This window comes from Ochotona curzoniae, unplaced genomic scaffold (genome assembly GCF_017591425.1).
Source record: "Ochotona curzoniae isolate NIBS_2020 unplaced genomic scaffold, NIBS_Ocur_1.0 scaffold_2453, whole genome shotgun sequence".
Taxonomy (NCBI): Eukaryota; Metazoa; Chordata; class Mammalia; order Lagomorpha; family Ochotonidae; genus Ochotona; species Ochotona curzoniae.
In genome coordinates, this window is record NW_024467094.1 from 32,872,468 (window position 1) to 33,005,374 (window position 132,907).

A 132,907-nucleotide genomic window follows, 5' to 3' on the forward strand; every position below is an offset into this window, starting at 1 on the left:
CTGGATGGGAAGCGGGACTGATAGGATTAGAACCAGTGCCCATATGGAATCCTGGTAGGTGCAAGGCAAGAACTTTAGGCACTAGACTTAACATGGGGGATTCCGGGTTTCCTGGCCTGAAACCATGGTTTTGAGAAAGTATTATCAATGGAAAGGTTCATTCATTCATTCAACAAATATCTGTTGGTTGCTCTGAGGAGCAGGAATTGTGGAGCGAAAGGCTAAAGGTCAGACAGGAAATTAAGGTGGCGGTGTCAAAGGCTGGACAGGTTTTCACATAAGGAAGATCCTGATCACCCCTGTGTCCTTGGGGGGCAGAGTCTGGGGAAAAGAAGAGAGGAAACGGGACAAAGTTCTTGGAGAAGTTGGGAAGCAGCAGCAAGATACACCAGAAGCCATCACTGGAGCCAACTGCAGACACTGCTCCCCAGCTGGAGCATCCGAACTGGTCCAAATCCAGCCTAGTGCTCATGCAGACACTGGCAGGGAACAGGCCAGCTTCAGAGAGGAACGGAAATGGAACTGAGCAGTCTAGGCAGGGGGAAAGGAGTCACCTAAAACCAACAGGGGTCCTGGGGAGTAGGAAGGCACAGGCATGGGAGAAGGGAGAGATGGTTGGAATGTTAATATCAGAAGAAGTCCAGTTGAGCAGAAACACCCGTCGGCTGAGGCAGGAGACCAAGGTTGGCTTTGGTGAGCTCACTGTTCTCGGGCTGAACCAGAGGACTGCTTTAAAAAAACAAAAAAAATTGGCTTATTTTTTATAGCAAAGTCAGATATACAGAGAGGAGGAGAGACAGAGAGGAAGATGTTCCGTCCGATGATTCACTCCCCAAGTGACCACAATGGCCGGTACTGCGCCGATCCAAAGCCAGGAGCCAGGATCCTCCAGGTCTCCCACATGCGGGTCGTCCTCAACTGCTTTCCCAGGCCACAAGCAGGGAGCTCGATAGGAAGCAGGGCCGCCGGGATTAGAAGCGGCGCCCATAGGGGATCCGGGCATGTTCAAGGCGAGGAGTTTAGCCGCTAGGCCACCGCGCCTGGATCCCATACTGGCACCTCAAAACTCGTTTTGTTCTAAAAGGACAAGGCTTTGCTGGGGTAGAGGTCTGGCTGACGACACGGGCCTTTAGGGCGACATCCGGAACCATTCTGCTGTGCTTTCTGCCCGGACAGATCCAAGTGGAAACCGGAAGTGCTTTGCCGGGAGATTCCGGGTTTCCTGGGCTACAACGATGGCGATGAGTTTCGAATGGCCCTGGCAGTATCGCTTCCCGCCCTTCTTTACGTGAGGCTCAGCCCCCGAGAAGCCCCGCTCTTCCTCCCTCCCATCCCCGGACCTAGCCCTGGGGGAGGGGAGAAGAGACCCGGCTCCCCACACCCCGCACCCTGCACGCGTCGCCCCCTCTAACTGTGCGCCTGAACCCCTCCGCCCAGGTTGCAGCCGAACATGGACACGCGGCAGAAGCAGCTGGCCGCGTGGTGCTCGCTGGTGCTGTCCTTCTGCCGCCTGCACAAGCAGGCCAGCATGACAGTGATGGAGGCGCAGGAGAGCCCGCTCTTCAACAACGTCAAACTGCAGCGTATCCTGCCTGGGGCGGTCCCGCAGCCCTCCTCCCTGCAGCCCCTGCCGCCCCTGCCGCCCCTGCCGCCCCTGCCGCCCCTGCCGCCCCTGCCGCCCCTGCCGCCCCTGCAGCCCCTGCAGCCCCTGCAGCCCCTGCCCATGCACCCGCACCTGCATGCACTTCCCCCCAGACGCCACCCCTTTCCCTGTCCCGGACCCACACTAGGCAGGGTCCCACCCCTAACCCCGCCCCAACTGGATTTAGGGTGGAGGGTGCCGGTGGAAGCGTCGCCTCCAGATCCTCTGGCTTCAGCTCTTGCCCCTGAAACCCAGGATTCCCTCTAATAATCTCCATTCCCGCCCCCATTCTCCCCACCCCCCGGAAGTAAGGTTCATTTCTTCCTGCCTTCTGTGTCACGCTGAAACTATGTGGAGAAAGGCTGAAGGCAACCTTTCCTGTCCTGAATCTGCCCCTCCCCCTTGCTTTTTTTTTTTTTAAAAATATGTATTTGAAAGGCAGAGACAGGTTTTTCTATCCATGGGTTCACACGCCCTCATCGGCTGAGATGGAGCCAGCCGGGAACCCAGGGACTCAGTGTGGGTCCCCTGTGTGGGTCCCCTATGTGGGTGGCAAGGGCCAGAGCCATCCTCGCTGCCTCCCAGGGAGCACGGGAGTGGGAAGCTGGTGCTGGGAGCTTGGGACCAGCTCTGCAGGGCAGAAGCCTTGTATGAGACACAGCGCCTGAACTGCTGCCCTTGAACACCTCCCCTAAAACCCTTCTAACTACAAGAGTTTTTCTCCACCTCCCTCCGTTTAATATCCAGTGTGTGTTCAACTGCCCTGGACATGTGTGGACAGGGGCAGAAGAAGGTGGCTCTTGGCATAGCACTGACTAGATTTTAATTTTTTTATTCCACCCAATGTACAATGTGTGTGATTCCCTTAACCTTCAACTAGGGAAGCTCCCTGTGGAATCCATCCAGATTGTGTTAGAAGAACTGAGGAAAAAAGGTGGGTTTGCCTTCTCAGATTTTTTTTTTTTAAGATTTATTTATTTTTATTGGAATGGCAGATATATGGAGAGGAGGAGGGACAGAGAGGAAGATCTTCCATCCGATGGTTCACGCCCCACCCGGCTGCAATTGGTGAAGCTGAGCCAATCTGAAGCCAGGAGACAGGAGCTTCCTTTGGGTTTCCCGTGTGGGTGCAGGATCCCAAAGCTTTGGGCGGTGGTCTACTGCATTTCCAGGCCACAAGCAGGGAGCTGGGTGGGAAGCGGGCCGCTGGGATTAAAACTGGCACCCATATGGGATCCTGGCACATTCAAGTCAAGGGTTTTAGCCACTAGGCTATCTCACTGGGCCCTCAGATTTCTTATTTGTCCCCCTACTTGGGTTTTCCTGAGGTTAAGTCAGTCCAAGGTTTTTCCCTTTATTAACTTTTTTTTCCCTCTACCTCTGGCTTGAGACCAAGAATGTTCTTTGCCACCAATGGCCCGATTCTGGGTGCTTTTTCTCCCCATATATATACAACATTAAAATCTCTGCACCCCAACCTGAAGTGAAGTGGGAAAAAAAGAGAGTGAGTGCCTTGCAAACAGGAAAGTAAAAACAGAGTCTCTTCCACTCTGTCACCCCTCGGTGTCTGCCTCTTTGTCCCTTTCTAGGGCACGAGGCTTTCATCAGTCTGTTTCACAGGGAACCTCGAGTGGCTGGATAAGAACAAGTCTAGCTTCCTGATCATGTGGCGGAGGCCGGAAGAATGGGGGAAACTCATCTACCAGTGGGTGAGCCCATCCTGCTGCCGAGTACTGAGCGGTGACCCGGGGTAGGGGTGGTGGTCGCTGTGCCTGGTGTTCCTGGATTGAGATGGAACCCGCTGGGAGAAGGTGCAGGAAGAGGAAGTGTAGGCCTTCCAGCAGACCCCTGCGTGTGACCCCTGCGTTCTCTGTGTGCACAGGAGCACCCTGTCTTTGCTTGTGGGGGACCAGAGGCTGTATGAGGCTGTGTTTGGAGAATGCAGTCCTGGGAGCCAGGAGTGCTATTGTTGGCTGGTTCTCTGACCACAGGAGATAAATGGGGAAAGGAAGGGGAGACACATGCGCGCACACACACACACACAGACACACACACCCCTGGGGCCCCTCCTCCACTGTGTCATTATGGTGCTATCCACACTATGAATGAGACATTCTGAATTGCGTGGGTGGGGGTGGGCCTGAAAACTCTCGCCCCCAAATTCCTAGTCCCCACTAGCCACAAACCTTCCCAGCAGAGAAGAGCAGGGAAGAAGCATCAACAGCCTAAATATAACACACACACACACACACACACACACACACACACACACACACACACACACACACACACACACACACACACACACACACACACACACACACACACACACACACACACACACACACACACACACACACACACACACACACACACACACACACACACACACATATTCCTGAACAGGAAACCAGCCAGGGGAGGTCAGTGCACGGACACATGCAGGCCTGTGGTTTCGTGGTGCCTGGCGGTGTGTGTACACATACAAATATAGCACCTGTAGGGGTTGTGCTTTTCAGGCCGCTGGCAGAGGTGATACGAACTGCGCTTTGGAAATAGGCAGAGTTCTTGGAGGAAAGAGATGGAGGTGGGGAGTGTTCCCTCACCCCAGAGATTCTCAGCCTTACCCAGCCCTGATGTGCCCACAGGTTTCCAAGAGTGGCCACAACAACTCCGTGTTCACCCTGTATGAACTGACCAATGGGGAAGACACAGAGGATGAGGGTAACGCCTTTCTCTTTCTCCACATCCTCTCTCCCATCCTGGCTCTAACTGATACGCACTCTTTCCGTTTCTCTGCCCCTGAATTCACATCCCGCAATTCTAGAAACCACCTGAATTCACCTGCCCCAAACTCATGGTGTTTGAGTGAGGGCAGGTGCATTTTCCTAGGGAGAGTCTTCAGTTCAAGATTTTTGGGGCCTGTGGGAGCCCAGGGAAAGTTAGGAGTTCCTGCTGGGAATGGCAAAGGAGGCAGCTGCCCGGGAGATTAGCAGGCAAGCTCGCTGCTTGCTGACTCAGGTCCACTCAGCCTTTATCCTCACCAAGACCTCAAGGTTTGCGGGTGTCAGCTGAAGGAATTTGGGCCAACAGCCCCAGCCCATTTAAATACTTTGGTGTTTGGCAAGGATTCGGATACCCTTTGATTTTTCGGCAGTGTGAACCCCTCCTTAGTTCTTTTCTAACTCCTCCCTCTGATCCCCAGGATCATGGTGATCCAGTCTCAGCTTTGAGGGGACAGTGGGACAGGGCAGGTGGAGGCTGGGGAGGTGACTGTCAGACCCTGGCTGCCCCAACATAGTCACAGCTCTTGGCTGTCTCCCCCTGCCCTGCAGGCCTCTGCTTGCTGCTCCCACGAGTAGCACCCATGACTTCAGCGCGGCAGCTTCGCCCTGCCCACTGCTCAGGCCGGGAGAAGTGGGAGGCTCCCTCACTGGAGCTGGTCCCCCGCAGCTCGCCTGCTGCTTGTCGGGGCTTGCCTTGTGCCTCTCACATCTCCTTCAGTATCATGCCATATCTCCAGGAACTCCGCTGGCCCTTGGCTCCCGGCCCTGTCCCTTTGAACTAACAAAGGGCAGAAAGCAATGCCAAAGTTGGCCAGTCTCCTGGCTGGCAGTACTGGCCATACCTCATTGTGTCGGGACAGGCCCTTCTCGTTTGTACAGATGTCTGCTGACAGGGTTCTTGGCCTCCTCAGCCCTGACTGCAGGGAGCCCTTCCTCACGGCCCCGAAGCATATAGTGTCATCCTTGTGTGGCAGACATGAAGTGGCAGGGAGCAGGAGGACTGGAGTAGGAGGGGGTTTGCGTCAGACAGGAGAGCCAGAGGGCGAAATAAGCCTGAATCCTCATGCTGACCCAGGCCTCCTTCCGTCCCTCCCTCCTCAGGGGGTGCCCAGGAAGTACGGGTGGTAGCTGTGGAAGTATATGAGCACCCTTCAAAAGTTGGAAAATGAAATTAAAAGGATGATTTTATTTTGGTGCAACTTGTTTCTCCCATAATACACAGAAAATACATTTTTTGGGAAAAACATGGATTTCAAATTTTTTTTGTGCCAAGACAAACCGAATAGCTTAAAAGCTTTCAGTTGGGGTGGGGGCGATATAATGGTGCAGCATGTTAACCCACCACTTGCAGGATAGGTGTCCCATATTAGAGGACCAGTTCAAGTCCCCATTGTTCTGTATGTTAACCAACTTCCTGCTAATGCACCTGGGAAAGCAGCAGCAGGTGAACCCAAGTGTTTGGGCCCCCGCCGCCTGTATGGGAGACCTTGATGGAGTTGAGCCTGGCTTAGCCCTAGCTGCTGCAGCCACATGGGGAATGAACTGGTGGACAGAAGATCTCTCTCCCTCTCTCTTCCTCCCTCTGTCACTCTGCCTTCTAAGTAATTGAACCATTTATTTAAAAAGTAGTTTTTCTATTTATTTGTGAGGCAGAGGCAGGAGATGTTCCCCAAATGCTTATAATGGCTATGGCTGGGCAGGCCGAAGCCAGGAGCTGACAGCTCTGTCTAGGTGTCCCCGTGGGTGGTGGGGACCTCACTGCTTGAGTTGTCATCTGCTGCTGCCTCCCAGGGCGTGAGTGAGCACGAAGCTGGGATCGGGGATGTCGTTGGGACTTGAACCTGCTTTCTGATACAGGCCTCCCAAGTGACGTTTTGACTGCTGTGTCAAAATATGCTGTGACCTCACCCCTTCTTCTAATTGCGCTGGACAGACCCTTGGGGAAGACACTTATATGCCAGGCTCCAAGCAGCCTGAGCTTACAGCGAGACCACCCCGCTCAGTACCCCAAGCATCCCTGACAGCCTGCTTCTCCCTGCGCAGAATTCCATGGGCTGGATGAGGCGACCCTCCTGCGGGCTCTGCAGGCCCTCCAACAGGAGCACAAGGCCGAGATTATCTCCATCAATGACGGCCGAGGCGTCAAGTTCTTCTAGCTGACACCTGGCGCCCTTCACTTCCTACCTCCCGCCTTCCCAGGGCTTCCCAACGGAGGCAGGCCCAGGATCCCTGCAGCCTGGATCTGTCACTCCGCCAGACTCAACAAGGGCTCCAGTCCTGAAGCCTGGGACCCAGGGATGGGTTTCTCATGTACCTGTATATCTGTCTGTCTGTCTGTCCCCTGGGTAGGATGAGCTGAGATGCCAATGAGAAAAGACTTGCTTCTATTTGCCCTACCTCCTCCCCCATCCCAGACTGCCCCTGAGCCAGGGCTGGAAAACCTAACACTTCACACATGCTCACACACCTGAGCATAGATGCGTGTATACACACACACATACACACACCTGCTCAAGCTTCTGACCCTCCCCCCTTAGCTGCTGTGGCCTCCCGTCTCTGGCTGGTGCTGGATCCTCCTTGGGGATGGAGGAAACTCTGGCTGCAGGCAGCCTCCAGGCGGCGTGAAGGCTGGAGGGCCCAGGAGCAGACTTGGCTGTGGAGAGGCAGGGCCTGGCACTGATTTATGATATTAAAATCTCAGCTCCCACTGTCTGCCTTTCAAGTGATTGTCGGAAGAGGGGCGGGAGGACCCAGTGACTGGAGGGGAGGCCTGAGGCGGGACACCCAGAGCCTGGGATTCATCTGCTTGGTGGGCTGTGTGGAGGAGGGTTGATGGAGCACAGCTTGGGGACTGGCCACTTTTCCTCCGCCAGGGTGCCCTCATTCTGCCCCCTGTGAGAGTCCTCAACTACTAATCCTCTTCCTGCACAGGCTGCTCTGGGTGAGGTAGTCCTGGCCAGGGGGAGCCAGGGACCGCGGTAAACCGGATGCGGACTTTGGTTTATTGGGGACTTCAGCAAACAAAGAGGGAGGAAGGTGAGCCCACAGCAAAAACAGCCACTCTGTCTAGGGCCAGGCCGTGGTCGAGGCGGGGTGGTGGAGATGGGTTTTTGGTTTGGGGGAGGGACTAGTGCTGGAGGCACACGCCCATCTCTGCGGACCAAGGGCCAGAGGAGACCATACCTTTTCACTGACCTCTGCTCGGCCTGGGGCTACAGGCCCCCCCTCCCCAAGATTAGCCTAGTAGTGCTGCCTTATCTGGGGTGTGCAGGCGAGTGGGACCCTCCCCCTAGCCACCCAATCACCAAGGCCTGGGAGCCAGGGTCACATTTCTGCTCCTTGTCTGTCCTAGTGTCTTGGTCATGTCCCTGTGACAGGCAGGTTTTGCACACCCTTACTTCATGTGAGAGGGCACTGGGCGGTCTCCCGGACAGAGACGGAAGGCGGTGCGCTCCGCCTAAGGGAGCCGCCGGGGGCGGGGCGGCCGAGGTGAGGGGCTGCACGCTGCTGGGATCTGCGCTGCCCAGACGGGGCGGCCCCGGGGGGTACGGCCAGGGCGGGACCGGGGCGGGGCGGCGGGGAGGCCGGGCTGGGGGCAGGGGCCCCGGCGGCTCATCCCGTGCGCTGCGCGCTCAGCCACAGTCTGCTGGTCAAGCCTCCTCCGCTCCGGCCGTCTGGCTTGCCGCCCCGCGGTGGCCTGCCCTTCCTCATGCTGGCACCCCGGACCACGGAGACTGCAGTCCCCATGTCCCAGACCGAGGCCGACCTGGCCCTGCGGTCCCTGCCGCCTCTCGGCTCGGTGGGACCACCACGTCTCGGGCCCCCTCCTCGCCGAATGCGCCGCTTCTCCGGGAAGGCTGAGCCCCGGCCGCGCTCCTCTCGTGGCAGCCGCCGCAGCTCTGTGGACTTGGGGCTGCTGAGTTCTTGGTTCCAGCCAGCCACGCCCGCTCCGGAGCCCCCCGACCCTCCGGACTCGGTTGGTCCTGAACGGGCGACGAGCCCAATCCCTAACCCTCAAGAGCTCCCCGAGGGCACGTGGGCCGGGGAAGCCCCCGTGAAGGCGGCAGGTTCTGCTCCTCCCGAGCTCTCGGAATCCGCAGGCGCCCCAGGGTCCGGGGACAAGCCGAGGATCCTCGATGCCGCGGCCCGGGAACGACAGCGAGAGCAGGAAGAAAAGGAGGACACAGAGACCCAGGCAGTGGCCACTTCCCCGGATGGCCGCTACCTCAAGTTTGACATCGAGATTGGACGTGGCTCTTTCAAGACGGTGTACCGGGGGTTGGACACCGACACCACGGTGGAGGTGGCCTGGTGTGAGCTGCAGGTGCGGCTGGGCGCCCCCCACCCCTCGCGATGGGATCCTCCAGCGGTCTTGGGATGGGAGCGTGGGAGGAGGACAGCCTCCGGGAGAGGACGTATTTTTCCACTCCGTGCCCGGACGCTCTCCCCTCCCTCCTTGCCCCAGTGACCTGCCTCTAGGCTGCTGAAGGAGAAACTGAGGCAGGTGCTCCCTTATGGGTGTGAACTTCTTTAAAGGCTCCGTACTAAATTCTACCCCCTTCACACTCCCCCACCCCCCCAGGAGAAAATAGGCTTTGAAATTGGTTAGGCGCCCCTGGCAGGGAGGGGCTGGCCTTCCCAGTTCCCTGGCTCTGTAATGTCTTGTCTTGTCCCTTCCCCCACCTTTGGAAATCTTCCGTTGGGAGCCTGGTCCAGTCTTTGCAGAGTGGCAGGCTGGCACACAGCGTTAGGATCCCTTCAGCCTCCACAAGACTTAAGGCAGTTGTGGCTTGAAGGGGTCTCGCCTGGCTCCTGGAGCCAGCTGACTTGTGGACTTCACAGCCACTGGGGCAGGAGGGACAGAGGGCAGGAAGCACCAGCCCTGGCCTGAATCCAGTCCTTATCCCTCCGTCTACCTACCTGGGCTGTCCCTTCCCAGAACCAGAGCCACTGAACCGTGACTTTGAGGAGGGCGGTGGTTGGAAGGACCTTCCGGGCATTGCTTCCACTCTATACAGGGGCTGGACGTGGTGAGCCCTGTGTGCCTGCCAGTACCACACCCAAGGCTGTAGGCCAAGCAAGGGGGTGAAGGCCAAATTGGGGAACTAGGGGGTATGATCATGGTGGGAATAGGCTGGTTCCAAGTCCTGGAGTTTCGCTCTCCTTCTGTACCTCCCTCTGCAGTCTTCCTGCCTTCTGGGATCTAGCAGTTCCCAGTTTCTGGGGCCAACCCCTTGCTGGCCCCAATGCTCTGCCTTGGGTCCGCCTGCTGCCTGCCTGCTGCCAGCCCCTAGGTGCCCCCTCCTGCCTCACTGCTGGCTGAGTCACCACAAAGGCGCTATTGAGCTCAGCAGGCTGCAAAAAGCTGCATAAAGAGGCTTGTGTCCGGCAGGGGGGTCTAAGAAAGTTGCCCTACGCCCAGGTTAGACCCGTCCTTGGAGTAGCCCAAGGGAATTCGAAGTCTGTTCCCTGTTGGGTGAGCAACTCCACTCACCTGAGCCCATCCATGGGCTCCTGACCTCATGTGCGCCCCAGGCCTCACCTCTGTCTCCCCATCCCATAGACTCGGAAACTGTCCCGGGCTGAGCGGCAGCGCTTCTCGGAGGAGGTGGAGATGCTCAAGGGGCTGCAGCACCCCAACATCGTACGCTTCTATGACTCGTGGAAGTCGGTGCTGAGGGGCCAGGTGTGCATCGTGCTGGTCACCGAACTCATGACCTCGGGCACGCTCAAGACGTGAGCTCTGTACCCTGGGCGGGGTGGGCCGGGCTGGGACAGGACCCTGCTGCTGCCCTGTAAACGTCACAACCAGGTGCAATGCGGGCTTCCATGGCCACCTCCTTGACCTGTGCCCACCAAGAGTCCAGTTGAGACCGTGGATGTTTCTGCAGATTCTCCGCACTGTCCTCTGTCCCTGTCCAGTGTGTCCAAGTCCCTACTTAACATCTGCCTGGTCTCTGCCCTCACCTTGCGGGCCACTGGTGTGGAGCCCCATTCTGCCCCTCTAACTGGCTCCATTCACTGCAGCCCGGGGGCGGGGGAATCTTTCCTAGAGGCAAATCCCACCTTCTGCCTACCCTAATTCCCACAGCCCCAGGAATAAAACCCATGGTGATGAACTTGCTCACAAAATTCTAGGGTAGAGCTGCATCTTGAACCTAAAGTCCAGACAAAACCAGTTCAAGAGCTTGCCCTCCCCTCCCTGCTGTCTGGGACGGCTCCTCTGTCTGGAAAGTCTCCATTCCTTTCACTTTTCACCTTGAACTTCCACTCCTCCTGCAAGAGGCAACACAGAAGTTATTTCCTCAGCGAAGCTCTCCCCCATGCAGGGGCAATTAGTCATCCCTTCCGGCACTTCCCACGGCACTGGGCCCTGACCCTTCCTGAGAGTTTACCTACCAACCAGTTTTGTAAGCTCTTTCTACCACACCCCCTTCTTGACTTTCCTCTAGGACCCTGCAGTTCCCTGACCCTGAGAAACTTTGGCTCTGAGGTGGAGTGAGTGAGGAGCATCCCTCCCTGGTTACAGTGCTCCATCCCCATCCCTGTGCTGAGACCCTCCACCCCCAAACCCCGCTGCGACCCTTGCTGTGCATCCTCCCGCAGGTACTTGAGGCGCTTCCGTGAGATGAAGCCTCGAGTCCTTCAACGCTGGAGCCGCCAAATCCTGCGAGGGCTTCACTTCCTGCACACCCGCGTGCCCCCCATCCTGCACCGTGATCTTAAATGCGACAACGTCTTTATCACTGGCCCCACGGGCTCAGTGAAGATCGGGGACCTGGGTCTGGCCACGCTCAAGCGCGCCTCCTTTGCCAAGAGCGTCATTGGTGCGTCTTTTCAAGAGGGGAGCCTTGCTATTCCTGTCTCCCATGCCAACCCTGATCAGAAGAAAACCTGGGGATCACCCTCCCCTAGACAAGGCCCTTGGAGGACCCCCAAACTGGGAGACCCTAAGGAAGCTGGGGGACAAATGGAGCCCCCCCCCCCCCCCGCCCATTCCTGGTTGCAATCCGGCCCTGAAGGGGGCCATCAGATTCCTGCTGTGGTTCCTCCAGGGACCCCAGAGTTCATGGCCCCTGAGATGTATGAGGAGAAGTACGACGAGGCAGTGGACGTGTATGCATTTGGCATGTGCATGCTCGAGATGGCCACCTCCGAGTACCCGTACTCCGAGTGCCAGAATGCGGCGCAGATCTACCGCAAGGTCACCTCGGTGAGAGGGGCATGGAGGGGGTGGAGAAGGAATTCCAGCCCCCCACCCCGTCGTCCAATTTTCTGGGGCCCGTCCTTTATGAAATCAGCTAAGGTGCCAGGGAGCTGAACAAGGAAGTTGTACCGCCTGCCCGCAGGCTATTTCCAGCGCAGACTATTGAGAATAACGTGGATGCGTAGTGCGCATGCACCAGATGGCCCCTCTGGGGTCTTTGGCCTTTCCAGCCGCCCTGCAGGTCAGCAGGACACACCCCCTGCCCTGCTTTTCCTGAACCAGAAAGCACAGTGTGCAAGGCACTGGGACAGGGTCACATGCCCAAGCTTGAGGGGGTTGGGGTTTGAAGATCGAACTAATGGGAGCTCTCGCCGGGGCTGCTGCTTGCTGCCATGAGGGCCTCATGGGATCCTCTCTGCAAAGGGCACGAAGCCCAACAGCTTCTACAAGGTGAAGATGCCCGAGGTGAAGGAGATTATCGAAGGCTGCATCCGCACGAACAAGAACGAGAGGTAGGGCTAGGGGCCGAGGTGGGGCAGGTGCACAGGTCGCTGAGGGCTGCACTCATGGCCACACTGCCGCCCCAGGTTCACCATCCAGGACCTCTTGGCGCATGCCTTCTTCCGCGAGGAGCGCGGTGTGCATGTCGAGCTGGCGGAGGAGGATGACGGCGAGAAGCCTGGGCTCAAGCTCTGGCTGCGCATGGAAGATGTGCGGCGTGGGGGACGCCCAAGGGACAACCAGGCCATTGAGTTCCTGTTCCAGCTGGGCCAGGATGCGGCTGAGGAGGTGGCCCAGGAGATGGTAAGCAGAGGACAAATTGTTCTGTTTGCTGGGCGTGGATGGGACACATGGCCAGTGCCACAGGGGAGAGTTGCCCATCCCACCCCACCCCTCCCAGCCTCTTGAGCGGGTGTCTCTTTTACACTCCTTCGCACACCCGGTGTTCCGTCCGGGATAAGCCCTGGGCTGGCCTGCCAGGTGTGTGTTTGTGTATATTTCACTCTTACTGCTTTGGCTCCTACAGGTCTGTTTTCCTGGGACCTCCATCTTTTTTTTTTTTTTTTTTTTTCCTTTTTAGTATCATTTACATCATTAAGAGGACTGCATGTCCATGTGGGCCTCTAGGATGGGGAGGGTCAGGTATGGAGGAAGGTGGGTGGGATACATATTTCACTTGTTTTTCCTATTTTTTTCCTGTGTCTATAGGGGAGGAGGGGCAAGGGCTGCTCCTTGCTGTCAAACCACATCAGTCCCCTGGGATGGGGGACAGTCCTTTGATGCTTTAGATACCCCGATGTGGGGAAGTGTGCTCTTAGGGTGTTACTTGAGTGGTTTTGTTTAGTTGTGAGAAATTGTTGGTTTTGTTGCTCCAGGGTTAAAAAAAAAAATCTTTCCAAGGTCTGCTGGTCGGTGAAGTCTACCTTAGCACATCCATGGACCCAGGAACATGCTGCTAACTTGGCTGGAATTGTCCAATCTGTTGTTTCCCATCCTCTGATGAGGCACTTGATGTCCCCTGCTGGCCTAGATGAGCTGGCCTTCGTGTTCCCGGTTTGCATCTGGGCATATTGTCCACCACAAAGGCCTCAGCAAGTGAGGAGGCCCCATCCAGAAACATGCACTCCAAGGTCAGACAACACACCCTGTGATTTTCCCCCGAGTCCAGCAGTCCAGTCGGGGATTACCCCAAGAAAGTTCGCCTGGTGTAAACTCAGACTTGACTCTTGGTGTGTGCCAACCAGTGCAGGGTCAAATGCAGTGTGTCACCTGCACCAGCCAACACACATAACTGTGGATGTAGCTGCCTGGTCCCTGGACTGTCCTTCTTGGCAGTTTGTCTTTCTCCCCACTCTCTAGCCCTCAGGACCATGGGACGCAGGGAGACTCCCCCTCTGGAGTCAGATGTCAGTGCTGCTTTCCGCTTGAGCAGGTCCTGCCCACACGGGTCTGCTTTGTGCTTGGCCACGTTCCTGCCTTTCACCTTTACTGGATTCTAAACTCCTTCAGGCCAGAAACTGACCTTCCTGATTTTTCCATCCCTGGCAGTGCTTGGTGCATAGTAGGAGCTCATTATCAGCCCATGCCCAAACAGGACTCAAAGCACTCTGCTGCCATTGAATGTTTCTAAAAACACTGCCTGAGGCTGCCTCTGATTGCTGTGTGGCAGTGCTGCATGGAGAGCCATGGGAGTCCAATCTGCTGATGAGGAAATGAAGCTTGGAGAGGTTGTATATCATTTTTAAGATTTATTTGTTTGAAAGGCAGAGTTAGACAGAGACCTATTGTTTTATTCCCCAAATGGCTTCCACAGTTGGAGCTGGACCGGGCTGAAGCCCAGGAATCAGGAGCCAGGAACCCAGCGTGTGGCAGGGGCTCAACTACTTGAGACAACTTCCGCTGCATTCTGAGTTGGCATTAGCAGGGAGCCGGATTAGAAGTGGAGCAGCCAGGACTTGAACCAGCACCTGTATAGAATGCAGGCTTCATAGCTGATATTTTAATCTGCTATACCATAACACCAACTCAAGGTTGTATATTCTTGTCCAAGGTCCCAAGGAAGGAAGTGATATGAGCTACATACAAACCCAAGGAGTTGAGACTTTTAGTCAGATCACCTTACCCACTTGCTTTAGTTACCCAGCAAAGCTTGTGGCTGAAATCAATTAGGAGGCAGCAAATGGAAGCTGGTGAAAGGAGAGAGACATGAATAGAGGTAGAAAATGCAAAAACAAAAGTTGGTGAGCTAGGTTCAGTGGGTGATGGGACGCATGGGAGGACAATGGGTTCTCAACAGAGAAATGACAGTTGCAGAGTGGGGATCATGAACCCAAGACTGTGTTGGACTCAGCCTGATCTGAGGTCAGATCCTGAACTGTTAGTCACCAGGGCCTCTTGACTGTGGCTCTCCGTGTGTCTTTGCCTTGGAGCGGTCCTGTGCATTGCAGGGGATTGAAAAGAACCCCAGTTTCTCACCCCCATAGTTGCACCTATCCTCCAGTCGCATCAGCCAAACATGTTTCTAGATGTGGCATAAACATCCCCTTCCCCCATTGAGAACCACTTACTGTATAACCATGAACCAGTCCCTTACTTTCCTTGTCTCTCAGTTGAGGCTGGGCAGATCCATCTCACTATGTGTTAGAGAGTACTTGGTGATGAGAATGGCAGAGAGTCACCAACCAGTTCATGGACACAGTGGGTAACCCATAACTGGTTCCTTCCTCCCATGTCCCAGGTGCCTCGAGGAGTGTATGTTGTGTGTATGTGTGTGTGTGTTGAGGGTGGGGGTACCTCAAGTTCTGCTCTTCATCCTCTCAATGCAGGTGGCACTGGGCTTGGTCTGTGAAGCTGATTACCAACCAGTGGCCCGTGCCGTGCGGGAGCGGGTTGCTGCTATCCAGCGAAAGCGTGAGAAGCTGCGTAAAGCTAAGGAGCTGGAGGCCCTTCCCCCAGAGCCAGGACCTCCACCACCAAGTGTCCCCGTGGCTGCCTGTCCACCCAGTGCCTTCCCCGCTGAACCTGAGGAGCCGGAGGCCGACCAGCACCAGCCTTTCCTCTTTCGTCATGCCAGCTACTCATCTACCACTTGTAAGTCCCACCTGAGCTTCAGACATAGGTTCTAGACCCTGGGCCACCGATGCCCCACTCAGAAGCTAGCCTCACAGCACTGGCACTTCCACCTGCAGCCTGGCCTCTCCCTCTGGGAAGATCTCCTTGCCCCATCCTGGTTGAGGCAGGCCCTCCTCTCCTACTCCTGTCCTTTACATCTCTTGATCATTCATTCCCTAACCAGCGGATTGCGAGACAGATGGCTACCTCAGCTCCTCTGGCTTTCTGGATGCCTCCGATCCTGCCCTGCAGGCCCCTGGCGGGGTGTTGGCCTGCCCTGCCGAGTCCCAAGTCTGCCTGCCCTCGGTTAGTTTGTCGCTTGGCGGAGGGGTGGGCTCCCAGGCAGCCTGCCCAACCTTAAGCCCCATGACCTGTTCCCTTGTTCTTGGAAATCCACCACCCTTGTCCTTTTGTTCCCACCCCTGGCCAGTCTAATTTTCCTAGTCTCTCCCCAGCACCCCAGGATCCAGCAGTTATCTTCTGACCCTGTGAATCCTTATCCTGTTTCAGGCGTTTGCCCTGTCCATTCCATGTTCTGGGCCTCTTGGCAGTGACTTTTCAGCTGGGGACAGGTATGTTCTGGGCTGAGCTGGGGGCCAGTTGTATCCTGTCTGGTGTTCTGAGGCATTGGACTCTGCCATGATCCTTCTCTGGCACCTGTTGCTCCCCCCAGCTATGCTTCTGACACAGCATCGGGCCTGAGCGACACTGGGGAAGGGCTAGGACGGATGAAAAGACCCCCAGGGAGGAATCTCCGGCGCAGACCCCGATCCCGGCTGCGGGTCACCAATGTAAGGAGATGAATGTGTCCCATAGGGCCAGGAGGGTATGGTCAGGTGGACTCAGGTGGACAGGCAGTCAACAAGAAAAGGGGACTGGCAATGTAACCAACTCCCTAGTGGCAACCTGGCTAGTATCTCACTGGCGACCTGGAGGGTGGAGCCTGCTTCTTCCCAGACCCAGCCTGGATGTTGGTGCCCGTTGGAGGAGGGGGTGCACACACAGTGAGGACAGAAGGCTTGACTTTCTCCCCTCTGCTACCCTGGAAGGTCTCAGACCAGAATGACAGAGTGGTTGAATGCCAGCTGCAGACCCACAACAGCAAGATGGTGACCTTCCGGTTTGATCTGGATGGGGACAGCCCAGAAGAGATCGCAGCTGCCATGGTGAGAGGGAGCAAGATGGGGACGGAATGGCCCCAGGGCCAAGAGCTTCCCTCCTGCCCTCTGCTGAGGCTGGAGCCACCCACCCCACAGCTGGGGCAAAACTAGCAAGTAGATTGATGAACTCTTTAAAAAGATTTTTGTTTTATTTGAAAGAAAGAATAACAGAGAGAGTGAGCAAGCGAGGTCTTCTATCTGCTGGTTCACTGCCCTAATGGATGCAGCAGCCGGAACTGGGTCAGGGTAGGAAGCTGGGACCTCCATTCTGGTCTCCCACATGGGTGGCAGGGGCCCAGGTAAGTTGTCATCAGCCGCCTTCCCAGGTGTGTTAATCGGAAGCTAGATCAGAAATGGACTAGCCAGGACTTGAACTAGCACTCTGATATGAGATGCTGGCATGTACAATACTGGCCCCATGGCTGGGGTTTTTTAAAAAGCACTGGTTGGCGCTCCTAGCCAAGGACTCAAACCAAGGACTACTCAGCTTTTATTTTAGAAGTGGGAGAATTTCTGAGGTTTGGCTCCTCAGAAATTGCTGAAACTTGACACTGATATAGCACCTAAGGGCAGCATGGCAAGCGCATGCTAGACATGTGGTACAGTGACTCCAGGCAAGGATGGGCCGTTGGCAGCCAGGGAAGAGGTATAACCCAACCAAGGTCTCAGCAGAAGGGTAAGAGAGGCGGCAAAGGTAGAAAGGGTGTGTCAGATGAAGGCATGCCAGAGACAGAGGCATTACAAGTAGCTGGCAGCACATCCTGGGGAGCCCTGTCACTGGAAGGAAGGGTTGCTTAGGGGGACCATGGGAAGTGAACGTGGGGACAGCAGAGTGGGCCCAGGGTACCTCTGATCCTAGCAGTGATGGCATGATGGGAGTGAGCTTTATGATGACCATGTGGGCTGGGGGGGGGTTTGGGGGCAGAGACTCCCACTGGGAAGTGGACACAGGAAACCAGATATGGGTGAAAGGAGTTGACCATGGAGCAGAGGGATGAGTGACTCAGGGTCGCTGCAGGCCAGTGCCTTGTTTTGCAATGCAGACACCTGTGGCGGTGGGACAGTGCACCTGGTGGACAGTCACTAAGCATTTGCTGAATCGATGTGATAGGGAGAGGAGGCGTGAAGGGTGACTGGCGGCTTGGAGGCTGAAGGAGCAGGCCCCTCTAGGGAGACAGGAGGTTGGAGGTGAGGCTTTGTTAGGGCTCTTCATAAGCTGGAGTGAAAGAGGGACAGCCAGACAAGGTCCTTGGAGCTGAACCTGGACCTGAGCAGGCGGCTGCGGGTTCTAGAACAGGATGGGAGAACAGGTCCCTAAGGACTCAGAGATGGAGAGAGAAGTAGGCGGATGTTAGTAGAAACCGAACGAGAAGGGAGTTTCAAAGAGGTGCCGTGGATGAAGACAGAGGCTTTGTGGAAAGGTCTTGGTGCAATGCCAGTTTCCTGAGTGGGGTTGGTTGGTGGAAGCCGCAGGGGAGCTGCAGGGGAGGGAGGGGAGTAAAGTCAGGCTTCGGGAACTGCCTGAAGCACCTGCTGCCATATGTCATTCACCTGGCATGCGAAGCTTCACACCAGTCCCCGTGTCTTCGTTCCAGCCACACTGGTTTCTGAATACTCCTTGGAAGGTGCCAGGTGTGTCCTTTCCTCAGGCGTGTCTCTGCCGGACCCTTTCTTCTCTTGACGGACAGGATGGGATAGAGGTGGGGCAGGGGGTGCCTTTCATGAAATATCAGAGTTTCAGTCATTATTCAACAATTTGATGAACTTGGGCCTGCTTCTAACCTATAGGAATGTCAGTGGCTTAACAGTAAAAGGCCAGCAAAGATGCCCTGACACCCTATGACGAGTTGGAAGTGGCTACACCACGTGCTGTCTCTTCCTTCCCCAAGGAAGGGTTGCTTCCAGGGGTAGCACTGAAGCTCATCTGTCCCAGCTCTTCCCCTCCCCCAGGTGGCAAGACCTGTTCCCTCTTGGGAATAGCACTTCTTTAATGTAGTAAAAAATAATGAAATTTACCATCTTACCTGTTTTAAAAAATAGATAATTTGAGAGGCCGAGAGCCCACCCACTAATTAACTCCCCAAATGTACACAGTGGCAGCGGGCCGGGCCAGGCTAAAGCCAGGAGCTTGGAACTTCATTCTGGTTTCCCACATGGTTGCAGAAGCCTGAGGACTTGGGGGCCATCTTCTGCTGCTGACCCAAGTGAATTACCAGGGAGTTAGATTGGAAGTAAAGCAAGCAGAATTTCAACTAGTGCCCATAGTGATGCCAGGATCACAGATGGCAGATTAATCTGATGTGCCATTATATTAGCCCCTGGAATAGCCTGTCTACTTTTCTCCTAAGAGCCTTCCCTTTGGTGGGTGCCCTGGTGTCCTCTAGACTAGGTTTTTGTACTTCACTAAGGTCTGGGCTTGGTGCATGCTTCCCTGGACCTCACGGTACCTAGCATCGTGATGCCTGGCGTGGCACAGATACTCAGTGATGTTTGTGGACCTGCAAGTGACATGTGCCATCGTTATATCCCCACCTCTCTCCAGCTTTCTTGTGCAGCAGCCTGGGTCTAGGTAATAGGGTCCTAAAATCTCATAAGAACAGGGATTGTGAAAGAACTCGGGCTCCAGTTTTGACCTGGGTTTAAATCCAATGACCTTGGGAAAACTGAACTCAGCCTCCTGGAGCATTGGTTAGCTGGCCTCTGGAATGGAGACATGGGAGTGGACGCCACACAGTTGGCAGTGGTGTTGAACGTGGTGTGCATAAACTAGTTGGAGCATGAGTCCATGCATCCTGTCTCGGCTGTACTTTTCCAGACAGCACACAGTCCCTGGACCACAACAGGTATTCAGTAACCACTTGCTTTTGGCTGGCAATTGACAGAAGCACAGGTGTGAAGGTGTGGCTACTAAAGACCAGGAGGGGGCTGAGAGGGAGGAGGAGTTGGGGACCTGAGGTCACCCCACCACCTGTTATTCCCTGACAGGTGTACAATGAGTTCATTCTGCCCTCGGAGCGAGATGGATTCCTGAGCCGGATTCGGGAGATCATCCAACGAGTGGAGACCTTGCTCAGGAGAGACACCGGCCCTGTGGAGGCCTCTGAAGATGCCCCGGGCCCCCAGGTCAGCCCCTTGGGGACAGCACCTACCCTCAACCGTCTCCCTTGGCCCCACCCCCTCTTCACCTTTGGGACCTTGAAAATACTGGCTGTTTCCCCACTTGAGAATGTGATGAAAGTAATGGACTCTTGTTTTAGAAAAATGTGTTTAATACATACTTTTAGCTCATTTTGAAATAATAGACTTGCAGACAGAATTTGCAAGAATTTTACTAAGAATTCCTAGATCACCTTTGGCCCAATTTGCCAGCTGTCGGGTTTTACCACATAGTCATTTTCTCAGTTTCTCCTTGTACTTTTGTTTTCCCGTGACCCACTCGAGGAAAGTGGTACATATTGTGCTGCTTTGCTATGGCTATTTGCACACGTAGGAATCCCTAGCGTTAGAACCCCAAGCTTACACCTCCACTCTGAACCTCTCTTCTCCTGTGACCAGGGCCCCCTTCTCTCCTTCAGGACGAGCCAGCACCATTGCCTGCCCTCCTGGGCCCCCTCCCAGACCTCTGCAGTGGTATGTACTGGGTTTTGTTCCTGCTTATGCCAACACTCAGGGTCACTCCTAGAAACTGGAACCTCAACACCTCCTCCTTGCCAACAGAGCCCCAGAGCAGCACCTCCGCGGAGCAGAGGAGCTGGGCAGCCTTCTCTACCACCCCATCTTCTCCTGACACTCCCTTGTCTCCTGACACACCCCTCTTCCCCATCACTTCTCCCCTCTGCCAGCCCAACCTCTCCCTGTACTGCCCCATCTCCTCCCAGGCCTCCCTAAGCTCCTCTCCTCAGCAACCCAACTCCCCCCTTCTCTTTCCCTCCAGTGCACCCCAATTTCCAACCCCACCCTCTCCATTTCCCCTGGCCTCTCTCCCACCTGGTTCTCCATTCCCATTCCCTCCTAGTTGTTCCCAGGTCACACTGAATCCCACTTCCTTCCCACCCAGCCCCTCGCCCCCTCCCTTGCCCCCCACCACTGCAGCGCCTCTCCTCTCTCTGGCAAGTGCCTTCTCCCTGGCTGTGATGACTGTGGCCCAGTCTCTGCTGGCCCCCTCACCAGGGCTCCTCTCCCAGCCTCCCCCGGCCCCCCCGTGTCCCTCCCCCAGCTTGCCCTCTGCCCCTCCTGTGCTCCTGCCCCCTGCCCCTCATGGCCTGGAGACTCTTGCCCACAGTCCGGCTGAGAGCCAGGTGAGTTGGAGCCCAAGGGGGCTGACCAGGGAGGCTCCTTTTGGGACCACCTCCTTCCTCATGGGCCCACCCTTTTCAGACCTGCCCTAATCCTGATGGGCCCCTCGTGGGTGAAGCCAGACTGGCGCCCATCTCTGAAGGTGAGACCTCTCCGATTACTGCCCTCCATGGCCTTCTGGTCTGTCAGACCCTCTGACTCCTCTCTCCCCCTCCTGCTGTCTGTCCACAGAGGCGAAGCCCCAGCTTGTGGGGCGATTCCAAGTAACTTCTTCCCGAGAGCCAGCAGAGTTGCTCCCCCTGCAGCCTCCGTCTCTCTCCAGCTCTCTGAAGCCCCCAACCCCTCCTCCGCTGACCTCCGAGAGCTCGGACACAGAGGACAGCGCGGCCGGCCAGCCAGAGACCAGGGAGACGCTGGCGGAGAGCGACCAGGCGCCCGAGGGCCTGGGGGCTGGAGCTGAGGAGGAAGGGGTTCCTGGGCAGGAACCACCCGTCGTGGGGAGCTACTGTAGCCCCGTGTGGCTGAACTACTCGTGCAGCAGCCTGTGTGTGAGCAGTGAGGAGTCTGAGAGCAGCGGGGAGGACGAAGAGTTCTGGGTAGAGCTGCAGAGCCTGCGGCAGAAGTGAGTGGGAGGTGCATGGGGGACCATGGGAGACCTCCCCTCACCCTGCAAGGGGACCAGCCCTCTCACGCCCCCCTGCTGCATCCTCAGGCATTTATCTGAGGTGGAGGCACTGCAGATGGTACAGAAAAAGGAAATTGAGGACTTGTACAACCGGCTCGGCAAGCAGCCCCCACCGGGCATCGTGGCTCCAGCTGCCATGCTGTCCAGCCGCCAGCGGCGCCTGTCCAAGGGCAGCTTCCCCAGCTCCCGCCGCAACAGCCTGCAACGCGCTGAGCCCCCGGGTCCTGGTGAGACCACCGCCGCTGCCCAGCTTCCACCTTTCTCCTGAGACGCCTCCCTACAGCCTCAGTTTTTCTTCCAGGCCCTGGGGGTCTGCCCCTTGGTTGGTTTCCAGGGGACTAGCCCCCTTCCCTCATGCGGTGCTCTCCCTCCCCTGCCCTGCTCTCAGGCATTTTGCGAAGGAACTCTCTGAGTGGCAGCAGCACCGGCTCCCAGGAGCAGCGGGCAAGCAAGGGGGTGACATTCGCCGGGGATGTTGGCAGGATGGTGAGGGCAGGCCCAGGGGCGGGAGACTGGTGACTGGCCGTGGCGCCGCCCCCTCCCTCTGTGGGGGAGTCTCCTCAGTGCTCTCTCTTTTCCCCTCCAGTGAATTGAGTGCAGAAGCCATGTGTACCCCCTCACACAGCAGGGCCCACCATGGAGCTTGTCCGCTCTCACCACCACCACCACCACCACTACTCAGCAAGGAGGACCCCAGCCCCGAGGGGGTGGAAGGCCAGGGGGGCTCGGAGGAGGAGGAGATGCCTCCTCCACGCAGTGAAGAGCCAGACATGTGGGGGACTCTTGGTTGTGTGGAGGTATCATTTCTGCAGCCTTCATCTCCTCCCCCCGTCGGGGCGGGGGTCAACCACTATAAGCAAGCCCATTCCAGCCTAGACACTTGTAGAGGGACCCCTCCCAGCTGGGAGAGTACAGGGGAGGGGATCACAGAGCCACAGGTCTGCAGCCGCAGCCAATAAACATGCTGGAAACAAGCACCTTGTCTATCCTTAACCCTTGGGGGAGCTGGGGGACTGGGCCTTGTGGGGCGGGAGGACTCCAAAGGGTCTCTCATGGTGGGAGGCAGATGTAAATGCTGCCCACCCTTCACCCACGAGTCCACTGCAAGGTCAGCCATCCACTTGACCAAGCAAAGATCCTCTCCGAGGCCCAGCCAGGGCTTGTCCATGCAGACTGCAGTGACAGCTCAAAACAACGAAGGCTCCTTGTCCCTTAGCCTTCCTCCCCACTCTCTTTTCCCAGACTAGGAAAAGGCAGTGAGTGCCAGTGTGTTCTTGAGGGTGGAGGATGGGAAGTGAACTGCCTTCCTCCAAAGATCTGGTTGGGTTTGAAACTGCCTGGTGAATCGGGTGGAAAGATCTCACTGAAACAGCTATTCAGGTTACACATTTACAGCTCCCTGGGGCAAGGCCACTGCTGTTGCAGGCCTCCACTCATCCCCCCACACACTCACTGGACTCCGGGAGATGATTCAGTTTATTATGGTTCACCTGACCCCACCTCTCCCACTTTGGGCTGCAGCTCAGGGGCAGAGCTGCCACACCCTCCCCGGTAACAGCTGGGCCCCTGGGAGGCCAAGACGGGTAAACTACAAAGCCTGAAACGTCTGAGAAAAACCAAGGTCACACACCTCTCAAACAAGGAAACACATGGCCAGAAGGGCTCAGTGAGTGCACACAGCAGTGAGGACCGCGGGGTTTCCCAGGTCCAAGTCTCTGACTCCATGCCAACCCAAGGGTGGTGGGCAGGCCAGCAGCGCTGGGAGCGGGCTTCGGTGTCCACGGGGGCGCGAGAAGGGACTCCAGCAGGCTGCAGATGCGCCGGGCCCACCCGGGTCAGGGTCCCGATGCCCTGGCCAGAGCTCGGGCGCGTGCGGCTTTGGCCTCATCCTCCAGCTCATCCAGGAAACGCTCCTGGGACACGGAGTAGAAGGTGTAGCCATCTGGGGGAACGGGTTCAGGAAACGACTCGAACAGGCACATCCCCTAAAAGACCTGCCCACCACTCCTGTGATTTCCTCCCAGATCCTCCCCAACCCAAGCTGCTCTCTCCGACTCCAACGCCGCCACTGTGAATGAATCCCACTCAAAAAGCACCCGAGGAAGGGCAGGACCGCTTCATCCACACATGGAACGCTGAAAAAGCTCTTCCCCCACGGGCCCCTTCCCCGAATCGACATTCAGGACGGATACAAATGGCTAACACCACGGCCCCGATGCCCAGGCCAGTCAAGATGTTCCGGGTACGACGCTGCGGCAGCGTCTTCTGCCACTGAGCTAGCTGCACCTGCCGCATGAAATGCAGTTGCGCAGGACTCAGTTTATCTCGACTCGGGTCGATGCGCTGAGCGAACGGGGCCTGTTTACTCTTGGCCTCACGCGGGTCGCCGGCTCCCGATGCCGCCATGTTGCCGCCCTACGCAGTCCCGCGGCGCGAGGATCGCTGGGAAACGTAGTCCTGGATCGCCGCCTAGCACGCTGGGAGTTGTGGTTCTAGACCTTTATCCGCGGAGAGCCGAGGCTCGACAACACCAGAAGGGCGGCGCAGGCGAGAAGCAGTCCTGCATTCTGATTGGCTGCGGGGACCTTGGCCGTTGGGTCGCCAGAAGGGTGTGGGCGACTCGTTAAGTTAAGGCGGGAACTCGCTTTTCCTCAGACAGGCGAGGACAGGCCTAGGAGTGTGATGGAAAATTCTGGAAAGAAGCTGAGGGGGCCGGTTTCCGGGTCCAGTGAACAGTCCTGGTGGCCCAAAAAGCTTCTGAACATGGATGGACCTGCGCGGCCTAGATTGACCTCCCCCAGCGACTTTCAGTTTGGGGCCGTATCCACAGAGACGATCGAAGACGCCCTGCTCCACCTGGCCCAGCAGAACGAGCAGGCTGTGCAGGAGGCCGCGGGCCGGATGGGCAGCTTCAGGGAGACCCGGATCGTGGGTGTGGCCCCGGGCTGGGACCTGGATTTATGGGAAAGTGGGGCGTCTGCCTCTGAGGACTGACCATGAGAGTCTGTTGACACGAGTAATTTGTGTTAGCACTTAGAGGTGGCGGGGGTGGGGGTGGCGGTGAGCCAGCGTGAGGAGCGCCTTCCTCTTCAACATTAGAGAAGTGCAGTATTGACTTAGAAACATATAGAGTCCTCGCCCTCCACCTCTGTGCCAGGCTTGGTAACAGAAGTGTAACTGGCAAGTGACTAGGTACTGAGATGATTAGCTGAGTGACACACACAGAGATTTAGCTTTTATGGAGACTGAAATGAGTGAAGGGGTGATGGGACAAATTAAAGGAGTGTTTTGGGTATGATGGCATTGAGGCTGACCTCAAGGAAAAGAGAACATTTTGGTTGATGGAGGTGGAGGTGGAAGAGGGGGCAGAGCATGAGTCAAGCTGTGCAAATAGGAAAGCCCAGGGCGCCTGTGGGTAAAGTGCAACCCACATTGGCCAGAGTATGTGGAAAAGTGGCTGAATGAAGACCAGAAGGTAGCCTGGAGACATTCCACATGGAAGTCTGAATGCCAAGAGAGGCGTTTAAACTTGGTTTGGTAGGAAAACAAGAAGACAGTGAAGGTTTTTAAATCAGGGAGTGATATGAGTGCAACCTTTGCTAGGTAAGAATGGTTTTAGCTGTGATGTCAAGGATGGGTTTGACTCCTCAGCCAGGCCAAAGGAGTGTGTTAGTAGAGAAGGATGAAAGAGGATGAAGACATTTCAGAGACAAGAGCTAGAGTTCAACTGTGGATAAATTAAGCAATGAAGGAAAAGGTGGCTGAAAAGTTAGGCCTAGGAGACAGGAAGTATAGAGGTACCATTAAGACACACCCACCACTCGCGCATGCATACAGCAAAAAACAAATGGGAGGAAAGAGCTTGTTTGGGAGAGAGTGTAGCTTTGTTTTCCTACCTGCTGTGTTTAAGGCACTTGAAGAACCTACAGAAAGTTTCTAGCAGACGTTTTATTAACAGTTGGTCAGACCTGGGGATGGGAGCTTATGAGTGGTCTCCCTGGGGATGAGAAGGAACCACTGGAGGGTAAGAGGGGCAGGGAAGCCACACACAGGAACTGGAAAAATATTTTGTGTTGGGAGGATTGGAGTAGGAAGAGGAGTCCTGAAGGACAGCAGGGGGCTGACAGGGAGAGGAGCCCAAGGCAAGCCTGAGGCCTGATGATGGCCAGCACTACACATGCTTCAGTGTTACCATCAGCAGTCATTATTCCATCAAGGTCACGAAATATTTGCTGACTTGGGGCAAGCTGGGCAGTGCGCAGAGCATCAGGAAGGGAATGACGAAGTGATGGGCTGTGGTTGCGGGGAGAGTGAGCCAAGTGTGAAGAAACTTCGCAGGGATGGCAGGGTGCTGGCACCCTGGAGTCAGATGGTGGCAGGGCAAGGCTGGGGTCAGTTTGTGAGTGAGTAGGGAGGTTTAAATGTCACCCATCTCACCCAACCCAAACTCAATGTTCTTGGTGAATTAAGACGGAAAATAGAAATGAATATGCAGGTCATACAAATGGAAGCTAAAACTTAACCACCCCGTCTCTATTTGAAGTGAGCAAAACTAAGACTTAAGGCCTGCATCCCAACAGAGCATCTAGCTAATCCTGCATGGTTATGCATGCCAGGCGATTTTCCTGATCTGCTTCAAGTCACTCGGCTCCACATTGGGCATTGCCAGCAGAGCCTTGACACTCTGGGATCATACCATGTGTGTGGTATACCCAGTAGATGGTTCCACTGTTGTATGCTAACTTGGCATTTTCACAGCACTATTTTTTTTTTCTACCTCAGATTCCCTCTGAGGCCTTAACATTTTGTATGCATAACTGAGTTATTGGTGCCAAAAGTTCCTGGGTCTGCTGGGGTTTGCTTTGTTGAGAACTGACATTTGCTCTTTCTTCTACCCTCTGATGATGTTGCAAGCTAAACAGAACACTATCCGGGGTTGTTCCTTCAAAGGAACACAGAGGCAGGCTAAAATCTTGCCAAGGTAGCTTGCCTGCCCTTCCTTCCAGATGCTCCCCGCCCCTCAGCCTGGGCTGTGTTCCGTGGTTGAGGGGGATGTTTCTGCAACAACAAGCCACTCCACAGCCACAGTCCTGATCTCAGGGCGAGGCTCAGCCACCAGAGGTTTACCCAAAATGCAGGTTCTGAGGAGGTGGTGGGGGGGGGGAGACAGGGTCCAGCTGTAAGGTGAAGCATGTTTGGAAAGCGATGGGAGTTCTCCAAGGGTGGTTACTAAACAAACAGTGTCATAAAGCATATCGCAACTCCAGCAGGCACCTTTCAGTTCCTGCCAACATTCCACTGAAAACAGAAGATAGGGGTGAAGGCTTTTATCTATCCAAGAATCTTCCTTGAAACTGGGAGTTCCCGGCATGGGGCAGAGGGCAGTTAGAACAGCAGTGGGCATGTTGATGTGTTTCTGGCCAAGCCTTTTACGAGTAGAGACCCAGAGGAAGGCTCGGGGTCACTGAGGGGGCTTGGTCAGTCTTGGTCTCCTAGCTCCACATTATGCCTCTCATCTGCCTGTTGACAGCAAAGGCGGCGGAAGTCAGAAGTGGGCTCCGGTTGTTTCCATCTCTATCTCCTCTTTCTCACCTCCCAACCCCCACCCCTCAGCCCCCTCAGGACACCAAGAGTTCACAAGGAGGTTTTGGTTGCACTTCCCTGTGAGTGAGGCCTGTCTTTTCTGTTTTCGGCAGAGTTTGTTTTCCTGCTGGCTGAACAATGGTGTCTGGAGAAATCTGTGAGCTACCAGGCTGTAGAAATTCTAGAAAGGTAAAGTCCTACATGTCAGGCCATGCAAATGGCACCTGGCAGAACGGCCACCATGACTAGATCTTTCGGAAAGCACTGCTTCCCCCCACTCCAATTTCGTTTTACAGGTATGATTTGATACCAGGGAAGAGGTGATGTAGCACTACAGACTCCCTTCTGTTTTTAATTATTTTATTTTTAATAATGCTTACATTGTTGAGAGGGATACATGTCCATAGCCTCCAATTAGGGTAGGGAGGAAAGTGGGTGAGATAGTTTTTTTTTTTTTTTCTTTTTCCTCTTGTATCTGCGGTGGGGGAGAAGGGGAGGGGACTGCTTCTTGCTGTCAAACTGTGTAAGCACCCGGGGATGCGGGACAGTCCTTTGATGGCTCCTTAGAAACCCCGACATAGAAAAAAATGTTTCAAGGGTGTGACTTAAGTGGTTTTAATAGTTCTGAGATATTGTCTGCTTCATTGCTCCAGGGTTGAGGAAGTCTTTCCAAGGTCTGTTGGCTGACCAAGTCCACCTTAGTGCATCCACAGATCCTGGCCCTGGCTGCAAAGCTTGACCAGGAAAACGGTCCAACCTGTTTTGCTTTCCATCCTCTGATGGAGCACTCGACATTCTCTGCTGATCTAGATGAGCTGGCAGTCAAGTGCCCCATGTGATTCTGGGCTGCTTGTCCATAGTACAGGTGTCAGCACCTTAGGCCCTCCTGGGTCAGACCACTTCCTTCCGTTGGTGTGAGTGCAGGTGTCTCCACTGCTCTTCCCTCCAGGTTTATGGTTCAGCAGGCTGAGAAGATCTGCAGGCAAGCCACTGAGCAGCTGGGCAGTAATGGGAAGACGGGGTCTCCGAACTGGAGGGTTCTCAAAGAGCAGCTCTTCAACAAGTTTCTCCTCCGTCTCGTGTCGTGTGTTCAGCTGGCCAGCAAACTTTCCTTCCACTACAAAGTAAAGAGCTGGGGTGGCCTGTGGACACCTTAACTCCGGTGGAAATGCCAAAGTGCAATTATGCTTCCTAAGCACACCCCCCACCCCCACAAACATACAGTCACACAGAGGCAGTTACGAAATAGCCTCAAGTTCTGTTCCCAATGTGTAATTGCTGGGCAGATGCCATCATTCGCACAGGTCACCTTTCCTCCCCTTGGACTCAAGGGCAGTTTACATAAAGAGCCTGAATTGCTAACATCCCTATCAGCATTAACGGCAATCCATTCCATTTATAAAGGATAAAATGTTCCTACATCACTAGCCAGCACCCATATGGTAAGATGTCGGTCATTCTGCCAAAACTTGCTGTTTCTTCTATGGTCAGATACTGTTCCAGGTGTCATGGCAAAAATGAAAAATATGACCTGTGTTCTCAAGAAATTCAGAATAGGCAAATTGTGTGGAAAAGCACCCCGTTTAGCATAAACTGAGAGTGCTGTGAATAGAGAAGGAAGGCTTGGGAAGTCAAGGAAGTGCCCTCTGTGAAGCAGGGGTGTGGGGGGTGGAGGTCATGGGGATGGGAATGGAGGAGGGAGTGCAGGGGCGGAGGAAGGGAGAGAGAGCCGGTCCAGGAAGCCGTTAGAGCACCAGCTGGAAGGGAGGAAGGGCAAGGCATTCATTCCGTGGGCCGTGCATGGAGGGGAAGGCACACACTGCCCAGTGAAGGGCTGTGTGCGCTCAGCCAGGACCGGGAGCTTTATCCTGACGGCCTCTGCATCTTGTTTCTCTTTGCCCAGATAATCAGCAACATCACAGTCCTGAACTTCCTGCAGGCTCTAGGCTATCCGTATACCAAAGAAGAATTGCTGGAGTCAGAGCTTGATGTCCTCAAGTCTCTGGACTTCCAGATCAATCTGCCCACACCCCTGGCCTACGTGGAGATGCTTCTGGAGGTTCTAGGTACATCACAAGTGGTAGAGAAGGTGGGCTGGAGACTTTTCTGGCAGGCCCAGGGATCTGCGAGTGATGGCAGTGCCTGTCCCTGCCGGTGTTCCCTCTTGCATGCCTGGGGTAAAGCAGCTTCCAGGTCCCAGCAGCTGGTTTCTATCTGAACCCACAGGCATTCTCTAACTGCAGGATCAAAGAGTTGATTTTATAGAGGAGTATGATAAGAGAGAACAAATACACTTTAATTGTGTGCACACACAGAGGTGTAGGGGTACACCTTTCCCTTCGTCCTTCATGACTGACCTGCTGAACAGACTGTTTATAGACCAGAGCACCCCGGAAGCACCCGAGCCGTTTTCCAGCTTTATGTCACAGGACACCTGTGGCTACAATTAGGGAAGATGTGCTGCCTGCTTCCCACCATCCTCACTCTCCCTCTAGGCTACAACGGCTGTCTGGTCCCAGCCGCACAGCTGCATCCTACCTGCTTGACCTTGCTCGACCTCGTCTATCTCCTGCATGAACCTATATATGACAGCCTGCTGAGGGCTTCCATTGAAAATTCCACACCTAGTCAGCTTCAAGGGTAAGGCAACTCCTACAGGTTTGGAACCTTCCAAGAACAGGGATGGAGGACAGCCATAAGAATTTAGGGGGAGTGGAATGACAACGGTGAGGCCTGTTTGACCATGGGGCCTCATCTCAACATCCTGTGCAGGTGACCTGTAACTGAGCCCAAACAGGAAAACAGTCAAGGGTTTCACTCTTAAATTTATTTTTTTTAAGATTTATTTATTTTTATTACAAAGTCAGATATTCAGAGAGGAGGAGAGAGAGAGGAAGATCTTCCATCCGATGATTCACTCCCCAAGTGACTGCAACGGCCGGTGCTGCACTGATCCAAAGCCAGGAACCTGGAACTTCTTCCGGGTCTCCCATGCGGGTGCAGGGTCCCAAAGGTTTGGGCTGTCCTGGACTGCTTTCCCAGGCCACAAACAGGGAGTTAGATGGGAAGTGGAGCTGCTAGGATTAGAACTGGCGCCCAAATGGGATCCCATGGGATCCCAGCATGTTCAAGGTGAGGACTTCAGCCACTAGGCCATGCTGCCGGGCCCTCACTCTTAAATTTAAATTGCCCCAAGCAATTAACAATTTCTTTCCCGGGTCTTCCTTTATAGCTGCTTATACTACACTACTTTTTATAGTCACTTAGGAAACCCCTCTCCCCCAAGGGCTGTGACTTGGACAGGAGTGTCTGATGACTGCAGTCATTGGTTAGAAGCCTTGGTTGCATTTGTAAGTTAAACAGGTGGAATAACGAGAAACCTGTAAACCAATGAGACACGAGACTCATGTTTTTTCATCCCAGATGAATGGAGGAAAGATGTGGGGCCATTCCTTTCTGTGTTAAAGCACTTAGCATAATCAACATAAACCTAAGGTTTTGAAGATCAAGTTTCATTCTAGCTCCAAAATTATGGTTTTAATCACTCAGGGAAAAGTTTATTTCAGTGAAGGAAGACTTCATGCTGTTGGCAGTAGGAATCATTGCAGCAAGCGCATTCATCCAAACCCCTCAGTGTTGGAGCCAGGTATGCACCATGGGGCAGGACCAGCGTCGGCAGAATTCACATGACTGAAAGCATTTCCCTGTCAGTTAAGGGAAGCAAAAGATAAGTGCCGAGACCCAGGATTAGGATATGTGTGCGCAATGTGGAGGGAAAAAACGAGGACAAGACCAAAAGTTTTTTTTTTTTGGTCTGGATCCAATTTTCTGCTGATGCAATTGGGCCTAGAGACCCAAAGTTGGCTTGTTCATCTCCACTCATAATAGCCCAATATTGTGTTCAAATAAGTATGTTTCCCAGAGGCCCAAATATCTGTTTTATATTTCATAGAGCTTACTTTCAGCAGCAAGTGAGCCTTTAGCTAACAGGACAAAGGATCCTGATGTGGCCCACTGACAAACATGGGAATCTGGACTTAACTTCCCCTGTAGGTCCAGGGAAATGTGAGGACATCCCAAGCTGTGTGTCTGTGAACTACAGTAGGCTGAGCCCTTGTAACAGGCACCTGTCTGTTTCCGAAGGTCGTGGCACATCTGCAGAGCATCACTGGCATTGCCTTAGAGAGCATCTCCGAGTTTTCTTACGCAATCCTGACTCACAGCGTGGGAGCCAGCACTCCTGGGCGGCAGCAGCAGCCGGCTCCTCCCCAGCTGCCGGCCAGAGTGCTGAAGGCGGTCGCTGTCTCCAACACATGAAGCAGGCTGAGCCCACCGAGCAGCAACAGCCACCCCTCACTGTCCTCCGGTCTTGGCTTACTTTCAGAGGGCACCAACATTCCAAATCTCCCTGTGAACTGGATCTGGCATTTCAATTCTGTGTATATTTTTATTTTTGTTTAACAAGCTATTTTTTAATTTCATTAAGAGGGAAACACCAGAAATGTTTAGTATTAATGTGGTGGGGGAGGTTTGAATGGAGCATCTGGGCAACCCTGACTGAGCAGCCAGCCTTTATTTCCTCCGAGAGCTCATTTAACATCTGTTTTTTGTTACTGAGTGCTACAGCCCTCTATCATCAGAAGTCTTAAAAAAGAGAAACAAAGCTATCTTCGGCATGTTTCAGTTCCACATACCTGCACTTGAAGTCTTCTTCCAGAGCACAAAGCACTCCATTTGAACAAAAACCCCAATAGTTCACCTCTGCGCAGTTATCAGACTGTAGCAAATCTTTTATTACAAATAAATCTCTCAATAATGTCTCAAACAGTATCAAACACCACCTCATTATCTCTAACACAGAGCAGACATTCAGTGAGAAGTGTTTGATTTCAAGTTTCTGAGCACATCACATGGTGACCAGACAAAGCTTAGATGTCATTTTCTCACAACTGTGTGTCCCAAACATCTCGTCTCGGTAGCGACAAAAGTTTCTATTTCATATTTGAAGTGCAGGAAGTCGAGAGCTAAAATCCAGTGAGAACATATCAACTTCAATTTAACTCAATAAAAAAAAAAAAAAAGCAAAGTTAAATTAGTTGTTTTCAGAGGAGGGAGGACGGCAGGCATGGGGTAAGAGTCAAAACTGTGACCCGGGTTGGTGACTGTCCATGGCATGTGGCAGCTGTGGAGACGCTGTCATATGATACTTTAAAATAAAGTGGCTTTTGTGGATTTTGTCTTTTTTTGGTATTGTAAACATATGCTGTTTAATATTACCCAAATTTAAACTTTCTGCAAACACAACAAAATGTGAAGCCTTTAAGGCAAACAAACATCCCTTCAGGAAAGTCATTTGTTATAAAACTGTGAGGACACCCACGCAAGGCCCCACTTGAGGTTGGTCAGCATGAACTTGAGAGCCTTTGTCCACTGTTCCTCAGAATTGAACTGGGTTTTGATGGAATAGGAGCCGCCGCTGCCTCCTGTGTCTTCAATCTTGCCTTTCTCCACGTCCATCCTGCAGAGGGACATGGCAGAGCTCATGAGTAACACATCATTTCAGGCCAATGGGCAGGGATGCGATCCCGGGACCATCTGCGTCAACGTATCTCTTAAAGACCACTTGGCAGGGATGGTCGTGTATCTTGGATTTGCTTGAAAGCCAAAAATCAAGAAGACTGTCACAAGAGCCCATTGTCACTGCCAAGGACAGGGACAGGACACACTCCCACACACACCAGAGGCCTGCAGCAGGGGTGAAGGAAGACTGGAATTCTTCCTACTGTTTTCCCGGCACCCCTGAACTTGGGAGGGCAGAAGAGAAGGAATGCTGTTTTGGGGTGACAAGCGGCTCAGCCTCGCTTTCCTGAACTAGGGTTTCTATCCATCACTGGGCTTCTACCGGTTTTGACCAAAAGAAGCATTCCTGTTAAGTCTCCAAGGGCTTCAGGGAAAAAACCTTTCTGAAATTGGAGAGCGGGCTTGAGCTCAGTGCCAAGAAAACCCACAAAACCACCTAAGACAACATTCTTGGGCTCCAGGGCCTCAGTGGTCACATTCTGTCCTGCTTGCAGTGCTAGATGAAGCCTCTGCCATCAGGGTCACGGGCCTGTGCCACTTTTGGCTTTCCCACCACTGAGACGTGCAGGCCTGCATTCTTGTGCTTTCACTCTGTCCTGTTTGGGTCTACTACAGCCCTCTCAGCGCGGGGGATACTGACCTGTAAGGAAGACAAAAACGTGTCTCGCCCTTTTCAACCTCTTCTTTAAACTGCTGCACACAGTCCAGGAAAGCCACCATTGCGTGGTCAAACTTGTTGTCCCAGAAAAACCGCAGCCCCCCAGAACAGTACAATGGAAGCTCCTGTCACATGAGAGGGAGAGAAAAAGAAAGTAGGGTTTGAGGGACTAAGAGCGGTGAACTGGGGCAGTTCCCAATCCTGTCAGTCTCCCGGGCCATGTGCGATCTGTATGCGTCGGTAGTATCCACGGTGGCTGCATTCTATCATCGCCCATAACCTGGAACAACTGCAGCAACTAGGGGCAAGTAACTCCCCTCACCCCTTTCCACTGCGAGTGCAAACGCACCATCCTCTCCCTCACCAGGACTGCGACCCCACCCCAGCACACAGCCCCTATGACGTGCTCCACTTCCCCTCTCATCCAGCTGTAATAGCTTTTTTTCCTGCAAACCCTAAAAGAGCTAAACCTAAACAAAACATTGGCCCTCCATGAGATATTTCAATCTAAGAAACTGAATGATGCCAATATTAAAACTAAACATTTGGGGCTGGCATTGTGGCATAGCAGGTAAAGCCACTGCCTGCAATGCTGGCATCCCATACTGGCATTGGTTTATGTCTCAGCTGTTGCACTTCTTGCTAATGGCCTGGGAAAGGCAGAAGCTGGCCCAAGCATCTGGGCCCCTGTCACCCAAATGGGAGATCCAGATGAAGCTCCTGGCTTTTGGCTTTGGCCTTGCCAAGTCCTGGCTACTGTGTCCATCTGAGGAGTGAACCAGTGGGTAGATGCTTTCTCTGTCCCCAGCCCCCTTCTGTAACTCTTTCAAATAAATTAATCTTAAAAAAGAAAAACAAACAAAAAATAAAATATTAAGAATCCTGTACTTAGTCCAAATGTAGCTTCCCGGATTACCTTAGATTTGTCTGTCAGAGACTCCAGGTACGAGTGATTTCCATAGGGGACCAGCCGATACCTAGAGCAGAACACACACAGGTGGACAGGACCGTGCCTAGACAATCCCGGGAGGCAGCACCCCAGTGTTCTCACGAGACCAGGGTATCAAAGACACACCACACCCCAAAAGAGAGCTGCATTTCTTACCTCTGAAATTTCAGACCCATCTTATTGGCCAGGGCATGAAGCAGCAACACTGTCTGGCCCCAAGCAGCATTAATCTCGTTCCATTCCACAGGAACACTGGGCAGGCGACCCAGTCGGAAGTTATTGATTGTGCCAAATTGTCCACTGTGCCTGTGGAGGACAGCCGAAGGCAGGGCAAATTCAGGGGAGCCCTTAAAAGTGCAGTTTTCCACTCTCACCTACATTAGCCCAGCATAAATTTCCCTCTTCTCGTGGCAGCGCACTTGCAGCTCCACCTGGCACCTTCATCCGTGCTTCCCACTGAGTCATCATCTCTGCTGGGCAGAGGCCAAGGAGACCCAGGGGTCATCCCTCAGTGCTCCTGCTCAGCTCCTCTCCCTGAATCCCCACTGCCTTTATTCTCTTACTCTCCACTTCTGCAAACTCTGCTACTCCTTCTTTCTGTAGATCCCTCCCGAATGTTCTGCTGGACAAGGCATTTCTCACACAACAGTTACAGGTGTCCATTGTAAATATAACTCTTGCCCTAAAATAATTCAGGGGCTCCCACTGCCTACTTGGGTAAGCCCAAACTCTACAAGCAGGCGAACATGACGCTGCAGGGGCCATCAGTTCTCTGGCTTCCTGACACTCCATCTTTAGTCACAATAAGCTCCTCTGATTTCAGGATGCTCCCCTCCCTCCTTCCTTGACCCACAATGTTTTCTCCGGTGGGCATCACTCCGCCGCCACAGAGTTCTGCTTCCCCTCTCAGGTTAAACATCACTTCCTCTGTGTGTGTGCGTGCGCGCGTGTGTGCCACATGGTCTCCCTGAATTGGGTAGAATGCCCTTCTGTGTCCCCATGGCACCCTGGGGCTTCCATACTGCCTTGTTTCACAGCCGCTGCCGGAGCTGCCCTGCTAGTGCTTAGCACTGTGGCTACCATGCAGCAAGTGCTCACTCAGCAGTTACTAGTTAAATGGATACAGCATCTAGCGCATGAAAACACAGATAATGGTGGGGGTGAGAAATCAGCACTGGGTTGCCGTGCGAGGCTTTCCCGGGGCTGAAGGGCTCAGCTAGAGAGCTCTTCCTTTTTGGCTGCCTTTCCTTTGGTGGCTGTCGCCAAGCTCTAGAAACCCACCACCCTGCCCCGTCACAGCAAGGGCAGGGATCTGAGTGAAGAGGACCTGCGGTCCCCCTTGGGGGTGCTGAGGGCGCCCTGGCTTAGTAGTCAATAGCTGAGGGCCACACACACAATGCACCCCGGTGTCCCTCCCATCCTGGTCCTCGTTACCAGATGTGGAAGGTCGCGTTGAAGACGTTGGTCTTCTTCAGCTTGTCCAGCTGCAGCTGCGCGTACCGCATCTGGTTTTCTACACTTTTCAGCTCATCGTCCAGCTCCAGCTGCTGTCGCTTAAATTCACTGTATTCTTTCTGATACCTGTGAGCAGCCAATAGCCCGGAGGTTCGAGTTTCTCTACTGTCACACCTCTGGGCGATCCCGGCACCCCCAGTTACAGCAGCTATTATAGTCGACATAGATCCCCCCACCTCACAGAATAGATGCTCTGGTTGTTTGGCCTGGAAGGGACAAAAATGTCGCAAATTTGAGCTGCCCACAGGTAGGAAGTGGAGGGAGGAAAGGGCTCTCCCAAACCAGGACAAAAACTTCTTGTATTTCTCACCTTCTTCAGAAATGAGGCAAAAGCCTTTTACTTAATTTTAAAAATTTATTTTCATTAGAAAGTCAGATTTAGAGAGGAGAGACAGAAAGATTTTCAGTCCGCTAGTTCACTCCCCAAGTGGCTGCAACGGCAGGAGCTGAGCTAATCAGAAGCCAGGAGCCAGGAGCCTATTCCAAGTCTCCCATGTGAATGCAGGGTCCCAAGACTTCAGGCCATCCTCAACTATTTTTCCATGCTACAAGCAGGGAGCTAGAAGGGAAGTAGAGCACCCAGGATATGAAGCAGCACCCATATGGGATCCCAGCGCATGCAAGGTGAGGACTTTAGCAATTAGAGTATTGCGCTGGGCCCCAAAAGCGACTTTTAAGTATAAATTGACACAGCTAAGCTCTATAACTTTATTTGTATACATTACTGCCCGTTATTTTGTGAAAAACCAACTGGGGCCAGTGCTGTGGCAATGACTAAGCTTCCATCTGCAGTGCCAGCATCCCAAAAGGGAGTTGATTTGTGTCCCAAATGTTCCACTTCCCATCCAGCTTCTTGCTTATGGTCTAGGACAGCAGTAAAGGACAGCCCAAAGCCTTAGGACCCTGCACCCACATGGGAGACCGAGAGGAAGCTCTGGATCCTGTGCGACCCAGCTCTGCCACTGCAGCCATTTGGAGAGTGAAATAGCATAGGGAAAATCTTTATCTCTGCTTCTCAAACTCTGCCTTTCAAATGGAAATAGCTAAATATTTCTATAAAACAAAAACAAAAAATGAACTTTCTTCTCAGCCCCTGATTCTTTCAACTTCTGTGCAGACATTTTCTCCTCGTGCAGAGGGTTCCCTCAGGTCAACACGTCCCTGACATGGCTGGGCACGTGGTACAGTGGTTAAGTTGCCAGTAAGGATACCTGCAACCCGTATCCGAGTGCCTGGTTCAAGCCCTGACTCCACTCTTGATTCCAAGTTCCTGTGAAATGCATACCCTGGGCGGCAGCAGGTGAGAGCCCAAGGAGTTGAGTTCCTACCACCCCCATGGGAGACCCATGGGAGTCCCTGCCTGCTGGCTTCAGCTGGGTCCAGCCCTGGCTGTCGCAGGCATTCAGGGGGCTGAACCATTCGGTCTCCCTCTAAACAAAAATAAATTTACAGGGCCAGCATAGTGGCTGGCTCAACAGGCTATTCCTCTGCCTTGCAGCACCAGCATCCCATATGGGTGCCAGTTCATGTCCTGGTTGCTCCACTTTCTCTCCCTTGCTAATGGCCAGGGAAAGCAGAATATGATAGCCCAAGTGTGAGAAGTCTTGCACTCATGGGGAAGACCTGGAAGAAGTTCCTGGCTCCTGGCTTTAGACCCACCCAACTCCAGCCATTTGTGGCCACTTGGGGAGTGAACCAGCAGATGGAAGTTCTCTCTCTTTCCTCTTTATAAATCAGTCTAACCAAACAAAAACAAAAGCAAAAACAAAACAACCAAACAAGAATAAAACCCACTTAACAAATAAATAAATCTACAAAGGTAGAGAACAGGTGCAGGCTATTATGTTCACATTTCTAGATGAGAACAAAAGGGTCCACTCCTGATAGAACAGAGACCAGGCCTCTGGTTTCTGTGCTCCCTGGCTATTCTTTTGTTCACCTGGCTATGCTGACACATCCTACAGAACCTTGGCAACCAAGGTAGGCAGAGCAGAGAAGCCACCCACTGGCAGCTGACCATGGTCCCCCAACTGATCAGGCCTCTTCAACTGGAAGCCATTTTCTTGTCTGCAGCCTGGAGGGGAGAGGCGGGGAGCAGGGGACACTGAGGGGGAGGCGGGGAGCAGGGGACACTGAGGGGGAGACGGGGAGCAAGGGACACTGAGGGGGAGGCGGGGAGCAGGGGACACTGAGGGGGAGGCGGGGAGCAGGGGACACTCACTGAGCTTCCTCCTGATCCAGTCTCTCGGCCTCAGCCTGGACCTTCTCCAGATTCTCTGCCACAATTTTGCGGTTCTTTTCCACATCTTCCAGCTCCTGGATCAGCCGTTCTTCCTCCAAGGCCAGCTCCCTTAGCTCCTTCTGGAGCTGCTGTTCACTGTCATCCTCATTCATTTGCTCCAAGATCTCCAGACAGCGCCTGTCCAGGACAGAGGCAGGCTGAGTGTGCTTAGCAGAGGGCCCCGCCATTGCAGCCAGTTGCAAGCTGCACAGGACCTGTCATGGGGGCGGGAGCAGGAACAGCTCAAGGACCCCAACCCCATGGGCCCTGGCTCCAGAGACACTCACTTGTAGTTCTGACACTCATTTTCGGTGACATTGAGCTGAGTGTCCAGCTGGTCTAACAGAGTGTCTGTGCACTCCTCACACAGCGGGTGGTCCACATCTGTCTGGCCTGACATGATGTCAAAAAGGTCCCCAGTGACCTGAAGGTATGGCAGAGGCAGGGTGAGATCTCCCTGTGTGATCAGCCCGGCTCCCCCTGACCCGGGTCCACTGCTGAACACCAGAACAGGACCAACTTGCCTTCAGTCTTCGGCTGAGGTTCTCCATGGTGCCACCATCAGAAGCCTCCCCGATCAGAGTGAAGCTGTTAGCACTTTCTGTGGACATCATCCTGCAGACAGCCCCCCGCCCACAGGCCAGGTGAGGGAGCAGAGAGGCCTCCTCCACCTACTGTGCTGCCAGTGCCAGACTCTCCCGGCCCTGCTGAGGGGCCTTGGGCGCACACCCACTCCTAGCCCAACTGACCTCCCAGGGGTGCCTCTCTCCCAAGGGAAGGCCAGGCTGGTCTTCCACAGGGGGCACTCAGCACCAAGGTTGGCTTGGAGGGACTAAGGAGGGAGACGGGGCATCAACAATTGTCATGTGTGTCTATGGTAGAAAAGGAGGGGAGAATCAGGAAAAGTCTGTGTTTCGGGACCACACCCTTGGCCAGTCACCTTCTGCTGCACCTGGAAGTCTAACATTCACTATTCCACAACTTCTCAAGAACTCCATCTCCTCTGCTAGCTAGTTCCTCCCTCAGCTCCTCCACATGCCTCATCAGAGCTCCCGTTCCTCTGCACAGCGTGAAGGGCTGCAGGAACCCAATCAACAGTAGGAGGTAAGAGGCTACATATGGGACTACAGCTTTTCCGAAAAGCGCCAAAAGGCTAGGCGATGATTCACCTCCAGCATCTGGCCCCAGGGCTCAATTTCTGGGCTCAGTCACCATGCCACTGGCCTTTGGCAAGGGAAAGGGGGATGAGGAGTTGTAGGCACCTGGCTGGGGGGATGAATCTGCGAGAGACACCATCCTGACGGGTTTCAATAAAGGGTTCCTAGGGAAGACGAAATACAAGCATTAGCACTCTGGCAGCTTAGAGGAGGGGCCTGAGCCCCAGTTTCAGAAGTAACTGGCTTTACTTGATTGATAACCACTGGACTAACAAACCACAGACACTTCAGGGGGTATTACTGGATCATTCCCTGTGCGTGCCTTAGAAAGGAGCCATGGTGCAGACTAACCCAAGATCCCGTGTGACCATTTACTTATTTATTTTTCTTATGGGGATCAGATATTTCCTTCATGACATTCCACTTCTAATGAAATGTGGTGTTTTCTCAACACTTTCTGGTCAGGGATAGTAGAAGAATGCTCTAAGTCAAAAACCAGATCTGGCTGCCATGACGTTTTCCACAGTATAGACAAAGCCCATCGTTTACCCTGCTGGTGTTTTGAAATGATTTAAATGTGACCAAAATCTTCCCAACATCTCCTGACTTCTACAGACAGTCCCCTGCGCCTCCTTGCTGAAGGCTCTCCGGCCCCTGGACTGATAGCTGGAGGAACCAGCCAAGACGACAGGCTGCTGTAAACGGTGGGCAGCTGTGACAGGTGAGTCCCTCAGCTGCCCCTAGCAGGGCAGGGTCAGTCTCTGGGGAATATTCCAGGTCATTTCATGGGATGTGGCCATAGACGCCCCCCAAGACACCCACGGGTGTTGCTGACCACACCCCCTCCCTTTGCTTCCTTCCCTTTTCCCTCTCACATCTTTTCCTCCTGCCAGGGTGGTCTCCTCCCAGATAAAATGTTGTGCATTTAAAACAAGCCATTTTTAACACATTCACTGACATTTCCACAGTTTTACATATGACACATTCTCTAGTGCTGCCAGTCTTACTGTCTAGGACAGGGGTGCTGACCAGACGGCCAGTAGGTCACGAGATGCCTGTAGACCTTTCACTCCGGCCCTGTCAAGACAACTGCAGGCAGGACCCAGAATTCAACAAATAACTCCACAGTGCTGGTAATTTTGTGTGGCTCCCAATAATGTCATCAATATCCAATGGCTCTTGTGGACAAAAAGGTTGTCCATTCCAAGCTAGTGTAATCACACAGCATGTGGTCCAGAAGGAGAAGGATGGACATCTCTCACCAGCTGCAACAGCAGATGATAGGGCGTGGACACACAGTCCATCCCACCCTGCCCTTCACTGTCTAGAATTCTGCCTCAAGCATACAGGAGTCCTCTCCACATTGCTATTGGCTAGCTGGGGCCTCAGGCGTACTTTTGCAGTGCCAACAATCTAAAGTGATCTGGCACCACCGAAGGTCTCCTGTCACCCAGCAACCCCCAAAATACCCTGCAGGAACCCAGCCTACATTCTTGTTTTCACATCAAACCTCCCACTCGGACTATTTACATGGGAAGGACAGGACACCTGTATTACCTCTCCTGAGTTCGCCTCTTCCTCCTGGGTCTCTCCTGGCTTGACTTGGGCTGTGGCAAGTAACGGAGCTGTGGCAAGGAAAACGATCAGTCAGAACCAGTCTTAGCAAGGCAGGGGCACTCACGGAAGTAGGAGAAAAGAATCTGAAATATCTTCATCGCTACCTCACCTCCATTCCTCCCTCTCCCTTAGGATTTGTTTATTCATTTGAAAGGCAGAGTTACCGAGAAAGAGGGAGAGACAGAAAGAGAAAGAGGTCTTCCATCTGCTGGTTCAACTTCCCAAATGGCAACAACAGCCTGGGCCGGGCCAGGCTGAGTCCAGGAGCCCAGACCTTTATGTAGGCCTCTCACATGGGTGGGAGGGGCCCAAGGACTTGAGCCATCCTCTGCTGCCTTCCCAGGTGCATTTGCAGGCAGCAGCAGGGACCTGAACAGGGACCATATGGGATGCTGACACTGCAGGCAGCAGAAAGTTTAACATGCAGTACCTTAAAGTACCGTTTACACCAAGAATCTGGTGTTCCCACCACTCCCGTAAAATCAGAGTAAGATGTTAGTGGCATCATGATTATTTTAGAAAATCCATATCCTTAAAAAATATTCACGGTCATTTTATATTTGGATTTTCTTCAGAATAATTCACGGTGGAAGGAATGGATGGGGCTGGAGATGAAATATGATGCAGTGTGTGTGGTAACTGCTAAAACCAGGTGATGAGCACACAGAGATCCATATACATTTTAAAATTTCCACTGTAGGGCTCGGTGAGGTGGCCTAGTGGCTAAAGTCCTTGACTTGAACGCGCTGGGATCCCATATGGGCACTGGTTCTAATTGCAGAGGGCCCTGCTTCCCATCCAGCTCCCTGCTTGTGGCCTGGGAAAGCAGTCAAGGACGGCCCAAAGCATGGGACCCTGCACCCGTGTGGGAGACCCGGAAGAAGTTCCTGGATCCTGGCTTCGGCTTGGCATAGCATCGGCCATTGCACTCACTTGGGGAGTGAATCATCGGACGAAAGATCTTCCTCTCTGTCTCTCCTCCTCTCTGTATATCTGACTTTGTAATAATAAATAAATCTTAAAAAAAATTTCCATTGTAAAAGCTAACAACTGGGGCTGGCACCATGGCTCAACCGGTTAACCCTCCACCCTCAAGCATCAGCATCCCATATGGCACCAGTTCTAGTCCTGGATGCTCCACTTACACTCCAACTCCCTGCTTATAGCCTGGGAAAGCAGCAGAGGATGGCTCAAAGCCTTGGAACCCTGCACCCTCATGGGAGATGTGGAAGTGGCTCCTGGCTTCAGACTGGCTCAGCTCCAACTGTTGTGGCCATTTGGGGAGTGAACCAGCGGGTGGAAGATCTCTGTCTCTCCTCTCTGTAAATCTGCCTTTTCAATAAAAATAAATCTTTAAAAAAAAAAGTTAACTTAGCAGACAGCACTACAGCGCAGCAAGTGAAGCTGCTGCAATCTATGCTGATATAACACACACACCAAATATACATACACAAATAAACACCATATACACACACACAAAACATACACCACACACCCCCACACATATACACACACCAAACACAAGAAAATCCCACAGTCAACACTCCCTTCCCCCTTGGATAACTGGAAAAGTACATAAGGGAACGGGGAAAGTCTATCTATCTATCCACATACATACATATGTGTATGTGTACATGTATGTACACATATATGTATGTGTGTATATATTTTAAAGATTTATTTATTTTTATTGGAAAGGCAGATATACAGAGAGGAGGAGAGACAGATAGGAAGATCTTCCTCAAGCAGCTACAACTGCTAGAGCTGAGCCAATCCAAAACCAGGAACCAGGAGTTTCTTCCAGGTCTCCCACAGGGGTTCAGGTTCCCAAGGCTTTGGGTTGTCATCAACTGCTTTCGCAGGCCACAAGTAGGGAGCTGGATGGGAAGTGGGGCCCTCTGGAATTAGAACCAGTGCCCATATGGGATCCAAGCGCGTTCAAGCTGAGGCCTTTAGCCGTTAGGCTACTGCACTGGGTCCCTTTTAATATATATTTACAGATTTGTTTAGGGTCCAGCATAGTAGCCTAGTGGCTAAAGTCCTTGCCTTGCACTCATTGAGATCCCATATGGGAGCCTGTTCATGTCCCAGCAGTCCCACTTCCCATTCAGCTCCCTGCTTGTGGCCTGGAAAAGCAGTGGAGGATGACTCAAGTCTTTGAACCACCATCACTATGTGGGACACAAGGATGAAGCTCCTGGTTCCTTGCCTTTGGCCTGGCCCAGCCCTGGCTATTGTAGCCATCTGCACAGCAGATAGAAAATGTCTATCTCTTTCTGTGTAACTCTTTCAAATAAATAATTATAACTTTAAAAAACAAAAAGAGTGTGACAGTCATAACTGGGAGAGAGATGTGAAATGACTGGAGGTGTAGAAAATGTAAGAATGGCAGAGTCTGGGGCAGGTGTCATGGCTTAGCCAGTTAAGCCTCCATCTGCAGTGCCAGTTCAATTCCAAGCTGTTCCATTTCCAAATCAGCTCCCTGCTAATGATCTGGGAAAACAGTGGTGGAAAGCCCACGTGCTTGGGCCTCTGCCCATCGGGAGGCCTGGAAGAAGCTCCTGGCTTCCAGCTCTGGCCACTGCAGCCATTTGAGGAGTGAAGCAGCAGATGGAAGCTCTCTGTTTCTCATTCTCTCTCTCTAATTCTGCCTTTCAAATCAAAATAGCTAAATATACATATATACCTACAGGATGGCAGAACCTGGCTGTTGAAGCTGAGTGGCGGACAGGAGAGGACACTGTTCTACTCACCTGCCTGTACACACATCTGTTTGAAAATTTTCCATCAGAAAAAGTAAAAAACCTATTAGATAATACCACCAAAAAAGAGGCATCAGATAATAAAAAATAGTGAACACCAGGGCTCAGAAAGGGGAAGTAACATGTGAAACACTGCTCAGGTAGCAAGTGAGAGCTAGGACTGAGCCCCAGCGAACTGGGGCCAGCGGCGTGGGTTAGGCCCAGTGCTGGCATCTCCAATGGATGCCAGTTCAAGTCCCAGCTGCTGCACTTCCTGTTCAGCTCTATGCAGGTGCACCTGAGAAAGCAGCAGAGGATGGCCCAAGTGCTTCGGCCCCGTCTCTGTGCCTGAGAGATCCAGGTGTGACTCCCAGCCTGGCCTGGCATGGCCCAGCCCAGCCCATCACTGCAGTCATTTAGGGAGTGAGCCAATGGCTGGCAGATCTCTCTCCCTTTAACTTTTCCAAATAAATAAAATCACTTGTTTTGAAAGGCAAACTAAAGCTGGCTGATTCCTGACCCACAAGTTGATTTAAACTTTTTTGTGTGTTTGTTCTCTTCTCAAACCTCATTTCACTTCTGTTGGACCCCGGGTTAGTCACTGAACCTCAGTCTCAACTGCTCACATCAAGTGATGTAAGGATGACACCACTCTGGGGTAATGGCCTTGGTGCATGTCAAGGTTGAGTGCTCCACAGATGCTGCTACTGATAACATACATGCATATTCACATCTGGTGTGTCTGCATTCCCTTCAAAAGAGCAGAAGCAGAAACACAAAAGCCTCTGTTACGGAAAGCTCCAAGTGTCCGGTGAGAAAATGGGGAGCCACAGACACACAGCACCTCCCCCCAGCTTCTCCCGGCCAGTCTGCAAGATGCCACAAGTCAGCCTCACATCGTTAGAGCTGCCCACTCTCCACGCTCGTGGCCACCCTCTTGCCAAGGACCTCGCTGACCTGTGAGCTCCTGAATGGTGACCCGGTCCAGGATCTTGAAGCTCGTGTCCAGTTTGAGGGGCTGGCTGCAGCGCTGGCACACGAAGCTCACCTGCATGGTGCTGCTGGACGCCTTAGAACCCTCCATCCCTGCGGCGGGGGGAGACGAGGCGGCGTTAGGCAGGACCGGCACCCTTGCGCTACTACCTGCCTCGGGGACGGAGGAAGACCCTGGCCCGCTCCCGTCCCTCTGGGAACCGTACGACCCCCGGCGCACCTGCTTTGGGGGGCAGCCCAGGCAAAGCCCATTGGAACCCAGCTTCAGGGAGATTCGGTCCTACAGGGACCACCAGGGTTCCGACGTTCCCTTCTAAAGTCCCCGTTCAGTCCCTCACGCTCTTCACCTCGGGGCCCCAGAGCCGGCCACTCAGGTTCGGTCTATCGCGGGGGCACCGCAGCCCCGGATCGGCCCCAGAGCGAGGCCTCCAGAATCGCCATCGCCTCAGACTGTAGCTACTTCCCGGTCCTCCGGCGGAGGACTTCCGCCCGGGGCCGGGCGTGACGTCACGCCGGCCGACAGTCGCGGGCCGTGGGCCGTGCGGTGCTGCCCCCCGGTGTTGAATTCGTTCATCCCCGCCAGGGCTTCGCCTGGGGAAGGCGGAATTCTGGTGTTGGGGACGGCGTGACCGACTGAGGCCTAATCCGCGGCACCCTAGCGCTGGCCCTAAACATAAACATGTAGGGAGTTAGGAGAGTACCATTTTCCGTACCGTAAGGTTCACCCCTTTGAAGTGTGTAGGTCATTTTAGAACATTTTCTGGCATTCGTGTAGCTCTTTACAGTTCATTCCCACCCCTACACAGAGACCCCCTACTTATTCACTGTTTAAATACATTTGCCTTTTCCAAGCATTTCATTGCAGCGAAATTATACAATATGTGGTATTTTATGTCTGGCTTCTTTCAGGTATCATATGATCTCAGTTTATTTATTTATTTGAAAAGTAAATGACTCACTCCCCAAGTGACCGCAATAGTCAGAGCTGAGCCAATCCGAAGCCAGGAGCCAGGAGCTCTTCCGCATCTCCCATGTGGGTGCAGAGTCTCAAGGCTTTGGGCCGTCCTTCACTGCTTTCCCAGGCCACAAGCAGGGAGCTGGATGGGATGTGTGGCTGCCGGATTAGAACCAGTGCCCATATGGGATCCTGGCGCGTTCAAGGTAAGGACTTTAGTCACTAGGCTACCTTGCTGGGCCCTAAAAAAGCTTTATGTAAAAGGTAATGAGAGAGAGGAATGGAAAGATCTTTCCACATGTTGTTCCATTTCCCAAATGGTTGTAAAAGCCGGGGCTGAGTGAGACCAAAGCTAGGATCTTGGAATTCCATCTCATCATCATCTGCTGTTACCCTGGCACATGAGCAGGAAGCTGGATCAAAAATGGAGCAGCTGGGATTTGAACGTGCACTCCCATATGGGATGCAGGTGTAGCAATCAATGGCTTAACCCACTGTGCCAAAAAACAGCCCCTAAAATATTTGCATAATTCTATACTTAGAGTAAGTATAAAATTCACATCCTGTTTTGCTTCCTAAATACTTACAACAGCCAGGCTTGGGTCAGGGCGAACTCAACCCAAGCCTTCCATCTGGGTGGCTAAGACCCCACTACTTGAGCAGTCACCCACTACCCCGAGCGGGTACACTGATGGGAAGCTGGAATGCATGCAGACTCCAGGACTCAAACAAGACACTTGGAGGGAGACCATGCGTCTAAAGTCATGTCCTCACAGCTCGCTTCAAATGCGTGTGACCCTCTTGCGTGCATGGAGCGGGACTGCTCCCAGTATTATTCATCAGAAATTATCTCAGAGCCGCCCTCCTCTTAGTTCCTTCGGCCTGCGACTTTTCTCTAGAGGAGGAGGTGAGCGGAATCATTCCAGAGAGTTCTCCCCTAGGCCGCTTGGGGCTCATGCAGAGTCCCAAGCTCTTCCTGCTCGACAGCCACAAATGCCATCCCACAAAGGCACAGAGAGGTAACAGCCTTGGGGGGAGTGTGCTTGTACCACTCACCACTGAGGGTCTGCGCAGCTAGACTGCAGGGGTGCTGAACAGATCTTTTGCCATCCACCTGCCCGTGACCTTGTGCAAGCTACTCAACTGCCGCGTGCCTTGTTCTCTCTTTAACAAAATGAGAACAGTGGGAACGAAGAGCATGTATCAGATCTAGCAGTGTGATGGCCAAGTGGAAGGATCCATGGGCACTTGGGGAGCACATGACAGCCGAGGCACACAGTGCTTGAAGCATCATAGATCACTCACAGCATGTCTTGTCTCATTGCTCCGATAAGTATGGAAGACTCACTACAACTGCTTTTCAAGGTCTAGAAAGACGCATTGGTGAATGATTTAGTATTTTAAAGTCTAGAGGACAATTTGAAAATAAACACATAAATATTTTCAGACAATGGTAGTATTACCAGCTCAGTGGTGTGCCCCCGAAGATGCTGAAGTTCTAACCACTAGAACTTGGATCATAGAGACTGTTACTTTACTTGGAAAGAGGGTCCTTGCAGATCATCAGGTCACTGAGGTTATCACAATGGATGCCCATCTAGTGTGACTAGTTAACAAAAGGTGCCAGGTGTGTGTGTGTGTGTGTGTGTGTGTGTGTAGCAGAGTGATGTGTGGGGACAGGTCACAATTCTCCCCAGCACCACCAGAGGGAGCATGGCCCTCCAGAAACCTTGGGGGAAAAATAACCAAGTGACAGCTGTGTGGGAGCGTTAAGAATTGAGATGTCCATTATGTACCCAAGATGAACCTCAGTGAAGATGTTAGGAGTGGAGATCAAAGCTGGGAGTCCTCAGCAGGTGGATTTTTTTGAAGTTATGAATGGATGTAAACTCTTTTAGAAAGTATAAGCACAGAGTAAAGGAGTAAGACAAAGAAGTGAAGAACAGGAGGACTATTCAAAGGAAGAGAAGTCGGCACGGGGGCTGGTGAAAACAAGAGCAGGCTGCTGCGTGTGTTTCAGGAGTGGTGAATGTGTTGAGCACCACGGAGAGGTCCAGCTAAGATGAAGCAAGGTAGCCACGGTACTGTCCTTGGTGACCTACAAGCCTGATCTTAAGGAAGGAGGGAGTCTGGAAAGTCTGGTTAGAGTGGTCTAGATCAACTAGGAAGGGAGAGGAACAGACAAGAATTCTCCTCATGAAGAAGAGCAAAGACAGAGAAGGAGCATTGAGAGGAGGCTGGGTTCAACCGGGCTTTTCTCAAGATGGGAGAGGGGCAGCCATGCCACCAATAAGCCAGCAGAGGAAAATGTGAAATAGGAAAAAGGGGGGCTGGTCACTGGGGCACAGACCTTGAGAAAGTAAAAGGGGTGGGTTCCATGCACAAAAGGGAAGGCGGGGTCTTGAGGGGGACAGGGATGTTTTCCTCGCTGAGAGGAGGAAATGTGTGTGGCCTGGCACATTCGGAGGTAATGAGTGATGAAGACATTCTCATTTGTTTCTGTTTTCTCAATCAAAAGGGAGGCAAGATGATGCACGGAGGTGGGAGGGAATGAACACCGGGGGTTCTGGGAGATGAAAAAGTGTAACGACCACTTGGAGTGTGGGAGAGAAAACTTGCAGGACGTAAGGTGTGCAGGCAGGCAGGCTATGCACCAGTTGGAGAGTTAAACCTGATGCTTTTATTTCCCAAAAATCTATTTCTTTGAAAAGCAGAGAAAAAAAGAGAGAGCAGGGAGAGAGAGAGATCTCCCAACTGCTAATTTATTCCCCAATGACTCCAACAGCCAGTGTTGGAACAAGCTGAAGCAGGAACCCATCATCTGGTGCGTTTTCGGGTGCACTAGTAGGAAGTTGGACCAAAAAGGGGAGTAGCTGGGACTTGAGTCAATGCTCTGAGAACTGGCATTGCCAGCACTGGCTTAACCCACTATGCCACAACACCAGAACCAACATGAATTTTAAGTCAGACCCAAACTCAGCGATTCTATGTGATTTTAAGCACCCAGAAATGATTGGTATTTGCTTATACAGTGGCATCCTCTAAACATTCAGAGGAACCAACCAAGTGGAGTACAATGGAAACTACGAATGGGAAAGAGGAAGGTAGAATGTGTATTAGCCTTTTACAACCTACTTAGAGGAAGTAAAACACAATTATTTAAGAAAAAAGCCATATTCAGGGGCCTGGAGCCCTGGCTTAGTGGGTAAAGTCCTCTCCTTGAATGCACCAGGATCCATCGGTTCTAATCCTGGTGGTCCTGCTTCCCATACAGTTCCTTACTCGTGGCCTGGGAAAACAGTCCAGGATGGCCCAAAGCCTTGGGACCCTGCACCCACGTAGGAGACCTGGAAGAAGTTTCTGGCTCCTGGCCTTGGTTTGGCGCAGCACCAGCCATTGAGGTCACTTGGGGAGTGAATCATCAGACGGAACATCTTCCTATCTGTCTCTCCTCCTCTTTGTATATCTGCTTTTCCAATAAAATAAATAAATAAATAGAATCTTAAAAAAAAAAAGAAACCTAAATAACTTAATCCAGATCCCCCACACAGATGACAGGAACCCACATGCTTGGGCATCACCGCCGACTCCCAGGGTTTGCCTCAGCAGGAAGGAGCCGGCATGGACCCGCTATTTCCATGCCAGATGTGGGCACCTTATCCACCCGACAGGTGCCCCTCTCTCAGACAACATCACTGCTCTGTAAGTGGCTGTTCCAGTGTGCTGTTTAGGAAACAATGATGAGAAACAAGTTTGTATGAGTTCAGTATACTGTCAGCTTTCCCCTGCAATCATTTTCCAACGGGGATTAGCAGAAGCTGAGGGCGGGGGACAGCAGACATGGAGGGCTGACTGTATTTGGATACACTGAGTTAAACAGGAGAATTAATTCCACTTGGGTCTTTTCAAAGGTGGCTAAGCTGTGATTTTATTCTAAAATAATTCTAGGCTTTGAGACACTGGGTGCTGCTCCAAAGCCTGTCACAGCGCCACGGGCCGTTTTATTGAGTGAAATAACCAGGGTGAAAAGATGGTCTCAGGTCTCCATGAGGAAAAACAGATTCAGCATGACCCGAGCTGTCAGGGGTCTGGCTCGTGGGTTCCTCGGGTCAGCCCTACACCACCGCGGCATCAATTTGCACAGTAGATAGTTGACCCCCTAGGTCTGGAAGTTTAATAAGTAGCGGAGAAACGTATCAGGGAAATGGCGCAATGAAAGTTGTTTGGTTTGTCTCTGGCCTCATTATTTGTAGCCAAAGAGAAAAAGTAGCGGGAACGTCCAACAGAAGTCTCGAACTCGGTACTCAGGCGCCGGCTTCCTCCGGTGACGTCACTGGAGCGCGACGGCGTCGTCCGGGGGGGGGCAGCGGCGCTCGGAGGGTCCCGTGGGATAGGGGCCGACAGAAGGTCTAGCAGTTGGCGAATCTCTCGAAAGCCCAGCTCTCCATAGAGCACCCCCCGCCCGCCCGCCCGCCCGCCCGCCGAGCTGCTTCGCCCTCGGCCCACCTAGGAACCGGGGTCCCCATCGCGCCGTCCGGAGCCCCGACCCGTGCGGCTGCGCAGAGGGTGCGCACATCCTCGCGGGAGCCCCGGCCATTGGCTGTGACGCCACTTCCGGCGTGAGCGGCGAAAGCCGGGAGGGCGAGGGAGAGTGCGAGCAGGCATCAGGCAGGCAAGCAGCAGGCGGGCAGGCGGACGGACCGCACGCACGGAGGGAACGAGCGAGCAGGGAGGGAGCCATAGACGCCGGCCGGGTGCTCGCGGGCAGCCGAGATTCCTCAGGTCCCTCTGGCCCCTCCCCGGAGCCCACAGCGCCTCTGGTCTCCAGCGGAGCGGACACGGCCCGGCCCGGCCATGGCCTCGTTGCTGAAGGTGGATCAGGAAGTGAAGCTCAAGGTAGCGGACCGGTCCGGGTCTCCTTTACCCCTTGCTTGTCTCCACCACTCCTGCGGTCGGTCGCCTCCGGACCCCCGCATGGTGCCTTTTGTCTCCCTGGGGACACACAGCTCGGAGCTTCCGTTCGGCTCAGCCCAGCCCCCCCACCGACTCTCGGAGTCGGCTTTGAGGGGGGGAAAGGCTAGCATGGGAGTGGCGATGGTGGGGGCTTCTGGTACCCGCGTCTGGTGATGGAGACTTCTGATGGCATGTGTTGGACTCGGTGCTTGGCGCCAGTGACAGCTGGAAGTCCGCGAGCCCCCCTGGGCGCTTACCCCCATCATGCCCTTGGCGACTGGCCGGCTTGCTGGCTTGCTCTATCAGGTCCCGGGTGCGAGTAGGGACAGGCACGTTTGTGAGCTCACACCGCCACCTCCTCTTGGGGCCTTGTCAGGGCCAGATAGCCCTCAGACGAGGTGAGGCAGGGGAGAGGAAGGGGTGCTGGCTTCCAGCCCCACCTGCCTCTCCTGAGATGGAGAAATGGATCCTCAAAAAAATTAAGTATTTGCAGTCTGGGGGCCTCTCAGCTTCTCACTACAATTGCCAGGTGAGGGTTGGACAGCTGGATTTGGGATTTCTTCCTCCTTCTGCCCATACCAGCCCCTGGGGCCAGGTACTGCCTTGCTTTTCCTGAATTTGCTATCTTTGTTCATTTTAGGTTGATTCTTTCAGGGAGCGGATCACAAGTGAGGTGAGTATGGATGAGTTTGTTGGGGAATTTTGCCAAAGAGGAGATGGCTCTGCAGAGAGAGGAAGAGTCTGTCCCACGGTTGTTAATTCAGTCGCACTTTCCTTTTGTTTAGGCAGAAGACTTGGTGGCAAATTTTTTCCCGAAGAAGTTATTAGAACTTGATAGTTTTTTGAAGGTGAGAGACCCTGTGCTCCAGTTCCACCAGTGGTGTTTGGTGCTGAACATTCTGCGAGGCGATTCTGTTTTGTGCTATAAAGCTCTCTCGAGTCTGAACCATTCCAATGGAATAGAAGCTTTGTTCAACTTGAGGAGAGCAGGACTTTGAGGGTGGGCCTTTCTCTTTCAGGAGCCAATCCTGAACATCCATGACCTGACGCAGATCCACTCAGACATGAATCTCCCAGTGCCCGATCCTATTCTTCTCACCAATAGCCACGATGGATTGGATGGTGTAAGTGTCTTCCGTTGGGCTTTGGGTTCCGTAGCAGTCGGTTCTCTGTCCTCCAGTGCCCGGTCGGCTTGGCATCCGGGAGCTAGGGCTGGAATGATGACTGCTGTGTGCTGCTCTTGGACCCCGGTTCTGCCTTATAAAACAGGAAGTGTGTGTGTTAATACAATTGTCAGTGACAGACGGGATTTCAGTGGGATTAACGTAGCTACAGGTCCACTCGAGTCATCTGGATTTACCCAGGGCTCTGAGTGAGACTCCCTCCCCTCCGTTCCCATGCCCACGTGTCGCGGGGTGACAGTCTCCTGTGCGCGCCCACAGCACCTGGTCCTTATCCATGCCCTGTCCACTCCCTGACAGAATCTGGCTGCAGTAGGGTTGTTCTTTGTGTTACTGTCACTCATTAGTAGGACTAGCACATCCGCAGGGTGGGAATTGCCGGAGCTCTGTATCCTTAGCCCCTGGCATTGTGTCGGGGACACAGTGAGTGCTGGATACTGCCAGTCATTTGGCTGGCGAGTCTCTGTGGAACTAGTAGATTTGTATGTGTTCCCCTGATGGTCCTCACCCTGCCTTGATGGGGGCCTCTTCCCATTCTTTTTTGTGTGTCTCTTCCCCTTTCCCCAAGTTGTATGCAAGATTGTTTCCTTGTGGCAAGAACATTCCTGCAAGCTTTCCTTGTATGTACTTGGGAAGCTGTGCAAGAATGAGTAAGAGCACAGGGGCAGAAAGGGTTTGCATTTACTTGAAGTGCATCTTGTGACAAGACTGTGGGTGTGGCAGGAAGGCTAACTCCTGTCTCTTTGTGTCTTAGCCCACTTATAAGAAGCGAAGATTGGATGAGTGTGAAGAGGCCTTCCAAGGTAAGGCCAGGTCCATGCTCCCCAAATCACCCTGACTCCCCAAGCTGCATCCTTGGAAAGTGACTCTAAGCTCTAAGGGGTTCCCAAGCAGACAGAAGCGCCATGGGGGTAGGGGTAGAAGTGAGGGGTAAGAAGCAAGATCCGTTTGTGTCCCTGAGAGTCAGCAACGGTGGGTCCTCCGGAATTGGTCGTCATTGAGCACTTTCCACCCAGCTCTCATAAGCGGGTTTGACCTGCTGTGGGCTGCCACGGGAGAGTGGTTGGCACTCTGGACCTCATGTCTTGGTTCTGTGTTGTATTCTGCCTCTGCAGTAGTGGTTTTTGACAAGTCTTTAAGCCATATATTTATTCTAATGTTCTTAATCTTAAGATTTGGCAAACCTTGGGTGCTTCTCTATTGAACTATGCATCTCTTTTCAGTTTTTCTCAAGGTATATTTTTCACTTATTTGAAAGGCTGAGTTACAGAAAAAGAGGAGGATAGAATCTTCCAGCCACTGGCTCACTCCCCATATAGCTGCCACAGCCAAGGATGAGCCAGGCCTGGAGCTTCTTCCCAGTCTCCCATGTGGGTACAGGGGCCCAGCATGTGGGTCATCCCCCTTCCCAGGTGCATTAGCAGGGAGCTGGATTGCAAGTAGAATGGCTGGGACTTAAACTGGTGTCCATATGTGATGCTGGTGTCACAGGAGGAGTCAGCTGCTGCAGCACCGTGCTTGTGTCTTGGTAGGATTGTGACAGGTGCAAGGTAGAGGTCTTGGCAGCCCTGGGGAAGAAAAGTAGAGGATGTTTTTTTTTCTTTCCTCTTTCTTAATTGTTTGACCTTCCCCATCCCTACCAGGAACCAAGGTGTTTGTGATGCCCAATGGGATGCTAAAAAGCAACCAACAGCTGGTCGACATTATTGAGAAAGTGAAACCTGAGATCCGGCTGCTGATTGAGAAGTGTAACACGGTAAGGCTGGAGCTAATGCCCTCTGGGCCAGCTCCTCCCTGTAGCCCGGCATTCCCCCGCCCCTGGTGGTGTGGCTGGGAGCTGTCCTGCCTCCTGGGGTTCCCACAGCAGGGTTGGGGACCTTGAGGCTTTGGCAGACTAGATCAGATGCCTCATGTGTGTGTTGTCCTCTCACTCACCAGGTGAAAATGTGGGTACAGCTCTTGATTCCCAGGATAGAAGATGGGAACAACTTTGGCGTGTCCATTCAGGTAATGTGCCTGCTGTACAAACCAAAGAGAAAGGTTTTGGGGAGAAAGGTTTTGGGAGAAAGGTCCCCATCTTCCCCCACCCTGATTTTCTTTTGCTTTCAGGGCTGCTGGGGTGAGGACGTGCCTTTGGATTGACCTAGGTTGGGGGTTTTGCCTGTTTTTCAGGAGGAAACAGTTGCAGAACTAAGAACTGTTGAGAGTGAAGCTGCATCTTATCTGGACCAGATTTCTAGGTAGGGCTGCCTGCACTTGGCCTGGGAGCTGGGCCTCGGCGACGCGGTGCTGGGCACCACACAGGGTCTCCTGCAGCTCCCTCCTGTTGTCTCTCCTTTCAGATATTATATCACAAGAGCCAAATTGGTTTCTAAAATAGCAAAATATCCCCATGTGGTAAGTCAGGGTTTGGTGGCTGTAGGGGCCGGGGGTGCAGGCCAGGGAAGTGTGCTTGTTGCTGGGAGGAGGTGTCTGTCGCGTGGGCCTCGGGGCAGCTTCATCCCGCGTCCCTCCCATCCCAGGAGGACTACCGCCGCACGGTGACGGAGATTGACGAGAAAGAGTACATCAGCCTCCGGCTCATCATATCAGAACTGAGGAATCAGTATGTGAGTAACCTGTTCCTGGAAGGTCGGGCTGGGAGTTGATGGTTAAACAAGTGGAAGAAAGTGTGCCTGGGCTGGGGTGTGTGTGCTATGGTAGCGTGGCTGCAGCCTGGGCGTCAGGGTCAGAGAGGCTGAGGTAGGAATCAAGGCCCAGCTGTATGTGTGACCTTCACCTTGCTCAGACTCTAGATTCAGTTTCTCCTCCTGTTAAAGGAAGAGTTAGAGTTTTATGTACCTGTGGCCCAAGAATGAGTTTTTGGAAATAAAATACATTAAAAGACTTAGTGGATTTTTTTTTATATTGAAGGCTGAATGCATAATTAGTTGTTATTAGACACCTGGGGCCTTGCACCTACCCAGTTATACTCAGTGTTGTGTAAGTCTGATGGCAGGTTCACACGAGTGGCATTGGGGTTACACGGACGATGACTCGAAGGTTGGGTCTGGTTTTCTTGGTGAGGTGGTGCTCGAGCTGATGGGCGACCCCCTGTGTCTGCTCGCAGGTCACTCTTCATGACATGATCCTCAAAAACATCGAGAAGATCAAGCGGCCCCGGAGCAGCAATGCAGAGACACTGTACTGAGGCCGGGGCCAGGGCCAGGGGACTCTGTGAGTCTGGCTCAAGACCGACATTGCCTTGGTTTGTTACCTGACTATCGTGATGGGGAAACTGGCTGGAAATAGTAATCACACCTCTCTGTTTTTAGTTAGAGTCGAATGAAACTCTCATCTAGTTCTGTGATGTGTTTACCTCTTTTTTCAGGCCTCAGGAACTCTTCTCTTTCCTTCCCTAAGCCCCCAGCCCAGCCTGTCCTCTGGTTCTGGAGATTGCAGGTTTGCGTGTGCAGGATGTTGGCACAGGAAAGCTTGTGTTCTCTCTCTCCCCACTCTCCCTCCTGTGTCTTGGGCTTTGTTTTCTTCTGTTGATGCTTAGTTAGAAGCTAAGGGAATGATAGGGAAAATGCTAGGTATTTTTTAGGAACTGGGGTGGGCAGGGGGCCAGCTCCTCTCTCCTGACATAAACTTCTGTGGCACATTGAGTCCTCCCTGTCCCACCTGGCTGGTGATTTCAGGTGTCCCATCTGCACACAACCCACGACAGGAAGCACCGTGGGCCTCCGCCTGCGTCCTGTCTCCTGCAGGTGTTTCCACCGTGGGGGTTCTCATGTACACATGTGTGTACACGTGTATGTACACATGTTCAGATGTGCACACACTTGCCCTTCTACCCCTCTCCTTACACTTCCTGCTCCAAGACCCCGTCACACACATACCTTTTAGGAGTTGTCTTGGTCGTCTTTCATCCAGATGAAAGTCCTAGGCCTACCTGCCCTCTGCTCTTGTGTTCTCTTTGGAGAACCAAGAGGTGGGAGGCAGAGATTGGGGAAGCTTCTTGTCCTGGGCACTTTTGCCAAGGCCGCTCCGTGGACTCCCACTTGCTATCCTGCAGGCCAGTTATGAACAGGGTGAGGGCGTCCGCGGGCATCACTCCCAGACGCTGCTGCTCCTGTGGGCCCCTGCCTTTGGAAGAGACCTTTGTCATGTATGGTTCTGTGCTTCCAGGGATAGCAGGCCTGTGTGTGTGTGTGTGTGTGTGCACATGCACATGTAAGTACACACACTGCACACGTCAGAATACGCCAGGCAAGTCCCCGCTGTGTCTCTGGACTCTGCTGGAGACAGGTTCACTGTTACAGTTTCGGTGTTGACCCTCCTCCACCCCCAGCTTTGGGAGAGTTCTTAGCTGTGGTCAGCCTGCCGGCCACTCTCTGTGTCCGGCCTTTGCTCCTCCTCGCCTCTGTCTTCCAACTCCCAGTCTTGGCTCCCAGTGTTGTATAGGACAGGAGGCCGGATGCTCTCCCCATGAATAGTTCTCCGTAACAAACCGATCGCATTGGAGGTGGGTGGTGGCCCTACTTGCCTTCCAGTTTCCCTTCCCGCTCAATTCCTCCCCCTCCTCCCAGGCGTTCCTCAGCCTCCCTGTTTGTTGGATTGTACTATCCTGCCTCACCTACCACCCTTGGATTGTAATGTAAAATTCTTTTACCATGTCAAGAAATTATTAAAAATACAGGTACTTTGACCTCTTTCTAAAGCCGCAGACCTGGGTGCCATGTTCTTGTGCCCAGACACACTCGTGTTCCTGTATGTTCCCATAAATGCCTGCCCCCACATCTTCAGGCACCCTTTTGCGTGGGCTTCCTGCCTCTCAAGCGGCCATTTGTCTCCGGGATGGGGTGGGGGGGAAGATGGAGGCTCCTGCCGGCCGAGAGGCAAGGGTGGGTCCTTCATCTGTGTTCAGTTTGAATTTATGTGGAAGATGCCATTTCCCAAACTCAAGCTGCCTCTGTCCCCGGTGCTGTGTCCTGGGCCCTCAGCTTCCTTGGTAATACCCATGAGCTGCCACTAGAGGTTGCTGTCAGCTTGCATCTGGGCACTGACCTGGTTCAAGGCACACACACCCCTCTTCAGTAGTTTCCTTTGCCTTATGGTAACACTTTTCCTCTGAGCAATGTTAATTTCTTGAGGAGACTGCAAGTTTTGGATTTTAGAATTAACATGGGAAGCTGCCTAGCACCCGCAGCCTCCAAAATAAATGTTTCTCAATTTCCGTCTTGCAAGAGCCTCTTGGTTTTCAGTGAACCCACAGGCCTTTAAGGTCTTGAGCAGTAAAGGCAGCAGTGGCAGCTTTGGAAGCCTGCACTGTGCGGTGGGCTGCCATGTGCGGGAGGTGCATGATCCCGGTGGCTCTTCAGCCCAAAAGGGCATTCCCTGTAGGTGAGGGTTGGAGACCAAGGGCATGACCTCCTCCAAGGGCATGCTCGTCTGCCCCTCGTTCTCATGGGCTCGGATGGAAGGGCCAGACTGTAAATGGGGCCTCGGGTAGGGAGACGGATGGCTTAGTGTCTGTAGCCTAGGGTGTGTTGGGCATCAGGTTTGCAGCCTTCCTCAGACTCATTCTGGGCAGAAGGTGGAGATCAATGCCAATCCTGATGGCCCACCTGTTCCCAGCGGTAGACCCACTGCCACAGAACAAGGAAGAGGCTCCACGTGGGAAAGAGGTGCCTGGAGCCAAACCACAGGGCTGGAAATAGGAACAGAATTACATGAATCAAGGTCACAAATTTCTCATCCAGCCCACGGGGTGGAGTCTTGTCCATTCCTAGCTATCCTAGCAAATATAAACCCTGAGTTGATGTCAGTGCCTGCATGGAGCTGCTCCCAGGACTCAATGAGCTTGGCTCACGGCCTCCGCCATGAGTGTCAAGGTGCTCCTGGGGCTCCTGACACTGTCCCTTGTCACCATCTTTGCCCTTGCTTACGTTCTGCTGACCAGCCAAGGTGCTTCCAGCCAGCCTCCTCGCTGTCCCTTGGGGGCTCCCAGCGCCCAGACCTGGCCACACCCTGACCGGAGCCAGCTCTTCGCAGACCTGAGCCCAGATGAGCTGACAGCTGTCATGAGCTTTCTGAGGCAGCAGCTGGGGCCAGGGCTGGTGGACGCGGCCCAGGCCCAGCCCTCAGACAACTGCGTGTTCTCGGTGGAGTTGCAGCTGCCCCCCAAGGCTGCGGCCCTGGCTCACCTGGACAGAGGAGGCCCCCCACCGACCCGTGAGGCACTGGCCATTGTCTTCTTTGGTGCCCAGGCCCAGCCCAACGTGAGTGAGCTGGTGGTGGGGCCTCTGCCCCGGCCCAGCTATGTGCGGGATGTGACAGTGGAGCGGCACGGGGGCCCCCTGCCTTACCACCGGCGCCCCATGCTGAGGATTGAGTCTGCTCAGATGTGGAGGCATCTTAAAGAGGTGGAGTTTGTCAAGGCCCCCAGCTTCCTGGCTTCCATCTTCAACTACAACGGGTCCACTTTGGCACCACTCCATGCCACTCCCAGTGGTTTGCACTCGGATGGGGACCGAGCTACGTGGATAGCCCTCTACCATAACATCTCAGGTCTTGGATTCTTTCTCCATCCTGTGGGGCTGGAGCTCCTGCTGGACCACAGAGCCCTGGACCCTGCCCACTGGTCTGTGCAGCAAGTCTTCTACCTCGGGCGTTACTATGCGGACCTGAGGCAGCTGGAATGGGAGTTTAAAGCTGGTCGGCTGGAAGTGATTAGAGTTCCTCTGCCCCCGCCAAACGGAGCTTCATCCCTGAGGTCCCGGGTGCCCCCGGGACCTTTCCCTACACTTGGTCTCTCGCCCCAGGGTGCCCAGTACAGCGTGCGAGGTAACCTGGTGGTGTCCCCGCTCTGGACGCTTGCCTTTGGCCACGGGGTATTCAGTGGCATGCGGATGTTTGATGTCAGGTTCAGGGGTGAGCGAGTGGCCTATGAAGTGAGTGTCCAGGAGTGTCTGACTGTCTATGGTGCTGATTCACCCAAGACAATGGTGACCCGCTACTTGGATGGCACCTATGGCCTTGGCCGCAATAGCCGAGGCTTGGTGCGAGGAGTGGACTGCCCCTACCAAGCCTCAATGGTGGACATCCACGTACTTGCGGGTGCAGGGACAGTGCAGCTGCTCCCAGGGGCCGTATGTGTCTTTGAGGAGGCTCAGACACTGCCCCTCCGGAGGCACCACAATTACCTCGAGAGTCACTTCTACGGTGGTTTGGCCGGCTCGGCTCTTGTGGTCAGGTCTGTGTCAACTGTGGGCAACTATGACTACATTTGGGACTTTGTGCTGTACCCAAATGGGGTGCTTGAGGGTCGGGTCCACGCCACGGGCTATATCAACACAGCCTTCCTGAGTGGAGGGGCAGAAAGCCTCCTCTTTGGGAACCGCGTGGGGGAGCGAGTGCTAGGGGCGGTGCACACGCATGCGTTCCACTTCAAGCTGGACCTGGATGTGGCAGGTGAGTGCTCGGAGGGGTGAGGAGTTGGGGGCTGGTGCATGGGGCAGAGGAGCAGGGGTCCTGTGAGTGAAGCCCAGGTCTCTTGGGAGAAGCCAGACTCCAGAGGCACATGCACTTAGTGTGTTATTTAAGGGCCATTGGCCTGCAGGTGTCTGGCAAGAGGTGAAGAGGGTTCTGCTGGCCAGACTCACTCCTTGGCCCCTGGAGCCTGTTGCAGTTGAGAAACAAGTTGAAGTACAGTGGGCCATGCCTGATTGCATTGAGTGACACCAGCGGTAGATGACTTGGCCCTGAGATTGGCTGGACCACTTTGTTCCCTCACTAACTCTGGGAGTAGGGAGATGGGGTGGTGGAGTTAGGTGGGTTGGGAACGGCCTCAGTAGAGGCCAGAGGCAGGCTGTCCAGAGTTCTCAGGGCAGAGCTGGACCTGGAGTATAGGAAATGGGACAAGGGCGGGTCTCAGCTGGGGCTGTGGGGCTGCTCCACTGTGCTTATGAGGAGGGGTGTCACGTCCTGTCCATCACCATGGGCTCCAAAGTCAGCAGGTGCACAACAGGCTTGCTGTCAGTTGGCAGAAGGGAGAAGGGCTTCTCAGAGCTCCACGCACCAAGAGGACTGGTCACCCCTGAACAGATCCTGTCACATACATTCAGGGACCAGAAATTCAGCAACCTACCTGGCTCAGTGTTTTGCTGCTGAACCAACTTAGAGCTGGGGGAGAAGAATGGCAGGGAGCTGTGTGACTGAGCACGTGTCTCGGGAAGTGGTTTCTTAGCCCCTTGCTTGTAAGGCCTGGCTTGTCCCACTGTGAGGAGTTGCCCTGGCCTGGTTGGTGCTGTGGGGGCCAGAGGCTGGCTGTTCCTTCCTGCTGCTGATGCACAGAGTCCTGTCTGCCCAGCAGAGGCGCTAGCAGCCTTCAGAGGGGTCACACTGGGAGCAGAAACGGAATCTGAGTAGTGCAGACTCTGAGTGCCAGGATCTGCATGACTGAGGGAGGCATTGATGTGCATGCTCCCAGTGCAGCTGGAAAGTCAAGTGCCTGGGCTGAAGTGAGGAGGGGAGGGGTGCAGGGGACCATGTGGGAGGGGGTCGGGCCTTGCCAACCAGATTTTCCAAAACAGGGATTGTGCCTTTTTGTAGCTATATGAGTGCTACCATCCACATGCGCATACATGGTAATGCAGCATTAGGCTACGGTACTGAGGAGCTCATTGGGAGGGTCTATGGGGTGGACCACTGCTAACAACCTTCCACGAAGGCAGCATGTTTTGAATTTGTGCCGGGTCTAACAGCTGCTTGCCATATGTGTCTAGTGAGCACTCACAGTGTAGCTGAGCAACTGGATGCCTAATCGCATGTGACTAGTGGTTCCTTTGTTGGATAGGACAGGTTAGAAGATGGGGTGGAGTGGGAGTAGGAATGAGCACATCTCTGGACCCTGTGGCTCCCAGCATGAGTGCTCCCTGCTGCCCGTGGCTGCCCACTGCAGGGCTGGGCAGTGGGCATGATGCGGGAGGCAACGGTGCCACCTCACCTGGCATGGAACTCTTCTCCCTTCCCTCACCTTGGCAGGCCTGAAAAACTGGGTGCTAGCAGAAGACGTGGTGTTTAAGCCCGTGGCAGCCCCCTGGAGCCCCGAGTACCAGCTGCAGCGCCCTCAGCTGACACGGCAGGTGCTGGCACAGGAGGGCCTGGCGGCTTTTACCTGGGAAAGCCCCCTTCCTCGCTACCTGTACCTGGCTAGCAACCAGACCAATGCCTGGGGCCACCAGCGTGGGTACCGAATCCAGCCCCGCAGCCCCCTCGGTGTCCACCTGCCCCTGGAGAGCACCATGGAGCGGGCCCTCAGCTGGGGGAGGTAAGCAGGGCCCTGGACGGTGGGCAATGGGGAGGGAGGGACCTGTCCCAGACCCAGGCCTGGGAGATCCCCACCCACTGCCATGGCTTCCCATCGCTCCCCTGGCCCAGCCCTCACAGCCAACTAGATAGGAAACAGGATGAGCGATGGCCTCACACACAGGCCAAGCCAAAGGACTCCTAGACCCAAGGAGGCCCCTGATACTTGCCAACCAGCACACTCTGGCCACAACCATTCCTGGTCAGATACCAGCTCGCAGTGACCCGGAGGAAGGAGGAGGAGTCTTGGAGCAGCAGCATCTATTTTCAGAATGACATCTGGACCCCCACCATGACCTTCGCTGACTTCATCAACAATGAGACACTCTTAGGAGAGGTTGGTAGTTCTGGGGATGGAGGAGGGGCTCCTATGGGTCTGGCATCTTGGCTGCCCAGCCTGGGACCCTAGGTTCTCGGCTCTAGCTCCTCCCTCTTCTGGCAGGATCTGGTGGCTTGGGTGACAGCCAGTTTCCTGCACATTCCCCACGCGGAGGATATCCCCAACACGGTGACCGTGGGGAACGGGGCAGGCTTCTTCCTCCGACCCTACAACTTCTTCGATGAGGACCCCTCCATCTCCTCTCCCGGCAGCGTGTTCTTCGAGAAGGGCCAGGATGCTGGGCTTTGCCATGTCAACCTTGCAGCCTGCATACCCCACCTGGCAGCCTGCGTTCCAGACCTACCCCCCTTTTCTTACCAAGGCTTCTAGTGGTGAGGGTGTGGGGGCAGGGATCTGGCACCTTCCTCTCCATTCTTACCTTCTGTTCCCTGAGTTTTAATTACACCTGCCACTCTTCTAGTGTGCCCTGGAAACAGCCCCTTCTACACCAAATCCCCACGAACCCCCTATGTTCATTCCTACTTTCTGTTCATGTTCCAAAGGGATACCTTAAATCAAACACAGTTTTAAAAATTCAAGTATAAATACCCCCAAAGACTGGTACTCACATTGCAGGGGGCGTTTCTTCAGGCATGCACATTGGAAAGGAAGGGTGGCTAGAATTCTGGCCAGTTTATAATAAAAAGCATGAAAAGGATTTTACTTGAATGTTTTCTGCTTGACTCTGTCAAGTCCCCTGAGAATTCTGAGGACTCTGACCAAAAAAATTAGCAATGGAGGCAAGAGGGCTGGGGAAGGGACCTGGCCAAGGAATGTTTGGGGTGGAAGCTGAAGGGGCTGGGGTGGGGGCGTGGGGAGTGTCCTTGGAAGGAAAACAATAGTTCCCAGTGGCAGGAAAGAGAACAGCTGGCTCTGAGGGGTGGGGGCTGCAGCGGGGTGGGGGTGGAACGGGGTAGGGGACTCCCGGGAGACTGCTCTCTGTACCCAAGCTCATCTCCCCGCTCCGGCTGGCCAGCTTCCCCTTCCCCAAGCCCCAGCTTTCCCTAGCCCCAACCCTGACCCACAGAACAGAGTATGAGTTGGAGTCTAGAGGATACAGCCATGTAAGGTCTGTGGAAATCACTGCAGCCCAGCTCAGACCCGCCCCCAGCCCCGGCCCGCCCCTCTCCTGGCTCCAGCCTCCCTAGGTCCATCCTAGGCAGCTGACTCTTGGGAAACGCAGCCAGAGCCCGGAACCCCCAGTCCGGGAGCCAGGAGAGCCCCTCTTGCCAGACTCCGGTGACACCGTTCTAGCTTCTCGAATCCTCTGTCCCTCTTCAGAGACCATGAACCAGAAGACCACCCTGGTGCTCCTTGCTCTGGCTGTCATCACCATCATTGCCTTGATTTGTGGCCTGCTGGTAGGCAGGGGTACAAGTGGGGATGAACCCAGCTCACCGCCCCATTGTCCCTTGGGGACTCCCAGCGCCCAGACCTGGCCACACCCCGACCGGAGCCAGCTCTTCTCAGACCTGAACCCAGATGAGCTGACAGCTGTCATGAGCTTTCTGAGGCAGCAGCTGGGGCCAGGGCTGGTGGACGCGGCCCAGGCCCAGCCCTCAGACAACTGCGTGTTCTCGGTGGAGTTGCAGCTGCCCCCCAAGGCTGCGGCCCTGGCTCACCTGGACAGAGGAGGCCCCCCACCGACCCGTGAGGCACTGGCCATTGTCTTCTTTGGTGCCCAGGCCCAGCCCAACGTGAGTGAGCTGGTGGTGGGGCCTCTGCCCCGACCCAGCTATGTGCGGGATGTGACAGTGGAGCGGCACGGGGGCCCCCTGCCTTACCACCGGCGCCCTGTGCTGGCCCGAGAGTACCTGGAGATAGAAAACATGCTGTTCGACAGAGAGCTGCCCCGGGCTGCTGGCCTGCTGCACCACTGCTGCTTCTATACTTCTGGGGGACGCAACCTTGCTTTGTTGACGGCTGCTCCTCGTGGGCTGCGATCTGGGGACCGGACCACCTGGTTTGGCCTCTACTACAACATCTCAGGGGCTGGGTTTTACCTGAACCCTGTGGGCTTGGAGCTTCTGGTCAACCACAAGGCGCTGAACCCTGCCCACTGGTACATCCAGAAGGTATTCTATCAAGGCCGCTACTACGAGAGTCTGGCCCAGCTGGAGGAGCAGTTTGAGGCCGGCATGGTGAATGTGGTGCTGATCCCTAACAATGGCACAGGTGGGTTGTGGTCCCTGAAGTCCCAGGTGCCCCCAGGCCCGGCCCCACCTCTGCAGTTCCACCCCCAGGGTCCTCGCTACAGTGTGCAGGGGACTCGTGTGGCCTCCTCCCTGTGGACTTTCTCCTTTGGCCTGGGAGCCTTCAGTGGCCCGAGGATCTTTGACATCCGCTTCAAGGGAGAACGGCTGGCTTACGAGATCAGCCTCCAGGAGGCTGTGACCATCTACGGAGGGAATTCTGCAGCAGCGATGCTGACCCGCTACCTGGACGGCGGCTTTGGCATGGGCAAATACACCACGCCCCTGACTCGCGGGGTGGACTGCCCCTACCTGGCCACCTACGTGGACTGGCACTTCCTTCTGGAGTCCCAGACGCCCAAGACAGTGCGCGATGCCTTCTGTGTGTTTGAACAGAATCAGGGCCTCCCCTTGAGACGGCATCACTCAGATCTTCTGTCTTACTACTTTGGTGGTCTTGTGGAGACGGTGCTGGTCTTTAGATCTGTGTCCACCTTGCTCAACTACGACTATGTGTGGGACATGATGTTCCACCCCAATGGGGCTGTGGAGGTCAAGTTCCATGCCACAGGCTACATCAGCTCGTCCTTCCTCTTTGGTGCTTACCAAGGGTTTGGGAACCGAGTCGGGCCTCACACGCTGGGCACTGTCCACACCCACAGTGCCCACTACAAGGTGGATCTGGATGTAGCAGGTGAGTCCTCCTGGCAAAGGGGGCAGTGTGTGCCTGAAGGTTTTGCCTCCATTTGCTTTGACTGCTCTGTGGGTTGCCCAGGAAAGGATGATATGCATTTTCTTGCTTTCTTGTTTATTGGATGGGAGAATACTAGCTGCTGAATCTTATTTGAAGCTTAATGCACTAGCTGGCAACACGTGACCTCCATCTACATGACTAGCTTGGAGAATCCTGGGCTGTGGGAAGAGGCAGGGTCTAGGTCACTCACTAGGGTCTCCTATCCCTCGCACTTGCACCACTTCGTTTCGTCACTCAAGAACTCTTGGCTGGCCTCTGGTGCCAGGGCACTAAGTGTCTGTTCTGCCAAGTCCCTGGCACCTACAGGCCAGTCATGAACCCCTTAGGTTCTCCCTGCTCCTCCCTGTTTTCTGGGCACAGTTCACCTGAGTTCTGAAGCACCATGAGGGCATGGGGTGGGATTGGAGAGAGGGTTTCTGGATGTTCCTGGGATGGGCAGTTGCAGAACCAAGGCTCTGCGATATCTTGGAGTTCTTGCTTGTTCTCACTTCCCTGCATGCAGAGTCCATCAGCAGGTTATTTTCTGCGCCGTGTCTCAATTAGCTCAGAACCTTCGCCAGGGCCCATGGCCAGCCGCCTGCAGGTGCCAGTCCTCTCTTTGTGGTCTCCTTCCTTGCTGCTGCTGCTGCTACATACACGGTCCACTCTGCCCTGAGCTCTCACATTGCCCAGCCCCTGCAGCATTCCCATCACAGGCAGCCACAGGGGCCTTCCCTTCTTAGTGCAGCTCTAACCTGCTCCCAGATCCTCTCCCCTGCTCTGGCATTCTCACACCCTACCCTGCGTGCCTCTGGACACAGAGTCCACGCCGTTCCGTCAGACTTCTGCATTCAGGCTGATGTTTTGCCTCTGCCTCAAACGCTGTTCCATGCCTCCTCCTCCTTTTCCTCTCCCTCTTCTTTTCCCAATCATTAATTTGAAAGGAGAGACAGACAAAAAGAAATTTCCTATCTTCTGGTTCAGTCTCCATATACCTGTCTAGACCAGGCTAAAACATAGAGCTGGGATTTCAATCCAGGTCTCCCACATGGGTGACAGGGACCCAAGTACTTGAGCCATCACCTGCTATTTCCCAGACCGCACATGAGCAGAACGCTGGAGCTGAGCGTGAAGCCAGGACTCCAGAAGCCAGGGGCTGTGATGTGTGATGTAGGCATCCCAGGAGCGGCTTAATCGCTGCTACAAATACCCTCCCCCATGTTTTCTCTTTTGAAGACTAAAAAAAAAAAGACTATTAATTTGAAAAGCAGAGTTACAGAGATAAAAATCTTCTATCTGCTGGTTCATCCTCACAAACAGCCACAAGGGTTGAGGCTAGGCTAGGCCAAAGCCAGGAGTCAGAAGCTTCTTCCAGATTTCTCAGATGGGTACAGGGGTCTAAACACTTAGGCCAACTTCTACTGCTTTTTGAGGCGCATTAGCAGGAACCTAGATTGGAAGTGGAGCAAATGGGATTCTAACCAGCACCTGTATGGGACTACAGGCACTACAAGCAGAGGCTTAACCCACTATCCCAAAGTGCTGGCCCCCTTTTGGTGATATCTTTAAGATCAAAAAGTTGCCCAGGGGCCTGGTACAGTAGCCTAGCAGCTAAAGTCCTCACCTTCATATACCGGGATCCCGTATGGGTACCAGTTCTAATGTTGGCAGCCCTGTTTCCCATTCAACTCCCTTCTTGTGGCCTGGGAAAACAGTCGAGGATGGCCCAAAGCCTTGGGACCCTGTACCATGTCGGAGACCTAGAAGAAGCTCCTGGCTCCTGGCTTTGGATCAGCTCAGTTCCAGCTGTTGTGGCTGCTTGGGGAGTGAAATATTGAACAGAAGATCTTCTCTGTCTCTCCTCCTCTCTGTATATCTGACTTTCCAAAAAAAAAAAATAATAAAGCTTTTTTTAATTGCCCAGGAAGGGGGCCCCCCTTTTTTTCTTTTTTTATATTTTATTTATTTTTATTGGAAGATTAGATATACAGAGAGGAGGAGAGACAGAGAAGATGTTTCTGTTGATTCACTCCCCAAACGGCCGCAACAGTTGGAGCTGAGCTGATCCAAAACCAGGAGCCTGGAGTTTCTTCCAGGTCTCCCACACGGGTGCAGGGTCCCAAGGCTTTGGGCCATCCTCAACTGCTTTCCCAAGCGACAAGGAGGTAGCTGGATGGGAAATGGGGCTGCCAGGATTAGAACTGAGGCCCATATGGGATGCTGGTGTGTTCAAGGCGAGGACTTCAACCGCTATGCTACCGCACTGAGTCGGGGTCCCTTTTCTTGCCTGTGTTTGCATCCCTGTAACACTGACATTACCAAGGCCTTGCTGTGCTCCTGTGGCAGCACCAGAAGTTGGGGTGAGTTAGGGTGATATGACACTCAGCTCTGTCGCTAGAGACTTGCCTAGTCCTCTCTGCTACAGAATGTCGAGCGGATGGATGAAGGCCATGTTAAATAAATGGATCACAGTGCAAAAGCTCTGGCCGAAGAAGGAAGGGTCCTGGGAAGGGAAAGCAGGGCCGCTCTAGTCCCCCAGGGACGCTCTGTGGACCCGTGGGGGGGAACTCCACCCAGGACCGCTGCCTGACCAGCCTTCCCCTCTCCAGGGCTGAAGAACTATGTCTGGGCTGACGACATGGCCTTTGTGCCCTCGCCTGTGCCCTGGAACCCTGAGCACCAGATGCAGAAGCTGCAGGTGACACGGAAACTGCTGGCCACGGAAGATCAGGCTGCCTTCCCGCTGGGCGGTGGCACCCCTCGTTATGTGTACCTGGCCAGCAACCACAGCAACAAATGGGGCCACCCCAAGGGCTACCGCATCCAGATACTCAGCTTTTCTGGCGAGCCGCTGCCCCGGGACAGCCTGTTGGAGAGAGCTTTCAGCTGGGGGAGGTGAGTGAAGAAGTGGGAGAAGGGAGAGATGGAGGGAACCCCAGAAACAGACCAAACACGGGGCGGCGGGGGGGAACCAGGTCTTTGGAGGGATTTTTTAATTCCTAATCGGTACAGAAGCACGTTTCCTCTCAAAGGATTAAAGCCCGACATGAGAGCGTGCTTGTGTTGTTGAGGAAGAGGGACATCTTGGAAATGGCAGAAGGCTATGACCCGTCAGAGTGTCCCCGAGGGCTGGGGTGAATGAGCCCAGCCACCTGAGCTGTGTCCTCCTAGGTACCAGCTAGCTGTGACGCAGCGGAAGGACAAGGAACCCAGAAGCAGCAGCGTCTTCAATCAGAATGACCCCTGGGCCCCCACAGTGGACTTCGCAAAATTCATCAACAATGAGACGATTGCCGGGGAGGTCAGCTGGTCATGGGAGATGAGGGTGGGAAGCTGGGATATACCGGTGAGCCTCACCTCTCTTGGGTGGGCCGTGGGCACAGTTGAGGACCGTTGACAGACCTTGGGACTCGGCTGGATCCCCAGCTTTGTGCACTGAGTACTTTCTGGGCCCTAAGCTGCAAGGAGGGCTGGATGTCCCAAGGGAAGGTCATGTTTCCTGTGTCTAAAACCCCTCCCACTCGGGGCTGAACAGTGCACTAAGAAAGAATTTCTCAGAATCAGCCAGTTTTGGCCTCCCAAGTCCTCCCCCTCTTCACCCTGGCTTCCTGAATTATGGTTTGGGAGATCTCAGAGTTAGGAGGCTTGAGATGAGGTGGCCCATGGGGGCCACCCTCTGGGCTGGGGGCAGGGGTCGGGGCACAAGAGGTGCTGTGATGGGAAGAGCCACAGGTGGAGGGTCAGGGTCAGCAGCAGGGAGGCATCTCCCTAGGGGAAATGGACTGTTTACATTCTGATTTCCGGCCGGGCTGAAAAAGTGTTAAAAGGCTCTGGATCTGGAGCATGGCCAGACCCCAGGATCCTTTTCCTCCTTTCCCCGCCAGGACTTGGTGGCCTGGGTGACCGCTGGCTTTCTGCACATCCCACACGCCGAGGACATTCCCAACACGGTGACCGTGGCCAATGGCGTGGGCTTCTTCCTCCGACCCTACAACTTCTTTGACGAGGACCCCTCCTTCTACTCGGCAGACTCGGTTTACTTCCAGGAGGACCAGGATGCTGAGGCCTGTGCCGTCAACCCCCTGGCCTGCCTGCCCCAGGTCGCGGCCTGTGCCCCCGAGCTCCCTGCCTTCACCCATGGGGGCTTCACTCACAACTAGGGGGCTTCTGGGAAATGCGGCTGGGCTGTGAGGGCCGAGGCAGCAGTGGAGGCTGGGCTGAGGCGCCTGGCCCCGTTTTCTCTGGCTGGCGGTCCCTTCCTGTCTCCCATGGTCTCTCTCCCTGGCGTCTGCTTCCTGCCAGGGCCATGCAGAGCGTGCAGAGCCCAGGACTCCTGGGGGTACCTGGGTCTTGCTGTGCCCACCGTGCTCAGTTCCCACCCCCAGAGGGCAGGAAGGACCAACAGGAGCCTGCAGAGGCAGCCACCCGCTTTAACACAGATGTGTCTCTTTCATTTTCTTCTGGATCTTTCTGATCTTTTAAAGCCAAGAACTGCAACAGGCATAGCTCCCTAGAGACTCTGGGGCTGTCCCTGCAACCCCAGAGCCTGCCTCCCTCCTTCCTTTTTCTGCCCACCTCCCTTTCCTCCCATTGCTGCCTGCTGTTGCTGTTGGTCTAGGGGTTCCCTGCTAACATCCTCTTTCCCCTCTCTCCTCTTTCCCCAACCCCACCTCTTGTGGAGCGTCAGTCCCTGGTATTTCCCCAGCCTACATTTCTCAGTTTTGCTCTCCTCCCCTCTCCTGACCTATGGAAGTCTCAGAGATGCGATAGGACATCTGATGGAAGGCACAGTTCCAGCCTGTGCCCCTGCCCCTCGACTTGCACCTGTCTGCCTTGCATCTGCTGGAGGAAGATGGCCACGGGGCCAGTAGTTCCTGTTAGCATTCAGGGGGGTTTGTGGGTGAACTGGTGACGAAGAATGGTCATTTGGTGCTGGGCTTGTATAACCTGCGGCCACGGGGAGGGAGTTCAAGGGCACCAAAAGGAGAGAAGCAGAGAAGTCCCAAGCGCTCTAGCCCCACCCCCCGCAACAGGGGCTGTCCAATCACAGACAGGCATGCAAAAGAGCTTGGGAGCCTGGTGGGAGGGGGACTGCTCTCCTTCCTGATGTCTGGATTGGGGACGAATACAGACACAAGAACCCAAGTGCCCTCGTCTAGGGCATTGCTGAAGTCAGTTCTCCTACAGACTAACCCCGTAACACTATGCAGCTGAAAGTCATTCTGTCCTTCCCCTACTAATACGGAATAATTGTCAAGTGAGATGGCAAGCAACAGAAGGTGAGAAGTGCACTTCCTGACAAAAGTGTAGCGTACACGCATGTGTATTTGCTTCTGTGTGCACAGAAGTGACGCCAATGAGCTCCGAGGAGGGAAGGGACTAGCAGCTTGCACAGTCCTTTCACATTTGACCTTTGAGCCATGTGATTGTATTACTTGTGCAGAATAAATAAGAAGTAGCCCAAACACAAGCTGACTTTTAAAAACTTACCTGTTTTGGGGAACACAGGGAGAAGGGTAGAGTGCATTATGAATGATGGGATCCGAGGATTCAGTTTTCTCACATTCATGAGTATGGTCTCAGAACTCGTTTTTTTTAAAGACTTATCATTGGGTCTGGCACAGTAGCCTAGTAGCTAAAGTCCTCGCTTTACACGTGCCAGGATCCCATATGAGCACCAGTACTAGTCTTGGAGACTCTACTTCCCATCTAGCTCCCTGCCTGTGGCCTGGGAAAGCAGTTGAGAACGTCCCAAAGCCTTGGGACCCTGCACCTGCATGGGAGACCTGGAGGAAGTTCCTGGCTCCTGTTTCAGATCAGCTCAGTGTGGGCCATCACAGCCACTGAGGGCGTTAATCAGCAGGCGGAAGATCTTCCTTTCTGTCTCTCCTCCTCTCTGTGTACCTGACTTTCCAATAAAAATAAATACATTTTAAAAAAACCTTATTATTTAGTTGAGAGGCAGAATTTACAGAGTGAGAGAGAGGGAAAGACAGAGAAATTTCCCAAATGTCCACAATGGCCCGGCTGGACTGGTCAAAACCAGGAGCCAGGAGTTCCTTCTGGATCTCCCAGGTGGGTAGACTGGGCCACATTTTGCTACTTCCCCAGACACATTAGCAGTGAGCTGAATTGAGTGTGGAGCAGCTGGAACTCAAACTGCCACCCATTTTGGATGCTGGTGACACAGATAGCGGCTTTACCTACTACACCGTACCCCTGGCTCCCAACCTCAGAACTCGTGGTTGTACATCTCAGTCCATTCCTCATCTCCTCCCTCTGTGTGTGTGTGTGTGTGTGTGTGTGTGTGTGTGTGTGTGTGTGTGTGTGTTTGTCTCTCCGAGAAGAGGGGGTGATGACAGGCCATGGGGAGGGGGCAAGCTGTGCTTGCTGGAAGCCCAGGCCAGGGCAGTGAAGTGCAGGCAGCAGGTTGGGGCTGTTGCTCAACTTCTAAGCAGAGAGAGCTCTAATACTGCACCCTCTGACTCTCCTGGCCTAAGCCCACATTTCCCATAGACCAATGTGGGCCACGGTAACTCCCCCTGTGTCCTAAATTCCTGTTCCCCAAAAAGCTAAGAAACCAGAGCAGAGGCATCAGCACAGTGTACACATGAGAGCAGGATGTGTTTAAAAGAAAGCGAGAGCATACATTCTTCATATGTGGGTGTGGGTCACACACAGAGAGACACCCGGCATGCACAATCAAGAGCTGCGTTAGCAGGGAGCTGGATCAGAAGTGGAGCAGCCAGGCCTCAAACCGGCACCCTTATGGGATCCCGGTGGATATAAGGTAAGGATTTAGCCACTAGGGTATCATGCCGGGCCTCACTTGCTACTTTAAAAAAAATCTATTTCTTTGAAAGAGAATGTCCCATCTGCTGCTTCACTTCCTAAATGGTCTCCTAAGGCACTTTAGCAAGAAGCCAGATCAGAAGTGGAGCAAACAGGACTCTGATATGGGATGCCAGCTTTGCACCCCATATGCAATAGCATATGAAATCCTATAGGCAGTGTCCTAACCATCTGTGCCACAAGGCCAGTGCTAGTCAGGCACTTCTTCTTCTTCTTTAAGATTTATTTATTTTTATTGCAAAGTCAGATATACAGAGAGGAGAAGAGACAGAGAGGAAGATCTTCCACCCGATGATTCATTCCCCAAGTGACTGAAACGGCTGGTGCTGAGACTATCTGGAGACAGGAGCCAGGAACTTCCTCCAGATCTCCCATGCAGGTGCAGGGTCCCAAGGCTTTGGGCAGTCCTCGACTGCTTTTCCAGGCCACAAGCAGGGAGTTAGATGGGAAGTGGATTACTGGATTACTATCATCATCCCTGGATGAGACCCTAGCCACACCTCACCAGGTGGGCCTTCTTGCCACACCCATCACACATGGATAACACATAACATACAATAAACACATACATAATTCATACAATACAATATGCATACCTATAGACCACATGCAATATACAACAAACATATACAACACATAGTTCACAGCTCACAATGCAAAACAGGATAAACACCTACACATAACACACAGACACGTACATAACACACAGACTACACACATAACACACAGCACATGTAAATACATCACAATCCAACACACACATGACAACACACATAATTACATATATCACATACACATCTAACACATGCATAAACACACAACACGTACAACATACATACCCACAACCCACAATAAATGATACACACAACCCACATGTATTCAAATAACACACAGCATAATACACAACTACATGTGTAAGAACACATGTACACATGACACACACAATCCATATACAAAACACAGCACACACACTCCTATGTCCTTCCTGTTAGGGAGTTCTCACTAATCTTTCCTCCCAAGGCTGGCCTGCACCCATTTTCCTCTAGCCCCGTCCATTTCTGTCCTCCAACTGACCTTGACTGTCCTCTGGAGGGTCTCCCTGGAGGGTGCTGCAGGACCATTAGGGCAGTGTCCACCATGAGGGGGGACAAGAATGCCCAGGACACTTCTTATTTACCACACGCCATCTCAAATGCTTCCAGAATCTATTAAACCAAAAATATTCTTTGTAGTCCCCTTCCCACAGAGATTCTGCAGGTGAGCAAAAGAGATGCTGTGTCCTGCTCCCCAAGCCAGGGATGGGGGTGGTGGGCTGACCTGCACCAGGGGGGGAGGGGCTGCTGTGTTGAAATTCCAGCCAGGCTGTAACACCCAACAGTAAAAACCAGAACAGGTGAAGGTTAATCAGGAAAGGCCACTGTTTCTGCTAGGACAGGAGGCAGACTAAGTAGAGCTTGGCCCATGAATCCACCAATGGGTGTGAGATCTGACATTGGGAGAGGTTCTTATGGAAGAGCTTAGGTAACAGTACCTAAGAGCTCTGTCACAGTCCCTGCAAGTGAACACAAGAACCATGATAAGGAGCAGCCCAGACCAGGCCAGGGAATGGTATCCACCGGCATATATCTGGCACAGGCTGGGGGCGAACCAGGCTGGGTCAGTTCATATCACCCACTGTTGAATCTGAGCGCCAGGATGGAGTGAAGTTTGGGCCAGGTTGGGTCACAACACAACCCAGTTCACATAAGGGTCAGGACTGTGTGCCGGATGGGCTAGGCTAGGGTATAGTCCCACCAGTGTGAGCTGGAATTGAGGGCAGGGTGGGCCTGGCCAGGGTGCAATAGCCACTGGCAAATGATGAGGTGAGGCAGGGCATGCCAGACTGGCTGCAGCGCCCAACCAGCACATTTGAGACCCAGAGGGGAAGGGGACAAGCCGGTAGGGGAGATGTGGAAAGCTCCCCTGTTGGACCACCACTCCCACTGGAGAGCATGGGTTGGGATGGGGACAGATCAGGATAGGCAGGGCTATAGCATCTGTTGGCCTCATGTGAGCTGGATCAGGGAAAGCCAGGCTGGGTTGACTGTTCCTTCTTGGGCATGCGTAAGTCAGAGTGGGTGTGGGCTGGCTGGGCTTTGCTGCAGCTTCAGCTGGCAGATGCTGGCACAGGGGGCAAATTCTGTTAAGGTAAACTGCAGAATCACCTGGAGAGTGCAAGATCTGAGAGTGGGAGTGGGACCAGTAAGGGAACAGTGGGCACCTCCCTCTTGGGTTGCCACTCTGACTGATGAACATGACAACCAAAACTAGGGCAGGCAGGCTAGACAGAGTGTGGCACCCATTGGCACATATGTGGGCTGGATAGTGGGGCTGGTTGGGTTGAACTAGGCTTCAGTGCCCATTAACTTGTATGAGAGTTGAATGGATGTGGGGCAGACTGGACCAGTCTACTATATATACTGGCAAACACGGGAATCAGGGCAGGAGGGCGGGATTGGTGGAAGCTATTGTGGGTTACTCAGACTAGGTCGCTGCTCCCACTGGTGTATGTGAAGGCTGAGTGTATGGTGGGCAAGATCAGGTTGGACTGCAACACCCATTGGTTTGGGTAGAAGACAGGGTTGGAGACAACTGACCCAGCAGTTGCAATCACCAGCGTGTGCATAAGCTGACTGGGGCAACAGACTGTACCAGACCCTGCATTAGCAAGCACACACAAGAATCAAGTCTAGGATCACTTCGGATGAAGTTTCTTTGAGGATCCCCCAACTGAATCGCTGGACTCAGAATCCCAACCATGGAGAGAATTGCAGGTTCCATGGTCTGACTGTGGACTGCATGTGTCAGAGCTGGGCTTCCTCAGTGGCTTAGAGCAGTGAACAGCATGTCCAGGGGCACATGCAGGATATGGCAGTACACTGAAGTCTGCAGAGAACACTTGGTACCACGACAGAAGACAGAGGACAGAGCAAACTGATCAACTACCCCAGCCAAGAGTTGGCAGTGAATATCTGGGCAAATGGAGACTCCAAAGTGGACTATGTCAACTAGTGGATTCTGGAGAGATTTCATTGTGCTTGGAGTGGTGAGATTAGCAGTAATTCAGAACTGTTGAAGTATTAAAAGCTCATGAGATGAGCAGGACCCTCAGAGTATGCTCCACACTGGGGACCCTAGAGTGGTGTGGGGTGGCTGTCCTCCATCCCAGGGTGCAGAGGCGTTTGGGAGGCTGGGTGTGGCTTCTCCCTGTATCATCTCTCTTCCCCCAGATGCAGGAAGGAAAAAAAGAATGTGGAAATGATGATCTCACCCACCTTCCTGTAGCCCTTGACCCTTATCATCCTAATCAACTTTGTAAAAATCATCAAAAAATAAAAATTAAAAAAAAAAAGAGAAACTCCAGCCAGGGTCAGGGGGCCATGCCCTCGCATAGCCCCACAAGGAGCCCCACTCCCCGTTCACAGCTTCAAGAGCAAAACTATCTTTTTACCAAAAATACATCAATATTTTTAAATAAAAAAGAAATAAGTAAAAAGAAAATTCTTCTCACTGCTGATCCTACAATAAATTGTTGGCTTACTAGAAAAAGAGAGAGAGAGAGAGAGCACATGTGACAGAACCGGAGACTCAAACAGAAGTGCAGCCTATAAACCTGGCAGGATGCCCAGCCCTTCCAACTGAGTGCCCTGCCTGTTTGCCCAGGGTTTCCACGAGCCCCATGACCTCCCATGAGGGTCTCCTTGCTTTTGCTATGGACCAAATGGGCCCTGATCCTCCACGGCCAGCCCCAGACCTGTGCCCACCTCCCTCCAGCCGGGCTGACCCCTGCCTGTATCACAGCTCCAGGCCTTGGTGGCATGTGTTTCACCCACTTAGGGCAGTGGGCTGGGGCTCCTCAGCTGGGCCCCGGGATCTCCTCTGGGGAGTGGCCACGGGATGTTCTCCCCAAGCCAGGTGGGAGAGGGTTCTCCCACATGCCTGAGGGAAGCATGTCCCTTGCTGGAACCTTCTGTCCATCCCAATTCCCCTCAGGACGTGGAAGACGGTCTCCCAGCTACCAGCTTCGCCCTTTACACCACTGCCGTGTTAGAAGAGGGGTCCCTGGAGCAGGGGGCTGGGGGCTTCTGATTCAACTCCAGTGCCTATGGCTCTGTCTTTCCTTGATGTCCCACCTGGCCTGTCAGTCCTGCTCCCCAAAGACATCTGATCACATTTGCCTTCTGCCCTTCCTCCCCTGCCTCTGCCCTGTCCTACACCCCCTGCTATGTTTACTTCCAGGGACTTCTGAGCGCTCAGGGCCTCCCTGACGCTGCACTGACTCAGGCTTGCAGCCCCCAGCTCCCTTGCTTCAGAAAAGGTGCTGGCTGATTCGGTCACTGGCACCGCAGAAAGCAACAAACTCATGAGCAGAGCTCGCAGGGTGTGTGGCACAGCGGGATAGGAAGCAAGGTGCCGACTGCAGGGGTGTGGGTAGGCGAGCTGTGAGGACAGCTCTGTGGCCAAGACAAAGAATCCACCGCTCCTCCCACTTGGTGACCCAACTGGGAACCCCGGGGGACTTGTTTGATTTGAGATGGAGGCTTCCACAGCCACCCAAAGTCCATTTCCCTGCCTCAGCCCCTCCTCCTGCGTCCTGCCTGACCCCTAGCCCCTGCCAACCTCTGTGCTGAGGCTGCTGTTCCAGCAGCACTGCACAGACAGGCAGAGCCAGGCGGAGGGAGGCACTTGGCCCTGGGGCTTGTTCACGCATCTGTCCCACGTCCGCCAGCCAGGCACACTGGCAATGGCTGCCTTCCTAGCTTTGCTCCTCTTCAGTGTTCCCATGGCAGGAGTGAGTGAAAATAGCCCTGGGAGTGAGGACATAAATCAGACAGAATGCAAGCCTGGCCTGGTGTCCCTTGCGGGCTCCCAGCGCCCAGACCTGGCCACACCCCGACCGGAGCCAGCTCTTCACAGACCTGAGCCCAGATGAGCTGACAGCTGTCATGAGCTTTCTGAGGCAGCAGCTGGGGCCAGGGCTGGTGGACGCGGCCCAGGCCCAGCCCTCAGACAACTGCGTGTTCTCGGTGGAGTTGCAGCTGCCCCCCAAGGCTGCGGCCCTGGCTCACCTGGACAGAGGAGGCCCCCCACCGACCCGTGAGGCACTGGCCATTGTCTTCTTTGGTGCCCAGGCCCAGCCCAACGTGAGTGAGCTGGTGGTGGGGCCTCTGCCCCGACCCAGCTATGTGCGGGATGTGACAGTGGAGCGGCACGGGGGCCCCCTGCCTTACCACCGGCGCCCTGTGCTGGCCCGAGAGTACCTGGAGATAGAAAACATGCTGTTCGACAGAGAGCTGCCCCGGGCTGCTGGCCTGCTGCACCACTGCTGCTTCTATACTTCTGGGGGACGCAACCTCGCTTTGTTGACGGCTGCTCCTCGTGGGCTGCGATCTGGGGACCGGACCACCTGGTTTGGCCTCTACTACAACATCTCAGGGGCTGGGTTTTACCTGAACCCTGTGGGCTTGGAGCTTCTGGTCAACCACAAGGCGCTGAACCCTGCCCACTGGTACATCCAGAAGGTATTCTATCAAGGCCGCTACTATGAGAGTCTGGCCCAGCTGGAGGAGCAGTTTGAGGCCGGCATGGTGAATGTGGTGCTGATCCCTAACAATGGCACAGGTGGGTTGTGGTCCCTGAAGTCCCAGGTGCCCCCAGGCCCGGCCCCACCTCTGCAGTTCCACCCCCAGGGTCCTCGCTACAGTGTGCAGGGGACTCGCGTGGCCTCCTCCCTGTGGACTTTCTCCTTTGGCCTGGGAGCCTTCAGTGGCCCGAGGATCTTTGACATCCGCTTCTGAGGCGAGCGAGTAGCCTATGAAGTCAGCGTCCAGGAGGCCCTGACCATTTATGGGGGCAATTCCCCTGCTGCTCTCCAAAGTCGATACACAGACGGCGGCTTTGGCTTGGGCCACTTCTCCATGCCCCTGACCTGCGGGGTGGACTGCCCCTACCTGGCCACCTACGTGGACTGGCACTTCCTTCTGGAGTCCCAGACGCCCAAGACAGTGCGCGATGCCTTCTGTGTGTTTGAACAGAATCAGGGCCTCCCCTTGAGACGGCATCACTCAGATCTTCTGTCTTACTACTTTGGTGGTCTTGTGGAGACGGTGCTGGTCTTTAGATCTGTGTCCACCTTGCTCAACTACGACTATGTGTGGGACATGATGTTCCACCCCAATGGGGCTGTGGAGGTCAAGTTCCATGCCACAGGCTACATCAGCTCGTCCTTCCTCTTTGGTGCTTACCAAGGGTTTGGGAACCGAGTCGGGCCTCACACGCTGGGCACTGTCCACACCCACAGAGCCCACTACAAGGTGGATCTGGATGTAGCAGGTGAGTCCTCCTGGGAGTGCCTAGGTTTCTAGAAGAATGGGCTGAAGCCTTCATGCCTGGCTTTAAAAATGTTCATCGAGCCATTAAAAAAGAAAAAGTGTATGAATTACATGTCAATGTCATATCTCGGGTTTGCACTTCTTTTTTTTAAAAGATTTATGTATTTCTACTGAAAAAGTAGATATACAGCGAGAAGGAGGTACAGAGAGAAAGATTCTCTGTCCACTAATTCAGTCCTCAATTGGCCGCAATGGCCAGAGCTGAGCTGTTCCAAAGCCAGGAGCCGTGCAGCTGTAGGGTTCAATGCTTTGGTCCATCCTTGACTGCTTTCCCAGGCCACAAGCAGGGGTGTGGATCTGAAGCAGGGCTGACGGGATTAGAACCGGTGCCCACGTGGAATTCTGGCACATGCAAGGTGAGGACTTTTATTAAGTTACTGCGTCAGGTCTGAGGTTTACACTCTTGGAGCTTGTTTATGCTCCTGTATTTAAAACAAACGAGGGTGACTGACACTGTGGGCGTTACAGGTTAAGCTGCTGCCCACAGTCCGTAATCCCTTATGTGTGCTGGTTCAAATTCCAGCTGCTGCTTTTCTGATCCAGCTCCCTACTGAAGTACCTGGGAAGGCAATGGAGAATGGCGCAAATGTTTGGGCCCCTGTATCCACATGGGAAATCTCAAATACACTCTTGGCTTGGTTCAGCCTGGCCCAATTCAACTATTGCAGCCTTTTGGGGGAAGTGAAACAGTGGTTAGAAGACTTTCTCTCCGTTTCTCCTACTTTTTCTGGATTATCTGCCTTTCAATTAAGTAGTAAATAAATTTTTAAACACACCATGAAAATAATTTCTTTATAAAGTCCAACATGCTTTCATACTTTTTTTCCCTCAATCCACCTTTAAAAAAAAAAACTTACAAAAGATGTATTTAAATGCTTGAAAAAAAGTTAACTATGCTCAGATAAATTTATGCACAGATAAATTTCTTTCGGTATAGCTAATGTGATTATTGCCTTTGATTAAAAAACATTTTTATATTACTCAGCCATGCTTTCACACTTTTAAACATTGCTTTTTAACTATGAAGCTCTCCTTACTATGTGCTGTGGACGAAGACAGTAAGCTGGTGTATGTATTTTGGTTTCCGCCACCCACACGGGATCACACTGTGCTTGCATTGTGCCACATAGCAACATGAGGCAAGCCAGCAGTGTGTGTACGCTGAATCCACATAGCAGGCCAGGTGCTCCACAAGGCAGCGTAGCAAAAGAAACCATCACGTTGCTCTAGGAGCGCTGGCGTTAATGCAGAAGCCGAGACTGCCCAGAGAGCCCTGGAAGGACGTGCAGGAAGCATGTTTAGGTGGAATCTCTGTCCTGCAGCTTATTCAGGTGTAGGAAATCATATGATAGGGCCCCCTTCATAGGGCTGTGGTGAGGGTTAATAATGCCACTTGTCTATTTATTTTAACGATTCTTTTGCTTTTATTGGAAAGATAGACTTACAGAGCAAGAAGGAGGGACAGAGTGAGAGCTCTTTCATTCCCTAGTTCATTCCCCAAATGGCTGCAAAGGCTGAACCCGGGAACTCCTGACTCCTGTGTCCTGACCATGTAGACTCTGGAGGGTGGCAGAGATGGCCTTGCTATGGAGGAAGTTTGGACCTCGGTCCTAGCTTCAGCCCTGCCTCCCTCTGGCTCCAGCCACCAGACATGGGGAAATGAACTCTAAAACCTCACAGGGGGGCAGGCATTAGAAGCCACTGTAAGAGGTCCTGGCGCGATAGCGTAGTGGTTTTAAAGTCCTCGCCTTGCACGCCCAGGATCCCATATGGGTGCCAGTTCTAATCCTGGCAGCCCTGCTTCCCATCCAGCTACCTGCCTGTGGCCTGGGAAAGCAGTAGAGGACTGCCCAAAGCCTTGGGACCCTGCACCCACATGTGGGAGACCTGGAAGAAGCTCCTGGCTTTGGATTGGCTCAGCTCCAGCCATTGCAGCCACTTAGGCAGTGAATCATCAGATGGAAGATCTTCCTCTCTGTCTCTTCTCCTCTCTGTATATCTGACTTTCCAATAAAAATAAATAAATCTTAAAAAAAAAAAAGCCAGTGTGAGGTTGCTGCCTAGGACATCCTTATCCAATATTGGAGTGCCCAACTCTAGCTATATGCTAATACATACTGGTTTATTTAGTTTCATCTTTTTGAAAGGCAGAGCCAACACAGAGATAGAGAGAAACCTCTATCCACTGGCTCACTCCCCATGGTCAAACCTTTTTATCTTTTTTTTTTTCTTTTAATTTTATTTTATTTTTGATGTTGTTTACATAGTTGACAAGAATGTAGGCCCACAAGGACCACTGAATAGGGTGTGGAGGGTCAAGACATGGGAGAAGGTGGGTGGGAGAAATACTTTCAATTTTCCTTTTCTCCCTTTTCTCCTGTTTGGGGGTGGGAGGGCGAATGTGGGGGAGGAGGCCTCTCCCAGCTGCCAAATGACATCAGTACCCAGGGCTGGGAGTGTCCACTTGATGTTGTCTTAGAAACCCTGATGCGGAGAATATTCTGACAGTATCGCTCCAATAGTTTTGATAGTTCCAAGACGTAGTTGGCTTTGCTGCTCCAAGGTTAAGCAAATCCCTGCCCCCTGCCAAGGCCCGTCGGCTGATGACTCCACCCTAGTGAATCCACTCATCCAGATGCTTACTACCAAAGCTTGGCCCGGGGAGTTGTCCAATCTGTTCTGCTCTCCGTTTTCACATATGGCACTCAATATTCTAACCGACATATCCACATCTATTTTTAATTTCTGTGTCCACATGATGACACCTTTAGTATACTTTAAGTCACACCTGGCATGATGAACTCTTCAGAAATACCCACTCTTGTTGTCATGTGTCCCAGGAACCTACTTGTGTGACTAGAACAGAAAGGTCATGTACCCAGTGTTTGTCACCTCACGTGAAAGCCCTGGGGTGGAGATCAGGAGCACCGAATCTGCAAAGGAAGCCCAGTGTCTATGGCGGCAGCCCCCGCTGGCCTCGAATCCCTGGAAAGTGCACAGAGCGTGCCAGCATGTCCTGACCTGCTGCTCCTTGGTCTCAGGTCACATAAGACAATTCCTAATATGGATCCTAGCTAGACTCCAATAAAACCATTCAAAATTCCAAATATTCAGAGAACGTACTGTTCTTTTGGCACTACTCCCAGCCCTCTCTGACACATTCCTAACAACAGGGAGAAAAAAATTCAGCAAATAAGTAAAAATTTTAAAAAAGGACAAGCATTTGCACAAGGGCTAAGAGGTTTGCATCCCCATATTGGAAGGCCTGGGTTCAAGTCCTGACTTTCTCTCTAATTCCAGCTTCTAAGTAATACGCACCCTGGGATACGGCAGATAACAACCCAAGTATTTGGTTACCTGCCATCCATGGAAGACCGTGGAGTTCCCAGCTCCTGGTTTGGCCCTGATCCAGCCCTGATTACTGTGGGCATTTGGGAAGTAAGCCATTAGAGAGGTGCTCTCCCTCCATGTCTGTTTTTAATGCCTGCCAAAAACATTTTAAAAACAAGCAAAGAAGCTATGGGAGAGAATTCCAAGCTGTAGCACTTTGGGGCTCAGGGTGTGATGCTCTTTTCTCTGTCCCCTACGTCTGCTGTCCTTGTGTGATGGGATCTAGGCTGCCTCAACTGTATGCTGGTAAGTAGGGGTAACGAAAGACGGACAAGACCCTGGTGTCAAGTGCCACCACCATGCTTACTGTGCATCCTTCTGGGCCAGCCCAGGCACATTGTTTTTGTCTTTAGGAAATACACACACACACACACACACACACACACACACACACACACACAGAAATTGAGAGATAGATTGAGAGAGAGATAAATCTTCCATCTACTGGTTCAGTCCCTAAAAGTCTACAATAGCTAGAGGTGGGCCAGGCCAAAGCTAGGAGCCTGTCACTCCGTGTTAGCTTGTCACTTAGGAGATGGGAACCCCAGCACTTGAGCCATCATTGTTGCTTCCCAGGCTGCACATTAGCAAGAAGCTGGAATAGGAAATGGAGCCAGGATTGGAACGCAGGCATTTCAGTAGGGAATGCAAATATCCCAAGCCATGACTCAACCCCCGTGGCACAACCCCTGCTCCCAAGGTATATTGTTTAAAATCTCTCAGTTGTTCCATCCATGAAGTCAGGATGACCGTAGACTCTTCTCCCCAAGGTGGTGGCAGAAACACAAGCAGCAGTAGAAGCACCCAGCTTTCTACATATGCACAGCTCCTGGGCTGACTACGTGGGAGTCTTGTTTTCATGATGACGCAGTTCTGGCGATGCCACAGGCATGAGATGATGAGGGCAGAGACCCTCTTCATACCAAAAGGAATCCCATCTTGAGCCCACTGCCTGCTGGTGCAGTCCCTCAGAGTGGGGAGGGTTGTGGGAGGACCAGGCACAAAGCTTCCAGAAGTTTTACATAGAGTTGACTGACATCATGGCAAATACCTTCTCCAAGTATCTGGAGGAAGGGTCCTGCGAGGGGGAAGCAGGGCCACTCTAGTTCCCCAGGGACGCTCTGTGGACCCGTGGGGGGGGGAACTCCACCCAGGACCGCTGCCTGACCAGCCTTCCCCTCTCCAGGGCTGAAGAACTACGTCTGGGCTGACGACATGGCCTTTGTGCCCTCGCCTGTGCCCTGGTACCCTGAGCACCAGATGCAGAAGCTGCAGGTGACACGGAAACTGCTGGCCACGGAAGATCAGGCTGCCTTCCCGCTGGGCGGTGGCACCCCTCGTTATGTGTACCTGGCCAGCAACCACAGCAACAAATGGGGCCACCCCAAGGGCTACCGCATCCAGATACTCAGCTTTTCTGGCGAGCTGCTGCCCCGGGACAGCCTGTTGGAGAGAGCTTTCAGCTGGGGGAGGTGAGAAGAGGGTGTCAAGGAGGGAGGGGTAGGGAGGGGTGGCACCCACACTGAGTTGCTTCTCACAGGTGCAGGTACACATAAACACACGTCCTCTGCTGAGACCACAGTCTTTAGCGCCTCTAGGACGGGTGGGAGGTGCAATATGAAGAAGAACATGTTCATGGTGACCTCTAGGACATGCGTATGCGAGTGTTGACAGTTCTTCCAACCTGCTTGTAAATTTCAGAGAATCAATAGAAAAGTTGGAAGGAAAAAAGGCAGGGGGTAAGAGATACACAGATTGGATGGACTACTTTGTAAAATCCAGGCATCTCCCAGGTCCTGAGGCCCTCCTGTGAGGTGGGTGCCAGGTTCATGAGTCCCCAGGTGTAGGGGATCCAACGGGGCTTGAGTCGCCTGGTCCTGGTCTCTTGGCCTCCCTGAGCAGTGGATGCTGGGTTCATGAGTCCCGGGGCAGGGGATCCGGTGGGGTTCAGGTTGTCTGTTCTGGGTCCTAGGTCCTAGGGCCTACCTGCAAGGTGGGTGCTGAACCTCAGGGACAGGGCTCAGGTCACCTGGCCCTGGTTTTTTGGCCTGCCTGCGAGTGAAAAAGGCAGAGCAGTGGGCACAGACCCTGATGCACAAGAATATGGCAGCCCATACGGTACCATAGCAGAGGAAGGAGAACAGAGCAAATTGGACAACTACCCCAGCAAACAATGACAGCAAAAATCTGTCAATTTTTTGCTGGGTGAATGGAGACTTGAGGTCGGCCATGTCAGCCAGTGGGCTTTGGGAGGGTTGCCTCACCCTTGGACTGGCGAAATAGACAGCATTTCAGAACTATCCACACCACTTGGAATATGCACCACATTGGGACCCTGGATTGATGTCGGATGGCAGTTCCCCATCCCTGGGTACTGGGACATTTGGGGGTGTGGCTTCCTCCTTTATCTCTCCCTTTCCCCCAGAGACAAGAAGAAATACAGAATTTGGAAACAAAACAAAATAAACAAAGAAAATGGAGTTAAAAATCAGCTTCCTTTGATGCAAAAAAAGAAAGAAAAAAGAAAATTTGAAATGCATGAAATGCATGCACATAAGAAATCTTCCAAAAAGTTTGTGGAAATGTGTATGAAGAAAAATTATGCATGGCTTTTGAAACTTTTAGCACCCAAATAAGTTTACCTTTTAACCCCCCCCAAAATAAAAATAAAATCTAAGCATCTGATGGACTGAACTTGACTGAGATTATGAATCAGGCCACGTTGATGCATGAAGATCCAAGGTCCAGGCTCAAAATCAAGTATCTGGAGGACAGATGTGGACAGATGATAAGGGACATTACTACTTCAAATCTGACTAATGAGTCAGATGATATGAAGACACAAAATATTGAGCAAATGTAGGAATTCTTCAGGGTTGAGGGGAGAGACCGAGAACTGGACAGAGAATAACAGACTCCATACTCCGAGACTTTCGCTGTACTCCCTCTGTTGAGGAGCGTCAGAGATCACACTGGACGCAGGTGTAGGATGTTAGGAGTTTTTATTGCCCAAGCTTGGTGACTGCAGTGCCCACTGTGCTCCAGGAGCCCCACTGCACTGTACAGCATAAGTCAGGGGCTTTTAGGTTCTTATCCTCCAATCAGACTGAGGGCCACGCAGAGCAAACCAGGTTTCCATGTTCAGGAAGCAGAAAGAGAACTACCAGAGCCCAAAGTTTTCTTGTAGTTAATCTATTCTGGTATAGTAGGAGGCAGGAGAGACCAGATGTACAGAGCCTCTGGAGCCATTTCTGCGCTGTCAGTTGACTTGAATGGTGCGAAAAGCAGGAAGGGTAGGGTGCACAGGAGAAGCCTCTGGAGCTGGTTTCAGTTAACCTGACAAGTGGGTGTGAGCCGTCAGTGGCTGCACCCCATCACACCTTGTCAGGACAGCTTTGGGCAGGTGGACAGGTTCATGACTGGGCGTGCTTAGCTGGTGTCTTCCTAGGTACCAGCTGGCTGTGACTCGGCGGAAGGAGGCAGAGCCCAGCAGCAGCATCTACAACTTGAATGACCCCTGGACACCTACCCTGGACTTCACTGACTTTATCAATAACGAGAAGATTGTGGGGCAGGTCAGTGCACCAAGCCGGGGAGGGAGGAAGGAGCAAGGGATGGGACAGGGAGGCCGAGGCTCAAACATCAGCCCCTTTACAGTTTCCCAAGCCTCCTCGGAAAGTCGTTGAGAAAGCAAGCTGAGGGGAGTCTCCCGTTTTACCCCTAGTCACGCCCCAGTGCCACCAGACCCCAGGATCCTTTTCCTCCTTTCCCCACCAGGACTTGGTGGCCTGGGTGACCGCTGGCTTTCTGCACATTCCACATGCCGAGGACATTCCCAACACGGTGACCGTGGCCAACGGCGTGGGCTTCTTCCTCCGATCCTACAACTTCTTTGACGAGGACCCCTCCTTCTACTCGGCAGACTCGGTTTACTTCCAGGAGGACCAGGATGCTGAGGCCTGTGCCGTCAACCCCCTGGCCTGCCTGCCCCAGGTCGCGGCCTGTGCCCCCGAGCTCCCTGCCTTCACCCACGGGGGCTTCACTCACAACTAGGGGGTTTCTGGGAAATGCGGTTGGGCTGTGAGGGCCGAGGCAGCAGTGGAGGCTGGGCTGAGGCGCCTGGCCCCGTTTTCTCTGGCTGGCGGTCCCTTCCTGTCTCCCATGGTCTCTCTCCCTGGCATCTGCTTCCTGCCAGGGCCATGCAGAGCGTGCAGAGCCCAGGACTCCTGGGGGTACCTGGGTCTTGCTGTGCCCACCGTGCTCAGTTCCCACCCCCGGAGGGCAGGAAGGGCCAACAGGAGCTTGCAGAGGCAGCCCGGGTGAGACCCCATTTTCCTTTTTCTGTTTTCATTTTGTTTCCAGTGAGACATAGTTCATACCTCATAAAGATATCATTTTAAAATGTGTCACATAGTGTGCTCCTGTACATTTGCAAATTTGTGCAACTATTGCCACTGTTTCACTCCAGAACATTCTATCACAGGAAGAAAAAAAAAAACAAACTCATACCTATCAGTGGTCTGCCCTCTTCCCTCACCTAATTTACTTTTTGTTACTTTGGATTGGCCTACATTTTGGAAAATACACATAAATAGATGCATGTAATATGTGATCTTTTGTGATTGATTTATTTTAAAACTAGTTGCAAGGCAGAGTGATAAAAAGTGAGATTGACAGAGAGAGAAAAAGGGGGAGAGAGATCTTCTATCTACTGATTAACTTACCAATTGGCCACAACAGCCAGGGCTGGGCCAGGCCAAAACCAGAAGCCAGAATCTCTATCCAGTCTCCCACACGGGTGGCATCCCCCGCTGCTTTCCCAGGCACATTAGCAGGGAGCTGGATCAGAAGCAGAGCAAGCAGGACTGAACTGACACCCCTATGGGAAGCCCACATCAGAGGCAACAGCCCAACCTACTGCGCTTCCACCCACTGCCAGCTCCTATGATTCATTTATTTTGCTTAGTGTAATATATATTCATAAGTATAATGTTTGGCCTTTGCTATTTTAGCTTTTATTTCGCTAGAAATTCAGAGAGACAGAATAGGTGCCTGTATGGGATGCTGATGCTATGGGCAGAGGCTTAATATACTATGCTATGGTGTCAACTCCAATAAATGAAATTTTGAAACACACACACACAAAGAAACAAGTAAAGTTTTTGTAACGACTTATGTTTTTATTTCCCTTGCATATACACCTGGTAGTGGACCTGTTGGGTTTTGTGGTAATTCTGGCTGTCAGTCATGAGGCCTGTATCACAGCTCTGAGTATCTGAGTTCCATCTTGGGCTCCAGACTCCAGCCTCCTGGGAGGAGGTGACAGTGATGGCTCAACTAGCTGGGCTCCTGCCACAGTCGAAGAAGGCAGGGTGGCATTCACAGTGCCTGGTTTTGGCCTAGCCCAGCCTAGGTTTCTTGCAGGCATTTGAGAGGACAGAACCAGCAGATGGAAGATCTCCCTCTCTCTGCCTCTTATACAATTTTGTATAAAGATTTATTCATTTTTATTGGAAAGTCGGATACATAGAGAGGAGGAGAGACAGAGAAGAAGAGCTTCCGTCTGTTGATTCACTCCCCAAGTAGGCACAACAGTTGGAGCTGAGCTGATCTGAAGTCAGGAGACAGGAGCTTCTTCCAGGTCTCCCACACAGGTGCAGGGTCCCAAGGCTTTGGGCCGTCCTTGGCTGCTCTCTCAGGCCACAAGCAGGGGGTTGGATGGGAAGCGGGGCTGCTGGGATATGAACCGGCAGCCATATGGGATCCTGGCACATGCAAGGCAAGGATTTTAGCTGCTAGGCTACAGTGTCAGGCCCTGATACAATTTCTGTCACTGTTCAGGGACAGTTTTGAACAGTTCCTGGCCACCTCTGGGGAAGCAGCCACCCTGGCCACCTTGGCTCTCAGCTTGGCTAAGCCCTTCTTGCCGCTTTCTTCCTCCCTATTCTCCTGCTACCACAGCTTCCGTTTCCTGCCTCTTCCCTCTGAGTCCTGGGGGCCTCTCTGTGTGTTGGGCTGAGGCCACTGGACCATTTGCAAGGACAGCCCCTCGGAGAGGTGGTCTGGGGACAGCCTTCTTCACCTGATCCTGTGTCATGGCCAAAAACCTCCCTCCCATCATCTTGTCATCTGTCTACACTGCCTAACAATTTTCTTCCAAGTTCCTGTCGTTTACATGGACCCAGGTCTGAGCACTGGGGGACGGGGGGTGGGGGCAGGTAGGTCATGTGACAAAGTGACAGCAACAGCTAGGGCAGGTATGGAGGGTCCTGCATTCGTTCCCAGGGCTGGGATGATAGTGACCTCTGACTTCTGCAGCCAACAGAAGTGACTCGATGGTCATTGAAGGTGGAGACCAAAAGGCGTCAGGGGCTCAAGCCACGGGTGGGAGCTGCCCGCGCAGGGAGGGCCTGCAGATGGGCCTGCTCCAGGCAGCAGCCTCTAGAGAGTGGACTTCGGGCATGAATGAAAACTGGGCTGTTTTCCAGTAAGGATTTGGGAGAGGAGAGGAGAGGGTCAACAGCCCAGCGTTCTAGGGAGCAGCCAAGCCAGACAGCGTGGTCACACTCAGGTGGGGTGGTCACATTCAGACAGCGTGGTCACACTCAGGTGGGGTGGTCACATTCAGATGGGGTGGGACCTCCAGGCCAAGATTCAGAGGGTGGTTTCCCATCAATGCAGGATGTCGAGTCTACCACCTGCCAGCCCTCCCAGGGGCAGGGTACTTGTGGGGTAGCGTATGGCAAGAGAAGAATTCAGGGTGTAGAGATTGGGGGCCTCACCCTGCTGTGACCAGGAAGGAAATCACAAATGGGAGCTCAGACCAGGTGGACCCTGGGCACACCCTGAGAACTGCCTGGACCTGTAAGTCAGTGCGTCAGCTGGTAGGGACCAGGTGCTGGCCCACAGGCTCTCCGAGGATGACTCACAGCAGCACGCATCTGTGGACAGAACTGCAGCCGGGCAGGGTGGAGGCCGAGCCCCAGCACCAGGCACTGCCGGCCCCATCACGCTCAGAGCCACCGTCGCACGTGTGTGGCAGCTTCACTCTCTCAGCCCTGACAACTCTCTTGCCTTGACTTCTTGAGCCTTCCTGCCCTGTCAAGGACACCTGGGTCCCATGGACATGCTGTGTGGACATGGCTGCTGTCGGGGACCCATCTCATGGAGGCGGAGTTAGGGACCTCCGTCCCAGGCTGGGACTGTAACTCTCCTGCCGACAGACAACAACGACGGCGAGCATGGGGCTCCCCAGGCAGGTCAGAGGACACAGCCGCTGCTCCGGGTGCCCTCTCCAGAAGACACCCCCAAGGCGGTCCTTGCTGGAAGGCACAGGTGGTTCCTTGTCCGAAGCCTGGGAGGCAGGTGGTTCACAATCCTCGCTTGTTAAGTCTCCTGTCAGAGTGCCTGCCTCCAACACTTGCTTCCTGTTGAAGAGCATGCTGGGGAGCAGGAAGTTAGTAATTCAAGCTCTGGGGGTCCCGCCACTCACACAGGAGGTACAGACAGAGCTCCGGGCTGCTGGCTTCAGTCTGGCCAAATCCGAGCTGTTGCAGGCATTTCAGGAGTGAGCTAATGGATACAAGATCCATCTCTCTCTCTGAATAAATCATTCAAAAAGAACAATGAAGACAATTAAAGCCCAGAATGGAAACCATCTATCATCACCTGAATTCCTGGGAGGGGGTCAGAGAGGAAGTGACAATCGGGTGTGTAGACGTGTGTGGTCGTATCCATTGACTTATTTGGAAAAGGCAATACACTCACATGTTCAAAATCCTGAAGAAACAAAAGGATTTGTATCTGGAGATGGCTGCATGGCCGCGTTGATGTCTGTATGTATGTATCTATATTTTTATTTTACTTATAAGGTGAAGAAATAGGGTCTGGCATAATAGCCTAGTGACTAAAGTCCTCACCGTGCACATGCCAGGATCCCATATGGGTGCCGATTCGCGTCCCGGCTGCTCCACTTCCCATGCAGCTCCCTGTCTGTGGCCTGGGAAAGCAGTCTAGGACAGCCCAAAGCCTTGGAACCCTGCACCTGACTTCAAATCAGCTCAGCTCTGATTGCTGCGGCCACTTGGGGAGTGAACCAACAGATCTTTCTGCCTCTTTTTCTGTCTCTCCTTCTCTCCGTAAATCTGACTTTCCAATAATAATTTAAAAATAAATCTTAAAAAAAAAAAAAAGATGGAGAACCAGATGGAGACAGGCAAGCAGGCAGAGATCTTTTTATCCGCTGGTTCATTTCCCCAAGTGCCTGCCATCTGCAACCAATTCAACTTGGATCTCATGTGGGCGACAGAGACTCAAATACTTGGACCATCACCTGCTGGCTCACAGGAGGCACCTGAGCAGGGAACTGGATCAGAGGCAGAGCCGGAAGTTGAGCCGGGCATTCAGAAATAGGATGTCGGCATCCTACTGCGTCTTAACCACTGAAGCAATCGCCAGCCTTTAAAGCATACACCGTAATTGGGTGTGTGCATGGCTTGTGACCTAATGCTCAGTAAGTTATGTTTCATCTAGATATCTGTTTATTTATTTGACAGAGACCCAAAGAGAGAGAGAAACAGAGACAGATCAAGAGAGTTTGTTTCTGTTTCCCCGAAAGCTCCTAACAGCTAGTGCTGAACTTAGGCAAATCAGGTTTCCCACATGGTAGCGGGGACTCAGTTACTTGAGCCGTCACCACTGCCTCTCTGAGTGTGTATCAGCAGAGGCTGAGACAAGTATTAAGCTCATGTGCTCTTAAGCCCATAGTGCAGTGGGTTTATCAGCTGCCTGTAATGCTGGCATCCCATATGGGTGCTGGCTCAAGTCCTGGCTGCTACACTTCCCATCCAGCTCCCTGTTAATGTGCCTGGGAAAACAGTGGAAGATGGCAAAGTATTTGGGTCCCTGCACCCATGTGGGAGACCTGGGTTAAGCTCCTGGCTCCAGGTTTCAGCCTGGTACAGGCCTAGCCATTGCAGCCATGTGGAGAGTAAGCCAGCAGATGGAAGATCTCTCCATCTTTCCCTATCTCCCTGTAACTGCCTTTAGAATACATAAATAAATCATTTAAATATAATAAAAACAAAAAGTTAGGCCAGCGCTTGGTGCAGTAGCCTATCAGTTAAGGCTCCCCTTGCCTTGCACCCGCCAGGATCCCATTGGACGCTGGTTCATATCCTGGCAGCCCTGGCTCCCATCCAGCTCTCTGCTTGTGTCCTGGGAAGGCAATCAAGGACAGCCCAAAGCCTTGGGACCCTGCACTGACATGGGAGACCCAGAGGAACCTCTAGGCTTCTGGTTTCAGATGAGCATAGCTCCAGCTGTTACTGCTGCTTGGGGAGTGAATCATCGGATGGAAGATCTTCCTCTCTGTAAATCTGACTTTCCAATAACAGTCAGTGCCCCCAGTGGCCTCTGACATCAGCCAATATTGTCAGTTTCTGTGTTCACTTTATTGCTGGGCATGTGAAATTGACATGTGACATGAAGAATGCATTGAAGTGGATCAAGCAGTGAACAAAGTGGAAGAACTTTCCTGGCTGCGACCTGAGTGGGAAGGCTCATGGTCCCATGAGTGCTCGGGGGGCCTGACCTTGGTGGGTGGTTGGCAGACAGGCAGGTCACGAGGGGGACCAGGCTGACTTGGGCCTTGGATGTCATAGGAACATCTGACATGATCTGTTAACACCGATGAGTCAAATCACGAGAAATGCACAGAAAGTTCTGCTGACTTCAGGGAAAAATCACCAAGTGTCCTCCCAGCACCTCTGTTTCCCAGCACGGTGTCAGTCTGTATGCGAGGGATGCCTTAGCCAAGTGAGGCGAGCTCAGTCCAAAGGCATGTCTGTAATACCCCAAATGGTCATTTTTTACTAAAAATTGAAACCCATCCCTCTAGGAGAATGGGATAATGTTATTTTTTTTATTCTCAAACTTACAAAAAAAGATTTATTGTTATTAGTGAATCAAATTTACAGAGAGAGGAGAGACAGAAAGTTCTTCTGTCTGCTGATTCATTCCCCAAGTGGCCACAATGGCCAGAGCTGTGCCAATCTGAAGCCAGAAGCCAGGAGTTTCTTCTGGGTCTCCCACACAGGTGCAGGGCCATCCTCTTGCCTTCCCAGGCCACAAGCAGGGAGCTGGATGGGAAGTGGAACAGCTGGGATATGAACCAACACCCATATGGTATCCTGGCACATACAAGGCTACCATGCCGGACCCATTATTCCTTTATTAGCTATTTATTTATTTGTTTATTTATATTTGAAAGGTAGAGTTACAGAAAAAGAGGGAGAGAGAGAGAGAGAGAGAGACAGAAAGATCTTCCATGTATTGGTTCACTCCCCAGATGGCTGCAACCGCAGAAGTTGGGCCAATCGAAAGGCAGGTGCAAAGAGCCAGGAGCCAAGTCTCTCACATGGCCGCAGGGACCCAAAGATTCCTCTGCTGCCTTCCCAAGTCATTAGCAAGGAACTGGAGCAGAAGTGAAGGTGCCCATGGCCTAAACCAGCAGCCATATGGAAGGCTGGAGTTGCAGGCAGAGGGTTAGCCTGGTAACACCACAGGGCTGGCTCGCAAAAAGTAATTTTTAAGAAAAGATTTGTTGATGTATTTGAAATACAGAGCTACACAGATAGAGGAATTCCAAGCCTGGAGCTAAATCTGGGTCTCCCACATGAGTGTCAAGCATTTTGATAATTTTTTCTTTAAGACTGTTTATTTTTATTGAAAGGCAGATTTACAGAGAAAAATCTTCTGTCTGCTGGTTCGCTCCCCAGTGGCTGCAATGGCTGGAGCTGAGCTGACACAAAACCAGAAGCCAGGAGCTTCTTCCAGGTCTCCCACGTAGTACAGGGTCCCAAGGCTTTGGGCCGTCCTCTACATAGCTTTCCCAGGTTGTTAGCAGGGAACTAGATGGGAAGTGGAGCAGCTGGGGTATGAACCAGTGCCCATATGGAACCCCAGCACATACAAGGAGAGAATTTAGCTACTGAGTCATTGGCCTGGCCCTTGGATCATGTTCTATTACTTTCATTAGCAGGAAGCTGGACAGGAAGTTGAGCAACCAGGACTCACACCAGTGCTCATATGGGATGCTAGCATTGCAAGCAGTGGCTTAATCCCCTGCATCATGATGCCAGCCCCCAAAAGATGAATTTTCATGGATAATAGACTGCATCCCAGCAGGCATTGTGGCACAAGCAGGTTAGATTGCTGTTTGGGATATGTGCATCCCTATCAGAGTGCCTGGGATTGAGCTTCCCATCTGGCTTCCTGCTGATGTGCGTGGGAGGCAGAAGATGACAGCTCCTATTGGTCTCTGGCACCCACGTGGGAAACCCGGGTGGAGTTCTGGACTCCTGGCTTTGGATTGGCCCCATCCAAGCTGCTGCAGGCATCTGGCGAGTGAATGAATGCTCTCTTCCTCTCTCTCTTCTCCATTCGAATAAACAAATACACCTTCTTTATTTTATTTTTATTATTATTATTATTATCATCATTTTATGATATAGTTCCATAGGCCCTGGGATTTCTCGTATCCCCTCCCCAGTTCCCTCCCCACTCACTGAGTTCTCCTATATCATTACTATTGTATAGTTCTTCATACAGTCATATGTCCATCATTGTGGGCATGGACAATGGCAGAGAGTCCAGCATCCTATTGTCAAGACATAGTAAGCAGTTTCATTGGGAGTCTATCTTTAGCCTGGAAGTAGAGATGTGTACTACATTGTATCCTCAGATCTGGACATGATATAGTCTCCATTACACAGTTACTATTCATCCTCTTAAATGAAAAGCCACAAAACAAAATTAACAACAGGAAGAAAAAGAAATTAACAACATCTTGAAGTTAAATAACATGTTACTGAATGACTAATGGAAATGAAAATCAAGAACCCTCTTGAAGAAAATGATGCTACAGTATTATGATCTATGACTCAGTTAATAATTTAATGAGAAGAGAGTGTTTTGAAGAGATGAGACTAACAAAAATGTTCCACTGATCTTTGTTGGTAAGATGTGTCTCCTGTAGGTGGGTTTCCTTTGCCTTTGAAAATGAAATAAAATTCTTCCACAGTAAAGAAAAGTTAAAAGAATTTGCCTCTTCCAAACCTGCCCTATACATGATACTTAAAGATGTTCTCTTGACAGAGAAGAGGAATAGCACCCACCAAAATGAAAAGCAAATGTAGAGAACATCCCAGCAAAATAACAGAGGACTAAATCAATTAACCCACTGCTAAAATTACAAGACCAAATTACCACCCATTCATATTAACCCTGAATGTAAATGGCTTAAACTCATCAATCAAATGTCAGATTAGTAGAATGGATCAAAAACAAAACAAAACAAAACAAATACATCTTAAAATCCAAAGAAAGATACTCTATCAGGTTAATAGTACACTAATCATTTGTAACTTACTATCAAGTGATAAAATGACCCATTGGACCTTGAACTGGACAGTAACCACACACTGCAGAGTAACAAGAACAAAAAGGGACTTGGGGCCATCTTAGCCCAACCTGTGGAACTCCATGGCCTTGAGGAGGTGCCTGTCCCTTCTGAGCCACACTTCCTCATCTGGAAAAAGGATTACATGCTTGAATCACTCCAAACCCTTTAAGTTACGGAAGGCTTGGCTGACACTGTAAGGTCCCACAGCTTCACCTGCTGTGATCCAAAGGAACCATCTGAAGACACTGAGATCCATACGGGGTCCCCACATTGACTGGCTTCTGAAAGTGCCAGCAAAGTCCCCTCTCGTCATCACATCTGTCTTAGTCAGATGGCAAGACAGAGAGATTCAGGGCTGTCTATGCAACACTGAGATCTTTGTTGATTTGTCTGTGACATCAGTTCTGGCATTTGTGCCCTGAGCATCATTCCAGAAAAGGCTAGGCAGATGCTTGGAGCCCACTACCCAGCTTACCACTAAAGTAAGAAAATCTCTCTGATGGCTCCTGGCTGTGGGAACCAACCTGGCTCCCCACCTGCCTTATTTCCCTTTTTGAAGGCTTCTTCATCTTCCCCCAGACCCTCTAATCCTGCTTCCTGGGTTCATCCAAACATGCACAGTTCATCCAAGGGTGGCACATGGCTACACTTCTCATTGCATGTCTTCCACACTCCTTGACGTTGCTGCTGTGAGCCAGAACACAATGGGGACTTGCCCTTCTTCGAGGACCTCAAGGAATGCCAATGTGTCCAGTCAGTTTCCCATGAGTGTAATGAAAGCCCTGGTGCCAGATAACCTTCTAAAGAGGCTGATATTTCTTGTAGTTCTGAAGGTTCAAGGCCATGGCACAGGTATCAGGTCGGCTCTGGCAGGTGGCAGAGACCTGTGAGAGAGGGAAAGATTCTGTCACCAGACAGAAAGGCAAAGAGGGATTCAGGAGTCAGGCTCCAGCTTTTGTAAAAATCCTCTCTCGTGAGCGCAAACTCGGAATCACTAAAGCTCCAGCAGTCTCTGCCAAGGCAGAGCTGCCAATGACCTGGGGCCAACACACAAGCCTTTAGGTGATGCGCTCCATCTGGACCACAGAGGTGATGTTTGTTTCCGTTCTCCCACTAAAGGAAGAAGTCAGGAGACTTGCAGACAGCTCGGGCTGGGTGTCAGCCACCTGTCAGTTCATTTAATCCTCATGGCAACCTTAGAGATGGATATTATCAATTCTGTTTTTTCTTTTTTTTTTTTACTCTTTCCATTTTTATTATATTTTTGACAATCTTTGCATAGTTATTTTCAATTCTGTTTTATAAATGAGGAAGCTAAAAACTCAGATTAGGTAACTTGCCCAAAATCACCTGGCTGGATGGGATTGAATTCAGATCTTTCTAGTATGATAACTCACCACTTCCTCTTGCTTTTTCACTGCAGGTGAAGAAGCACTTAGCACCTGATCCCTGGCAAGTGACATCCTAAAAGCACACGATGAACCAGAGCAGGTACGCAAACACACAATGAATGCCCAATGGACAAGGGCAGGTAAACGGACACACACTAGACAAGAATGGACCCGTGCCCTCTCACAGCTGCTCAGCTACATGGAAGCAATTTGTGCTCTTGGGGGAAAAAAAAAAAAAACAAAACTTTTCATCTATGACTGCCTCAGCAGGCGAGATCTAAAGAAGTCCAAAGATTCTGAGTGAGGACTCCCCCTGGCTGCCCAGGTCAAGTTGAGAAAGGAGGCCAAAGGGCAGGTCTGCCACGCGGAGGCCAAGCCTTTCCCTTCCAGAGCAGACCTGCACCACCTGCCCAGGTGATCCGGCCAAAGTTGGCGCTGGAGGGTTTCTGGCAGGTGGACGTTGGCCGGGCAGCAGATCGGTTCCAGGCACAGCCTTGGGGGCAGGGTACAGAGCTGGGAGGTGGACCCATGAGGACAGAGCATGGGAGGGTTGTGGCACAGGCTGGGAACAGCACCCCCTGACAGTGCAGATCTGGTGTATGGATGGGAGGAATGCTGGGGAGGCCGAACGTTTCTGCTGAGGCAGCATCCCAGCATCTGACAGGGCGGCTTCTGAGGGCAGGTGATGGGGACCGGGTCCCGCAGAGGTGACCTTGGGCAAGTTATCCAGCCTCTCTGTCTCTCACCTTCCTCATTGATAAACCAATGTCCATAAAGTCAGCCTCAGCATCTGGACTGAAGTAAATGAGCTACTCCACTTCATTTTCTCAAACTAGTCCCTGTTATGCAGTAAATGCTCATCAAATGCTTGTTAGTCTCTAGATGTTAACTAACCAATGTCTACTGGGTTTCTATGGAAGAAACTGCCCTAGGGGTATGCATTGGGTTCAGAAATTAAGATGTTTGCTTGGGGGATGCCTGTATATCATCTTGCAGTGCCTGACTCAAGCCCTAGCTCTTCCACTTGTGATCCAATTTCCTGCTAATGTGCATCCTGGGAGCAAGCTGGTGATGCTGATTCAGGTCCTGGTTCCAGGCTCCTGGCTTCAGCCTGGCCCGGATCTAGCTGATATGGGTACTTGGGGATTGAACCAGTAGATTAAGATTCTCTCTCTCTCTGTTGCTCAATCATTCAAGTAAAAGTAAAAATAAATTTTAAAAAATACTAAGGGCCCTGTGTGGTGGCCTAATGGCTAAAGTCCTTGCCGTGAACGCTCCGAGATCCCATATGGGCACCGGTTCTAATCCTGGCAGCCCCGTTTCCCATCCAGCTCCCTGCTTGTGGCTTGGGGAAGCAGTTGAGGACGGCCCAAAGCCTTGGTACCAGACACACATGTGGGAGACCCGGAAGAGCTCGTGGCTTTGGATTGGCTCAGCACCGGCCGTTACAGTCACTTGGGGAGTGAATCATCGGACAGGGGATCTTCTTCTGTCTCTCCTCCTCTACATATGTATCTGATTTTGCAATAAAAACAAACTAATCTTTTTTAAAAATGTTGAAAGAAGGCCCAATAGCCTAGTGGCTAAAGTCCTCACCTTGCATGCGCCAGAATCCCATGTGGGCTCTTGTTCGTATCCTGGCTGCTCCACTTCCCATCCAGCTCTCTGCCTGTGACCTGGAAAAGCAGTCGAGGACAGCCCAAAGCCTTGGGACCCTGCACCTGCATGGGAGACTTAGAAGAAGCTCCTGGCTCCTGGCTTTGGATTGGCTCAGCTCTGGATTGTGGCCACTTAGTGAGTGAATCAACAGACAAAAGATCTTTCTCTCTGTCTCTCCTTCTCTCGGTAAATCTGACTTTCCAAATAAATAAATAAATAAATAAGTAAATCATTTTTTAAAAATGTTAAAAGAAACAATCGTACTTCTTTTATTCACAGTTTTGTGAGTTGGCGTCTAGGCTGAGTTCTGTGAGTTGGGTCTTCAGGTGGGTCCCTCATGTGGCTACAGGTATGGACAGATGAGCTAAAGATGGTCTCCCTCCCAGGCCTGGGGCTGCTGTCAAAAAGAGCACCTGCCGCCGCCATGTGCTTCTTGGAGGGTTCTTGTCACAGTCCAGAGGTGGCAAACCGAAGATGTTCCAGCCATAGCCCAGAGATTGCATCACAGTATCTCATGTCCCATCAGGCCAGGTAAGATACAAGAGGACACTCAGACTCAAGCATTGATGGCCGGACTTGGTTGGGAAGAGAGCCAGAGTCAAAGGCAAAGTCAGGAAGCTTAGCCACCAGAATGATCTCCCACACGGGGCAACAGATATGCAAGCAGGTTCTGTTCTGGGGGCCTTGCTGGTGCCCAGAGCTTGGGATAAAAGCCAAAAGAAGGGGCAAGAGAACAGCACTGCAGGGTTTATAAGTGATCAGCTGGTGGCCCAAGTTCAGAACCATTAAGTGGCTTGGAACCATCAGATTCAAAGGAGCCCTCACATTGAATGAGGGGTGTGAGCCAGTGAGTTGGAAAGGTTTTATTAGCTTGACCTTGAAATATGGTCAGAATCTGGACAGATGGAGTTTGGAAAAAGGATTTTGCTGGAGCAACAAAGAAAACTCAGGGCATGTTTGAGAGACCCAACCCCATTTTGAATATCTGGGATGTGGGGACTGACCAAGGCATAAGACTAAGGATATAAGCAGGGGTTTGATTGTGTATGAACTTGAGTTTGAACTTCATTCTGTAGGCAATGGAGGAACCACTGAATAGTCCCTAGAAGGCAAGTTAAAGGACTGTGTCCTGTGTCGGCTCCTTTGCAAGTTCCTACAGAAGGGCTTGGCCTGGGGAGTGAGGAGAAGAGAAGGAAACCATTGGATAATGAAGGGTCTCATGGAGATAGAGCGAGGGACTGGTCAGCAACAAGAGTCAAAAATGCAGGGAAGGGCACAGGTGTCTAGCCCTGTGGTTAAAAAGCCAAGGAGGACTCCATATCCACCATTAGAGCACCAGGCTTTGAGTTCCGGCTCACCCCACCCACCACTCCAGCTTCCAATTTAAATAGCTTCTGGAAGGCAGCGCAGCAGACTCGAGCAGTTGAGTTTCTGCCACCCTCACGGGAGACCAGGGCTATGTGATACTCAACTTCCTCTGGCCCAGACCTAGTGAATGCACTGCAAGGGTTTGAGATAGTAACTAGCAGATGGGAGCTCGCTCTCTCCCTCCCTCCCTGTATCTGTCTCTCTTTCAAACACATAAATGAAAATACATAGAGGTCCCAATGGGTCACTACATACAGAGCATGACGAAGCTTCTAAGAGGACTCCAAGTTGTCAGGCTCAGAGCCTGTAAGACAGCAGGGGATGTTGGAGATTCAGTTCCCCAACAGGCAAGTGTGGGGGCAGAACAGGTCTGGCTATCCACCTGATGCCCCACTGGGGGCCAGTATCATATGACCATGGAAGGAGGAAGAAGAGTAGAGCGGACCTGAGTAACATCGGAGCCAACAGTTCAAGGTAGTTACTGCCACCGTGTCAGGTAGAGCCTGGTGGTTAGGGAGGAGAAGGCAGGACCAAAGGCCAGGCTGCAGATCTGACCTGACGAGGCCTTGGGGACCTCCGAGTGAGCGAGGAGGCTGAAGTGGCACAGGGTTTAGGAGCCAGCCACAGGCATCCTGCTGTCCCAGATCCAGGGCCAGAGTCATCCCCGGACTCACACAACCCTGGCGCTGCCCTCGCTTTCCACTTTGGACCTGCTAAGGTAAAAGCAAGCTTTGTAGCCTCAAGAATAAGGCAAGCAAGGAGGGAGAGGGAGAGCAGGCTGGATTCCCTCTGACCTGCTCTCCCTCTGGCAACCGGAGACTTGCGTCTAGAGGGACAGGCATTGGCTTGATGAATGGCCCACTACGGGAGCCCTGCTGTTTCTACAGCTCAGAACTGTTCCAAGCCTGTACACACACACACTCTTTCTCTCTCTCTCTCTCTCTGGCAAGATGCAACCTCACTAACCTCACTGTTTTGCTGACACTTATGCCCCTCCTTGCCTGCAGCACGGCCTTTGTTGGGGAGCTCTCCGAGTGGGTGGGGTGTGAGTGAAGTGACTCCAGGACTATCCATGTCCTAATTATCTCCTCCAACCCTGCTCCGGAAGCAGGGAAAAAAAAAAACCAAAAACTGGGTGTACAACAGGAGCATTTAGGGTGGGATGAAATGTCTCCAGCAATTGAAGGAAGGGTTCATTAAGGGACAACAAGGACAGGGCAGGGGGAGGGACAGCCAGGGACTGGAAGTGGCGGGAAGGGGCTATTGGGATCTGGCCGGGAGCCAGGTTCCAATGGGAAGCTGCCACCAGTGATGGGCGGACGGGGAAGGGTTCTCGGATACACCCACTGCCTGGGTCTGGGCTTACAAGGTATCCACAGGTAAGAGGAAGATGGACTTAGAAAATTCTTCCCGGATATTTGTTTTCAGTCATGTGAAAGGACCCGTTTTGAAAATATTCCTGTTTTAAAAATAGGCCCAACGGTTATCTTTTCCTTCCGGTAGTCCTGAATCATTGACTTCTGTGAGATAACCAGCAGCCAGGCAGCCCCCTCGCTGACCTCCAGCTCGGCCAATGTCAAGGCTACACAGAGGGCAAGGGTCTCTGGATTTTGTAATAAGTCCTGGAGAGAGGATGGGGGATGGGGACCAGTGTCCTGGGCCGGGAGTGCAGGGAGCGAGTGTTCGAATGTTTGAGGCAGTCTTCCCAGGAAACGCACCTTGTGCCCCCGTACCTGCTCAGCTCAGCTCCCAGACTCTCCCTCGCTGTGGCCCAGCTACCTGCCCCTCCTGCTTCTGCCGGTTTGCTTCTTTCAAAGAGTCATTGCTTTGAAACCAGGAGGGACCTCAGCTGCCCCCGGGGTCCAGGTCAGGACAAGGAGGGAAATGAGACCTTTTCAAACCACCGGACCACATTTTATTTTTGGGAAATCTTCCTGGCTACTACAGGGCAGTGTCCCACTGCCAAAGTTGTTTAATTCCTGCCAGGAAGGAGGCAAGCCTGCAGGGCTTTGGCCCGGCCCAGGGCTGCCTGGCGCCCCTTCTCCTCTTCTCTTCCCCCCCACCCAACCCCGTGCAACTAGGGACTGGTGGCGGGCTGCAGGGTGTCTGCTGACAGGCAGGGCAGCAGCTCTCAGGGAGGTGGCATGAGGAAGAGGGCAGACAGGGAGGAGAAGGGCAGGCTGGAGTCCCCCTAACGGTCCTGGTGTCTGGTGCTACGGGACCAGGCAGCCCCTGCAGTGGCGGGAGGAAGAGCGGGAGGGGGAGCAGTGCTGGGAGCTGTTTGCCACGGAAGCAAACGTCTCCGGGTGTATTTTTCCGCAGACAAAATGTCCAGCCCATCCTGAGAGCCACGCTTCCCCCACCTGGTCAACAGATGCCCAGTTCAAGGTCCTAAAACTGAACTTTCTCACCGCGCCAGAGATAAGTCAGCCATTTGCATGCTTTAGCAATAATTAAACCACCTCTCCCCACACCCGTTTTCCCCAGCACGCTTCTTCTAACAGACTAACGGGGTCGCTTATTCAGGAGATGACAGCCATGGAATGGGCCAGTTCCTACTGTCCACCACTACCCATCTCCCCAGTTGGTCACTTGGTAAAGGGGAAACACCTCAAAGAGGTAAAGACATCATCAATCAACCCAGCAAGCAAACCACACATCCTACAGGCATGTGTCCCTAAAGAGACTTTTTTGTTGTTCAGATAGGAAGCTGTGACTGTAAGGCAGATCTGTGCCCCTGCTAAATGTACATACAAAACTCATTCGACAGGTGACCACTGAGGAAAGTAGAAGTGACCTCTCTCCTAAAAGGACCGAGGCCCAGCCAAAACACAGAACTCAGCTGTAGCGAAAATCAGATTTTCTATTGGTAAGATGTGCAGTTGGGGATGACCCACAGAGTGTAGGCAGCTTCTCTTGCTTGCTTTCCTATTGGCAAAGGAACCAGCTGGACACAATGCGTCAGTTTTGTTCTAGGCCAGGAAGGCGCCAAGACACTGAAAGCAGCTATAGTGACTTTTTGTAGTTGTTGCTGTAAGTTTTATTTATTTATGTGAAAGGCAGAGTGACCAAGAGAGAAGGGGTGAGAGAGATCTCCCATCTGCTGGTTTACTACCCAGATGCATCCACATGCTGGGGTGAGGAGGCCAGATCTAAGCCAGGAGCCAAGAATTCCATCTGGGTCTCTCAAGTGGGTGGCAGGGGGCCCAAGTCCTCAAGCTGTCAGGGTGCTGGATGGAAAGAACAGCGGGAGCTTGTTGGTGCTCTGACGTGTGATGCCAAGTTCTCATGGCACAAGTTAACCCGCAGAGCCACAGTGCCCACGCAGCTGCGGTTATGTAGCAGCAGGTGGACATGCACTTCCTGGGGCCTCCTTCATGTGAGTCTTAACACAAGAAACCTGCAGGGTCAACACCATGGTGTGGCAGGCTAAACCTCTGCTGATGGTGTCAGCATTCCTTATGAGCGGCGGTTTATATCCCTCCAATCTGGCTCCCTGCTTATGGCCTGGGAAAGCAGTGCAGAGATGGATCAAGCCCTTGGATCCCTGTACCCACAGGGAGCCCCAGAAGAAGTTCCTGGTTCCTGGCTTTCCACAGGGCTAGCTCAAGCTATTGTGGCCATTTGGGGAGTAAACCAATGGATGGAAGATCTTTCTCTCTGTAGCTGCCTTGCCAATAAAAATAAGTAAAATAAAATAAATTTTAAAAAGAAGCCCACAGCTTCTGGGTGTGAAGGAAATGACCAAGAAGAGATCAAAGGCTCTTCCATGGGCTTCACTTGCCAGACCCCACGGTTCATTTCCAGAGCGTGAGCCTGCATCTGTCCACCTGAGACCAGCTTTCAACACAAGGACACTCCCCACAACCCCAGCTCAACAGTGGTGCCATCTGACTTCCCAGTACCAGCAGAGAACAATGATCATATAACTTGGAGTTCCTTGGCAAGCCAGGTGCCAACCTGCCCAGGAGATCAGCTGAATTAAACTGGAAACCTTCCCAAAGAAGAAGATGACAAGAGTTAGAGGAGTTGGTTGGGCTTATTTACTTCAGAAAAAGAGAGCGAAATCCCCTCCAATGAATCTTCCCAAATGCCTGCAATAGCGAGGGTGGACCATGCGGAAGCCAGGAGCAAGAACCTCCATCTGGGTCAGTGTGGGCAGAGGCTAGCATCAAGACCCAGAGCAAGGAACAGAATCTCAACACTCCCATGTAAGACTTGGGCATGTTTTCCATGGGGCTAACCACCTGCTCCCTGGAGACAGTTCTATAAATTAGCAAGCCCTCCAGTGACGCAAATGCTTCACCTGCAACCACCACCCTAGGTGCCACAAGATCTTAGAGGGCACACGCCATCTCTCATCAGTTGGCTTTTGGGGAGACACAGATCCTTTAGGGTCTCTCCTCTTTCTGCACATGATGAGAAGTTGCAGGAGGAGGCAGGAAGCAACTGGGGTCTAACAATCAGTCCTATTCCATAACCCACAGTTTCTCTGCTTGATGAGGCAGCCTGCCAGAGACACTTCCACCGGCTCTGTGTGTCCAGCCTGGGATATCAGCTCCACCACACGTCTCTTTCCACTCTGTCTACACCAGAGTCCTCCATGAGGCTCTCGGGAAGGTGAGTAGAGCACACAACAACAGGACCCTGCCCCAGGCTGAGGCCAAGCTCAGATAACCTGGGGCAGAGCTGCACAGCCAGTGTTTTATCAGAGGGATCTCCCTTGTTTGTCCTTGTCTCACCTTAGATCATGGTGCCCCCCAGGGGGCACCACAGAAGTTACACAATGCTTTCTAGGAAGATCTCCCATGTAGAGGGAAGGGGCAGCCTTGGGCAGGTCTGGCATTGCAGAACACACATATCTTAGCCCTCCCATACCACCAATCATAGGCAACCTCAGCAACCCAGCAGCCACTTCCAACACCTGCTGTCCAGACTGGGTGTGGCAGGAGAAGGCTGCTGGGGCCAACAGGGACAACATGGCCAAGGACAACTGGGGTCTCCTGAGCTAGAGGAAGGCCTCGTCTCAGGGAGGAGGGCTGAGGCTCATGTCTCCTGGCTAATGCTTTAATCATTTCCAGCATGGAATGCTAATAATCTTAACAACAGATTCAAGGGCTCTGGGTTTTCCCTTGTCCCCAAACTAACCCTTACATGTCACTATGAACTGACTGGCAGGAAGTGCAAGCCAAGTCTTAAAAGTTTTATTCTCCTCTCTCTGGCTCTTGTCCTTGAAAAATGTGCCTTTAGAGCCTCGTGCAGTAGCTCAATTAGCTAATCTTCATCTTACAAGTGCCAGAATCCCATATGGGCACAAGTTCAATTTCTGACTGTTCCACTTCCCATCCAGCTCCCTGCTTGTGGCCTGGGAAAACAGTTAAGGACGGCCCAAAGCCTTGGGACCCTGCACCCGTGTGGGAAACCCAGAGGAAGTTCCTGGCTTCTGGCTTTGAACTGGCTCAGTTCCAGCCATTGTGGCCATTTTGAGGAGTGAACCAGCAAACCGAAGCTATTTCTCTCTGTATCCCCACCTCTCTGTAAATCTGCCTTTTAAATACAAATTAATTATTAATTAATTAAAAATAAAATGTGTGTAACTTTCCCCCTCCTCACTACTGAATCCTAGGTAACTCAGTGCAAACTAAGGACATCAAAATTAGAACCAGGGAGAAGGGGTCACATATATTTGAAAGCTCAGGTAACACTAGCTCGTCTTCAAAAATAACTGAAATTTTCCAACAGTTTCTCCAAAGTTCCAAGTTGTTGCTTTGCTGGCATTCTTGTTTAAAACCACATGCATTCTCTCTCTCTCCTTCCTTCCCTCCCTCCCTCTTTTACAAAATATATTTATTTCTATTGGGAAGGCAGATATACAGAGAGAAGGGGGATATAGAGGGAAAGATCTGTCAACTGGTTCACTCCCCCAGGTAGCCAAAACAGCCAAAGTTGAGCTGATCTGAAGCCAGGAACCAGGAGTTTCTTCCAGGTCTCCATGCAGGTGCAGGGTTCCAAGGCTTTGGGGTTGTCCTCTGTTGCTGTTCCAGGCCACAAACAGGGAGCTAGAAGGGAAGTGGAGCAGCCGGGACATGAACTGGCACCCATATGGGATCCCAGCATATGCAAGGTGAAGGTTTAGCCACTAGGTTATTGCACCAGGCCCATATACATCTCCTTAATACTACATGGACACCTGTTCTATTACTTAAACATACTTGATAAAGCCCCCAAAGTGCTCAACTTTCAGGCTACTTGATCCATTCACAAATGATTCTTTCTGGCCCTAAGAGATTCTGAACTACTGTTGGGGAAAGGGCTGTTCTAAGGAGCAAACCCCAGGCCCTCCATGCAGCTAAGAAAGGGCCAGCCAGGTGGACAACAGTTCCCAGGACAATCAGATTGACCCCATTTTAAGATGGGTGACTTCAAAGCTTCAGTATCTGCAGCATCATAACTTCGTGGTCCTCAATGAAGTACAACGTGATCACACACACTTCACAGGATTTAGACTGGCTTGTGCCTCTGACCCGGTTTCAGGGTCTCGGACGGCAGCCCTTGCACTGCAGAGCGGCGTGCCAAAGTTAATCATTGGCCGTGCTGTGTGCATGGCTGATCAGGCTGTTTTTGTGTGCCTGTTTTTCTATTTTACGTAAATCAGCCTGAACATGTTCACATCGACCTACTGGTGATGCACCTTTGATCAATACATTTTAGACAAAAGTACTTTTTGAGTCCAAAGGTCAGGGCTGGGTTGACTTGCCGGAGGAATACAGGGTGCATAAAACAGGGGCAAGGCGCCGACTGATAGCAGAGCAATCACCACCAAGCCCGGAGCACCTGCAAGGGCTGTTTCCTGGGGGTGCCGAGGGACGGGGGATGGAAGAGGGAATGGATGCTCTCCATGACTTTGGAATCCAGTCCACGCGCTACCTGCAGGTGAATTACCAGAACTCCCAGGACTGGTTCATCTTGGTGTCCGTTATTGCTGACCTCAGGAACGCCTTCTATGTGCTCTTCCCCATCTGGTTCCATCTGCGAGAAGCTGTGGGCATCAAACTCCTATGGGTGGCTGTGATCGGAGACTGGCTCAACCTTGTCTTTAAGTGGTAAGAACTTTACAGAGAGGTGAGGGGCAGGAGTGGGGCTGGACCCGTCCTTGCACCTGTGGCAGCTGTCCCTGGGTTCTACAGGAAGAGCCTCGAGTTTGGATCCTCTACAGATGGGGGGAGGACAGAGAAAATCCTACGAGTTGAAACTGCAAGAAAGCTGATTTTAAACAAATTGAAGGAATGGAAAGACAGGAGAATCATTAAAAGTCTTGAGTAATGAGTTTAAGCAAAAAAAGTCTAGTTTTATTACTTTGAAGTAGAGTAAGCATATACAGGTAGATGCATGAAAGAAGAAAGATAACATGTGAAAAAGGAATCAGGCGGCTCCAGAAGCTATTGTTTGGCTGGTGGAAGGGCCTCCAGAGAACTGGGCTCCAGCCCTCATCCTGCCACCTGCCAAGCATGTCCTTGGAAAGTCACATCAGCTCTCAGAATTTCCAGGTTTAAAAAAAAAATGATTTCTTTTACAGACACACGCACACACAGCTCCCAGGCACGGATTCACTCTCCAGATGTCTGCAGTGATCAGGACTGGGCTGAAGCTGGGAGCCAGCAGCTCTGTGCAGGTTTCCTACATGGGTGGCAAAAACTCAACTGCATGGGCCATCATCACTGCCTCTCAAGGGCCTGCATGAGCAGAAAGCTCGAGTCATGAATTGGACCCCAGGAATCAAACCACGGCTTCCCATAAGGGACACGGGTTTCTTAATTGCTAGGTTAGATACCCATCCCTGATATTCAGTTCTATCATCTGAAATCTTAAGGCTATTTCTGGAACCTGAATGAAAACCATAGTGAACACAGATGAAAGATTCTGTATATGCCAGCCCAAGTGCTAAGTGCTCTTCTGGGAATAACTCCCAAGCAGTTCACCGATGAAGAGACAAAGCACTGGTCTAAAGGACTCCCCAGCCCAACCTGCTTAGGAAGTGAATGGCAGAGCCAGGACTGAAGCCCAGGAGGGCCAGCTTCAAAGAACTGGATTGTATCCAGGCCTGATTAATATATCGACTTTGGGAAAAAGAAGAGAAGCCCTGGTCTTAATATTTGGGAATTTCCATCCCATAGATACTCCCATTATAACCATTTTCAAGTGGCTTGCCAACATCCCAAGTATTTAACAATACTCTCTTAAAAAAAAACGAATCATTTTACTTTATTTGAGAGGCAAAGAGAAAGAATGAGATAGAGAGCTCCCAGCTGCTGTTTCACTCCCCAAACGGCCACAATGGCCATGGCTAACACCGGAAACCATGAACCCAGCTCAGGCCTCCCATGTGAACAGCAGGAATCCAGCTTCTTCAGTGACCCACCATTACCTCTCAGGGTCTACGTTAGCCGGAGGCTGGGGTGGGAGCTGGAACTAGAGGTGGGTATCGAACCATGTACCCTGTCGTGGAAAGCAGACATCTTCATACTCCTGATCGTCAGCTCTTATTGGCCAGGGCTGGCTGACTTTGGCTTATGTCCAGTTTGGCCTCTGTGGCCTCATCTGGAAAAATGAAGGCATCAGCCACCCTCCAATCCTTCACTGTTTCTAGAACCATCTGAGTCTACCACAAGGATCCTGGTGCTCTCTTTTAGCCAAAAGGTTCTGACTTCATAAACGATAAAACTCTTTTAGAATAGCAAAAAGATTTCTTCTCTTGCCAAGCTCAGGGTTGATCGATGGAATTACTAAAACCTGCCGGCTCAGCAGCAGGGCAGTAGAAAACAGTGCTGGCTTGTGCCAGGCACGTGATCGCAGTGGGGGCCCTGGGGCAGACGGCAGTGAGGCGGCTGTCACTGCTGCCAGGGTGGAATCCTTGTTCCACCTTTGTGGTGCTGGTGTTGGGGTGGGGAGGGGCACTCTGACCTTCGGCACCTGCTTCCACAGTGGGAGCTGTTGGTCCTTTTCAAGGGAGAGTGGCCTGTCTGGGAAAGAGAGGGTACAGAGAGCATTCCTGGAGTTCTGTCCCCACAGGGAGCGATCCTGGGAATTGAGGTCCCATCCCCCAGGGAGGTTGATCCCTGGTGCGAGGGGGCAGATGTCAGGGGAGCCCACTGTGTTTGCAAGTCCAAGATGTACACTGAATGCATCCTGCCAAGACACTTTTTTTTTTTTTAATTACATAGCTGCTGTCATTGCTGTTATTTAGGATCTTGGGTTTATATATTTATATCTGAATAGATAATAGTTTCAGACAGTTCAAAATTCAAACATTATAGAGAAGGCTGTGCTGTGTGATTTCTCTCTCCTGCCCCTCCACAGCCACTTGTTGCCCCCTTCTGCAAGGAAACATGTAGGCATACTTCAAAAAGGCAGAAAGGGGCAGGTGTTGGGCAGCAGCGAAAGCAGTCCGTGAGATGCTCACAGCCCGTGTCGGAGGCGCTGGTCCAAGTCCTGGCTCTTCTACCTCCACTTTCGTTTCTTGCTAATACACGCCTTTGGAGGCAGCAGCTGACAGCTGTTATTTGGGTCCCAGGCATTCCCTCCCCTCCACCTGAGCCCCATCTTAAGTTCCAGACTCCTGACTTTGACTGACCCAAAATGGGGTATAAACCAGTAAGTGGACAATCTTTCTCTTCCTGTGTCTCTCTGCCTTTTAATTGAAGTGAAGCATAAATAAATAAACAGATTTCTGTTAAGTTCATGGAAACTGAAATTAAAAGCCAACTTTATTTTAGCGTCCACTTGGAACCCCCACATCCTATATGAAAGCACGTGGGCTCAGGGTCTGCCTCCAGTTCTGATGCAGCTTCCTGCTGAAGTACTGAGGAAGCAGCAGGTGATGGTGGCTCAAGTATTTGGGTCCCTAATACTCTAGCAGAGTCCCTGGCTCTGGACCTCTGTTTGGCCTAAGCCCTAGTTGTTGTGAAAAATTGGAGAGTGAACCAGCAGACGCAAGATCAATGTCTATCTTCTCATTCATTCTGCCTTTCAGAAAAACAAAAATAAACTCTTGAAAAGTCAGAAATCAGGGTCTGACAACCAGCATTCCACAGGGGACTAGCCAGTTCATGTCCCGGTTGCTCCACTTGTCATCAGCTATCTGCTTATGATCTGGGAAAGCAGTAGAAGATGACCCAAGGCCTTGGGACCCTGTACCCACATAGGATACCCTGAAGAAACTCCTGGCTCCTGGCTTCTGATGGGCTCAACTCTGGCCATTGCAGCTACTTTGGGAGTAAACCAGTGGATGGGAGGTCTTTCTGTCTCTCCTTCTCTCTGTAGATCTGACTTTCCAATAAAACAAATAAATCTCAAAAAAAAAAAAAAAAAACAAACACAGCTACTTCAATGTGGTATGTGGATGTCTTAAGCACAAGACCGAATGTTCTGATCTATGAGATTTCTGAGACACCTTCAGAGGTATTCTCAAGATAACAACCTCTTAAAGACTCAGACCTCGCATTAAAACCTTCAATCAGTGACGCCAACCCCGGTTCTCCTCCGCAGGATTCTGTTTGGCCAGCGGCCATACTGGTGGGTCCTGGACACCGACTACTACAGCAACACCTCGGTGCCGCTGATAAAGCAGTTCCCTGTCACCTGCGAGACTGGCCCAGGTGAGACTGCAGCCCCGGAGAGCCAGAAGCTGGGTGGGGCCTGGCTGACCGCGGGCACCTCATAGCAGCATCCATTGTGGAGGAAGTCGATTTTGCAGGGACATGGGCTTCCTTCGGTGTAACTCGACCAAGCCTTCCTGCAAATCAGCCTCGTGTTCCTAGAACCCTAATTGCTGATCCAGGGAGGCCCCTGCACCTCCTGCTCCCTCCATCCTGGCAAAGGGCTTAGAGGACTGTCCCATGGCCCTCTGTCCAAAGCAAGAAAACAGAAGAATCAGGGTCCTTGGCTTCCCTTTCCAGCAGCCTGGCCCAGGACATAAGGGTTTCCAAGTTGACCATCTGATTCCCAAGCCTGCCTTTTCTTAGTCACAGCCAGAGAGATTGAACTAAGTCAAATGATGGGTTTGATTTTTCTATTACCAGCACAATTACCACACACACACACAGCGACAAGAGAGCAGCCCTGAGCTATTCCCCCTGCAGACCCTCGTTCCCCTCAGTGCTCACCTTAGTCAGTGAACAAGACAGACCCAAAGGTCCTTGTCCATTGTGCAGCTCAGATTGAAATGCAAGGACATCTCAGTACACCAAAGTCCTGAGTTAGGCCTAGGGCTGCTCAGAGCTGAAATTGCATATGCAAAGAGCTTCACCTATAGTGTCCCTAGCCCCTTTGGTAAGCAACGGTGATGGCTCAAATGAGTGGGTCTGTGCCATTGTGCTCTTTCTTTCTCTAAAAAAGAAGAAGAGGAAGAAGAAAATGAATGAATGATAGAATAGACATAGGGGTGGAAGACTGGATACATGGTGCCTCTTGGCATTCTTCCAAGTGGAAATCTTGTTATAGGAAAAAAATGTGGGTTTTTTTTTAATTTTGACATGCACTGTTTTTGTTGTTGTTTTCTTTTGTTTTCATTTATTTATCTGAGAGGCAGAGAGAGAGAGAGAAGGTCCCATTTGTTGGTTTATTCCCCCAAATGCCTGTAACAGTCAGGACTAGCAAAGAGCTCTGAAGTCAACCCAAGCCTTCCACATGGTGACAAGGGCCCAAATATTTAAGCCAGGATGGTTGCCGGGGTGTGCGTAAGCAGGAAGCTGGAATCATCTGGAGCCAAGCCTTGGACCCAGGCACTGTGACGTGAGATGTGGACATCTTAACCACCAGACCAAACACTGGTCCCCAAGCGGAGATCTTCCTGTCTTGAATACATTCATCTCTTTTCTACTCCGCAGGGAGTCCCTCTGGCCATGCCATGGGTGCAGCAGGTGTGTACTACGTAATGGTCACATCCACCCTCTCCATCTTTCGGGGGAAGAAAAAGCTGACCTACAAGTTTCGGTAAGAACTCGCTCTGGGGTGTGGGTGAGCCATGGGGAGCCGACGGAGGTTCTCTCTGCAGCTAGCACACCACTTTCTCTACCTTGCATTGCAACCCAGCCCCTACCATGAGCTGGCCCTAATAAAAGCTGCGACCCTTCTGCTGAGGTGCTCATGAGACCTGGAATAGTTGTGCAACCTGTTGTTTCACAGACAGGGAGCTGAGGGCCTTGACGGGGCTTCTAAGGAGCAGACAGCCAGGGGGCCACAGGGCTTCAGAAACAGGAACTTCTGGAGGTGGGTACCTGTGTAGGTCACAGTAAACAAACACCTGAGCCCTTCCCACTGCAGAGTGGGTATGCAGCTGTTGTACGCATTCTCAGTTATCATTGGGAGGACTTGCTACCAGTCCCAGGCATCTCAAAGCTCTGGAGCAGGGACCCCAGTATGGATGGCATCCAAAGTTGTAAGACTCCACCATCCCTGTCCTGATTGTTCTGTTTTGGAAGCCCCCTCCACACCCACCCCCCGGGCTCCATGACAACGGGCTCTTCCGTTGCAGGTTGCTGAGCATCGTGCTGTGGCTGGCCTTCTGGGCTGTGCAGCTGAATGTCTGTCTGTCGCGGATCTACCTCGCTGCTCACTTTCCCCACCAGGTTGTGGCCGGAGTCTTGTCAGGTATCAGCTGTTCCAACTCTCCCTCTCCTTCCCCTCCAATCTGATTAGTTCCTAATCCGGACAAAGCTCCGGAATTCCAGCCATGCTGTGTGTGTTGTCACAGATGCAGGCTGTGGCCATTTCAGTGAAAGATTTGGAGAGATTCATTTCTACATGTGTGCCCCAGATCTGCTGATTAAATGTGGTCCAGAAAAACTGCAAGGCATCTAATCAAGTCACCCAATTGAAATTCTTGAATTTTTTTCCCGGTCTGGAATATATAGGCAGTTCCTGATTTAGTTCTCAGAGTATCTACCACATTTAGCAAGTTAAAACAGTGCCCTAAAGAAGGTCTTGGTTTAAATACATTCCCATTTGCAAGTCCAGCAGTTGATCTTAGAGAGTTGTGTGTCTCTGTGTTTTCTTAGAGGAAAGATTAAGGTGAAGTATAAGAAAAACATGTTGATCTTGTGGGGAGGCACTGGGAAGCAGGAGCTTAAGAGAAATGGTGGGCTCCCCATCCCTCCCCCAGGAAATGAAGAACGGTCAAAGAATACTGTTGAGAGCAAGGCAACCAAGGGTCTCCTGGCGACCAGGAGTAACACAGCAGTTAGCACCTCCTGCCACATCAAGTGAAAAACCTGGGGATATCTAGGGTGGAGACCATTCTCAACTGTGTGACAGAGGAGCTAGATTCACAGCTTCCTACTGGCACAGAGAGAACAGAGCCCGAAAGGTGACATTAGGGAAGTCAGCATAAGGAAGGAAGAACTTTCTAGAAGTCAAATCCATCCAGAGCTGTAAAGCGGCTAGTGGGAATGAGCTGTCTGCTCCTAAGGGTCTTCAAGCAGAGACAGCGGGTCCCCTGGCAGGAAGCCTGCATACAGTGGGACTCTCCTGTTCGGAAGTTTATGCTGGAGACACACCTGGGAACAAGCCAGGCTTCCTGGCAGTATGTGGTGATTTAGTTGGCACAGTGGCAGGCCAGCCTGCCCAGTGGCCCGTTGTTCCAGATCCAGGACAGGTAAGGCACAAAACAACCGCCCCTTCTCATGGTCACGCTTCCTCCCGCTCAGGCATCGCCGTGGCAGAAACGTTCCGCCACATCCAGAGCATCTACAATGCCAGCCTCAAGAAATATTTTCTCATCACCTGCTTCCTGTTCAGCTTCGCCGTCGGTTTTTACCTGCTGCTAAAGGGGCTGGGCGTGGACCTGCTATGGACCCTGGAGAAGGCCAAGCGCTGGTGTGAACGGCCCGAGTGGGTGCATATCGATACCACACCCTTCGCCAGCCTGCTCAAGAACCTGGGCACCCTCTTTGGCCTGGGGCTGGCTCTCAACTCACGCATGTACAGGGAGAGCTGCAAGGGCAAACTCAGCAAGCGGCTGCCCTTCCGCCTCAGCTGCATCGTGACCTCTCTCGTCCTGCTGCACCTGTTCGACTCTCTGAAGCCCCCTTCCCAAGTGGAGCTGATCTTCTATGCTCTGTCCTTCTGCAAGAGTGCCGTCGTGCCCTTGGCCTCCGTCAGCCTCATCCCCTACTGCCTCGCCCGGGCCCTGGGCCAGACACACAAGAAGTCTTTGTGAGAGGTGCAGAGTACATAAAGCCTGTGACTGTCGCAGCCTGAGGGGGCATCGAGGTCTTCTGCCAGCCCACCTGGAGGCCAGAGGGGTTCAAAGTTAGCTCCAGTGCCCTCCCTTCTTTTGCCATGCTGCTCATCTGGGGGATGAGGCTTTTGGCAAAGCTCATGAGGTTATCTGAGAATGCCTTGACAACCAGAAGTTGGGTCAGTCTGGATTTCTCCCCGAGACCTACTTCCTTATGGTTCTTCCGACAGAGACGCAGGACAGTAAGACGCTTCCAGGCGGGGATGCTCACACATCTTGGCTGGACATCCCGGCAGAGATTTTTCTACCCTTGCTCATCCTGATCAAGTCAAAGAGAGAGCAAATTTGATAGGAAAAGATAGCAGGATAGAAGAAGAGTTGTCAGGATCTTATATATTATGCAAATTATATGACAAACAATGTGGCTCAAACTGCCTCTAGTTTTTAGGGGAGGAAGTGTCTGGAAGGGCAGACCGACCTGAAAGGGGAGGAGTCGCTGGGGAGTGGGCTAACTCTGTCTCTGGCAATTTACTGCTCTAGACAAAACGCCACCATGTTGTCTTTAGATCCTGAGTGTCTCTGGTGACCTCAGTAATTGCGCTGGACCAGGTCAGGGAGGCACAGTCAGCTTTTCTCTTCCTCCCATCTTCCTCTCTGTCAGCCCAGCTATGCTGTCTCCCAGCGTGTCCCAGGGACTGCCCCGCTGCTCTGCTGCGTCCCCACACGCCCAGAAAGTGACCATGGTGCTTCTGTAGGCTTCAGTTACAAGCTCGGAACTCGGGCAAGATGGCAAGGAGGAAGGCGGGCTCCCTCTCTCCAGAAGGTCACTCCAATGTTACTTATGATTCCTGGAGGGTAGAATGACTCCTTTCTCCATCCCAAGACAACCAAGAGCACATCTGTAGAGGAAACGCTGAACTCTCCCTGGTCTGCTTTCCAATCTGAGCTGAGGCTACTTATTTAAAACGCCTTGTTTTTGCTACCAATTATACAGAATACCATGTATTGTCATCCACGTCAACCATCCTGCTTTGAACATCTTAGAAAAATATGTGTATGCAGTATTTTATTAAACAATGTTTTATTTAAACAATGAAGTCTGGCTGATGACTGTGTCCTAGGCGCATTGTGATCCACAGGGTCTAATTCTGGCCCAGCTCAATTTTCCAGCTCTTTCTTGGTTTCCCTAAACAAATAATTTGGTTTCTCTGTGCCTACGTCTTCCCTCTGGAAAAGGAAAATGGTCCATCCTGAGTCCAGCAGGAGTCCTAGAAGCAAGGTTTACGATCCACCCATAGGACACAGGTAGAGTCCATTAGCATAGCCAGTACTGCCCAGGACTGGCCATTACCTACCAGGCCACAGGTCAGCCGGAGGCGTTCTCTAGAATGATTGCCACTGGAGGACAGACAAGCAGCAAGGTCAGTGTGAAAGCAAGCTGTCGGGGCATGCAAGTGGTAGCGGCAGAATGAAGGTGGGCAGACGCTGGGACCACGAGCCTGGTGTCAGCAAGGTTCCTAGTTATAGTCTCCACAGGCCAGGTCACAGCGCCGAGGAAGGCTCGGGGAAATGGTACAGGTTGCAATGTGGGTCACAGCATCCTAAATCCAGGCTTCTCGCACTGAGGGCCTCGTGTGCGCACCATAACCCTGGATCACCCGAGGCTGAGCTCTGCTAATTCACTCCAGAACTCAGGAATGGATATATTTAGGGAAGGTTGAGGTCTCCTGCTGGGTCTGGGTGTTTTAGCAGTGGAGACTAAATCTCCCAGAAACTGCATGGGTCCCAGCCAGGGAGAAAGGAAATGATCTGATCTGTTTGAATTGGGCCCCACAGCTTAGACACAGCTCCATTCGTGATGATTCATTTATTCTCAAGGACCAAGTCCAAGTTCTCAGTAAGAGTCTGGCAGAAGGTAAACAGTGCTCCCATCATATTCAACCTGTGAAGTTGATAAGGACACATACTAACAGAGCTACTGCATGTTCGCCAAATGCCAGGCTCTGTCCCATGTGCTTTATTTCTACAATTCGCTCACTTGATTTGCCCAACGTCTCTGGGAGGTGCATACTATAACTCATCCTCATTAATATACATGAACAAGCACAGAGGGGCTAGGAGCTTGCCCAAAGTCACAGAGCCAGCTTCAGGATCCCGAGTTCATACCTGACCTTCCACCCCTCTTCTCAGTGCACTTCATTGATGCTACCCTTCAAACACCAGATACAGGAGTTTGAATTCAGACAAGGGAAGCTGTGATTCATTCTAGCTGAAGGCCGTTATAAGAGAGGGGGCCAGTTTTGTGGTGCAGCAAGTTAAAGCTACAGCTTATGTCCCCAGCATCCCTTCTCAGGGTGCTGGTTCAAGTTCCAGTTATTCTGCTTTCCAACTAGCTCCCCACTCACACTTCTGGGAAGACAGTGGAAGATGGCCCAAGTGCTTGGGCCCTGCCATCCTGGGTGGAGTTCCTGCCTGGCATCCGGCTTCCCCAGCCCTGGCTATCATGCTTATTTGGGGAGTGAACTGGGAGATGGAAGATTTTTCCCTTTTCTCCCACTCTAACACTCTGCCTTTTCAAATAAGTAAATTTTTTTTTTTAAAAAAAAGTCCTCCCATGGAGTAGGGTTTGCTTCTAAATATGGAGACACCACAGTAAAATATATATATATATATATTTAGGAAAATATCACTGTGTTAGTTTAACAGTGTTTATAGCAACTTTGGCTTTAAAAAAAAAAAAAATCCATGCAGGTGCAAGCCCAGTAAGACATTAGTCAAAATGCCCACTGCTCACATCCAAGGCCTGGGTTCAAACTCCAGGCCCAGCGTGTGCTCCACCTTCCCTCTACCACAGACATGGGGGGCAGCAACGCTAGCGGGAGGAACTGGGTTGCTGCTTCTCCCCTGGGAAATCTGCATCGAGTTCCTGACCCTGTGGCTTAGAGATGGAAATTTGGGGAATGAACCAACAGATGGGTTTTCTAGGGTATCTCTCAAAATAAAAATGAATGAATAAATAAAAACACACAACGGTTTTGAATATCCTCAGAAAATTGCACAACGAGTACCATGAATCATGTTAAATAACATTTTGTGTCACCTCAGAAAGAAAACCACTACAAGTCACTCCCACTTCACTGCCCACTCGTCCCGCCCTAGGCCACCGTTAGTCGGCCTGCTCTCACACAAGCTTACCTGTCCTGGACGTTTCATGTGGCTGGAAGTGCAGAACGCCTGGCCTTTCATGACTGGCTTTTTTGATTTCCCATAACGTTTGCAAAGCCTATGACATTGCAATATATACTGGGTCTTCACTTCTTTCTTTGGATCTGCCATATTTTGTTTATTCACTCATCAACTGATGGCTATTTGGGTTGCTTCCCCTTAGGGGTTATTATGAATAATTCTGTTGGGAACATTTGCTTACTAGTTTTTCCATGGATGTCTGCTTCCATGTCTCTTGGTATATCCCCAGGAGTAGAACTGCTGGAGCAAACAGCGACTATTTCACCCCTTCAGGAACTGCTGGACTGTTTTCCCAAAGGGTTGGCAAGGAAAGCTGCCACAGCACGTTGGTTTTGCCATGCCTTTTGTGTCACTGTGTATTCATATCCTGTATCATAACATTGCCTCCTCTTCGCTTTGCAAGTTTCAAAGCATGATTGATCAACGCGTTTTTACACCATGCAATGCCAGTGAGCTCCTCTCACTTAGGCTGATAATGATTTTTTTTGTTCCCACCTGCGTTCTGAGAAGATGGGAAGACCCGAGTGGACAGTGGAAGTTCCAGCACTCATGGCTGACTGGCTGCTTTTCAAACAACCCTGACAAAATGTGTTGACTTGCTTTCTGATCGCCACGGCTTCAGCTGCTGAATTATTAGTAGGCGTTGATTTTTCTCTGTAGTAACTGCTAAACCAGGACAGGTGCCTTGAGGGCCTGCATCTGCCAGCTGAAAGGGACACTGGTTCATATCCAGGAGCTCTTCAAGAGCCTCTGGGGAACAGAAAACCCTCCGGCCAAACTGTCTTATGGTGATTTTGTTGAGGAAAAAAAAAATTGACTGGAAATCATAGCTAACAAAAGTCCCTTCCAGTAGATAGCCAAGAACATAATTCCATTTACATGGGGAAGGGGGACCAGTAACAGAAAACCCAAAGTTCCAAATACATCTGGGGGGAAAGACAGAAGACCGTGTCTGGGGTGGGGCATTGACACAGAGGTTCGGAGGCTCGTTGGGATAGCCACAGCCCTTCCCACAGTGAATTATTCTTCCTAAAAATACATATATACTTCTAGGGCCTGGCACTGTAGCCTAGCAGCTAAAGTCCTTACCTTGTACATGCCAGCCTCCCATGTGGGCACCAGTTCTAATCCTGGTAGCTCCACTGCCCATCCAGTTCCCTGCTTGTGGCCTAGGAAAGCAGTCAAGGATGGCCCAAAACCTTGGGACCCTGCACCTACATGGGAGAGCCAGAAGACGTTCCTGGCTCCTGGCTTTGAACTAGTGCAGCATTGGCCATTGTGGCCGCTTGGAAAGTAAATCATCAGATGAAAGATCTTCCTCTTTGTCTTTCCTCCTCTCTGTATATCTGACTTTTCAATAAAAATAAATAAATCATATATGTGTGTATATATATATATATATATGAAATGTAAACCTTTACTCCTTATGGTTCATTCTCTTCAAGAACGCTTTTAATTTCGTAGAGTCAGAAGCAAAGGCCAGAAGAGGTAGAACGGCTGATATAGGACAAAAGAACAGCTGTCCTCAGGTCCCCTGGCTCTTCACACAGCTCGGCCATTTCCCTGCCAGTCTCCTGGTTCTGTCTGGGACACTGTGTCAACACACGGCTGTTGCAACAGAGGGGAGAGACATCTGTAAACCTTCCAGCCAGCTTCTAGGAGCCAGGACTGGGGCCGGTTAGTGAAGTGAAAGTCATGGCTAGAATCTGTCGGGGAGGGCCTTCTAATTATATCACAAGCTGCTCCCTCCCTCGGCTTTCCAAAGTTTCCCCGGCACAGAAGTGTAACCAATGACAACAGGGAGCAGTCTGGTAATTGGATGGGATTTTTCAGCCTGCCTGTTTGTTCAGCATGAGCCAAGGTTTCCAGCCAGCACATTTTCAATACTTTCCTTTGTTCAGTCTTCCACTTTCTACTTTGGCTGTTTCTGGCCAGGCAGCAGTGATAACACAGCAGCTCAGCTCAGCGCCGACCTTGGCAAATGCGAGTATGCGTCCCATTCCTTCACTATCTGCTCTCTTTTCTCTCCAGAGACAAAAAAGACAGGGACACAGGGCAGAAAGGGTCTATCCTGATCTCCTCCTCCAATCCCAAGCCGCTGGCATTGATCCTGACTCAATCCACTCCTGTCAATCAGGGACTCGGTGAGCAGAATTTGCCCCAGTTGATGCAATCACCCACACGCCATACCCTGGTTGTCTTTGTCTTTTTTTTTTTTTTTAAGATTTATGTATTTTTTTATTGCAAAGTCAGCTATGCAGAGAGGATGAGAGACAGGGAGGAAGATCTTGCATCCGATGATTCACTCCCCAAGCGACCTGCAACAGCTGGTGCTACGCTGATCCAGAGCCAGGAGCCAGGAGCCAGGAGCCAGGAACTTCCTCCAGGTCTCCCATGCAGGTGCAGGATCCCAAGGCTTTGGGACGTTCTCAACTGCTTTCCCAGGCCACAAGCAGGGAGCTGGATGGAAAGTGGAGCTGCCAGGATTAGAACCAGCGCCCATATGGAATGCTGGCATGTGCAAGGTGAGGACTTTAGCTGCTAGGCCACCTCACCGAGCCCTACCCTGGTTGTCTAATCAGGATCACTGTCTTCCTTGGCCAAGATCTCCCTTGGGAGTCACATTGTCCCCATCAGTGACTGTGCAGGAACCCCAGCGGCATGCTCTGCACCTCCAAATTTAGGGAAAACTCCAACAACGTCTCCGAGTGTACCTTGGCTCAGAAAAAGTGTCAGGTGGGGTCCAGCTCCCCACAGGCACCAAGTGGAGTCAGGAAAAACTGACGTGGCAGCTGTCTGTGTCCCTCGGGCTTTGTCAGCAGGCTCGCTAGTTACACTGGTCTCCTGGCTTATCTACAGAACTATGCCCTTCTGCATTTCCAGCCAGAGCTCTCTACACAGCTACAAGATATACTTCTAGAAATTTCCAAAGAGCCAATAACCCCAAACACAACAACTGCATCAGACTGATGAGTTAATTTCTCCTCTAGTTGGTAGCTAAACTCAATCTATTTGAACATAAACACAAAATCTGAAGGCTTTATTTGTTTGTTTTTTCCACTCTGGGTTTTCCTCGGAAAATTCCACATTGTTGTTTGAGGGCTGGGAAACCTGGCAGCTGGATCACATTTATCCCATATCACAGCACCTGGGTTTGATTCCAGCTCCCTCTTAATGGTGACCCCAAGAGATGGCAGTGGCTCAAGTAAGTGGATTCTTGACATCCTCACAGGGGAATCTGAATTGAATTTCTGGCTCCTGGTTTCAGTTCTGGGCCTTGACACCAACCTGGTCATTGCAGGTAATTGGGTAACCAACCACCAATGGAAAGCAATCTCTCTCCCTCTGTCATCTATATCATCTAGCTAGCTATCGTCTCTAACTCTACCTCTCTTTCTCTTGGACTCTGCCTCAAATAAATTAAGAAAGAAACAGATTTCCTTTGAGTTCCAGATTTCTGTTGGGGATGCCTGCATTCAGTTCTCGGGGAGATGTGAGTGTGAGTAAGGGTAGAAAACACTGGGGACGTGTGGGGCGGGGCCTGGGAAGAGCCCGCAGGGAGGCCTGCCTGCCTTCTCTCTGGGACTGGGCCTGGTGGGGAGCTTTTAGAGCCCCGGTGAAGCAGTTCAGTGCTTCCTTCTCACACAATATCCAAGCACCACCATTTCCATGCCAAGTGGCTGAGAAACCAGTGGCTCCCCTGTGACATTTGCCTCCCAAGCCACATCAGGCCATGTCTGGAAGTACTTGGGTTTGTCGCACTGGAGGAGCTGCTTCTGGCCTCACGCTGCTGCTTACCACCAACCATGCCCAGTCCCCAGCCACAAAGAGGCATCCAGCCCCAAAAGTGCAGTGCTTCCACAGGAAGTCATGGAGAGGAGGAGCCTCCATCACAGATGACCCAAGATACTTTTCCTTTAGAGACTGTCTTTCAACTCAGTTTCAAACCCCCACGCAGTTCTGTCTGGGGTGGGAAACTTGTACCTCTAAATTCAAACCCAATGGCCAGCACTGTGGCTCAACAGGCCAATCCTCCACTCTGTGGTACCAACATATGAGCTCTGGTTCATATCCCAGCTGCTCCACTTCTGATCCAGTTCCCTGCTTAATGGCTTAGGGAAGCAGCAGAGGATGGCCCAAATCCTTGCGACTCTGAACCCACATAGGAGACTTGGAAGAGGAAAAGCTCCTGCTCCTGGCTAATGCAACCATGTGGAAAGTGAACCAGCAGACGAAAGATCTCTCTCTCTCTCTTTTCTCTGGGTAAATCTTCCTTTCCAATAAAAAATAAGTAAATCTTGGGAAAAAAAATTCAAACCCAAGGCTACATGGTAAACCAAGGTATGGGGGTGTTGTGGCCTGCAGGCTCCCACACACTGACTCACTCTTGGCTAGGTGAAGCTGAGCACAGATGTAGACTTCATTAAGCCCAGGATGAGATGTGTAGAGGGATGGGAGAGAGGGCCAACAACTGGGGTCAGAAGGGCTGGGGCTGGCAGGCAGCCGGCTATTGTAATTGAGTAGATAAACGACTTTCCCCGCAAGGCTCTGGATAGGCTTAACATTGTAACAAAGTCGCCAAGGAGAGGAATAAGTGAAACAAAACACATTCTTACATGAACAAACAAAGCAGTAGTTAAAACAAACCGTGCCTGGCTCAGGCGCTGACCCACGGCTGCTGAGCCAGGACCTGACTTCCTTGGAGAGGGCAGGGAAGGCCAAGTAGCTCCTTCTCTGCTGTGTCATTGTTACAAAATGGGATTTGATCCTACAGGTACTAACTTCTGCTTGAAATTTCCCTTGTTTCTGATGAAGAAGCTCCTAACTTGGTTGGCTTTTGTCATCCTAGTTAAAGTTGTGCACAAAAAAGAAAAATCCAGAACCATGTAGCCTTCCAATGATGTTGTCAAGAAAAAAAAAAAAAATTCAGGGGCCAGCGGCATCGTGGCATGGTTGGTTAAGCCACTGTCTGCAACACTAGCATCTCATTTGGATGTCAGTTCATTTCCCAGTTATTCCATTTCGGATGCATTTCTGATCCAGCTCCCTGATATTGTGCCTGGGAAAGCAGTGAAAGTTGGCCCAAATATGGGGGCCCATGCCACCCAGGCATGACCCAGATAAAGCTCCGTATCTGGAGACCCCGATAAAGCTCCTTGCTTTGGCCTGGCCCAACCCCCACCACTGCAGCCATTTGGGGAGCAAAACAGCAAATGGAAGAAATCCCTCTCTTTGTTAACTCTGCTTTTCAAATAAATATATCAATCTTACCATAAAATAGGTAAATAAAAATTCATTGGGGGAAGCGGTGAGGGGTGCCCAGCATTGTGACTTAAGGGGTTAAGCTGCCTGCTACAGTGGCAGTATCCCATGTGGACACTGGCTTCTCTGCTCTGCTTCTGATCCAGCTGCCTGTCACTGTGATTGGAAAAGCAGCAGAAGATGGTTCAAGTGCCTAAGCCCCTCCACACACATGGGAGACCCAGGTGGATCTCTGGTCTCAGCCAATGCAACAGTGGCAAAAATGGTGGAGGGAACCAGCTCCAGCAAGCACACTCCCTCTCCCGCCCCGCCCTCCTTTTTGACTCTCTGTCACCCTGCCTTTTAAATAAGCAAATACATCTTTAACCATACAACCACACCCATTCGCAGAGTCCTCCTGCCACAGGCGTTTATTTTACACATTCAGATAAACAGTTTAGACTCTAAGGACTCAGGCCTGGAGCAGACTGCGTGGGTCCCCCAGCTCACGAGCAGTGCTGCAGAGGAGGCTGCTGAGCCCAGTTCTGCCTGCTGTTCCTGGCTGCGAGATGCCCTTTCGGCCTTTTTCGCACATGGTGCTAACCCTGGTGACAGTGTTGTTGTTTTTGCTTGGGGTCATCTGAAATAATCGAATCTACATATTTCCTAAAGCCAGGAGAGGTTATGTTCTTGTCGCTGAAACCCATTTCCTGGCATTTCCTTATGTAATTATACCATCAGCTGCTGAGTCACTGCCCTTTTTCGGCATTTGGCTCCATTCCAGTTCCCCACGATTATAAATAGCAACACATGAACATCTTTTGCGCAAATTTCTTCTTCTTCTTCTTCTTTTTTTGTAGTTATTTCCTTAGGGTATATACCCAAAACTGGTACCACTGGGTCAAAGGCCCCAACTGTTCCTTGGGGCTTCTTACCACTGCCAGAACATTCTTGGGCAGATGGTGGCAGACTGGGAGATTTCAAATGTTTAACTAGATTTCCCACGCTGTAACGGAACCTTCCCCTTTAGGATTCCATAGCCTTCCATAGGTGGAGGGGACGGGGGAAGAGTCACAAAATGTCTAAAAATAAAACAAAAATGAAGAAGGAAAGCACAGCCAGATGTGAGCTCTTTCAGGCGAAGCTGACCCTGACGTCAGCTGCTGAGCCTGACCCGGTGTAAGGTGGGAGGGTGGGCAGGGAGGAGGGGTCTCAGAGGCACCAGCTGTCACCACGCCCTTGGAGTTCACGCCAACTGTCGTTGTTCTAAGAACTGTGCAAATGAACTCAGGCATCCAGGAGTTAAGTGTTCAGAAGTGCTGGCTGGCTTAGTTCCAACCACGCCTGAGGTCTGTCTAGCAGACGTTCTGTGGTAAGGGAGTGAATCTTCCCTGTTGAAAATGACTAAGTTAACAGAATTTAAGGTAGAGGTGGGAGTTGTGACTTGGAGTGTCAATTTCCCCAATCCTGGCACCTCTGCCCTGGATTTCCATCGGGCTCAACCATCTGGAGAACGAACAAGTTGATGCAAGATCTCTCCACTTTCTCTCTCTCTGGTTCTGTCAATAATGAGAGCACGCAAAGTATTGATGCGTCAAACATGAACAGTGAGTCTTAAAAACACGATGCTGAGTGAAAGATGCCAGCACGAGAGATCACGGGCAGTGTAAGTCCTCGTGTATGGAACGTCCAGACTTGGAAAATATGTCAGAACAGGTAGTAGTGGTTGTCTGGGGCTGGGGGCTTGGAGGAGCAGGGAATATGGGCTAAAGGGTTGCAGGGTTTCTTTCTGGTGACCAATGTATTAAGAAAATAAAATCGGTTGTGGTTAACTGTACAATTTGGTCAAGATGCAAAAAGAAATCAATTCTACATTTAAATCACATGATTATTTTCCCCCTTTAATGTCATTACATTTTAAATGAAAACAGACAGATATCTTTCCTCTGCTGGTTCACCTCCCAAACGCCCACACCAAGCAGGGGCTGAAGCCAAGAGCCCGGAACTCCACCTCTCTTGGGGATGGGCAGACAGCTAAGCGCCTCTGCTGCCTCGTGGGTGCGCCTTAGCAGGAAGCTGGATCAAAAACAGATAAACAGGATGGGGAACCAGGCACTCCCATGTGGGAAGCGAGCAGCCCAAGCAACACTCTTACCTCTGTGCCAGACATCAGATATGTGGCTTCTTTCCGAACCAACTTCTCACTCTCCCTCCTCATTACCACAAAAACAAACACCACCTTTTTGTGTGTTCCAGAAGTCTGCTTAACCTGGGCCTGGGCCATCTCAGCACTCTCCCTTCACTCCCTGGGCCACAGCCCAGGTCCTTGGGCTGTTCCACTTCAGCACAGAGCAGCTCTCCTCTGCGCCCTTGCACAGCCCCCCTTTCAAAGCACTCATCCTCTGCCCCTCAACCACCACTTAGTACACTCCATGTTTGATGTCACTTCCTCAAGGATGCCTCCTTACCTACCCACCCTCAGCCTCCGTCAAGTTCCCCTCCTGAGCTCACCACAGCTCCCCTTTTCTTTTTTTTTTTTTTTTTTTATAAGATTTTATTTTGACATTTTTTACATAGTTAATTAGGGTAAGAAGGTTCAAGGGCTACATGAAAGTGGATAATACTAGTATGTTTTCCATATTGTTACCTTCATGTTTAAAGGGGGTTATTTAAGGGAGAAGGCCCACCCAATTTCCCACCCTCCCCAGGTCCCGGATGTAGGGCATGCTCTGAGGTTCTTGCTCAAGTGGTTTTGATATTGCCACAGTCATGAATCGCTGTCAATCTTGCCACTCCAAGCACTATGAGATCTTTGAAAAATCAACTGATTGACATAGTCCATCATAGCTGAGATGGTTGCTTGACCTGTTCTGTCTTCTCTCTTTTCTTCGTTAGGGTTCTGAGTCCAGCATTTAGATTAGGAAGATCTCCAAAGAAACTTCTTGTATGTGCTAACAAGTACAGGGCCTGGCACCGTCCATCGCTCCAATCAGCTGGTGGTTGCAGTTGCTGGGTTGGTTCTGTTTTCACTCCCGACTTCCACTGGAACCAATGGGTGTTGCAGTCCAGCCTGGTTCTGCCCAGCACATACTTGGCCCTCACATAAACCAGCGGGAGCTGCAGCCTAGGTTGGAGCGACCCACAATAACCCCCACCAGACCCACTCCCTACCCTGGTTTGCCAGTAAGTGTAGCAGTAATCCAGTCTGTCCCACACCCCATTCCACCCCAGCCGCTATCTTAGTTATCTTAGTTTTATGTCCTGTGAAAGTGGTAACCCAAGAGGGATGAGCCCACTATTTCCCTCCCAGGCCTCTCCCACTCCCAGATTCCAGTTGATGCTGCGTCTAAGCCCAAACAACCCTTGCCCACTTTAATTTTGCTTGCACCAGTAGGAATAATCCGCCGAGTCCGGCTTTTCCCTGATCTGGTCCGCATGAGGCGCACAGGTGTGGTAGCTCTGCCCAGTCTGGTCTGCCCCCATCCCAGCCCATGCTCTCCTGCGGAAGTAGCTGTCCTGCAAAGGAACCCTCCCTTATTCCCCTGCCGGCTCTGCCCACTTCCTTTCTTGTTCTCAGGCTGGTAGGGCGCTGCGGTCGCTTCCGGTACAGGCAACCTCACCTCGGCATTCCATAATGTGCACTAGTCTTTGTTGCGACCAACCCTAGGTCGGCCCACACTGGTGCCTGGATTTGCCAGTGGATAATGTGGACAGATTCAGCCTGGTCTTGCCCCCACATCAGCCAATTGTATGCCAGTGGGTAGCTTTCCATGGCCTTTTCTGGGCTGTTTCCTATCATGTTTCTTGCGTTTACCTGCCGGGTCTGTGTCCTGCCAGAGGAGTTGCCCAGGCTCCTCCATCAGAACCTCTCCCAATGCCAGGTTTCACGCTTACCAGTGGGTCCATGAGCCAACCCTACTCAGTCCACCTCCTGTAATAACAGGAACTGTGGCTTTTCCTGTCTGGCCTTCCACCCAATCTGGTTCTTGCTGTTGGATGTTCCAGCCCAGCCATGGTTTGTCTATACCCACATATGGCTCACACATGGCTCAGTAGGGGTTTGAGACCCTGCCTGGTCCATCCCACATCTGCCCTGGTCCTCCAGAACACCAGGGGGAGTCGGGGTCCGGCCCGGTTCGGTGCATCCAATCCCAGTCCACACTTGTGCCAAGGGAGACTACAACTGTTTCCAGATCAGAACGCAGCTCCCCTTCCAGGCCATGTGCCTCTTGGTGGGAACCTCAGCCCAGCTAGGGTTGTCCCCTTTGCTCCCCAACCGGGTCTGTTTCCAGCCATAGATCACTTGCCTGCCAATGGATGCTCTGACTCAGCTTGGCACAGCTCCTCACCTGTCCCGACCTCTGCCTTAGACACTGTGGCTTAGCGTCCCTGGCTCCCACAGACCAGCAGGTACAAGAACCTAGCTCGGCAAGACCTCTGCTCCCTCCTGGTTTCTAGTTTTACTTGTGGGCTAAGGTTTGTTCAGTCGTGCCTAAACTACTCTGTTCCATTACCAGTTGACACATTGGCCAACTGTTGGAGCTACTTTTGCAGGACAGGCCCCAAGCCCTAGCTTCTGCATGACTGATATTTGGTACTCAGAATTATTAGTGATTACAAGTTTTGCTAAGGAAGAGTTACTGCCTGTTTCAGGTCCAAGAAGCACAATGGGTTCAAACTGGAGGGAATTAAGCAGCAACTCAAAGAACCAAATCCCCAGAGCTCCCCGGCCGGGCGGCCAGCAGGCAGAGCCTGGCACCAAATGGCGCACTGGCCGCCCGAGGACAGCTCAGCACATGGCGGCTGTCCGGGATCCAGGCATGAGACGCCCCGTCCTGAGACCCACCAGCTGCCAGGAGGCTGCTGGAGGTTTAAATAACCCAGGCCCAAGGTCGCCCCCCTCCCAAATCCCATTCACCGCCCCATGAGGGCGACAGCTCCCCTTTTCGCCTCCTCTCCAGCCAGTCGTTGGAGCCACATCTGTCCCCCACCAGACTTTGAAGCACCGGAGAGCAGCCCATGCAGGCTTCACTCACCCTCGCACATGAGCCCAGTGACTCGCTTGGGTCTAAAACCCAACAATGGCTTGGCTAAGTTGTTGCTGAATTATAAATGCACAGTATACTGTTCACCCTGACTTGGAAAACCAGCTGACCAATTACAGATTCAAGGAGCTCAGAATTCTGCAAATGACTGAACAAAAAGATATTCTCGGGCTGCTACAACTCGAGATTCAGAAACTGGGGGGCGGCAGCAGTGAAGGAGCCCATGAGAACTCAGTCCTGACTCAGCCCTGACACTCTCCAGAGCAAGCCTTATGTTCCTCGAGTGGGGCCCCTCACCCTCCCGGTTGCTTAGCTAACAGTCCGTACATCGCCTGAGACACCCCAGTTTCCTACAAGCTGTGCGATGCAGCCACATGACCCCCTGGTGATGGTGCCACTCAGCATCCTGAGTTACGGAGCGGTCTGTTCTCATCTTCATCCTTGCCACGTCATCGTACTTTGCACTCTCCCCTATTTACAGCAGTTTTATTTCTATGCCTTCAGAGGGTTACAGTAAGCTTAGCCATCTATAATTTCTCTGTTGAAATCTGACTAGATAACACCTGTAAGGGTTTGAGAGCTGGTGTCTCACACTAGAACCAAGTAACTCTACTTTTCAAGCAAATAAAAGAAATACTTAACACTAGAGATAATGAAAATAAAATGGCAAATATGTCAGGATATATTATTTTAGTAAAAAAGGAAGTGATAAATATAGGTTTTCCAAGAATGGCGGAGCCATATCCCACAGTCTTATGGCTGAGATGTACCCCACTGACCGTGGCTGCTCTGATGACTCAAAACCTGTGTGGGGGCTGCGCTGTGGCATGGCAGGTAAAGCCTCCCCACTACCATGCTGCTGGCACTCATACAGATGGCAGTTTGTGTCTCAACAGCTCCACTTCCAATCCAGCTCCCTGCTAATGTGTCTGGGAAAGCAGCAGAGGATCGCCCACTGTACCAAGTGGGAAACCTGGAAGAGGCTCCTGGCTTCAGCCTAGCCCAGTTCCAGCTGTTGCATCCTTTAGGGAAGTGAAGCAGCAGACAGATCTCTCTCACACACATACATACACACACACAATTTTCTAAATGAATGAATACTTAAAAATAAAAGCGTGTGTGTGTGCTGTATTGTTTCTCAATGTGACCTATACTGATTTCTGAGGTTTCCTCTCCCCTTTAAAATATTTGAAGATTCTTCATCTTTTAAGGATTTATTTATTTTTATTGGAAAGTCAGATATACAGAGGAGAGACAGAGAGGAAGTTCTTCCATCCAATGGTTCACTCCCCAAGCAACCCGCAACGGCTGGAGCTGTGCCAATCCAAAACCAGGAGCCAAGAACCTCCTCCAGGTCTCCCACACAGTTGCAGGGTCCCAAGGCTCTGGCCGTCCTCAACTGCTTTCCCAGGCTACAAGCAGGGAGCTGGATTGGAAGCGGAGCTGCCGGGATTAGAACAGGCGCCCATATGGGATCCCAGTGCATTCAAAGCGAGGACTTTAGCTGCTAGGCTATCATGCTGGGCCCCGCAGATTCTTCATCTTAAAAACCTTGGGGCTTAGACCTCCCTGCCCCGGCAGAATCAGACCCCAATGCTACCCAACATCAGCTCTGGTTCAGGGGCCCACACGACCCCTCCTTCCCTACACAGTCAGGCTGGAAGCCTGTCTCCCCTCTCCATAGGACATGTCAGGAGCTGCAGGTGCTGCAGGTGCTGCAGACCAGCTGGCCAGGTCAGGGTGGGCAGGTGTCTATGGGAGGAGGGGGCCACCAGGAAGTCCCCACCCGCGTGTCACGTTACAGCAGCTTTCTGCCAGTGCATGCTGAATGCATTGCATGTCAGCTTTCACACGCTCAACTCATTTTAATCACAGCGCTCATTTCCTTCTGGATGTTCGATTATCACTGTGGGTCAGTGGCTTCCTCCCCGCTCCCCACTCCCGTTCCTTGCCTGGAATCCTCGTCTCCCACGCCCATTCAGGACGTTCTTTGTTCCAAGACACAGAATCAGCTGGCCCTCCTCCCACCACCAAGAAGCCTTGGTTTCCTGCAGCAAACACAGGAGTGTGACAGCCAAACCCACTGTTAGGGCCGGCGTCAAGGAATCCATGGCCTGTGCAAGTCAGGAGTTTCCCAATGGAACTGCACTTAGGTTCATTTTTCCAGCACGAAATCATTTAATTCACCTTCTCTGCAATGCTTCTGCATGGAGAGTTGAGTTTCCTTCTCTGTTTCGGCCCTTATCTGCCATCCAACCTCCACGATGCCACCCCTCTGTGGACAGTGATGCCTGCTGGTCTGGGCTGGCTGTCCTCCTGCTGTTCACAGCGGGAAACAATCTCCAACACACACACACACTCACACATGCAACACCCAGGCATGCGCACACAGCACATATGAGTTCATACATGTACACAGTGACTCGTCATGCGTGCATACACACATACACTCACGCACACGCAGGCACACCCACACCAGAAGCCAGCGTGTCTTTCACGTGCACTGTTCCTGACAGCCTCCCAAGAGGCAAACATCCTTGAAAACAATGCCTCCCTCTGGAATCACACGGTAAATGACAGCCCCAAGAAATCTGTTTTTCGTTGTTGCTGAGTTTTTGTTGTTGTTGTTATTGCTATTTTTTGTTTTGAGTTGCCGTTTGGGATCTTGAAAGCTCTTTATTGTTCTGGCAGTGTTTTTTATTTTATTGTTTTTTTTTTAAAGTAGTTCGACTAGAAAATTATAACAGAAAGGACTTACCAAGAGGAATATTTCCCTCAGAATATGTCAACTGGGCCCGGCACTATAGCTTAGTGGTTGAAGTCCTCACCTTGCACACGCCAGGATCCCGTATGGGCGCTGGTTCTAATCCCAGCAGCCCCGCTTCCCATCCAGCTCCCTGCTTGTGACCTGGGAGGCAGTGGAGGATGGCCCAAGGCCTTGGGACCCTGCACCCGTGAGGGAGACCTGGAAGAGCTCCTGGCTCCTGGCTTCAGATCAGCTTAGCTCCAGCCGCTGTGGCCACTTGGGGAGTGAACCATTGGATGGAAGATCTTCCTCTCTGTCTCTCCTCTCTGTATCCGTCTTTCCAATAAAAAAAATGAATAAACTTTTTTTTTAAAAAAAAGAATACGTCAACTTCAGAAATGTATAAAGAGGAAAATAAAAATTCCTCCAATCTCATCATCTGAAAATTGCTACTGTTAATACTTCAAAATGTTTATTTGCTTATTTTCATTTTTATTTGGAAGGCAGACATACACAGAAAGACAGAGAGAAGTCTTCCATCTGCTGGTTCATTCCCCAAATGGCCACAATAGCCAGGGCTGGGACAGATTAAAGTTAAGGGGCCCAGAATTCAGCCCAGATCTCCCACCTTTTCTCCTGGGTGGCAGCAGCCCTAGGACTTGAACCAGCTTTCGCTGCTTTCCCAGGCTCACTAGCAAGGAGCATCTGAAATGGAATGCCAGCATTGTAGGCAGCACCACAATCATGGGTCCTCTGCTTTTCAATCTTCCATCAGGCCTGATGTGGTAGCATAGTGGCTAAAATCCTCACCTTCCACACCAAGGATCCCATATGGGCACCAGTTCTAATCCTAGCAGCCCCATTTTCCATCCACTTCCCGGCTTGCAGCCTGGGAAAGCAGTCGAGGACGGCCAAAAGCCTTGGGACCCTGTGCCTGCATGGAGGACCCGGAAGAAGCTTCAGACTTATATAAAAATATATATAAATATATATATATATTTTTTTTTTTTTTTTAATTTAAAACTTAAGAAAGAGTGAAGGGAGTGGGTGTCCATCCCAGCAGCTGCGATGCCTGCATCCCATGTGGGTGTGTCTGGGTTCATTTCCTGGCTCCCACTTCTGACTCAAGCCTTCTGCTGGTAAAAGCCTCAGGAGGCAGTTGAGAGGGCTCCAGGGGCTGATGTTCCTGCAACCCATGTGGGAGATCTGGAGTGAGTGCCCGGCGCTTGGCTTCAGATCTGACTGTCACAGACATGTGGGGGGAGGAGGGAGCTGATGGAAGGGCGTGCGCTCTCTCTCTCTCTCTCTGCCTCCCCAATGAAAACAAACAAGAACATAAGAAAAAAGAAACAGTGAGTAAGTTCAATGTTGTGTTCATCCCGGTCTGTAATGCACCTGTGAGCCCACCTGCCCACAAGTGACACCGAGTTTCACAGAACAAAAGCAAAGTGAACCAGCCACAAACATGCCAAGTGCCCTGCCGTTTTCTGTCCACAATGGAGACGGGAAGGAGACATGAAGAAGCTGAAAAACAACAACAACAAAAAGATCCAGAACTTCAGGAAAGGAAGCAAACTTAGAGGCAACAGTCAAACCTCAGCTTCCAAAACAGATACATGGCCAGCTGTTTCATAGCTGCTGGTCGAGTGAATGCAAAGGCGTTTCAGGGTGGGCAATAGAGGCAGCACCTTGCAGAACCTCTGTGAGAATGGGGTGGAGGGGGAGTCAGGGGAGGATAGCTAAACTACCCAGCACCAATCTCGTTGAGAAAGGATGGAAATGCCTGGAAGATAAAGGAGAAAGGCTTTCCTGCACACCACAGCATCCCTGGCTAACGTACGACCAAGCGCAGGTTTCAACAGGATCTGGAGGTCCCTGTGGCAGGCTGGCCCAGGGAGCCAGGGCTCTGCGGGCCGCAGCTCTGGGCAGGGACAGGGTCACAGCGCCCTCTGCTGCGGAGTTGCCAAGGATGGGGCTGGCGCCGACCTGGCTGCTCCCTGCTCTGCTTCCACATGCACAGCTCCAGCCTGCGGTGGGCTGGTGTTAGGTTGGCTTTGGGCTGCCATGCTAAAGCAAACAAAACCGGGCGGCTGGCTTTCTTCACCCAGTCAGTGGCTCCATCTTTCCCAAGCCGAGAGACTGGAAATACCCTGCTCATCCACACTGAGGTTTCCAGAATGGAAGAATGTTCTTTTTCTAGCATTTGTGAGACTCATTTCACACTGTCTCCATAGGGATCATGTCAAGAATAACAGGGCACCGCAGCACCCACGGGCATGGCAATGAGCGTGGGACACTGGACGGATGCCTCGGATTCCATAAGGACTACTAGCTCTTGCCTTGTCAGTTCTGGTGTTATAAACTGCATCTCCGCCCCAACACAGGTCAAGTTAGGAGCTGTGTTGCAAGCGTTATCTTGGAAGGTTTTTCCCCTCTCTGTATAGTTTCCTTGTTTATTTTTCCTTGCCCAAAGCACCTTCTAGCCTCAAGATCCTTAAATACCCAATCCTGTAGTCTCCCATTTAGTCCTGGGAGAGAAAAGCTAGTTTATAAAACAAAAACTATACTCCTGAGAGGTCACGCAGTGTGGTGATTAGGCCACTGGTTCAAACACACATCGTGGGCCTGGGGCTGGTGTCATGATACAGTAGGATAAGCCACTGCCTGTGACCACAACAGCCCATAGAGGCGCCCCTTTGCTTTCCTGCTGCTCCACGTCGATCCGGATCCCTGCTAATGAGCCTGGGAAAGCAACGGAAGATGGCTCAAGCGCTTGGGCCCCTCATCCATGTCGGACACCTAGAAGATGCTCCTGGCCCCTGGCTTCAGCCTGGCCCTGCCCTAGTTGCTGTAGCCATCTGGGGAGTGAGCCAGTGGATGGAAGATATCTCTCTCTCTTTTTCTCTGTCTCTGGAGCTCTGCCTTTCCAATACATAATAATTCAAATACATAATAAACCAATCTTGGAAAAAGATGTGCTGCTCATTATTTAATTAATACCAAGACACAGGTAAAAGAACAAACAGTAACAAAGTCAAACGTGCCCGCTGGCACGGTGTGCTCTCGGGATGGCCTCTCCCAGGGGGTTTGAGCCATCATGTGGATGGGCTGCCTCGCTGCTAATGTGTCTGGGAAAGCAGTGGAGGATGGTACAGGTGCTTGGGCCCCCACAGCCACAGGTGGAGTTCCCAAATGCTTGGCTTTAGCCTGGCCTACTGGCTGTTATAAGCATGTGGCAAACCAGAAGAATGAAGATTGTGTGTGCGTGTGAATGTGTGTGTGTGTGTGTGTGTGTGTGTGTGTGTGCAGGTGAGTGTGTGTATGCATCTCCAACCTTCAAATAGAAAAAAAAAATTTTTTTTTAATCAATTCTTTTAGTATTTGCCAATGCAATGAGTTGTTACTACCCATAGTCCCCAGGTTAGACTTCTGAAAACTTATTTCTTACACAGAAATTCTGTGGCCTTTGACCAGCATCTACTCGGTGCCCTCCCTTGACCCTACCCAGCCTGAGTACTTGGCATCGAGGCTGATGTCTTACTAGGGAAATTTACCAGCAGGCTTTAGTCCCAGCCGCTTCTAGCAGTTTATGAAAAGTCCACGGGAGGTTGCCCCGGGAGCACCCTGGACGTGGCCCCAGGGCTTCTCACTGAGTCTTGTTTTTCCTCCCATCCGGAGCCTGGCTTGTGCCAGCACCGTCTGCCCTGGGCGTACACTTTTCCGGAACAAGCAGGGGGCTCTGCCATTTCTCCTTCCCCATGGCCCGCGGCCTGCGTTTCCTCTGTGGAGGGCGCTTTGCTCACAGTTGGGATCAATTCAGGAAGGCCTGAGGAGGCGCCAGGCTCGGGCTGGGTGAGACAGCTTTGCCCTGGGGTGCGCCAAGCTAGCAGCTCCCAGCAGCAGCAGGCGGAGGCCCCCGGAGCCTAACGAAACACCAGTGAAGGAGGAGAGCGGGCGTTCCAGCACTGCTTGGCAGAGGCCCAGCCTTCCTCGGGGGGACACGGGGCAGGTGGGGCTCTGGGACCTGCTGGCCCAAGGTCCCTCTGGAAATTCATTCTGCCTTCCTCCCCAGCTGCCTCCACCTTCACCTCTTTAAGCCACACACACCACCACCTCCAACCTTCTTCCTGTGTCTTTCATCCAAAGGCCTGACCCCGTGTCTCTGGGCCCACACCCCCGCCCCCAGTGACCCAGGTCAGCTCAGTGGGAGCCACAGTTTCTGTCTCCAGCAGTGTCAGGACACTTACACTTAGCTAACAGGCCTTTTCTTTTCTTTTTTTCAAGATGTATTTATTTTTATTGCAAAGTCGGATATACAGAGAGGAGAGACAGAGAGGAAGATCTTCTGTCTGATGATTCACTCCCCAAGTGAGCACAACGGTCAGTGCTGTGCCGATCCGGAGCCAGGAGCCAGAAACTTCCTCCAAGTCTCCCATGCGGGTAGAGTCCCAAGGCTTTGGGCCGTCTTAGGCTGCTTTCCCAGGCCACAAGCAGGCATCTGGATGGGAAGCAGGGCTGCCAGGATTAGAACCTGTACCCATATGGGATCCTGGCACACTCAAGGTGAGGATTTTAGCTGCTAGGCCACCGCACCGGGCCCTAACAGGACTTTTCTTGCAGGCCAAGTAGTGGC

General features: G+C 52.1%; 9 protein-coding genes and 1 pseudogene across 17 annotated transcripts; 8 read left to right on the forward strand and 2 right to left on the reverse strand.

Moving 5' to 3' along the window:
- Positions 1–1,117: 1,117 nt before the first annotated feature.
- On the forward strand, positions 1,118–7,136 carry LOC121170166 (vacuolar protein-sorting-associated protein 25). 2 transcript variants are annotated; one of them, XM_041001141.1, is made up of 6 exons: positions 1,118–1,288; positions 1,438–1,586; positions 2,502–2,576; positions 3,263–3,351; positions 4,291–4,366; positions 6,472–7,136. In XM_041001141.1, exons 1-6 carry the CDS (start codon positions 1,236–1,238, stop codon positions 6,582–6,584), a joined length of 555 nt encoding a protein of 184 aa, XP_040857075.1. In that variant the 5' UTR covers positions 1,118–1,235; the 3' UTR covers positions 6,585–7,136. The 2 variants fall into 2 exon arrangements, with proteins under 2 accessions (XP_040857075.1, XP_040857076.1); XM_041001142.1 differs by having other exon boundaries at positions 1,184–1,288; positions 1,438–1,583; positions 2,523–2,576.
- Positions 7,137–8,137: 1,001 nt separating this feature from the next.
- Positions 8,138–22,180, forward strand: LOC121170165 (serine/threonine-protein kinase WNK4-like). The gene is made up of 18 exons (XM_041001140.1): positions 8,138–8,752; positions 9,992–10,164; positions 11,035–11,255; positions 11,484–11,641; positions 12,059–12,147; positions 12,223–12,439; positions 14,962–15,226; positions 15,432–15,553; positions 15,758–15,819; positions 15,921–16,038; positions 16,297–16,413; positions 19,393–19,530; positions 19,983–20,037; positions 20,125–20,705; positions 20,785–20,845; positions 20,935–21,325; positions 21,416–21,615; positions 21,777–22,180. The coding sequence occupies exons 1-18, from the start codon at positions 8,138–8,140 to the stop codon at positions 21,905–21,907; spliced, it is 3,714 nt and encodes a 1,237-aa protein (XP_040857074.1). The 3' UTR covers positions 21,908–22,180.
- A 666-nt stretch (positions 22,181–22,846) lies between these two features.
- Positions 22,847–23,812, reverse strand: LOC121169780 (cytochrome c oxidase assembly factor 3 homolog, mitochondrial). The gene is made up of 2 exons (XM_041000476.1): positions 23,581–23,812; positions 22,847–23,330 (listed from the first exon to the last, which is right to left on the reverse strand). The coding sequence occupies exons 1-2, from the start codon at positions 23,792–23,794 to the stop codon at positions 23,224–23,226; spliced, it is 321 nt and encodes a 106-aa protein (XP_040856410.1). The 5' UTR covers positions 23,795–23,812; the 3' UTR covers positions 22,847–23,223.
- Positions 23,813–24,151: 339 nt separating this feature from the next.
- On the forward strand, positions 24,152–31,288 carry LOC121169812 (cyclin N-terminal domain-containing protein 1-like). The gene is made up of 7 exons (XM_041000542.1): positions 24,152–24,320; positions 27,085–27,160; positions 27,921–28,095; positions 28,875–29,037; positions 29,467–29,611; positions 30,521–30,617; positions 31,115–31,288. Exons 1-7 carry the CDS (start codon positions 24,152–24,154, stop codon positions 31,286–31,288), a joined length of 999 nt encoding a protein of 332 aa, XP_040856476.1.
- A 455-nt stretch (positions 31,289–31,743) lies between these two features.
- On the reverse strand, positions 31,744–44,946 carry LOC121169811 (beclin-1). Of its 3 annotated transcripts, none has more exons than XM_041000540.1 (12): positions 44,810–44,946; positions 44,427–44,555; positions 40,669–40,736; positions 39,217–39,275; positions 38,479–38,569; positions 38,242–38,378; positions 37,895–38,092; positions 35,593–35,739; positions 34,315–34,464; positions 34,126–34,186; positions 33,192–33,334; positions 31,744–32,489 (listed from the first exon to the last, which is right to left on the reverse strand). In XM_041000540.1, the coding sequence occupies exons 2-12, from the start codon at positions 44,551–44,553 to the stop codon at positions 32,321–32,323; spliced, it is 1,350 nt and encodes a 449-aa protein (XP_040856474.1). In that variant the 5' UTR covers positions 44,554–44,555; positions 44,810–44,946; the 3' UTR covers positions 31,744–32,320. The 3 variants fall into 3 exon arrangements, with proteins under 3 accessions (XP_040856474.1, XP_040856473.1, XP_040856475.1); XM_041000539.1 differs by having other exon boundaries at positions 44,683–44,922; XM_041000541.1 differs by lacking the exons at positions 33,192–33,334; positions 38,242–38,378; positions 38,479–38,569 and having other exon boundaries at positions 44,810–44,936.
- Positions 44,947–50,029: 5,083 nt separating this feature from the next.
- LOC121169991 (proteasome activator complex subunit 3) lies at positions 50,030–56,253 on the forward strand. 4 transcript variants are annotated; one of them, XM_041000843.1, is made up of 12 exons: positions 50,053–50,313; positions 50,825–50,899; positions 51,011–51,043; positions 51,156–51,218; positions 51,390–51,494; positions 52,306–52,354; positions 53,195–53,307; positions 53,490–53,558; positions 53,724–53,791; positions 53,894–53,948; positions 54,074–54,160; positions 54,661–56,253. In XM_041000843.1, the coding sequence occupies exons 1-12, from the start codon at positions 50,272–50,274 to the stop codon at positions 54,739–54,741; spliced, it is 840 nt and encodes a 279-aa protein (XP_040856777.1). In that variant the 5' UTR covers positions 50,053–50,271; the 3' UTR covers positions 54,742–56,253. The 4 variants fall into 4 exon arrangements, with proteins under 4 accessions (XP_040856779.1, XP_040856777.1, XP_040856778.1 ...); XM_041000845.1 differs by lacking the exon at positions 50,825–50,899 and having other exon boundaries at positions 50,030–50,313; XM_041000844.1 differs by lacking the exon at positions 50,825–50,899 and having other exon boundaries at positions 53,445–53,558.
- Positions 56,254–57,388: 1,135 nt separating this feature from the next.
- On the forward strand, positions 57,389–61,611 carry LOC121170123 (retina-specific copper amine oxidase-like). 2 transcript variants are annotated; one of them, XM_041001074.1, is made up of 4 exons: positions 57,389–59,006; positions 60,579–60,864; positions 61,110–61,239; positions 61,345–61,611. In XM_041001074.1, exons 1-4 carry the CDS (start codon positions 57,416–57,418, stop codon positions 61,609–61,611), a joined length of 2,274 nt encoding a protein of 757 aa, XP_040857008.1. In that variant the 5' UTR covers positions 57,389–57,415. The 2 variants fall into 2 exon arrangements, with proteins under 2 accessions (XP_040857008.1, XP_040857009.1); XM_041001075.1 differs by having other exon boundaries at positions 60,579–60,783.
- Positions 61,612–62,567: 956 nt separating this feature from the next.
- LOC121170065 (membrane primary amine oxidase-like) lies at positions 62,568–68,366 on the forward strand. 2 transcript variants are annotated; one of them, XM_041000955.1, is made up of 4 exons: positions 62,568–64,167; positions 66,816–67,101; positions 67,378–67,507; positions 68,091–68,366. In XM_041000955.1, the coding sequence occupies exons 1-4, from the start codon at positions 62,568–62,570 to the stop codon at positions 68,364–68,366; spliced, it is 2,292 nt and encodes a 763-aa protein (XP_040856889.1). The 2 variants fall into 2 exon arrangements, with proteins under 2 accessions (XP_040856889.1, XP_040856890.1); XM_041000956.1 differs by having other exon boundaries at positions 66,816–67,019; positions 67,377–67,507.
- Positions 68,367–72,915: 4,549 nt separating this feature from the next.
- On the forward strand, positions 72,916–84,932 carry LOC121170386 (annotated as a pseudogene).
- Positions 84,933–104,572: 19,640 nt separating this feature from the next.
- Positions 104,573–113,093, forward strand: LOC121169984 (glucose-6-phosphatase catalytic subunit 1). Its single transcript, XM_041000836.1, has 5 exons — positions 104,573–104,863; positions 108,306–108,415; positions 109,646–109,751; positions 110,293–110,408; positions 111,464–113,093. Exons 1-5 carry the CDS (start codon positions 104,634–104,636, stop codon positions 111,973–111,975), a joined length of 1,074 nt encoding a protein of 357 aa, XP_040856770.1. The 5' UTR covers positions 104,573–104,633; the 3' UTR covers positions 111,976–113,093.
- Positions 113,094–132,907: the final 19,814 nt, after the last annotated feature.

Coding starts and splice junctions, on each gene's coding strand:
- LOC121170166 (XM_041001141.1), top strand. CDS start 1,236: ATGGCGATGAGTTTCGAATGGCCCTGGCAGTATCGCTTCCCGCCCTTC. Junction 2,577..3,262: donor AGAAGAACTGAGGAAAAAAG/GTGGGTTTGCCT, acceptor TCTGTTTCACAG/GGAACCTCGAGTGGCTGGAT. Junction 4,367..6,471: donor GGAAGACACAGAGGATGAGG/GTAACGCCTTTC, acceptor CTCCCTGCGCAG/AATTCCATGGGCTGGATGAG.
- LOC121170165 (XM_041001140.1), top strand. CDS start 8,138: ATGCTGGCACCCCGGACCACGGAGACTGCAGTCCCCATGTCCCAGACC. Junction 11,642..12,058: donor TCTACCGCAAGGTCACCTCG/GTGAGAGGGGCA, acceptor CTCTCTGCAAAG/GGCACGAAGCCCAACAGCTT. Junction 16,414..19,392: donor AAGAGATCGCAGCTGCCATG/GTGAGAGGGAGC, acceptor ATTCCCTGACAG/GTGTACAATGAGTTCATTCT.
- LOC121169780 (XM_041000476.1), bottom strand. CDS start 23,794: ATGGCGGCATCGGGAGCCGGCGACCCGCGTGAGGCCAAGAGTAAACAG. Junction 23,331..23,580: donor GGCCGTGGTGTTAGCCATTT/GTATCCGTCCTG, acceptor CCGTTCCCCCAG/ATGGCTACACCTTCTACTCC.
- LOC121169812 (XM_041000542.1), top strand. CDS start 24,152: ATGGATGGACCTGCGCGGCCTAGATTGACCTCCCCCAGCGACTTTCAG. Junction 28,096..28,874: donor AACTTTCCTTCCACTACAAA/GTAAAGAGCTGG, acceptor CTCTTTGCCCAG/ATAATCAGCAACATCACAGT. Junction 29,038..29,466: donor GATGCTTCTGGAGGTTCTAG/GTACATCACAAG, acceptor CTCTCCCTCTAG/GCTACAACGGCTGTCTGGTC.
- LOC121169811 (XM_041000540.1), bottom strand. CDS start 44,553: ATGGAGGGTTCTAAGGCGTCCAGCAGCACCATGCAGGTGAGCTTCGTG. Junction 38,379..38,478: donor ACCTCAGCCGAAGACTGAAG/GCAAGTTGGTCC, acceptor CCATACCTTCAG/GTCACTGGGGACCTTTTTGA. Junction 34,465..35,592: donor AACGCGACCTTCCACATCTG/GTAACGAGGACC, acceptor TGTCCTCCACAG/GCACAGTGGACAATTTGGCA.
- LOC121169991 (XM_041000843.1), top strand. CDS start 50,272: ATGGCCTCGTTGCTGAAGGTGGATCAGGAAGTGAAGCTCAAG. Junction 51,219..51,389: donor AACTTGATAGTTTTTTGAAG/GTGAGAGACCCT, acceptor TTTCTCTTTCAG/GAGCCAATCCTGAACATCCA. Junction 52,355..53,194: donor GTGTGAAGAGGCCTTCCAAG/GTAAGGCCAGGT, acceptor CATCCCTACCAG/GAACCAAGGTGTTTGTGATG.
- LOC121170123 (XM_041001074.1), top strand. CDS start 57,416: ATGAGTGTCAAGGTGCTCCTGGGGCTCCTGACACTGTCCCTTGTCACC. Junction 60,865..61,109: donor CGGGCCCTCAGCTGGGGGAG/GTAAGCAGGGCC, acceptor ATTCCTGGTCAG/ATACCAGCTCGCAGTGACCC. Junction 61,240..61,344: donor ATGAGACACTCTTAGGAGAG/GTTGGTAGTTCT, acceptor CTCTTCTGGCAG/GATCTGGTGGCTTGGGTGAC.
- LOC121170065 (XM_041000955.1), top strand. CDS start 62,568: ATGAACCAGAAGACCACCCTGGTGCTCCTTGCTCTGGCTGTCATCACC. Junction 64,168..66,815: donor GGTGGATCTGGATGTAGCAG/GTGAGTCCTCCT, acceptor TCCCCTCTCCAG/GGCTGAAGAACTATGTCTGG. Junction 67,102..67,377: donor AGAGCTTTCAGCTGGGGGAG/GTGAGTGAAGAA, acceptor GTGTCCTCCTAG/GTACCAGCTAGCTGTGACGC.
- LOC121169984 (XM_041000836.1), top strand. CDS start 104,634: ATGGAAGAGGGAATGGATGCTCTCCATGACTTTGGAATCCAGTCCACG. Junction 104,864..108,305: donor CTCAACCTTGTCTTTAAGTG/GTAAGAACTTTA, acceptor TCTCCTCCGCAG/GATTCTGTTTGGCCAGCGGC. Junction 108,416..109,645: donor CACCTGCGAGACTGGCCCAG/GTGAGACTGCAG, acceptor TCTACTCCGCAG/GGAGTCCCTCTGGCCATGCC.